Raw genomic sequence first — 144179 nt, forward strand, 5'->3', positions numbered from 1 at the left:
TGGCGATATGTCCCACGAAAAACACTGGCTACAGCACACAAACGAGCGCCTTCTGGTTTCAAGGACATGAAAGACCGTGTTACAGTCCTAGCCTGTTCAAATGCGGCAGGGACTCATAAGTTAAATCTGGCCTTGATCGGCAAAAGCCGAAATCCAAGGTGCCTTAAAGGAATAAGACATAAACTTCCAGTGACCTATATGTCACAGAGAAAAGCTTGGGTGACGCAGGAGAGCTTTATTGACTGGTTCCACCAACATTTTGTCCCTGAGGTGACAGAACATTGCAAGAAGGCTGGACTTAGAGAGAATCCAAAAGCCTTGGACAATTGCCCTGCACACCCACCAGCTGATCTTCTTCTGAGCAATAACATTTCTGCTGTCTACCTCCCACCAAATATCACATCCCTGCTACAGTCGGTGACCAGGGCATTTTGCATGCGTTGAAAATAAAGTACAAACACTTTTTCCTTCATCAAATGCTGGGTGCACTCAACAGCGGAACACAAATCCTGGACTTCTTAAAGGCATTTACCCTCAAAGATGCAATTTACGGACTTGCATGTGCTTGAAACCAGGTAACAGTGGCAACTTAAAACACGCTTGGCACAGGCTTTGGGCTGAGACATGGTTCGACAGTGATAAGGAGGAGGAAGAATTCCAAGGGTTCAGAGCCCATGATGAAGAATGGAACCTAGAAACCAGGGGTTCTTATGCTTCGATAGGGGCAGCAGAGATGGATGAGTTGATGAACATAGAAACCTGCTTACCTGTGGCACAATCCCTCAGTGACAGGTAGATTGCTGCCAAAGTATTAAATGAAGGCAATGCAAATGTACAATGATTTCCTTGTTTTTGTCAAAATAATTGGTTTTTTTTAAACTGTCATTGGAAGTTTGTCCCAAAGACTCTTGAATGCCTGGTGGGGGCGGTGGGGGGGGGGGGCATGCAGGGTTTGCCTTCCTTCTTTGAGTCCAGGCAGGCCAGACTGTCATTGGAAGTTTGTCCCACAGAGTCTTGAATGCCTGGTGGGGGGGGGGGGGGGGGGGGACATGCAGGATTTGCCTTCCTTCTTTGTCAGGGATTTTAAAGACATTGTCCCCCCCCCTTGACATTAGCTTATTCGGCTTTTGAGACCCCCCCCCCCTTCTCCATCCCTAGTTGTCTATTGTTTACAAAACAGGGATGATGGTTTTTAGCGCATTCTGGTGCTACCATTCTGAAAACCGAAATGTCCGAAGCATTTCGGATAAAGGATAGTTTACCAGTAATTAGAATACTAGCACATATACACATAAATGCCTACCTTGTGCTATTCTGTAACATTACAAACACCTTTTCAGGGTGGGCATACATATTGGCAGGGTGGATGATTACATGTGTAACTTATATGTGTATCTCTCACAACTAGGTGCACACTTACACCAGCTCTATGGCTGACATCTTATGTCTTAGTGCATATGCATATACAGTAGATACCCAGTTAAGCTAGTATTCTATAAAGCAGTGGTTTGTGGGTTTATTTATATCCCACTTTATACAAAGTGGGTTCCAAAAACACAGAGAAAAAAAAAGCAGCACACAAAAAGAACACACATTGCAACACACATACATGAGGGCACGGACTTGCCTAAACTGCCTTGTCCTATATAAAATATACATCAAAAACAATCCACCCCACCCTCACATACAATACTTACCCCCATGCCAGTGGTTCTTAACCAATGTCTCACCAAAAATTTGACAATTTGTGCTTTTTGGCAGGTTGGGGGAGGGTTAACCTAGAAGTCAGGTGCTTGAAATCCCTATAACTAGTGCCTACATCTGCCAACAGCCCTGAATGAAATTGTTGGAGGCTTCCAGTCCATCTCTCCCTCTCCTTATCGTCACTACCATTGCTTCTGTATTTCTCTTGTATTATTGTTAGCAGCAATTAAATGATATACAGGAAGGGTAAAAATTTTGTTCAGCTATGAATGGCAGTGTTCAGTGTATCATAGCTAAAGCTAGATTGAGAACCACTGCTACAAAGAAAGTAACTGTCTATACACAAACACACTAATACAGAATTACCCCCCACCTGCTGGCATGGAACACAGAAAATGAGACTGCATTTCAAAGATAGACTGAAAAGATAAGACTAAAAAAACTATTAAATCTACAAATGTTATGTACATCACAAAACATTATAAAGAAGCCTTTAACTTTAGCCTCTCCAGAATAGATAACCGTAAAGCTTGTTCTTGTGGTTGTCATAACATGAAGCATAATCTTCCAAATATGATGAAAATGTTCGGTTTGCAAAGGGAAAGGCTTTGAACTTGGCACTTTTTTTTCCAGTGCATGTAGTACTTTGCAATGTCACTGTAAGATCACACTCACCCAGGCCTGTGAAACCAAATGGAGAATTTGCAGATTGTAACTGGTAGCAACTTGGAATGTCCTGGCAAATCACTAGTGATCACTGCAGCAGAAGAGCGATGCATTGAGTTCCAAAAAGTTCAGGAGTTGGGAGCAAGAAGCCAGTACACTCTGTAGATAAGTTTTTAGGATGAAATTACTTGCATGGAGCAATATCCATCCCTGAAAGTAAAATAGGTATAATATATGTATTTTAAAACAGCCACAATTTTATTACAGTACTCACTGGAACTTGGATTACCTCATTTACACCCCCCCCTCCTTTTACTAAACTGCAATAAATGTAGAGTTCCTACGAGCGTTGGGAGCAGCGCAGAGCATTCAGCGCAGCTCCCTGCACTAATAACCACTATCGTGGTTTAGTAAAACAGGGGGGGGGGGGTTAATTTTTTTTAGTTAGAAAACAAATCTCAACATTATAATAGTAAAAGTTAGTAACTTGTTAACTTCTTTTAAAAATAGGTTTTTGTTATTAAATGTCATATGTATAAAAATAGTGCTAGCTACTGAAGGTAGCTGCCAGTTTGGGGCAGAGTGCTGAAAATGCCAGAGTGCCACTAAAGTCAATAGAGACAGTTGCAAAGATTTGGAAACCTGAAATTTTTTTTTTTTTTTTTAGGCTGCCAAAAAATAAAACTTGATTGAATTTTCTGAGCTCTGGGGGTAATTATACTGTATAAACCCTTTGCTATGTAAAACATGAGGGTGAATCAAAAATTAAAGGCAATTGTTAAATTATGTGATAACTGGAACAAAACTAGTGAAATGCAACAAGTGTATTCATACTAGAGAATGACACGGTGGCGGGTTACCCGCGGCTAGCCACATTTAGCCGCGAGTAACCCGCCGAAACGGGGAAGAAAAAATAGTGGCCTCTGCGGGACGGGGACAAGGCCATTCACCGCCCCGTGGAGCGGTGAATGGACTTGTCCCCACAGTGAGGCAATCAAGGTTCGCGCGGACCCCACCATCTCCCTCCCTCCTTACCGCCGGTTGAATTTCTGCCGGTCCGCGCGAAAAAAAAAAAAGCCTCCTTCCTTTTCCCCTGCTCTTACCACCATGCTCTTGCTGCAGCTACTAAAGCCAACAGGAAGTCTTTCCGACGTCAATTCTGACGTCGGAGAAGACGTTCTGGGCCAGCCAATCGCTGCCTGGCTGGCCCAGAACGTCCTCTCCGACTTCAGAATTGAGTCGGAAAGACTTCCTGTCGGCTTTAGTAGCTGCAGCATGAGCATGGCGGTAAGAGCAGGGGAAAAGGAAGGAGGCTTTTTCTTTTTTTTTTGAGCGGCAGGGAGGCAGCAGGCTGGCTTTGGCTAGGGAGGGAGAAAGGTAGGCAGGATTCGGGGGTGGGGGTGGGACAAAGTATGGAAGGCAGTGAGAGGGACATAGGAAGGAGGCACTAAAGACATGGGAAGGAGGCACTGGGGACACTAAAGACAGAAAGGGGCACTAAGGACATGGTAAGGAGGCACTGGGGGCACTAAAGACATGGGAAGGAGGCACTGGGGGCACTAAAGACAGGAAGGGGCACTAAGGACATGGTAAGGAAGTACTGGGGGCACTAAAGACATGGGAAGGAGGCACTGGGGGCACTAAGGACATGGGAAGGAGGCACTGGGGGCACTAAAGACATGGGGAGGAGGCACTGGGGGCACTAAAGATTGGAAGGAGGCACTAAGGACATGGGAAGGAGGCACCGGGGGCACTAAGGACATAGGAAGGAAAGAGGGAGGGAATAGAAAGGGACAATTCTTGGGCCTGAGTGCAGAAAGAAAGAAAGGATACACAGACAGAAGGAAACGCAACCAGAGACTCATGAAATCAATCACCAGACAGCAAAGGTAGGAAAAATGATTTTATTTTCAATTTAGTGATCAAAATGTGTCAATTTTGAGAAGTTATATCTGCTGTCTATATTTTGCACTATATTTGTCTATTTTCTATAGTTACTGAGGTGACTGAGCTTGCGGAGATGGGGCGGAAACAGGTTTTTTGCCGGTCCACAAAATAATTCTTTTATTTCTGCCGGATCACGGGTGTAAAAAGGTTGAAAAACACTGATGCAGAGTATGCCGGCTTTCTTTTTTGCCCAGCCGCACGTGTTCAAAAAGCCACGCTTGCGCGGCTGCTCGAGTTGATCAATCTTCTCCTCTCTTACAACTTTCTGTTTCCGGTTGCGTCAGAGGAGAGTATTGAACAAATGAGCACCCGCACGTGCGGCTGGGCAAAAAAGAAAGGTGAGATGGAGGGAGAGAGATGGCGGAACACTGCAATCGGTCGGGTGTCTGCTGTTTTTGTATCACTGCCTGCCTGACTGCACTCAGATCCTCCTGCATTTTTAGTGTGCACAATTGATCTGATTCGAGCTATAGGTGAACATGGGGGATACATCATTGCAAGGGAGGACAAGTCAATTGATTTATTTTATGTTCTGTTTTTACTACAGGGCAGAGGCACTGAAACAGATTCTCAGTGCAATAGTAGTAGTGGCAGGACTCTCTTCTGTCTTCATGGTGTTTCGCAGTACTGAGGCTTATATGGATGCTGCGGGGACGGTGACGGGGCGGTGAATGGGATGGCAGTGGCGGTGACGGAGTGGTGAAAGGGATGGTGGTGACGGGGCGGTGACAGGGTGGTGCAGAGGATGGTGGGCCGGGAACGGTGCAGTGACGGGGACAGATTTTTCCCCGTGTCATTCTCTAATTCATACATTGCCTGTTGGATAGTTTATCCACGCACAGTGCAGCGCTCAGCCTTTAGTTGTGTGGCAGCCACAAGGTCAGACACACAGACGCTCCATTGCAAAATTGCACCTTTGAAGAATAACATGCAGTAGTGCACTTTCTTTGGGCAGAGGGAGTGAAACCTGTGGAAATTCATAGTAGGATATAGACTCAATATGGACATAGCACCATGAATCAATGAAAGGTTTATAAGTGGGTAAACAGGTGTAACCGACGAAGATCCTTCTGGTTGCCTATCAACATCATACACACAAGAGCACATTGACAGGGTGGATGCCTTGATAAGAGAAGACTGACGGATAAGGGTGTCTCAATTTACTGCAAATTTGGATATCAGCTATGGATCTGCATTTGCCATAATGCATAACGATTTGGGATACAAGAAAGTCTGCGCCTGATGGATTCCCAAACAGCTTACTGATCTGCACAAGCAACAGTGTGTGGAGGTTGCAACCCAGTTCCTGAGATGGTATGAAGAAGATCTGAGTATTCTGGAGAGAATCATCATCGGCGACAAAACATGGGTGCCTCACTGACCCAGAAAGCAAGAGACAAAACATGATGAAGTAAAGGAAGTGGTGCTCACTTTGCTTTGGGAACAGCCAAAAACTTCTCTGCAGAAATGTAGAAGCTAGTTGACCAATACAAAAAAATGCATCATCGTGATGGATACTATGTGGAAAAGTAATATGTTCAATTGCTCAGAGTTACTTCTATTAAAGCCATTAAATGTATTTTGCCTTTACTTTTTGATTTACCCTCATATTTCACACATACAAAAAGGACTGGTAAAATTGGATGGAAATATACAGTATGGGACTCATAATCAAAAAATAAAAACGTCCAAAAAGTGGCCTAAATCCATACTTGGACGATCAAAAAACTAGATCGTCCAAATACCGATAATCAAAGCTGGTTTTAGATGTATATAAAACCAGCTTAGGCCATTCCCCTGCCTCTAACGCCTAGAGCGAAAAGAGGCATTTTTAGAGGAGGGGAAAGGGCGGGAGGTGGGCCAACCTAGACTTAGTCGTACAGCAAATATAACCAAAAACTTTAGCAGGTTGCCCAGTTGGAACTTATACGTTTTGACTTAAACCAAGTCAAAACAGGTACAAGTTCCGAAAAGGGGCCACTGAGCTGATCGCGGCCGCCCTGATCAGCTCAGCGGCCCCGGCAACCTGCCCACCCCCTACCGCAATAATCGCGGCAGGTGAGATAGGTCATCTCCCCTGCCGTGATTGCCCCACCCCCGAACTGCTGCAACCCACGGCATGAGAGATGGCCAATCTCTCCTGCTGCGATTTGTGGCAGTTTGGGGGGAGGAGTGATCGTGATCGTGTCAGAAGAGATGCCCAATCTCTCCTGCCACGATCCACCCCTGAACTAATACCGGCAGGATGGAGCCCAACCCCTCCTGCCGAGGCGCAAGCCCCGCAACACCCCCCATCAAAATACAGGCAGGAGGGATCCCAGGCCCTCCTGCCCACGACAACCCCCATGACCGCCCCCCCAAACCCTGCAACCCCCCAGCCATCCCCACCCCCGACACTCCCCTTTACATACATTAGTTGGATGGATGGGTCCCAAGTCTGCCGCCCGGCAGGCCCGCCATCCTCTGACTGGCGGGCCTTAGGGCTTGATTGGGCCAGGCACCTAAACCCCACCCACAGGAAAGGCCTTAGGCGCCTGGCCCAATAAAGCCCTAAGGCCTGCCATTCGGAGGATGGCGGGGCTGCCAGGCAGATGGGCTTGGGACCTGTCCATCTAACCAACTAATGTAAGTGAAGGGGGGGATTGGGGGGTCTGGGAGCGGTCATGGGCCTGAGATCCTTCCTGTCCATATTTTAAGGGCAGTATAGGGGTCGCCTGTATTTTAAGAGGGTGAGGGGGTCGTGGAACTTGTGCTTCAGCAGGAGGGGTTGGGCTCCCTTCTGCCGTTATTAGTTTGGGGGTGCGGGGTAGATCATGATCGCAGCAGGAGAGATTGGGCATCTCTCATGCCATGGATTGCGGCAATTCGGGGTGGGGGGCGATCGGGCAGGGTAGAAGAGACAACTCTCTTGCCACAATTGTTGCGTTGGGGGGTGTGGATTCTGTAACCGGTGTTGTTTTTGGCAGATGCCGGTTACAGAATCCAGCTTTTAGGCAAAGGACTGTTCCATCCTTCACCTAAAAGGTCTTGTTTTGGGCATTTGGGACTTAGGCTAGTTTTTGGTTGATAATATGTTGTACGTTTAGAAGTAGTGGTGCTCTGGGCATTTAAACAGAGGTAGGCCATTCTAAAACAAAACAAAAAAAAAAAAAACACATCTCATTTTGGATGGGGAGTTTTTTTTTTTAGAATGGACATTTTCCCTGCTGCTACTTTCAGCGTTTAGGGCCTTAGGCCAAAAGGGGACTTAAATGTTTGTTTGTTTTTTTATTATGCCCCTCCAGGTGTGTAAAAAATAGGTATGTGGAAAGTGTGTGCCTACCTTTATGTAATCACATCAGCATTCCTGAATGCATAGTTTGATTTACAATCTCCAATAAAATGAAAAATGGGCTACTCGTAGTCAGTGTCTACACCAGCCACATCAATCTGATGTTGTAAATATGAGGTGATAAAATAATGTTTCATAAGTTCCATTTTTAACATCAGAGGCTTCTTATTCCTTATATGAACAGTGATTGCATAAACTAGGTCAACATTTTTGCCTGAATCATAAAGATGAAGAATTGATGTGCCTTCTTGTGAGAATGTTACTTTGAATTGTGACCTGTTGGAAGTGACTGTGTTTAACCTAGAAGTGTATTTGCTAGTAGATTTACCTGCAGTATTTGGTGCTGCACTCAGCGTTCCCTGTGCATGTGGCTCCAATGGGCCGAAACGTTATCCAGCGCCAGAGCACTGATCTTTTGACACGCAGAGTTAAATGGTTTCCTTGCTTGTTTGGGACTGCTGCAGTATTACCCTGTAAGCACACACCATATCCATTAATTATGTAAAGATATTTTTTTTAGATTAGTAAATAAGATTATAAGCAGGGAATCATACCAGCACCTTTCCCAAAATCCAAAGGAGATCTGGTTCCAACTGATCTACTGATCCTTGTGTTTTGGAAGAGGCTTGGCACTAGAGAATGACACGGGGACAAATTTTTCCATGCCCCAACAGAAACTCACTTTTCCCGTCCCCGCAAGTTTTACTCTAAACCTTATTACAAAATTCTTTATTAATACATAAATTATTCAAAGAAAAAAGGGCAATGTGACCATGCCTCAGTTGCTGTTTGCATCAGAGTGAAAATTATATTTAACTTGATTTGTTTATTCATATTTTTGTAAATTTGTTCAACAATTTCCCTTTTTCTTCTTTCTATTTGTTATTTGTTACATGCTCTCTTGAATTTACATACAATCATGGGGGAGGGGAAAGCTCTGAGTGTCATGTAGTGGCCCCTTTAAAAAGGACTTGGGATGGCTTTACATCCCAATGTACCTGGGATGAAAAAGTACCACCAGCTTTTTGCTTGCATTGTTTTTCCAGGAATAACATGGCTTGAAGTTTTCACTTCAAGCTGCTTTATTTAATTTACACGTTAATGAGTTGTTTTGCATGCATTTGGATTTTTTGCATCTCATTACAATGTGCTCTGCAGTATCTCATGGTACAATAATCTAACATGTTATTGCCCTTTAACTCACATTAAGGAGCATATAATGCATATTAAGGCCCTAACATACCTTAATAACAAGTTTCAAATTTATTTAAAATTTAATTACTCGCCTATCCTGAATTCTAGGCGAGAAACAATAATAATATAAAAGGGGGGAATAAAAAATTAAAACAGAGATGTATCAACAAGGGTCCAAGAGGAAGAAGAACAAGGAACCGGCGTGGCTCACTGTAGCAGTGAAGGAAGCAATCAGAGACAAGAAGACTGTTTAAGGAATGGAAAAGGGCAAAAATGGACGAAAACTGGAAAAAGCACAAACATCAAAGAAAGTGCCATAAGATGGTAAGAGGGGCCAAAAGCGACTATGAGGATAAAATAGCCAAGGAGGCCATAAACTTTAAGCCGTTCTTTCGATATATTAAGGGGAAACTACCTGCGAAGGAAGCAGGGGGACCGTTAGATGATCATGGAATAAAAGGAGTACTAAAGGAGGACAAAGCCATCACTGACAAACTGAACACATTTTTTGCGTCTATTTACCGAAAAGGATATATCCAATATACCAAAAGCCGACAGGCTATACACAGGAAATGAAGACAGGAAACTTGACAGGGACGACGGTCAGTCTAGAAGAGGTATGCAGACAGATTGATAGGCTTAAAAACGACAAATCCCCAAGACCGGATGGTATCCACCCAAGGGTAATCAAGGAACTGAAAGGGATTTTAGCTGAACTGCTCCAACTAATAGCCAATCTGTTGATCAAATCAGGAAAGATTCCAGAAGACTGGAAAGTGGCGAATGTTATGCCAATCTTCAAGAAAGGTTCAAAAGGAGATCCGGGAAACTACAGACCAGTGAGTCTGACTTTGGTATCGGGAAATATGGTAGAGGCGCTGATAAAGCACTGCACCATCGATCACCTTGACAGACACAAACTGATGAGGACCAGCCAGCACGGCTTCAGCAAAGGAAGATCTTGTTTGACAAACTAACTGCACATCTTCGAAGGAGTAAATGGGCAGATAGACAAGGGTGACCCGGTCGACATCATATATCTAGATTTTCAAAAGGCGTTCGACAAAACATCTACTTCAAAAAATTGCAAGCCATGGAATCGAGAGTGATATACTCATGTGGATAAAAAACTGGTTAGCGGATAGGAAATAGAGAGTGGGGGTGAATGGACAATACTTGGACTGGAAAAGCGTTACGAGTGGAGTGCCACAGGGTTCGGTGCTCAGGCCTGTGCTCTTCAACATATTTATACACAACCTAGAAATTGGCATGACGAGTGAGGTGATTAAATTTGCGGACGATACAAAGTTATTCAGAGTAGTGAGGACATAGAAGGATTGCGAAGACCTACAGAGACATAAATATGCTCAAGGAATGGGCCACGAAATAGCAAATGAGGTTCAACGCGGATAAGTGTAAGGTGATGCATGTCGGTAACAAAAATCATATGCCTGAATACAGGATGTCCGGTGCTATACTCAGAGAGAGCCCCCAGGAAAGAGACTTGGGAGTACTTGTAGACAAGTCAATGAAACAGTCTGCGCAAAAAGGGCAAACAGAATGCTAGGATTGATTAAGAAGGGGATCACAAACAGATCTGAGAAGGTTATCATGCCGCTGTACCGGGCCATGGTATGCCCCCACCTAGAGTACTGCGTCCAACACTGGTCGCCGTACATGAAAAAGGACATAGTACTACTCGAAAGGATCCAGAAAAGAGCAACAAAAATGATTAAGGGGCTGGGGGAGTTGCCGTACAATGAGAGGCTAGAGAAACTGGGCCTCTTCTCCCTTGAAAAGAGAAGACTGAGAGGGGACATGATCAAAACATTCAAGATATTGAAGGGAATTGACTTAGTAGAGAAAGAGAGATTGTTCACCCTCTCCAAGGTGAAGAAAACGAGAGGGCACTCACTAAAATTAGAAGGGAAAAGATTCCATACAAATGTAAGGAAGCTCTTCTTTACCCATTGAGTGGTAGAAATCTGGAGCGCTCTTCCAGAGGCTGTTATAGGGGAAAGCACCCTTCAGGGATTCAAGACAAAGTTGGATAAGTTCCTACTGGAACAGAACATATGCAGGTAAGGCTAGACTCAAATAGGGCACTGGTCTTTGACCTAAGGGCTGCCGCATGAGTGGATTACTGGGCATGATGGACCACTGGTCTGAACCAGCAGCAGCAAATCTTATGTTCTTATGCAAACAAAGTACAAAGACAAAAAAGACAACAAAATGGAATGAGGAGGAACTACAATAAAGTCTAGGAAAGATAACAATGATGGGGAAAAAAACAATAGGAATAAAGGGAAACAAATGCAATACTGCAAGAAAAAAAAGGAGAAAGAAGGAAGAAGAAAAAATAAAAGAGGAAGATTAATGTTCAAAAGCGTCTTTATAAAGGAAACATTTCAATGTCCCTTTAAATTTCAGTTCCCCTTTAATCACTGTTCCCTCTAACATGAGGTATATGAAGTAAGTAGATGAAGAATTGTTAGTAAGTATATTACCTTCTTCGCCAAGTAACAAAACTTTAGGATGCTAGGGCTCTGCCTATATCATGATATGGTAGTGCAGTGGTAAAGCACTACTTTAATAAGGAAGAAATACAGATTGCTGATTATGATACTGAACTGTAAGACAAGAGAGTTGAAAGGATGTAACATCAAATCTACTTTTCCATTCTTTTCATGACCTTGGGCAAAGCAATTGTTTTCTGTTTCATATTTTATCCAAAAGGTAGAGGATAAGGAATTCAAATACTATCAACCTCCTGAAGCTTACAAACAGAATGATTAGAAATGGGATATGTGGTTGTCTCCTCTAAAGGGTTCTGGGGTTCTCTTTGGTAAATCCAAATTCTTCATATGCTTGCTAACAATAACAATGATAATGGTGGCGTTTTATAGTTTTGTGCAAGCAGGCAATTGCCTGGGGCACCAAATATCAGAACTAAACAGCAAGCTCTGTGATCTCTGGATGAGAAACCTCACCCCACCACTCTCCAGTTCTACTACTGAGCATCAAGCCAGTATCTTAAATCCAGCCCTGTATGCAGTGCTCAATTAAACACCACATCTTAAAAGTTTTCCGTTTCCCTTTATTTATTTCCCTTTATGCTGGGGTTGTTTTTGTTTTGTTTTTTTAAACTAAGCCTGTTGACTTAAACATTGGGAAACAAAAGGCATGCAACAAGATAATTGTGGACAGAAAAAAAAATAAAAATAAAAAAAACTCAATGAGCAAGAAATAAATCATGACAAGGAGTAAGGCTGGAAGATATGGAATTGATGATTACACTTTCTGTTTACTATGAGTTGGAGCCAAGTTATCAGCCTGAGCATTGATCCTTGCACAGGGCAAGTTTCTGCATTCAGAAAAAGTCTGTTTGGTAAAGTGATTGATTTATTTGTATACTTCCAATCTGCATGACCTTTGTAGGTGGGGGATGTCCAGATGATGAATTATTTTAAATCCAGTTCTCTAGCCTAGTAAATGCACAGCCACAGACAGAGAATCCACAGAACTGGATTTTTCAGGTTTTATACTTACAAATTTCAAATGTCTGCTTACCTCTCCTCTTTGACTTTGATCTTTTTATTCAAATATGTTTCACTCCTAACCTCAAAATTGCTTTGTAATAAACTGTGTGTGGGGGGGGGGGGGAGCGAGGTCCACATTGTCATTTATCTTATTTTAATTCTGGTCTTTAGCATCATTTTATAAGTAGCAACATAATGCGGTGATGGTCCTGCCACCCATCTTTCCCTCAGTTACAGTATGTCCCCATTTCCTAATGGTTAGCATATCAAGCACATCATTTGTTGAGATACATTAATACAAATAGGTCAATATTCAAACTCTACAGTCAGTGATTATTCACACATCAGCCTCAGTGTTTACATATTTACACGTGAAAGGACTTCCAAGTCATAACAGCCCAAATGAACATCCATTTTGCATGTATTTTCAAACAGTCTGATCAAAAATAGGTGAGTTGGGTGTCCATGTGCTGGAAATGTCCAGATGAACATTCATTTTACAAATTGAAACATACAAATTTTGAATGAAGGACATGGACATTTGTACACCAGTGTCAGAGCTAGCATTAGGGGAGGGCATACAGGGCAGCTGCCCTGGGCCCCACAGCTCCAGGGGGCCCCGCGGTCTGAGCATCTCTTTCCCTTGGGCCAGCTCCCTCCTTCTCACCTTCATGGCGCTTTTCATACTCAAAGTTTTCTCTCAGAGGGGCCATGATGCCGCAGCCATTCTCACAATTTGCACTCGGCTGCCCTGAAGCTTCTCCTCTGATGCAACTTCCTGTTTCCGCCTGGGCAGATCATGGCAGAGATGCTTCAGGGCAGCCACATGCAACTTGTCAGAATGGCTACCGTATAATGGCCCTTCTGCGAGAAAACTTTGATTTTGGAAAAGCACTCACTACGGTGAGGGAAAGGAAGGGGGATGGCCCAACAAGGGGAAGAGGTTGAGTGGTGCTTCAGGTTTATTGTGTGGAGAAAGAGGGAGCAGATGCTGGATGGGGAGTGAGGGGGAGCAGATGCTGGAAGGAAGTGGGGAAGAGAGAGAGAGCAGAACAGATGTTGAATAGAAGTGTAGAGGGGGGATCAGATGTTGGAAGAAAGTGGGGCAGAGAGGGGAACAGGAGTTGGATTGAAGTGGAGAGAGGTGGGGAAGCAGACACTGGATCAAAATGGGGAGGGTAGAGAGGAGAGCAGACACTAAATGAAGGGAGGGAAGAAAGGGGAGCAGACACTGGATGGAAGGAGGGAAAAAAGAAAAAGGCACAAGCTGGATTAGGGAAGAGGACAGAGTTAGTGAAATATTGGAAGGGGTGAGGGAAAGAGGTGGCAAGCTGTAGATAGAATGAAAAGAGGGAAATTGAGGACTGGATAGTAAGAAACTAGACAGAGGCAGAAAATAAATTGAGAAGGAAGACTAGGGAAGAAAAGGAAGGGGAAGGGAGAGGAGTGAGAAATGCCAGAGCATGGTGGAGGAAAGGAGGAGAGAGAGATGCTAAAAACCACCAGGGGGTGGGATAGAGATGAGAGAGAGATGCCAGAACATAGGGGGAGTGGAAAGAGAAGATGGATGCCAGACCAATGGGGTAGTGGAGATGGAAGGGAGAGGCAGACAGTTTCTGGAAGAGGCATAGAAAGAGAGCAGATAGCATATGGAAGAAGAAGCAGAGAGAGGGCAGTGTATAGAAGGAAGAGAATGATATGAGGAAAGCAGAAACCAGATAACAAAGGTAGAAAAAATTCTATTTCTCTTAAATTTTTTTCTTTCTTTTTTATTTTTTGCTGTAGGATAAAGTAGTACTGTAACTGTGTTGATAAAACATTTATAAATAGAAAACGGAAATAAGGTGATCCTTTTATTGGACTAATTTTAATACATTTTTGACTAACTTTCAGAGACCAAATCCCCCTTCCTCAGAACAGGACTGGTCAGGACAGTAAAGTATACTGTAACAGCAGTATACTTTACTGACCCGAAGAAAAAGGTTTTGACCTCTGAAAGCTAATTGAGAAATGTATTAGTCCAATAAAATGGTGGGCACTAAATTTTCTTCCCTCTGCCAAGACCCTCGCTGATGTAACTTCTAGTTTTGCAAAGTCGGAAGTAACATCAGTGAGGAACTGGTGCTTAGTGCCACTGTAGGTGTGGCTAATACCAGAAATGGTGTTAGGCATTGTAAAGCACTTCTGTAGCCGTGATTCACATTAAAGGCAGGTGCCGGAAATGTAGGCCTTGAAAAGCCTGGCCTACGTTGCCGGCACCTATCTTTCAAGAAGCTGCAATTTTGTAAATGACGCCATTAAGTGACTGACTCGCAATCGGTAGTCGTTTCTTAGGTGGCTGACAACGGTGCCATTTATAGAATCCGGGCCTAAGGTGCCAAGTTTAGGATTGCACTGTTGCGCCTGTTCTACTGATATGGCATAAGTGGGTTTGCCTAAATGTTGACTTGCAAATGTCAAGTTATGCTAGTATTCTGTGATAGAATCTGGGGGTCCAGATGCCATTAAAGAATTTGTGGTAGTGCAAACTTTTGACACCCTTTCTAGAACGGCCACCATAGTGGCTGTTGTTACATGGATAAGTACTTCTGACTATTAGACTGAAAGATCATATAAGGACATTATGTGAAATCAAACAACAACAAAAACAGAAATAAATATTTTAATGGCAATTGATGCCAAATTTCATCTCCTTTTCCTCAACCTGACTCTATAAGAAGAAATTGTTTAGTACTGCCAACTTAAAAATTTATTTTTAAAATGTAATACAATCCTTGTAGGTGCAGTATCTTTCATTGGACTAACAACAACAAACTCTCCCCCCCCCCCCCTCCCAAGAAACATGTTGCTGTGGACGGGCTTTCAAGACTGTATATGTTCCTTTTTCTAATGTGACTGCAAAGGTGGCAGAAGGAGGGAAAGAAGCATGCTATGGAAAAGGAATCCTCCCACTGTAAGGTGGGAGGTACGGATCGGATTAAAGTAAGCAACAATTCTTTACACAATTCTGGGATTTAGCCATGCCTGCATTCTCCAGGCAAATCACAGGGCAGAAAGATCCCAGAATTCTTAAGATTCAGCTGAGAAATATGAGTGCAATACTGGGTCATATGTTAAAGGAACAGTAGAGGCTGTTGGTACATCAGTTAAATCTGATTTCATTTAGTGGCTGTGAGCACATTTACAGGGGGAAAAGTGTGCAACAAAAACAGAAACTTCACAGCATCACCATTATGCACATTTTGTGGCTGCCGAAACTCATTTCTTATATATAACATTGAGGTGCTCACTTCCCATTCTACATTACACACCTTCCTACGTAATAAAACTATAACATCTAAATTTCAATTATATACCTTATGGTTTACAACTCGCAATACTTACAGCAGTATAAATGATATGTTGTGGCACTAAACTGCTTACCATGTTGAAGCTAATTAGCAAAAGCACACAGGCAACTGCAAACACTTGGGCAAACTCTGTCCTCATGCTGCCTTTAGCGCTGGTAAATAAGCTGACACGGATTCACCTGCAGTGCTGAAAATACATGCCAAAGGCTGTGCAGGTATTTATCTGTGATGGTTATCACGTCATTGGGATAAAGAAGGTAAATGAACAACACTGACTGACAAAGAGCCAGAAATGGTACTGAACAAAGGACACATGATAGAAGCTGATTACCGAGCTCTTACACTGACAACAAGCCAGAAGTACCTGTAAACATCGACCCAGAGCTATTTGTGGTGACAGTAACAGGGTGACACGGTAAACGAAGGTAGAAAAACAACATCATGCCCGTCCTACCAATAAAGATACCCAGCTGCCAGTCTCAGAGTGTAAATACTTGTAAGGTTTCTCCTTTTACCAGGCCAGTTTTATTATATTTTGGTTTGTCCTTTTTATTCCACCATCCTGGTTAAAAGAGCATACAAGACCCCACTTAATTCCCTCCAGAACTTTCTCATTTAGTTCATAGTTTATTTTATTGAGATAGGGTCAAATTCTATATATGACGCCTATAAAATTAGACCCAAAAAGGACAGTGCATAGCGTGATTTTATAAAGCGTCTCCAAGTTAGGCACGAGTGCCTAATGTTTGGGTACAGTCAATGAAAACCAGGCCTAAATACCTTCGCCTATCTTGTGCCCAAATCAGGCATATGCTATAACAGTGCACCTAACTTTTAGGAACACCCACAACCTGCCTATGCTCCTCGCCTGGCCACACCCCCTTTTGAGATCTGCACACTACAATTTACGTGCACCGCTTTATAGAATATGCTTAGAAAGTTGTGAACGTAAATTCAAATTAGTATCAACCACGTTGACTTCTTAAACAGGTTTGCACAAACAACTTTGGTCACACTATACAAAATCAGGTCCATACCGCTTAAGTTTACAAGAATGATTTTTAAAAAATAGGGAAGATAAACAAAGAGGTGACTTTACAGACAAAGGGTCAGGTGAAGGGACAAAGCAAGCGATTAAAGGAAATGAAGTATGAGAGGCCTTCAATAATTTATCTACCTCAGTAAGAAGGAAAAGAATTTTCAAAAATACATTTCATCTACTTTTCCTGCAATGACTTTAACCCCTTTGAAAAGAATTCTGTTTGACCTTCAAACCAGGATATCACAGCTTCTTGACATTTTCATCACTTGAAAACTGCTGTCCATGGAGAGATTTCTTCAAAACCAGAACAGGAAATAAATTGAGGTAGCCAGGTCAGGAGTGTAGGGTGGACGATTCAGCTGCTGAAACCCACATTCTCGGATGGCAGCCTTTGATTGTCATAACATGTGCACCGGCACATTGTCGTGAAGAAAAGGCACACCTGCTGTGAGTTTTCCTTGTCTTTTCTTCTTGATTGACTCCCACAAAGTGATGACACTGTTAGCATATCTCTTTCCGAAGGCTGTTTTGTGTAGAATGAACTCCAGAAGCAAAAGTCCTTCATAATCCCAGAAGACAGTTGTCATGACTTTGCCTGCAGATTTTTCTGTCTTGAACTTTTTTGAGAGTGGAGGATGACTTGTGCTTCCACTGAATTGACTCCATTTTGAACTCAGGATCTTTGTAATAGACCGAAGTCTCATCTCCAGTCACAAAACAATGAAAGAAATTCACTTGGTCTTCATGGAGAATCTCCAAGTTCTCTTGACAGAACGGGAGCCTCGTGGCCTTGTGACATGGTGTCGACATTCTTGGAACCCATATTGGAAATGCCCAGCTTTTCATGAATTATTTTCCAAACTGTACCTGCTGAGATGCCCATTTCTTCAGCTATTCATGAAACTTTAATTCATCTGTCTGACAAAATTAAATCCTCAATTTTCTTGCACATTTCTGTTGAAGTTGCTTCTACAGGCTGTCCAGTGTGAGCGTCATCTTCATTGGACTCTACCCTACATAAAATGCTTGCTCCAAAATTTTATTTTGTAGGATGATGGGGCACACTCACCATAAACTAGTCATGTGTTCATGGCTCTCTTTTGGCTATTTCCCTTTTGTGAGAAATTTTATCATTGAACGGTGCTCCAAATCTAGCAGTTTCTTACATGATTCACATGAGGACTCTCCTGACATCGTATCTCTTGGAATGTTAGACTTGCACTGAGCTGGAACTGTTGTGCTACCTTGAAACACGTCACAACTTACATAGACTTGTTTCAGCACACTTGCTACTTTCATGCTCAGGTAGATAAATTATTGAACATCCCTCGTATAAGAGACAGATGTGAGGTAATAGAAGATAGGAGAAGCGAGGACAGAAGCCACTAGCAAGAGTTAGCAGAAGACAAACAGGAAAGCAGAAGAGACAAATTCACTGGCACCAACATGGAAAAAAATAAAATGCCCAGACAGCAAAGGTACAGAAAAGCACAGTTACTTACCATAATAGGTGTTATCCAGGGACAGCAGGCAGCTATTGTCACATGTGGGTGACGTCATTCACGGAGCCTACATGCAGACAGCCTCGCAAGCAGACTTGCTTGTAGAAAACTTTGAAGTTTTGAATCTGCCGCACCGCGCAAGCGCGAGTGCCTTCCCGCCCAGCACAGGGCGAGTCTCCTCAGTTCAGATAGCTAGCAGAGAAGCCAACCAGGGGAGGTGGGTGGGCTATGAGAATAGCTGCCTGTGTGCCTGGATAACAATTGTTACAGTAAGTAACTGTGCTTTATCCCAGGACAAGCAGGCAGCCTAGTCTCACATGTGGGTGACCTCCAAGCTAACCAGCATTGGATGATGGGAGTGTTGGCAACTTAGGAAAATAAATTTTGTAATACTCTCTGGCCAAAATGGCCATCCTGTCTGGAGAAAACATCCAGACAATAGTGAGAGGTGAAAGTATGAACCGAGGACCAGGTGGCAGCTTTGCAAATTTCCTCAATAGGAGTACCGTATTTTCACGCATATAACGTGCGCGTTATATACAATTTTACAAACCGAGTATAACCATGCGTGTTATATGTGTGTGCGCGTTTTTTTTCTCATTGCAATCCAGCATCCCCCCTGCGAACCGGCATCCTTCCCCCCCCGCTCGCGTCACACCCCCTCCCCCGCGATCCTACATCCCCCCCGCACCGCAAAGACATCGCTTACCTGATTGGGCACCGGCACCAGCACCAATGCACAGGACGTGCCAGTGCCCGAAGATCCTCCCTCGCCTGGGCTGGGCTGGGCGGTGCGAGGGAGATCCTCCCTCTTCCCTGTGCTGGGCTGGTCTGGGCTTTGAGCATTTGCGCATGCTCAAAGCCTTCTGGTCTCGCTCTCTCCGAGATTCTGAATCTGAGAATCTCGGAGTGAGCGAGACCAGAAGGCTTTGAGCATGCGCAAATGCTCAAAGCCCAGACCAGCCCAGCACAGGGAAGAGGGAGGATCTCCCTCGCACTGCCCAGCCCAGCCCAGCCCAGGCAAGGGAGGATCTTCGGGCACTGGCACGTCCTGTGCATTGGTGCTGGTGCCCAATCAGGTAAGCGATGTCTTTGCGGTGCTGGGGGGGGGATGTAGGATCGCGGGGGAGGGGGGGTGACATGAGCGGGGGGGAGGATGCCGGTTCGCAGGCCAGAAGAGGGAGTAAACGGGGGTGGCGGGAGGAGGTTATAGCAGCATGCGCGGTATATGCATGTGCATGCTATATAGATTTTTTTTTACAGCAATGCTTTGTTCCCGCGCGCTATACGCGTATGCGCGTTATATGCGTGAAAATACGGTAGATCTGAGGAAAGCTACTGAAGCCGCCATGGCTCTGACTTTGTGGGCTGTGATTTGACTCTGTAGATGCAGTCCAGGCTGGGCATAGCAGAAAGATATACAAGCCGCCATCCAGTTGGAGATGGTACGCTTAGAGATTGGATGTCCCAACTTGTTTGGATCGAAGAAGACAGTTCTGTGTGGTTTGGTGCGTTCCAAATAGAAGGCCAAAGCACGTTTACAGTCCAGAGTATGAAGAGCTGATTCTCCAGGCTTTGGAAAAGAACATGGGAAGAACGATGGATTGGTTGAGATGAAATTCTGAAACCACTTTAGGTAGGAATTTAGGATGAGTACGAAGGACCACCTTGTCATGATGGACCACCATGTCATGATGGATCCACAGTAAAAGGTGGATCAGCAACTAAAGCTTGCAGCTCACTGACTCTTTGAGTAGGTGTGAGAGCAATGAGAAACACCACTTTCCAAGTGAGGTATTTCAGATGAGCTGTAGCCATTGGTTCAAAAGGAGGCTTCATAAATTGAGCAAGAAGCACATTGAGATCCCAAAAACCTGGAGGTGGTTTGAGAGGAGGTTTAACATTGAAAAGTCCTTTCATAAATTTGGAAACCACCCGATGAGCAGAGAGGGATTTTCGTTCAATAGGCTGATGAAAAGCAGCAATTGCAGAGATGGACTTGACTGGATGTAGACTTGAGGCCAGAGGTACACAAGTGCAAAAGATAATCCAAGACAGAAGCCAAGGAGGTATCTCGAGGCTCCATGTTATGAGAGATGCACCATGTAGAAAATCTAGTCCATTTTTGGTGGTAGCATTGCCTAGTGGCAGGCTTTCTGGAAGCCTCTAGAATGTCTCAAACAGATTGAGAAAACTGAAGAGGAGTTATGTTGAGAGGTATCAAGCTGTCAAGTGCAGAGACTGCAGATTTGTAAGCAGAGATGGAAAAACTGGTAGAAGGTATGGCTCCCTGCTGCTGAGTTGAAATAGAAAGGAGTACCAAGATTGCCTGGGCCACCGAGGAGATATCAGAATCATGGTGGCATGATCGTTCTTGAGCTTGACAAGAGTCTTGAGAATAAGAGGGAATGGGAGAAATGTATACAGGAAGAGATTCGTCCATTCCAACAGAAAAGCATCTGCCTCGAGGTGATGAGGAGAGTATATCCTGGAGCAGAACTGATGCAGTTTGTGGTTGTGGGGAGATGCAAAGAGATCTATCTGAGGAGTTTCCCACTGAGAAAAAATGTAATGAAGAGGCGAGGAATTGAGTGTCCATTCGTGAGGTTGCAGAAGACGACTCAACTTGTCCGCCAGACAGTTTTTCTCTCCTTGAATGTACACTGCTTTCAAGAAGGTGTTGTGATGGATCGTCCAGTCCCTCTCTCTTTTAGCTTCTTGACAAAGAGGAAGAGATCCTGTTCCTCCTTGCTTGTTGATGTAGTACATGTCGACCTGCTTGTCTGCCCGAATAAGGACTACCTGGTCGTGAAGAAGATGCTGAAAAGCTTTGAGAGATCACTCTGAGTTCCAACAGATTGATGTGACATTGACGATCTGTGCTAGACCAGTGGCCTTGAGTACGAAGACCGTCGAGATGAGCCCCCCAAGCATAGGTCGAAGAATTTGTCGTGAGGACCTTCTGATGAGGGGGTGTCTGAAACAGTAAACCTCTGGAGAGATTGGAAGAGAGCATCCACCAGCAGAGAGACTGTCTCAATGAAGGAGTGACTGTAATGTGTCGAGAGAATGGTTCGCAAGCCTGCGTCTACTGAGATGCCAGGGTCCACTGAGGAATTCTTAGGTGAAGTCTGGCAAAAGGAGTCACGTGAACAGCCAAGGCCATGTGACTGAGGAGTACCATCATGTGTCTCGCTGAGAGTGAAGAAAGGGAAGACACTTTGTGACACAGCTGAAGAAAAGCATCAGATGCTGCTGAGGAAGGAATGCTCTGAGCTGGATAGTATCCAGGATAGCTCCGATGAACTGTAGATTCTGAGAGGGCTGAAGGTGGGATTTGGGAAAGTCGATTTTGAATCCCAAGCTTTGTAGAAACCACGTAGTCCATTGGGTCGCTACAATAACCCCCTGAGACGTAGAATCTTTGATGAGCCAGTCGTCCAGGTAGGGGAATACCTGAAGCCCATAGTTCTTTGAGCTGCTGCTACCACCACTAGGCACTTGGTGAAAACTCTGGGAGATGATGCCAGCCTGAAGGGTAGCACTCTGTATTGAAAATGCAGATTCCCCACCCAAAAATCTGAAGTACTGACGGGAGGCTGGATGAATGGGGATGTGAGTGTAAGCCTCCCTGAGATCTAGACAGCATAACCAATCGTTCTGATCTAGAAGGGGATAAAGAGATTCCAGGGACAACATGCAAAATTTTTCTTTGACCAAAAATTTGTTGAGAGCCCTGAGATCCAGAATGGGTTGCAGATCGCCCGTCTTTTTTGGAACTAGGAAGTAACGGGAGTAGAACCCTCTGCTCTGTTGTTCCAGAGGAACTTCCTCGATGGCACGGAGAAGAAGCAGAGCATGAGCTTCCTGAAGAAGGGTGGTCTGGGATGGATTGGAAAGATACTCTCTTGGAGGAAGCTCTGGTGGAATCTGAGTGAAATGAAGATAGTATCCTTCCCTGATTATTGACAGCACCCAGAGGTTGGATGTAAAGGTCTCCCATCGATGGTAAAAATGATGGAGACAACCTCCTATGGGGAAAGAGGACAGAGGTAGAACGATGGACGTTATGCTCTGTATGAGACAGTAAAAAGGCTGAGAAGCCTTAGGTATAGCAGAAGGCTGAGGTTTCTGCTGCTTCTGCTGTTGTGGTTTCTTGGGGGTTGCTCAAGTATAAGGAGCTGCCCTTGAAGGATAACGCCTCTGGTAGGATGGAAGAGGTCAAGAAGGCTTTGCAGGAGCTGTCTTAGGCTTTGGTCTGACAATGGAAGCAAAAGATTTTTCATGTTCAGACAACTTCTTGGTGGCACCCTCTATGGATTCATCAAAGAGGTCATTGCCAGATGATCCTGAAGATTGGGATCCATATCTATGGTGCTAAGCCAGGCCATGTGTTGCATCGCTACCGAGAATGCAGTGGACCCTGGAGGAAAGTTCAAAGGCATCATAGGATGACTGGAGAAGATGCAACCGGAGTTGTGCCAATGTAGCAGTGACTTGCTGGAAATCCAAATGTTTATGCTGACCAAGGTCTTTAGAAAAACCAGGTAGTATATCAATCAAGTACTTGAAATAAGTAGTGAAAATAAAATTATAAATGAGGACCCTGGAGGCCATCATCGAATTTTGATAAAGACGACAACCAAACTTATCCATGGTCCTACTCTCTCTTCCAGGAGGTATAGTGGCATAGACCCTGGAAGGATGGGTCTTCTTCAATGAAGATTCCACAAGAAGGGATTAGTGAGATATTTGTGAATTTTCAAAATCCTTGCAATGTAGAGTTCTATACCTCGATTCCAACTTGCCTGGAACAGCAGGAATAGCATAAGGAGTCTCGAGGTTTTGTTTGAAGGTTTGAGACAGAAGTCTGTTAAGAGGAAGCTCGAGAGACTCTGCAGGAGGGAGAGGCATACTCATTTCCTCTAAATATTCCTTAGAGTATTTCGATCCAGTGTCCAATTTAATGTCCAGGTCCTCAGCCATCTGACGGAGGAAAAAGACAACTGATCCGCCAGAGCATGGCCTCGAAAGGGACTCGATGACCTCGAGGTGCCTCGAGTGGAGAACGAAGGCGAGGCCTCTCTTGAGTATTGGTATCCCAGGGAATAAACAGACTGGGATGAGGCATTGGAATCAGCTGAATCCTCGGGTTGTGCAATTGGTGTTCTTGATCGAGGAGTTGGAGGCCTCGAAGAGTTGGAAGGTCAGGATGAGGTAGGCTTCTCTCTGGAAGAGGATCTATGCCTCGATGAATGTCTCGATGAGGGCCTCAACCGGTGACGAGAGTGGTGTCTTGAAGCAGGTCACTTGCAAGGTCTAGGAGACTTCGCTTTATGCCTCGAAATGGGCAATGCCTGTGGAGATGGTATAGGGCTGGAAGCTGTAGATCGAAGCCCCATAGATTCAGTGGTTTGGATCGAGGAATCTCTAAGCATTCCCAAAGACTCGGCTCCTTGTATGGAGTGTGAGGATTCCGGTCGAGACACTCGCAAAGACTCATAGAAACATAGAAGATGACGGCAGAAAAGGGCTACAGCCCATCAAGTCTGCCCACTCTGCTTACCCACCCCCTGTCTATGCCCTAATGACCTAATTTCCTTATCTTGACCCTCGTAAGGATCCCACATGGGTATCCCATTTATTCTTAAAGTCTGGCACGCTGTCTGCCTCGATCACCTGCACTAGAAGCTTGTTCCAATGATCAACCACTCTCTCTGTGAAGAAATACTTTCTGGTGTCGCCATGAAATTTTCCACCCCTGAGTTTGAGTGGGTGCCCTCTTGTGGCCGAGGGTCCCTTGAGAAAGAAAATATCATCTTCCACTTCGACACGTCCCGTGAGGTACTTAAATGTTTCGATCATGTCTCCCCTCTCCCTATGTTCCTCGAGAGTGTAGAGCTGCAATTTGTTCAGTCTCTCTTTGTACGAGAGACCCTTGAGCCCCGAGATCATCCTTGCATAGAGTGTGTAGATTCAGCTCAAGGCACCGGCAAGGACTTGACCTCTTGTGAGACTGCTGAGTGCCCAGGCTGGACTGCAGGAAGCAAAGTCGTGGCAGGACTGTATTTGCTCAGTAACTGAACAATTTCCCGCTCTAAAATAGTCTGGATAGTAGCCTGCAATTGTGGATCCGAGTCTGAAACTGGACCACTTGCTGATGCTAAAGACTCCGAGGTGGCAGAGGAAGCATGTTTCGGCTTGGAGTGCTTGGATAGCTTAAGGACCACCACCGGAACCGTCTGCTTAGGTGTCTGACCTGAGGGGAGCTCAGGAGAAGACTTGGCAGATTTACTGAAAACTGGAGAGATCCCGGAGGACTGGAAGATAGCAAATGTTACACCTATCTTTAAAAAGGGGTCAAGAGGAGATCCGGGAAACTATAGGCCGGTAAGTTTGACATTGGTTCCGGGCAAGATGGTAGAAGCACTGATAAAGGACAGCATCTGTGAGCACATCGAAAAAAATGGGCTGATGAAAGCGAGTCAACATGGCTTCTGCAAGGGAAGATCGTGCCAAACAAACTTACTGCACTTCTTTGAGGGGGTAAACAGTCAGTTGGACAAAGGGGAACCCGTAGACATCATTTACCTCGACTTCAAAAAGGTCTTTGACAAGGTACCCCATGAGCGGCTACTTAGGAAGCTGTGGAACCACGGGGTGGAAGGGGACGTGCACAGATGGGTCAAACACTGGTTGGCAGGCAGAAGACAGAGGGTTGTAGTGAAGGGTCACTACTCAGGCTGGAGGAAAGTCACGAGCGGAGTTCCGCAGGGGTCTGTACTCGGACCGCTGCTGTTCAATGTATTTATAAATGACCTGGAAACGGGGACGAAGTGTGAAGTTATCAAATTTGCGGATGACACAAAACTCTGTAGAAGGGTTAGAAATGCGGAAGAGTGTGAGGACCTACAAAGGGACCTAAACAAACTGGAGGAGTGGGCGAATAAATGGCAGATGGACTTCAATGTAGGAAAATGCAAGGTCATGCATATAGGGAGAAAGAACCCGATGTTCAGCTACCAAATGGGGGGGATTAGTATTAGAGGGAAGTAACCTTGAAAGAGATTTGGGTGTACTGGTGGACACAACAATGAAGTCAACAGCACAATGTGCAGCAGCTGCAAAGAAGGCAAACAGAATGTTGGGTATTATTAAGAAGGGTATTATGACCAGAACGAGAGAAGTCATTCTGCCGTTGTATCGGGCAATGGTGCGCCCGCACCTGGAGTACTGTGTTCAGTATTGGTCACCGTACCTTAAGAAGGATATGGCAATACTTGAGAAGGTCCAGAGGAGAGCAACACGAATGATTAAGGGCATGGAAAACCTTTCATACACTGAAAGATTGGAGAGATTGGGGCTCTTCTCCCTGGAAAAGCGGAGACTCAGAGGAGACATGATAGAGACCTACAAGATCATGAAGGGCATAAAGAGAGTAGAGAGGGACAGATTTTTCAAACTTTCAAAACATAAAAGAACAAGAGGGCATTTGGAAAAGTTGGAAGGAGACAGATTCAAAACGAATGCTAGGAAGTTTTTCTTTACCCAGTGTGTGGTGGACACCTGGAATGCGCTTCCAGAGGACGTAATAGGACAGAGTACGGTACTGGAGTTCAAGAAAGGATTGGACAATTTCCTGCTGGAAAAAGGGATAGAGGGGTATAGATAGAGGGCTACTGCACAGGTCCTGGACCTGTTGGGCCGCCGCGTGAGCGGACTGCTGGGCACGATGGACCTCGGGTCTGACCCAGTGGAGGCATTGCTTATGTTCTTATGTACTCGAGGTCAAGGATGATCCAAACGAGGAAGGTCTGATGAGGCTCAAGGTCGGAGTTGTGGAGGCAGGGGGACATGCTGCAGAAGGGTTGACCGAGTCAGAGATCGTAGGTGTAGCAGAAGAGTCCATCCTGAAAATCTTCTCCACTTGAACCCGACGACATTTGAGGGCTCGAGATTGAAGAGTAGCACAGCGAACGCACAACTCCGGGCAATGTTTAGGTCCCAGGCACTGAAGACACCAACGGTGTGGGTCAGTGAGGGAGATCGCACGCTGGCACTGGCTACACTTCTTGAAGCCCGTGACTGGCCAGGACATAGAAGGAAAGATAGCCGCTGAAAAAGTCGAAGCCCGCAGTCTGCGGCATGTGGCAAGCCCCGCCAGTCAGTTGACGAAAAATTAAAACTTTTTTTTTTTTACAGAAACGAAAAGAAAAGCACAGCGATCCGGTAATAAAGAAAATAAAACACGAACCGCGGTGAAGAGAATGCACAAAGTGAACTAAGTTCAGCGCAGAGCATCAAAGTCGGACTTCTCGGCTCCATGGAAAACTGAGGAGACGTGCCCTGTGCTTGGCGGGAAGGCACTCGCGCATGTGCGGTGCGGCAGACTCGAAACTTCAAAGTTTTTTACAAGCAAGTCTGCTTGTGAGGCTGTCCGCATCTGGGGGCCTGTGGATGATGTCACCCACATGTGAGAATAGGCTGCCTGCTTGTCCTGGGATAATGTGCAGTTTCAGAAAGGAAAATAAGATGGCAAGGGATGAGAGGGGTTTGGTAGAGCAGGCTGGGAATAGGGGAGCGGAAGTTCCACTTGCTGATTGAAATAAGGAAACTGAAGAAGAGGAACAAAATGTAGCTGTGTCAGGTGAGGCACATACATGTCTGAGTTGGGGTTTTTTGTTGCTGTTCTAGGCCTCTGGGTTATTGGGGCAAGCAAGAGCTCAACTCTACCAATGGAGAAACAAAGCCAAGTTAACAAAAGGAGTTACAAACATACTAGAACACATTTAAACAACTTTGCAAACTTAGAAGGAACGAAGTTATTTTCCTTAGACAATATGAGGAAATAAAAACCATTCAGTATCTCCGACAGCCTCTCGCAAACTGACCGCTCAGGACTCTCCTCTGACGGGAGAGGGCTGAGGCGGTGGACGGCAGCAGCTCTCCTCCGCCCTCGGACCTTGGAAGGCGGTGCCAGGCTTAGAGAGGAGAGCGAGTCGCGGTGGGGGTGGGGGAGAAGGGGGCGGAGGAGGAGCAGGAAATTACCAAAAGTGCAGTAGCCGGCCGGGACCGATGGATTCGTGGGTACGGGGCGCCCCTCTGTTGCTCGGTAAGGCTATCACCCTCTCTCGGCACAACGGGGCTCGGGTTGAGAGGGAGTCAGTGTGCGCTCGTGCAAATTCCCGCCCTGGCGCGTGCTGTCCCGCCCCTGGCAGGTGCACTTTGCAGGGCCGCGACTGCTCTTCTGCGCGAGACACGGCTCTCGCGCTGCCTACAACAGGTGCAACCCTTTGCTTTAAGCAGAAGTAGCGAAGTAGATCTTCGGCTCCACTTTGGCCCATCGGGGTTGGGGGAAGGAGGTGTTAATAGGTGAATGGTGGTAAAATCGGGTCTTTGGCGTTTTTGTATGGCAAATGCTAGGTAAGGAAAAATAAATCGATTGCTTCATTTGACAGTGAAAAACGGGTCCCACTTTTTTTTGTTGTTGTTCTTTCCAATGGTTGTAGGTGATTGTCTTTTTATTGGACCGACGTTAATGTTTACACGTTTTCCAGAGGTATCTTCTTTTCAGCAGGTCTCTGAAGAAATAGCGGTTACACTAGGTTTTAAACATCACAAACTCAAACACAGTATAACTGTGTTGTTTCTTCAATGACCTGATAACGAGAGAATAAGTTTCAAAAGCTTGTCATAGAAACAGTTTACTTCAATATGTGTAATATATAGAAACTAGTCTTTAAGCCCGTTACATTAACGGGTGCTAGAATAGATGTGTCTGTCTGTGTTACTTTATCTCTCTCTCCTTGGCCTCTGTGTCCTTCTGTATCCCCCCCCCCCCCCAGAGCAAAGCTGTCTGCCCCCAGCACACACCTCCCCCCAAAGCAGCCCCCTTTCCCTCTCCCTAACTGTTTCTCCATGGCCCTCTTCTGTCTTCCCCCCCCCAAGAGCAAAGCTGTTTGCCCCAAGCACAACCCTCTCCCCAAAGCAGCCCCCTTTCCCTCTCCCCCTAGCCCCCTGTATTGAACCCCTTCTTACCCTCCCTCCATCCGTGCGTCTTCTGGCCTGCTCCTTTTCAAAGCAGCCTGCGATCGTGGTGGCCGGCTTTAGCGAACCTCGCAGGCCGCTCTCCAACTCGGTAGCACGTTCCCTCTGACGCGATCCCGTGCGTCAGAGGGAACGTGCTACTGAGGTTGGAGAGTGGCCTGCGAGGTTCTTTAAAGCCGGCCACAATCGCAGGCTGCTGTGAAGAGAAGGATCAGCAGCGGTAGCGGTGAGCGAGGGCGGGAGGTGTGTTCCCTGCCAAGGACGCGGGCAGGGAGAGAGCTTGCCTGCGCTTCATCGCAGCAGCAGTTGATGAGTGAGGGCGGGAGGAGGGAAATAAAATGGGTTCTAAAATGGAACACAGCCACGGATCACACACCACAGCGGCAGGGATCACGCTGTTGTAACAGCGCATGCGCCGGTAAGCTTTTATTATATAGGATAACCAAAAAAGACTCAAATAGTATGAAAAGACAATAATACTATGAAAACACTTTCACTAAGAGAAATGCACAATGTCAAGTGGTATAATAATAACACAGTTCAAGCTTAATGACAATTTATAAACGGAGGAAAAAGCCTCAGACAAGGGCCCTCCCACCTGCACAAAAGGTGGTTTAAAGGTAGTTAGGCATCACCTCATTGGCAAGGAAGGGAGAAGGGCTACTGCTGGACAGGGGGAGCAAGTAAGGGGTGGTGGTGGACAGCCGGAAAGAGAGAGAGACCAAAAGAAAGACAGACACACACGTCTATTCTAGCATCCGTTAATGTACGGGCTTAAAGACTAGTATAGAAATAAAACATACAAGTGGTGCGCAAAAGTCCTGCATCTCTTGACTTGGCTGATGTGTTTTCAGCTATGTAACCATTTGTTATGTATTATTTAATTTTCCATTCCACTAGCATATGTTTAGTTACTGTACGTGTATATTTGATAAAGGTGTGCCTTTAAATAAATTTAAAGAATTTACAGAAATTTTGTTGAACATTGGCAATGATAATGTATTGTGCTCATATGGCTGTATGATATTAAATTGTAGTAACAGATTCTATTATATTACTATTACTTTTATTTCTATAATTAGCCTGAAAGAGGGCTGTTTTGTCCTGTCTACTGGTTTCAATATTTGATTGGCCAGCCTTTTGCTCTTGCGGACAAGCCAACACCTTTTGGACATAGAATGGACCAGCTTCACAAGATGCTCCTGGGTGATAATCTAATTCCAAGCTTCAATCGGCTCTTGCTTGTTGTTGGCTGTTTTTTTGTTGTTGTTTTGTATTTTTTTTTTGGGGGGGGGGGTTAAAATATTTCCAGTGACAGCTTGCACCATAGGTTCTCAATTGGATTCAGATCTGGTGACTGAGCAGGCCAATCAATCGTCTTCACTCCCTTCTTTCCCATCCATTTGAGTACAGTTTTTGCTCAATGACATGGTGCATAATCACCAGGAAACAAGTTCTCTGCTGAAGGTAACATGCGTTTCTGCAGGATTTCAATGTACCTCATTGCATTCACCATGCTCTCTACAATGTGAAGCCGACCAACACAACTTGCTGCCATGCATCCCCCATACCATGATCTTTGTAGGATGCTTAACCGACAGGTTAAGGCATTCGGGCTTGAATTCTTCTCCTGAATATCTGCGTACATAAGTTCTGCATTGACCAAAATGCAGAAAGTGCTCTCATCACTAAACATCTTCTCCCACTTTTCCTTTGTCCACTTGCCGTATTGCACAGCCCATGTCATTCTTTGCTGCACAGTCAGCATTGGATTTTTCCTAGTTTTTTTACACCATCTCAAACCAAATTCCAAGCACCTATGCCTCACTGTGCTTGTACTAACCATGACTAAGCACTTGTCCTACCATTCTCTCAGCAACTGAGGTGATGTCGGCTTCCTATTGCCAAGAGATGTGCATTAGAGAATGACACGGTGAAAAAATTGGTCCCCGTCCCCGTCCCGTCCCCGTCTCACCATCCCCGTCACCGCCCCGTCCCCGTCTCACCATCCCCGTCACCGCCCCGTCCCCGTCTCACCATCCTCTTCACCGCCCCGTCACCGCCACTGCCACCCCATTCACCGCCCCGTCACCGCCACTGCAATCCCATTCACTTTTCTTTATTTACGTATAAAGGAAACATTCTTTAAAACTTTAAAACTTAGTTAAATATTAGTTAATAACTATACAAAAACAAAACACGCAGAGAAAAAATTAATTAATAAAAATTCTCAAAACTGACACATTTTGATCACTAAATTTAAAATAGTTATTTTTCATACAGTTTTTCAATCACTAATCTTCCACCACCCCTGGGGCTAGCAATGCAAAAACAAACACGACATGTACTTTAAATGCTGCCGTGATTAGCATAGTGACCGCGGCTACGGCTGCAAGTCTCCCCTCCCCCCAGCGATCACGGCAGGAGGGCACCCAACCCCTCCTGTAGACCCCCCCAACGGCCCTCCCGACAATCGCAGCAGAAGGGTACCCAACCCCTCCTGCCGGTCCTCCCAATGGCCTCCCCTAAGATCGCCGGCAGGAGGGTACCCAACCCCTCCTGCTGGACCCCCCCCCAACGAACCCTCCCACCCCGGAACCCCCTTAGTCTTACTTTCCAAGTTGGACCGGACGGCTCCTCACACGTATGGCCAGCAGGCTTGCCTCCGTCCAAATGAGGCGGGCCCGCCCCTACCCTGCCCAACCCACAGGATCCTAGGGCCTGATTGGTCTAGGCACCTAAAGCCACTCCCGCTATAGGAGGGGCCTTAGGTGCTTGGGCCAATCAGGCCCTAGGATCCTGTGGGTTAGGCAGGGGAGGGTTGGGGCGGGCCCGCCTCATTTGGACGGAGGCAGGCCTGCTGGCCAGACGAGCGAGGAGCTGTCCGGTCCAACTTGGAAAGTAAGACTAAGGGGGTTCCGGGGTGGGAGGGTTCGTTGGGGGGGGGTCCAGCAGGAGGGGTTGGGTACCCTCCTGCCGGCGATCTTAGGGGAGGCCATTGGGAGGACCGGCAGGAGGGGTTGGGTACCCTTCTGCTGCGATTGGCAGGAAGGGTTGATCTGACAAATGAGGAGCACGGTGAAACACAGGTAAATAGCGGTTCCTAGAAGGGGGTACATTGGCCCGCGGGGACAAACCTGTTCACCGTTTCCGCGGTCGGTGAATGGCCTTGTCCCCGTCACCGCAGCGACTGCTAGTTTTCTTCCCCGTTTTCGGCGGTGACCCGCGGCTTAAATGCGGTGGCCGCGGGTAAACCGTCACCGTGTCATTCTCTAATGTGCATCTCAACACTCGATCTTGTCCGTAACTTGTCTTTCTTGGTCGACCTGAATGCTGTCTATCCTGTGTTCCTCCAGTCTCCTTCTTCTGAAGCACCCTGGCCACTGTTCTTTGATTACATTCCACTCTCTGTGCAATCTGCCTGCTGGAATACCCCTCTTCACCAAGAACCACTATTTGAACCCGGTTTTCCTCCAACAAGAACTGAAATTTGGACTTCATTGCCATTGATGTTGCTGGTCAATTGGTTTGAATGATACCAGTTGCAGGAATTCCAGAAATTCCCATCATGTAGTGAAGCTTAATGCTGATTGGCTGCAAAAATATCACTTCTGATTTGCTACAAATGCTACACTGCTGATTGGTGAATTTCGATTCAGTCTTCACACAAACTCTTATGCCTGTTATTAAAATCATTCTGATCAATCTGATGTAACTGAATAGTCACAGTTATCAAGGAATTACCAGAAATTTCATGAAATTACATAGAATTTTTATACTTTTCAGACAAAATTATGTTCAGTTAGTAGCTTAAATATGTTAACTAAGACTAAATACTCAAATTTCACCATGTGAAGCAGGACTTTTGCACATGCATATTACATTTAAAAGTGGACTACCATGGCTATCATGCCATTTTACATCAATATGTGGAAAAGAGGGCCAACAACCAGGTTGTAGGTGACAATTTTTTTAATAGAAGCTTTGCTGAAGGAAAGGATAGTGAATTTCTTAGAATGTAATGGATTACAAGATCCAAGGCAACGTGGCTTTTCTAAAGGTAAATCATGCCAAACAGATCTGATTGAATTCTTTGATTGGGTGGCCAGAAAATTGGATCAAAAATGTATGCTAGATTTCAGCAAAGCCTTTGACACGGTCCTCATAGGAGGCTCTGGAGTAAACTTGATGGGCTGAAGGTAGGACCCAAAGTGGTGAACTGAATTAGAAACTGGTTGACAGACAGATGCCAGAGGGTGGTGGTTAATGAAATTCACTTGGAGGAGGAAGAGGTAAATAGTGGAGTGCCTCAAGAATCGGTGCTGGGGCCAATTTATTTATTTCAATTTCTATCCCGTTCTCCCAGAAGCTCAGAATGGGTTACAAGTAGACATTCACAATCGTTTGAAAACAGACTAGTCATGACAACAAATAGGTTACAGTTGACAGTTCTGTTCGATATTTTTGTGAGTGACATTGCCGAAGAGTTAGAAGGTACAGTTTGCCTTTTTATGGATGATGCCAAAATTTGTAACAGTAGATACCCCGGAGGAAGCGGAAAACATGAAAAAGGATCTGCAAAAGTTTTTTTTTAATGGTTTAACATCTGGCAACTAAAATTCAATGCTAAGAAGTGCAGAGTGATTAATTTGGGGAGTAGAAATTTGAGGGAGCAATATGTGCTGGAAGGTGAGAGGCTGGTATGCACGGATGGGACCTTGGGGTGATAGTGTGATAAGGCAGTGGCTGTAGCCAGAAGGATGCTAGGCTGTACAGAAAGAGGAGTAACCAGCAGAAGAAGGGAGGTATTGATGCTCCCATACAAGTCATTGACGAGTTCACACTTGGAATATTGTGTTCAGTTTTGGAGACCATATCTGACTTCAGCTGCTAATGCTGACTCATGCACGAGAGTTGACATTAGCAGCTGAAGTATGCCTGCTGAATTAAGTACTGTTTATTCAACACTTTTAAATGTATATATTATACATATTGAAGTGAACTGTTTCTTTGACAAGCTATTGAAACCTCCCTGCCATCAAAGATAATATTTTATTGCGGCAGGGACAGCTACTATCAGTACATTTTCTGGCAATGAATTCCAGAGTTTAAATTACACATTGAGAGAAGAAATATTTTCTCCTGCAGTGGTCTGAGACCCAGGGGAGCTGGCCTCGATTCCTACTACAGCTCCTTGTGACTCTGGACAAGTCACTTAACTCTCCATTGCTCCGGGTACAAAATAATTACCTGTATATAATAGGTACATGGCTTTGATAGTAACTTATATGCACAAAATTTCAGAACACTGCATGTTCTAGTGCATTATGTCTAAAAAATCCTGAACCGTAGAGTTATGCATCTGAACCCACAAGTTGCTTGCAGAATGCTGTCAATCATTTTTTAACTCTGCTTCCTTTCCAGACAGCATCTCCTGTCTCTTCAGGTTTTTTTTGTGCTAGCAAGTTTCTCAGAAGTGTTTCTGCACTGCTCTGCAGTTTTATTACTGAAGGCAGGCTCAGTGGGCCCACCCTAGGCTCATCACTATGGTTCAGGACTACTAGACACATTGCACTAGAAAGAAAGACTAGGTTCTTACCTCAATAATTTTCTTTCTTGTAGATGTATCTAGTAGTCCTGAAGCCCTGCTCTGTAAGTTGATTCACCTGTATTCTGCCTTAAGATCAGTCTGGATTTGGAAAATTCTCTGGCTCTCAGATAATCTGCGAGTTAAAAAAAAAAAGGAAAAGTAAAGTCTGGTCTGATTCTGTGCTTGATAGCTCTATTTACAAGATTAGTGCTGATTGCATACAGTTCTTGTATCTGTTTTGATCAGTTACTTGAATGTTAATGGATTTGTTTGTTACAGAGCAGAACAGAATTGTAGTGTTGGGAATTTTCCCCCGTTTCCATCCTTCCAGTATGTCTGTAATACAGTGCTCTTGTACAAACTGAGGGGGCAGGAGCAGCTGCTTGGGAAGGAGGCGGCGTTCAGAAATAATTGACAGCATTCTGCAAGCAATTTGTGGGTTCAGATATGTAACCCTATGGTTCAGGACGGCTAGGCACATCTACAAGAAAAAAGCTTATTGAGGTAAGAACCTAATCTTTCTTTGTGTGCCTTGCCACATTTATATGCTCACAGTCACCAGATCTATGGCCGATCTAACTGCAGGCATCTAAGTTTGCTGGCTTACTCTGGTATTCTATAACAGAATCTGGGCGCCCAGGTGCTTTGGGGTGTCTTGATGCCCACTTAGAATTGCCCCCCTATGTGCCAACTAGAAATGTGGGGGTAGGGGTTGCATTAAATTTATTTGACTTTCTGTAGGATGCTTGTAGATGTTGCAGGAGGGTCTGTTCTATATGCCACGTTCCATATGCTATTCCTGCTTGCTTCATTGTGAAAAGTGGTACCAGATGCATTAGTGTGCGTGCATGCCTGATTTTAAAATAAGCACTTTGATTGTATGTTCTTCCAGTCATGTTCTTAAATATTTTTTTAACTCTGACCTTGTCTTGCTGTGCATATTTCCCCATATACTCAAGTTACATCTTCTGTAAGTCTTATCAGAGGTCAGAGCACATACTTGTGTATAAGGCATTGCTTGATATTGGTTCATAGACAACGGCGCGAAAGACAAAAGCGCGCGCCGACAATTGAGCACAGCGCATGCCGCCGCACCGCTCTAAATTACAGTTTTTAGGGGCTCCGACGGGGGGTTTTGTTGGGGAACCCCCCCCAGTTTACTTAATAGACATCGCGCCGGCGTTATGGGGGGTTTAGGGGGTTGTAACCCTCCACATTTTACTGTAAGCTGAACTTTTTCCCTAAAAACAGGGAAAAAGTGAAGTTTTCAGTAAAATGTGGGGGGTTGTAACCCCCACAATGCCCCCACAACGTGGCGCGATGTCTATTAAGTAAAGTGGGGGGTTCCCCCCCACGCCCCCCCGTCGGAGCACTAAAAACAGTAATTTAGAGCGGCGCAGCGGTGTGCGCTGCGCTCAATTGTCTGGGCGCGCCTTTATCCCGGCGCGCTTTTGACCTGACACCCTTGATATCAAGCGTTGTCTATTAGTCTCTTGTATGAAATTGCCGTATCTGCGCCACTGTGCACATACAGCTGTTCTGGTGTGCTTTTCTACAAATATACTTAGGAAACGACATGTAAAGGCCAATATGATTTTTATCAGCTGTCGTATGGGAGCAGCATTCTTACGGTCTTCTGCAGGAACTAATCTGTTGAATGGCTCAGAAGTGTTAGAGATAAGCACCTGATAGTCAAGATCTACTCCCTCTTGTCAAACAGGTTAACTATGCCTGAACTTTCCGAAGTAAATTTTCTTCAGAAGATAGGTTTTTTTTTGGGGGGGGGGGTTGTTTTACTTTTTAATTGCTCCTGTCTTATAAAAAGGTTTTGCTGTCTTGTGCACTAGGAAAGGAACCTTTTATAAATCAGACTGTTGGTATAAATTCAAATTTTGGGCCCCTAGTCCAAATTTTACAGAGGAGCCCCTCCTCCATGGAGGCCAGAATCACCCCTTCTGATCTGAGAATGAAGGGGATTCCTTCTGAAGACCAAGGAAAAGGGGAAATATTGGTGTAGGAATAGGTATCCAGCACCAGCAGTTCTCTTTTGTTCTTGTATCATATTTAAGAGGTGGGGGAATGAATGGGCCTGATTCAGCCAGCAATGATCAGCATTTTGCTGACTGCTGCTGTTAAACCCAGAAATTCAATGCTGGGCCGTGTCTGGGCACCATCACTGAATATTTGGTTTCTGGAGCCAACTAATGCTTAGCTGGCTGAGTTCAGTACTTCCTCTAAGGATTGGCCATGTGCGTGCAAATTCTTTCTCCTGAGGAACAGAATCTAAAAAAAATTTGTTTTCATGTGAGCAAAATGTTCTGAAAACCAACAGTTTTCCAGATTTGCAAGTACAGTATTTTTGTGAGCGACCATGTAACATCTGTGATCGATCCTCCTAGAACAGTGATCTCAAACTTGCGGCCCGCCAGGTACTATTTGGAGGCCCTCGGTATATTTATCATAATCAGAAAAATAAAATAAAACAGTTTCTTGATCATATGACTCTTTAGCTATAAATGACAATATTATTATTAAGACATAGCCAAAAGGAAAGATTTATAAACTACTAGTCTTTAAGCCCATTACATTAAAGGGTGCTAGAATAGATGTGTCTGTCTGTGTGACTTTATCTCTCTCTCCTTGGCCGCTGTCTGTGTCCTTCTGTCTTCCCCCTCTGCCCCCCAAGCAAAGCTGTCTGCCCCCAGCACACACCTCCCCCCCAAAGCAGCCCCTTTTTCCTCTCCCTAACTGTCTCTCCATGGCCCTCTTCTGTCTTCCCCCCAGAGCAAAGCTGTTTGCCCCAAGCACACCCCTCCCCCCAAAGCAGCCTCCTTTCCCTCTCCCCCTGGCCCCCTGTATTGATCCCCTTCTTACCCTCCCGTGCATCAGAGGAAACGTGCTACTGAGGTTGGAGAGCGGCCTACGAGGTTCTTTAAAGCCGGCCACAATCGCAGGCTGCTCTGAAGAGGAGGAGCAGTAGTGGTGAGCGAGGGCGGGAGGTGTGTTCCCTGCCGAGGATGCAGGCAGGGAGAGAGCTTGCCTGCGCTTCATCGCAGCAGCAGTTGGTGAGTGAGGGCGGGAGGAGGGGAGTGGCCAGAATGTTCCCTGCCGCTGGGTTCTAAAATGGAACACGGCCAAGGATCACACACCACAGCAGCAGGGATCACGCTGTTTTAACAGCGCATGCGCCAGTAAGCTTTTATTATATAGGATAAAGAGTTTTACCTCATGCAAAATTGTCATTTCTTTAATAAGACATTAACTATTTTTTCTGAGGCCCTCCAAGTACCTACAAATCCAAAATGTGGCCCTGCAAAAGGTTTGAGTTTGAGACCACTGTTCTAGAATGTATGAGCAATTTGTTCATGTGCCCAGCTTAAAGGGAACATAGGTTAAGTGTGATGTTCAGCATTTAAACGGATATGAGTTTTGTACCACATAAAGATAGGACTGAATTTTATGTGTTCCTATTTATGTGGTTATCCTGGCCAGTTAAGTGCTGGCTCCGCCTCTGGTGCACCCTCAAAATAACTGATGATCTTCAGTTCAGTGGCACTAATCAGTTAACCCTGGCCAGGCACTGTTTGTGGCCAGTTAAATTGCTTTGAACATTGACCCCCCCCCCCCCCCCCAGTGTTAATAAGAGCATGCAATATGTCCTAATAGTACACAACAGTGACATAGTAAGAGGGTTTCGGGGGGGGGGAGCAGCCTCCTTAAGGGTGTGGCACCCCTCCTCCCTCTCCTTGCCATGCACAGGCACCCCTTGCTTTCCCCTGTACCTGTTTCTTTTACTTCCCTGGTGCACGGAGCACTTAAAAAGAATAAAATTTAATAATTTATAGTAAAGCAGGTCTCATGACGAGGCCAGTGCCGAGAAAGTATCTTAGCCATTGAAAACACTTGGCTATAGACTGGCACTTCTGAAGACCTTGTTATAATATGCAAAAAAAAAAAATATGAATATAATTTATGCCTGTGAGATACTGTTTGATGGTATGGGTTGTCATAGGGGAGTGGACACCGATGTGGGCATGCTGGGGAAAGGGAAGGGGGCTCATGTGCAGCAGGGAAGGTTTGCCACTCACCCTTACTTCACCACCGGTACACACTTTTCTTAAAGTGTGTGTGTTGTTTGCACATAGTGTGCATTCTTTCCCAGTAGTATACCCAAATCAGTACACACACATGGCATGTCCTCTTAACCCTTTCAGGACCAAGGGACATATTTGTCCCATAACTTTAAAATCCTATAAATTTTGATTGGGATAGTCTACAGTTCTAAATTTGATATGTACGGATTCCATATGATACTGCCTTTATGTAAACAAACTGCTTCCGACATTCATTCATTAGCGTCGTTGCCAGATTGACGAGAAGATTCACTTGCCACACTGTCCATAAGCCAGAAGTGTGATTTTTTTAAAAAAAAAATAATGATATTTCACAAAAAAAAATCAATTTTTTGGCATCTGCAAGCCCTTTTTACCATAAAAATGTCGTCAAAACCACAAAAATTGGCCTACGATCCTTATGGTCCTGAAAGGGTTAACACAAATGACATTCATTTCAAATAACTGCCTATCCCTATATACCAGTGGTCTGAAACTCAAACCCTTTGCAGGGCCACATTTTGGATTTGTAGGTACTCGGAGGGCCTCAGAAAAAATAGTTAATGTCTTATTAAAGAAATGACAATTTTGCATGAGGTAAAACTCTTTATAGTTTATAAATATTTCCTTTTAGCGAAGTCTTAATAATAATATTGTCATTTATAGCCAAAGAGACATATGATCAAGAAACTGTTTTATTTTACTTTTGTGATTATGATAAACATACCAAGGGCCTCAAAATAGTACCTGGCGGGCTGTGAGTTTGAGACCACTGCTATATAGGGATAGCCTTTATCCTGTTTTATACACTCACACACCTGATAACTGATGATAGACTTTCCTTTTATTATGATTATTATTAACTTTGTCAATAATAATTGCAGTGTCAGATTATTAGAGAGAGAGAGAGAAATGATTTTGCTCTTCATTTTCAACATGCTATGAAAAGAATAGACTGGGTAAAGGTTCAACAAACCCAGGAACTGCTGCCAAGATGGTTTCAGGAACAATTTTTATTTTTAACTCGCATTACATTACATTTTCTTCTGACGTGTCTTCAACTCTGTAAAACTGTTCATGCTCCTAGCTAATGCTGCTATTAATATGTAACAAAGCAGTTTATTAATATGTAACAAACTAAAGTTTCGTAGCTGGCCTTGTTTGGCTCTGTTTCTCAGGTAGTTTTTCAGTGTCTTGCCTTTGAGAATAATCTTCCAGCTGTTGAAACAGTAACAGGCAATTTGAGGAATTAAGAGTGATGCAGGTACTACATCATTTAAAGCCAGAAGAGACGTATGAGTACTTTGATTAACCGGGGGTGGGTGGAGCCAAGATAGCATCCGGAGAAGATGTGGGAAGAGGAACTCTGCAGTTTTACATGAGTAAAGGAGAGCAACGAAACTGGTAAAAGGGCTGGAACACTGCCCATACGCCGAGAGGTTGGATAGGCTGGAGCTCTTCTCTCTGGAAAAAAGGAGGCTCAGGGGAGATATGATAGAGACCTTCAAGATCATGAGGGGCATAGAGAGGGTGGATAGGGACAGATTCTTCAGACTGAAGGGGACAACAAGTACGAGGGGGCATTCGGAGAAACTGAAGGGAGATAGGTTCAAAACAAATGCAAGGAAGTTTTTTTTCACCCAAAGGGTCGTGGACACTTGGAATGCGCTACCGGAGGAAGTGATCAGGCAGAGTACGGTACAGGGATTCAAACAGGGATTGGGCGGATTCCTGAGGGATAAAGGGATCGTGGGATACTGAGGGAGGAGCTGAGATGTAACACAAGTATAGAAAGCTAACCAGGTAATAAGTATAGAAACCCAACCAGGTCGTGCATGTGCAAGACCGGAGGGTTAGGACTTCGATGGGAAGATAGGACTTCAATGAGAAACCAAGGTGGCAAGGGAGCCCCTTCTGGTGATTCAGACAGGTCGTGACCTGTTTGGGCCGCCGCGGGAGCGGACTGCCGGGCAGGATGGACCTATGGTCTGACCCGGCGGAGGCACTGCTTATGTTCTTATGTTCTTAACAGTAGCTGCTATGGGGAAAAGGAAGGCAAAACATAACCTATGTCTCTGGGTCTGCTGAGTTTCTCCCAAGCTGGTTCAGACCACTCTGAATTTTGCAGAGGCTTGTCCCTGAAACAATGACCTGGCTACTTTGGGAGGTTCCATGGTGAGTAGTTTGGAAGTGGCATCTCTGAGTCCCGTAGCAGTCGCCATACCTCTGCAACCCAAAAGTGATTCTCCGGTAGGTTGGGGAGTAACCAGAAGCTGAAACACTTCAATGGATAATCTACTGTTAAGGAGGTCCCACTGGTGACTTCTTCCCCATTTGGAGAGGGAAAACTTGGAATATGGAGTGGTATTTCAGAAACTAGTAACAGTTACTTTGGATACCTTTTGGGAGTCTTTACAACTATTGGACAACTCTTCTCATCTTCTACTAAAGTTGATGATATTCAGACAGATTGGACGCTCAGTCCCAGATGTGTTCCTCTCACTATGCTTGTCACTGTGATTAGACCAGCTAGAAATGCAGACAATAGATACATTTAATATCGTGCAAACTAAGGAAAGATGCGATTATGATAAGAATTGACTATCTGGAAAATCATGGCAGATGAAACAACATATGTTTATTAACTTTCCAAAGTCCCTGGTTTTATCCCCACTAAATACTGTTAGATAGTATCTGCAAGATATATTGGAATTTACTATGGATACTTTAACTCCAGTTGGAAGAGCAACTTATCTTTCTTTGCCTGATATAAATGTGACCAGTGCTTTGACTCCCGAAAGACCTCAAGAAGATACTTTAAATCTGACTGAGGGCTAGATTCTCAAACATTCACGTTAAAAATCAATGGACCGCTGTCACAGCCATTATTGTAGAAATTTTTAAAAAGTGAAATCATTCTCCATAAAACGCACCTGCAAATGAGGTTGGCAGAGAATAGTGAAGGTTTGCTAAATTTGCATGTGCCCATTACTGGTGATAGCAATCGGAAAATGCACAGAATAAATGCACTAAAAAAAACCCCCAAAGATTGGCAGGAGGGATGCCCACTTCCGCTGCCAAACAATATCCGCCCAACAGCCCCCAGTAGTGGGAGAGATGCCCATTCTCTCCTACCGCATTGCGCAATCACCCAACACCGCTAACATCAGTGGGAGAGATGCCCACTCCCGCTGCTAAGCAATGCCCCCCATGACACTCCCAGCAGCGGAATAGATGCCCACTCCCGCTGCCATGCAACATGCCCCTGTGCCTCTGACAACCCCTGCCCCCTCCCTCTTACCTTGTTAATGATGGGCCTACTCCCTCCGGCCAGCAGGCCCATTTTTTAAATTTTTTAATCCTGGGATGCACAGGGGAGGGGCCTATGGCTCCGATTGGCCCAGGTTGTTTAAGGTCTCTCCTATGGGGGAGGGGTGCGTGGCAGCGGGAGGGAGTGGGCATCTCTCCCCTCCTATGGAGGGGCCTTAGGCCCATCCCTGGTGCATCCCTTCCTCATTAGCGCCTTGCATTTGACTTGACATTCCTTGTGCTGTTTACAATTATTTTCAGTCGGATCCTTCTTCCACTTTCTGAAGGATTCTCTTTTAGCTCTAATAGCTTCCTTCACTTCACTCATTAACCCCACTGGCTGCTGTTTGGCCTTCTTTCCTCCTTTTTTAATATATGGAATATATCTAATCTGGGCTTCCAGGATGATACATATATTTGAATAATATCCACGCCTGATGTAAATTTTTTGATCTTTGGAGCTACCCCCCTCTTAAGTTTCTTTTTTCCCATTCTCCTCATTAGTCTCCTTTTTTAAAGTTAAATAATATTGTATTGGATTTTATGTACTTATTGCAGGGATTATATCAAATATGATCATGTTATGATCACTGTTATCAAGTGACCCCAGCACCATTACTTCCCACACCAGTTCATGTGCTCCACTAAGAATTAGGTCTAGAATTGCTTCACTTCTTGTCGAGTCCTAAACTAGCTGCTTCATAAAACATCAAGGAATTTAATCTCCCTTCCATGCCTTGATGAGACAACCATACAGAAATATTTAAGCTAGTTCAGGATAAAATTTAATTTTTTTGTTCATAAAACACAGCATGCAATAAACCAATTAAAAGCTTTTGTTAGTGAGGTTTGTTTGTTGTTTTTATTAATTTTATTTTCTTGTAGAGCCCATAGTTTGTCCTTAGTATTCTTATGGCAAACTCCTATGATCCTACGAGCAGTATTATATTTTACTTCATGTGGAGGGGCAAAATTAAAAAAAACCGCCTAAGTCCCTAAACGTTCAACCCAGAAGCAGGGAAAGTGTCCATAACCAAAACATACGTCCATGTTTTGATTATGGCCTTCCTCTGCCTAAACGCCCAATCTCCACTACGTCTAAAAGTATCCCCACAGCACGTCTACACTTTTTAACCATAATGGAAAAAAAAACACAAAACGTCCAACAGAAGGGCTTTTAGGCAAAGGAGGAGCCAGTCCTTTGCCTAAAAGCTGTATTCTGTAATCAGTGTCTGTCAAAAACAACACCGGTTACAGAATCCCCCCCCCCCAACAACAATCCAGGCAGGAGGGTGCCCAAGCCCTCCTGCCATGTCAAACCGCGACCCCCCCCCTCCCAACGATATCGGAGCAAGAGGGAACCCAAGCCCTCTTGCCCCGTTGAAGCCGCGATCCCCCCCTCCAATAACATCGGGGCAAGAGAGAGCCCAAGCCCTCTTGCCCCTGGCACCCGCGGCACCCCCAACTCGTTCGGGCCAGGAGGGAGCCCAAGCCCTCCTGGCCCAGCCGACCCCCCCCTACCCCCACCCCCACTACAGTACACCCCCCTCCCCCCAACATCCGCCCCCCCCAAGATCCCCCGATCGCCCCCCCCCCAGCCGACCCGTGACCCCCCTGGCCGACCCTACGACCCCCCACCCCACCCCCCCTTCCCCGAACCTATTTTAGGTTGGCCGGACAGATGGGTGCCAAACCCGTCCATCCGGCATGCAGCTCAACGAAGAATGGGGCTGGATTGGCCCAGGGGCACCAAAGCCCCGCCTCCTGGTCAGGCTTTTTGATCGTCCAAGTAGCCATTTAGGACACTTTTTAGACTTTTTTTTTTTTTTTATTATTATTATTACCCCCATATTATATTGTATGGTCAGTAGACCATCCAGCAACTTCCAGAAAAAAGAAGGGGATTAATATAGGATGGAGCCCTCCTTGAGTATAAGCAGATGAGAGGCATTGGATATTTGAATATTCTGGTGGACATAACCACTATAAAGAGTGCTCCAGACTTGGAAAGTTTCACTATACCTCCAGTAAATGGTGCAGGTCAGCAAAAAATTTAGACAGGGCTCCTTATGGGTTGCAATAGGTTAAGTTTTTGGTTGCTACTTCTTGAAATAGGTCAACTGGCTCTTTCCCAGTTGAATTTGGAAAGGTTTTTACCCTTCATAATCTCAATGGTTTCCTGCAGGTTTCAGGGCCTCACTGTGGAGTGAGATTTTCTTTGTCTGTCTGAACCTCTCCTTTTTTCTGTTTCCACTTCCCTTTAAAAATAAAAGGTAAGGTGGCGAGAGATCCTTGAGCCAGTGACTTAAGGCTGTCAAGAGTTAAGGAAACTTGAAAGAGGATTTAATTTCATTAAATGAAAACTTGTATGCAGAAAAATACTTATTAGAGTTTACAACCTTATAGTAATTCGTGAGAACAAAGCTTGACACTATAACAGGTAAACAATTGAAATTGTGTTAACAAAGAACTTTTATTCTAGGAGAACCAAGTAGTGTGACTTTATTGGCAGTTATATCTTGGATAAATTTCTCAAGCTTTGCTTTAGAAAGTTTGGCTTTACATTTTTCTAGATGCATTTGGCTAGCTTTACGCTCTCTCTGACCTTGTATTTAGTACAATGTATCCAATTCATTTAACTCAAATGTCTCTAAAGCTACAGCCATGAATAAGATGAGTTTGTGCTGGCAATACTGAGCATCAAACTCAATGTCTATGATGGAGATTTTGTTTGTCAATCAAAATGTGTCACAATCAAAGAATCCACATGTGCGTTGGAAGTTGTGGACCAACACGGTCCGTGTTTTGACAAACCATCTTCCTCAGGGGTCCTAAAGCTGAGGATTCAATGAAAAAGATTGTGGATATGAAACAAAAATGTAGATAAATCCTGTTTGTACAATTTCCAACTTCTTGAAACCACCGTGTAAGAAGGGTCCATAACTTCCAACGCATGTATGGATTCTTTGATTGTGACACATTTTGATTGACCAAATAAAATCCTGCATCGCAGACATTGTTTCCGCAGCTTCTCCATTGTTTTTGGTTGCAACCCTTTTAATGAGGAACTGTTGGGTTCTTCTTTGTTGACGTCATGAAACTTTAAGCCACAGTCTCGCAAACTTTCCGGCCGGCGGCACACCAAACCCAGTGCCCCGGCTGGAAGGCACCCAGAAGTATGCGGTCGTCGACGCGATGATGTCACGCGCATGCTTTACGTCATTGTATCGATGTCAGCGCAAGTGCAGAGGCCCATCTGGCCACGACCCGCTTCGGTGGAGGGTTCTGAGAGGAGGGGAGGTGCGAGGAGGAGGAGGAGAGATGCTGGCGAGGAGAGTCATCCACGCTGGCTGACTGCCTACAGGACATGCCTCTCACTGCGAGAAGCATGTGCTGTAGGCAGTCAGCTGGCATGGATGACTCTCCTTCTCGCCAGCGTGTCGCAGTACACCTGAAATCTCAGGAGGCACATAGTTTGCGATGCTTTGGTTTTTTTTTTTTCTGAAAGTAAGGATTTTGCCACACTCTGTCTCTTGAAAATTAAAGATGTTTAGAGAGGAGCCCTAAATAAAGTTTTGCTAAGTTGAACTAACACCACTAAGATCATAATCTTTTTACTGTGTGACTTGATGGTTCTCAGAATTAGGGACTTTTGGCTAAATGCTTAAATATACAGGACCAACCTGAATGCAAGAAAATGGGGCTGATGGTTTGATGTGCCTTCAGAGTAAGAGATTTTCCCTTATTTTTACATTTTTTAGTGCTGTGGAAGGTAAAGAGGAACAGTAGGTTTTTTTGTTTTTTTTTCCTACGGGTTTTAGTACTTTTTTTATCAAAAAGAAACCCTTCTAGCAGCTGCTTTTTGGCACAGTGTATGCATTTTCTGTTTGTTTGATGGTGGTTTTTTTTTTTTTTTTTTACTGAGAAGTTATAGGAACTTCCCTGCTCTCTAATTATAAATCTATTTGCCCAGCCTCGCATATCCTAAGCATTCATCCTGGAAACTGTGTTTTCTGCACATCCCTACCACACCATTTTTTTTCTTCTTAAAACAGAACAATTAATTTTTATTAAAAAATTTATTTATCATTTTATAATACTTCAGTGTATTTATCAAAAACTTCAAAATCATGGTTTGTTTGGGTCTTTTTCTGCCATAAAATTTTCTCTGTGTAAAGGAATATGGAATTTTGAGTTTTGAAGACTACCAAAGTTAAATGCAATGCAGGATTTAAATAAAAAAAAATTTTTTAAAAAAAAAGCTTGCTGTCCTCTTCAGGAAACAGGCAGCTACCATTTATAAAGCTGTCAAGATATCTTTGTGAAATTAGAATTCTGTAGTGATGAAGGATGCCGGGTGTGTGCATATGTATGTGTGGTGCATATACCTGGAGGACAATTTTAGGGAGTTTTGTGCTTATAAAACTAGGTTTTATGCATAGAGAGCCTGCTAAGCCAAATATGTCACTAAGGGCTCCTTTTATCAAGCCGTGCTAGTGGTTTAACGCGCGTAATAGCTCGCGCTAAACCACTGGCCGTGCTAGCCGCTACCGCCTCCTCTTGAGCAGGCGGTAGTTTTTGGCCAGTGCGGGGGTTAACGCATGATGAAAAGTTGCGCGCGTTAACCCCTGCTAGCGTGGCTTGCTAAAAGGAGCCCTAAATACTGTATAAAAGTGTATTCAGGGATTGATCCTATGTGTGCTTTCGTAAGTCTATAATGTAGGTATTCCTGAGGGGGGAATTGAGTGGAGTTTAAAGTTTGCTAGTTTGTTTGCAGACTATGCAGCATTTGTTCAAAACCTGGTAAGACATTTTTGCGTGTACCTGAGAGAGCAGCTGTAAATATACTTCATGTGTGCCTGCTGCTACTGGTTATATGTATACATGGCACATTTAGAAGGGAAAATCGGTGCTCTTTCAGGGAACTGGCCAGATTCACTTAATGGTCAGTTTTAAAACTGTTTTTAACAGTTTCCTAATTACTGTATTGCACAACTTTAGTTATCCGAAGGTTGCAGTACATTGCATCATCTTTGAATTGTCTCTGCCATGGATTTGGCTTAGGTATCTAACCAATGTTGCTTGAGAGAAGGGTGAGTCACATTCATTATAATGGAAACTGTGCTATTATTAAATCCAAGGCTACATACCACGCTTCTGGCCTTCTAGTTTCCCTTTCACTCCACAGAATATGGGGGGTAATTTTTATAGCAGGGTACAGAAGGAAGACACTAACCCCCTCAATCTATATAATGCACTTGAATATTTTATGTGGATTATCATATATGCTTGAATATAAGTCGATCTGAATATAAGGAGGAAAAATGGTTGACTCGAATAGGTCGGGCAGCTTAATAGTCAAATGCCCTGCCATGTCAGGCTCTGCACCCAGCCCCCTTCCCTCCCTCCCTCCTTCCCCTGTCAGGCACTGCATCCATCACCCTTCCCTTCCTTCCCCTGTCAGGCACTGCACCCTCCCTCCCATGCTTTGCCCTCTGTCCCCCCTCCCTGCCTTATCCGCATACCTCTGTCACTCCCTGGTGGAGGTGCAGCGGACAGGAGCAAGCTTTCAGAACTCCTGCCCCGCTGCCGCAGATTTAATTTCTTTGGCTGCTGAGCGGCACCAGCAGGAGCGTGATTTGGCACTACTGCTGGGTGCTGAGCGGCTTCCTTACTGGCTCCCGTGAATTCTCTCGAGAATTTGTGGGAGCCAGTAAGGAAGCCACTCAGCACCCAGCAGCAGCACCAAATCGTGCTCCTGCTGGTGCCGCTCAGTAGCCAAAGAAACTGGTAGGTGTCGATAGGCGTTGGAGGGTGCCTCAACTTAAGCGTTGCTAGGCACTGCACAGATATCTGCGTGCAGTCTTAATTGTCAATAAAAATTGTGTTTTAATCATTTTTTAATGGCATGATTAATTACCATGCCATTTAACCAATTGAATTGCATGTGAATTTTCATTAGGTGTCACTAGGCATCCACCTAACATGGGCACCGTTTACAGAATCGGGCCCTAAGTGCCTGCAGCTGACCTTTCTAGAATTACCTCCTAAGGGAGCAGTTTTACACCAGGGCGGTACAATGCTGGTGCTTCAGTGCCATATTCTGAGTGCTCACTTTATAACTGCATCTGGGCACCAAAATTCTATTACAGAATACAATATTACTAGCATAAGTTGGCAACAGCGTGAAACTACTTTCATCTGTATTTTTATAATGGCTTCATATGTAATAAATTTAGGTAACATTTTAAGCCTAAATTTTTTTGTTTTCAGGCTTAGCAGTTTTCTGATTTTACAAAGAAGTTCGTTACTTATATTAATAAAAGTGATCCAAATTACATATTTCATCAGCAATATATATGCATACTTAATTATTTTTAAAATTCCATTTATGTATTGTTTCTACGATAACATAAAAAAAATGAAATTAGTTAGTTTAGCAGTATTTAACAAGCATAATAGACAAGTTATGATCAGTAGACATACATCAAAGTCATAAACCACCTTCTGAATCTTTTTAAGCACACGACTCTCTATGAGCCATTGTGCTTTATTTTTGACAATTCCCTTTTGCTGGATGGATATTTTTGTTTGTTTGGCTTCTGGCACACTCAGATCATAATCCAAAACTAACACCTTTAGAATACAAAAGGTTATTTTCTCATGGTTTTCACTGTTCACTGTGATCCTTCATATGGGTCTCACTGTCAGATAATCTGTATCTGTAAGTTTTGGGGCCAAGCCAAGTCAAAATGTGGTGTGCTCACCCTTAGGGATTTCGCTCATTAATTCATCTAAATAATCACCCAAAGGGAGGATTCCATTCACCCACTTTGCTCACAAAAATCACAGAATCTGTGTCATGATAAAGACAACATTCATGTAGCACATCAAGAAGCCTTTACAGCTCTAGATGGGCATGTGCTATTGTAAAAGAGGCTATAAAGATGTTAGTCTAATCTAAGATTTCTGAATCGCTCTAATACCATTTAGTTCAAGATGATTTACATAAAAATGAAGACATAATCATTATATGGGAAAATACGATTCCTTGAATAAAAATATATCCTTACAATTCTTTAATTAAAAGTGCTAACATTAATTAAATGTTCTATCATACAAAAATGTTTACAACATTCTACGAAATTTCCAACTTCAGTCCTTATTTGCATAGGTAAATCATTCCAAGTAATAATAGCAGCATTTGTTAAAGAAGAGTTAAATTGACCTTTAAAATGTTCACCTCTAAAAGGGGGAAACTGCAATAAAAATGTTCTACTCAATCAGATGAATATTGCAAACGTGAAAAGAACAAAGTGAGCTGATCGGAAGCTTCTGCCTGTGTAATATGATGAATTGGACAATTTTAAACTCTACGGGCTCCTTTTGCAAAGGAGCGCTAGTGTTTTTAGCGCACGCACCGGATTAGCGCGCGCGCTACCTGAAAAACTACCCCTGCTCAAGAGAAGGCGGTAGCGGCTAGCGCGTGCTATTTCATGCGTTAAGGCCCTAACGCACCTTTGTAAAAGGAGCCCTATATGTTTCTCTATAGGCAACCAAAAATGTTTTGTATAGAATATAGAATCACTTATTGTATCTCTTCAGACTTATTGTATCACTTATTGTATCACCCTCATTGCAGTATTTTGAATCAGCTGCGATATTTTTTAATCACTTTTGAGTCTAACCCCCTCTTCTACGAAACTATGCTAGCAGTTTCTAGCGCAGAGAGCCGCGCTGAATGGCCTGCACTGCTCCCGACACTCACAGGAACTCTATGAGCATTGGGAGCAATGCGGGCCATCCAGCATGGCTCCCCGCGCTAGAAACTGCTAGCACAGTTTAACATAAGAACATAAGAGTTGCCACTGCTGGGTCATGCCCAGAGGTCCACTCACACGGTGGCCCTCCGGTCAAAGACCAGCGCCCTATCTGAGACTAGCCAGCCCTACCAGCGTACACCCTTATTTAGCAGGAACTTGTATAACTTTGCCTTGAATCCCTGGAGGGTGTTTTCCTCTGACAGACTCCGCAAGAGCGTTCAGTCTTCTACCACTCTCTGGGTGAAGAAGAACTTTCTTTCGTTTGTACAGAATCTATCACCTTTTAACTTTAGAGAGTGTCCTCTCATTCTCTTAACCTTGGAGAGGGTGAACAACATGTCTTTATCTACTAAGTCTATCCCCTTTAGTACCTTGAATGTTTCGATCATGTCCCCTCTCAATCTCCTCTATTCGAGGGAGAAGAGGCCCAGTTTCTCTAATCTTTCGCTGTACGGAAGCTCTTCCAACCCCTTAACCATCTTCATAGCTCTTCTCTGGACCCTTTCGAGTAGTACCATGTCCCTCTTCATGTACGGTGACCAGTGCTATATGTAGTACTCCAGGTGAGGGCGCACCAAGGCCCGGTACAGCGGCATGATAACCTCCAATCTGTTCGTGATCCCCTTCTTTATCATTCCTAGCATTCTGTTTGCCCTTTTTGCCGCCGCCACACATTGCACAAATGACTTCATCAACTTGTCGATCAGAATTCCCAAGTCTCTTTCCTAGGAGGTTTCTCCAAGTACCACCCCGGACATCCTGTATTCGTGCATGAGATTTTTGTTACCGACATGCATCACTTTACACTTGTCCACATTGAACCTCATCTGCCATGTCGATGCCCATTCCTCAAGCCTGATTATGTTGCGTTGCAGATCTTCGCAATCCCCCTGCGTCTTCACTACTCTGAATAACTTTGTATCATCCGCAAATTTAATCACCTCGCTCGTCGTACCTATGTCCAGATTGTTTATAAAGATGTTGAAGAACACGGGTCCAAGCACCGAGCCCTGCGGCACCCCACTGGTGATGCTCTTCCAGTCCGAGTATTATCCATTTACCCCCCACTCTCTGTTTCCATGCTCCAGCCAGTTTTTAATCCACGTATTTCACCGTCAATTCCATGTCTCGCAATTTTCCTCAGAAGTCGTTCATGTGGAACCTTGTCAAATGCCTTCTGAAAATCCAGATATACAATGTCGACTGGGTCACCCTTGTCTACCTGCCTGTTTACTCCCTCAAAGAAGTGCAGCAAGTTCATCAAACAAGATCTTCCTTTGCTGAAACCGTGCTGGCTGGTCCTCATCAGACCGTGTCCATCAAGGTGTTCAATGATAATAATAATAATAATAACAATTTTTTTATATACCGCTGGACCTTGAAGTTCTATGCGGTTTACAATGATTACAGATAGAGTGGAATCAACAAAGTATAGACTTGGTGATTGACAGTTCTAGAGATCATTTGTTGAGGGCTAGGATTGTATTGAATGGTTTTCTAAGTATTTCAGAAACAGATGTGTTTTTAGATGTTTCCTGAATTTCCTATAGGTAGTAGGCACGAGTGATCCTTTATCAGCGCCTCTTCCATCTTTCCCGGTACCAAGGTCAGACTCACCGGTCTGTAGTTTCCCGGGTATCACCTCGAATCTTTTTTGAAGATCGGTGTGACATTCGCCACTTTCAGTCCTCCGGGATCTTTCCCATTTTGATCGACAGATTGGCTATTAGGTGAAACAGTTCAGCTATGGTCCCTTTTAAATCCTTGATGACCCTCGGATGGATGCCATCCAGTCCCGGGGATTTATCTCTCTTAAGCCTATCAATCTGTCTGCATACCTCTTATAGACTGACTGTTAACCCTGTCAGTTTCCCGTTTTTACTTCCAGCATATAGCCTGATGGGTTCCAGTATGCTGTGTATATCCTCTTTGGTAAATACAGGCGCAAAAAATGTGTTTAGTCTGTCAGCGATTGCTTTATCCTCCTTTAGCGTTCCCTTTATTCCTTGGTCATCCAACGGTCCCACCGCTTCCTTCGCGGGTCGTTTCCCCTTGATATATCGAAAGAACGGCTTGAAGTTTTTTGCCTCATTGGCTATTTTTTCCTCGTAGTCTCTTTTGGCCCCTTTACCGCCTGATGACACCTGAGTTGATGTTGTTTGTGCTTATTCCAGTTTTCTTCCGTTTTTGATCTTTTCCATTCTTTAAATGAGGGGGGGGGGTTTGTCTCTGATCGCTTCCTTAACCTCTACAGTGAGCCACGCCAGTTCTTTATTCTTTTTCCTTTTTGATCCCTTGTTGATACGTGGTACATATAGATTTTGCGTCTCGGTGACCATATCCTTGAAAAGAGACCAAGCTTGCTCTAGCGTCTTTACAGTGCGTATCCTCTTCTTAATCTTCTTCCCCACCATGCGTCTTATCCCATTGTAATTCCCTTTTCAGAAGTTTAGCGTCATGGTTGTCGTTGTGGACCAATGTTTTGCCCCTATTTCCAGGATGAAGCCGACCATATTGTGATCGCTGTTTCCCAACGTCCCTTCTACTTCTACATCCTGTGCCGGTCCCCACAGTCCATTTAGAATTAAGTCCAGAATTGCATTTCCTCTCGTGTTTTCCTTAACAAGCTGTTCTAGAAGAGGGGGTAAGTTCAAATAGAAATAATTACAATAATCGAGTTGTGATAATATTAACATTTGAACTATCAATGCAAAATGATTTTCAAAAAAATAAGATTTTACGAAACTCAACTGTCTCATTACATGCATGATTTTCTTCCATAAATTTGCGTTCTGATTCTTGTATGTCAAGGAGGTGACTAAAATAATCCTTAATCTTTGGTTGTTTTTTCAACTGTAAGAGAAGCTCCAGATTTCAATCGAAGTAGGGACCAAAGATAAGTGATTTATTAAACCATAAAACTTTTATCTTGTTTGTATTTAGATTCAGTTTACAGGACAGAGCTCATCTTCCAAGTTTTCCCTGATCGTAATATTGGCATTTGCAATATACCTATCCACTAGAACTAACCAAAAAATATAATCAGCATAAGAGAGCAAAAGATCTTCCTCCGACAGAACCATTGTCTGCACAGAACTCACGAAGGTATTAAAAAGTACAGGAGAAATAGAAGACCCCTGTGAAACACCACAAAAAGAGTTCCAACTTTTAGAGAACTCCACCTTTGATAACACAATATCTCCGATTTGTAAGAAATTCTTTAAACCATTTAATAACTGATCCACACATACCCAAATTACTTACGACTCAAACTCAACCAATATTTTACTCTTGGTGTTAATGTTAACAATTCAGTGCTATGCTTAGATTGAAACCCAAATTGAGCTAGATGCAAACAAGAGAATTGTTCTATGTATTCATATAGCTGCTTATTTACCAGAGACTCTAGTAATTTAGTCAACAGAAGAATATTGGCTATAGGTCTAAAATTAGATGGTCGAGAAAGATTGCTGTTTTCTTGTTTTGGAACAGGCGTAATAATTTCTTGTGCAATCTCCCTTTATGCTGGGACCTGGTGGGAAGTAGTTATCCCTTATTGCCAGGGTCTGTAGGAAACGTCAATCAATAGAATTGAGCCCCTCCCACTGTGCTTATCTCCTTGTGCATGCTCTCTGGATCCCAGTTTTGTTTTCCTACAAGTCAAGCTGTAGGAGCTAGTGCTGCCCGATTCGCGATTCAAATTGGTTCACCAATTCACTTCGGGTGAATTGATTCGAATCGATTTAAATTTTAAAAAAATCGGCTTCCTGATTCAGACCCTTCCCCCTCGCCCCCTAAAGCAGGAGCGGCAGCGGTGCTCTTGCTGGCTAGCTGCTGCCGCATCTGCTTTAGAGGGCAGGAGGGAGGGTCAGTCGGGAAGTGCTGCTGTCAGCTTCCCCCCTGGCCTCCCCGAAGGACTGCACATCGCATCGCATCTCCTTCCCCCCCCCGCCCCCCGAAAGGCCTCCGTGTTCCCTCTGGCCTCCCCGCAGCATGTACCTTATAGCTGCAGCCTGCAGTGAAGACTGCGGTTACAGCATCTTTGTAAACTTGCTTTCAGTTATTTCCTCCGCCCCAATCCTGCCTCTGACGTCAGAGGAGGGGCGGGACCGCAGCAGAGGAAACAGCTGAAAGCAAGTTTATAAAGAAACTGTAACCGCGATCTTCGCTGCAGGCTGCAGCTATAAGGTAAACGCTGTGGGGAGGCCAGATGGAACACTGAGGCCTTCCCGGGGGGGGGGGTGCACAGTCCTTCGGGGGGGCAGGTCTTCAAGAGGTGGGACAGGCCTTGGGGGAGGTGTAGGCCTTTAAGGGTGGAACAGGCCTTTAAGGGGGGTGCAGACCTTTAAGGGGGGGACAGGCCAGGGATGGGGGGACAGGCCTTCAAGGGGGGGACAAGCCTTTAATGGGACAGACAGGCCTTTAAGGGGGGGGGACAGGCCTTCAAGGGGAGAACAAGTCTTCAAAGGGGGGACAGGCCAGGGATGGTGGCATAGGCCTTCAAGGGGGGGGGACAGGCAGGCTTTTAAGGGGGGACAGGTCTCAAAGGGGGACAGGTCTTCAAAGGGGGGGACAGGCAAGGGATGGTGGCATAGGCCTTCAGGGGGGACAGGCAAGCCTTCAAGTGGGGGACAGGCCTTCAGGGGGGACAGATCTTCAGGGGAGGGGGACCCTGGTGTAGAAGTATACGGAGGGAAGGAAGGGGGGGTTCAAAGAGACGTGCATATGCCGGACTTTGGGGGGGAAGAAATAATGGGTCTAAAAATAGAGGAGAGGGAGAGAGATGATGGACAATGGGATTTAGGGAGGGAAGGAACGGAAAGGGAGAGAAGTTGGACACAAGGGATGGTGTGATGGGGGATAGAGATACTGGATAGGAGGGTAGTTGGGAAAAGAAAGGAAGAGATGGTGAACCCTGGGGTGGTGGGGAAGGAGGGAGAGATGCTGGATGAAAGGGTAGTTAAGAAAAGGTGGATCTGTGGATGGAGAATGGAGATGAAAAAAAAAAAGAAAGATGCCAGACCTCCGGGGGAGGGAAGGGAAACGGAAGGGGAGGACAGAGATGGCAGATGGATGGTTAGAACGGAGAAAGAAGAAAGAAGGAGACCCTGGCAAGCAAGTTATCAGAAGACAACCATAGCCTGGGACCAACAAAATTTGAATAATGACCAGACAACAAAAGGTAGAAAAACTAATTTTATTTTCTATTTTGTGATTACAATATGTGAGATTTGAAACGTGTATCCTGCCAGAGCTGGTGTTAGACCGCAAACCTGAGCTAGGATTTAAGAGAGAGAGGAAAAGTCTTTTTTGTTTGTTTACACCACAGCGCCAGTGTGGTTATGAGAAGGCAAAGGGAGTGAAGAGGCTATAAAATAAACCCACCAATTGGGCAGGAAAATCGAATCGAATCGAAAAACCAATTCAGTAGGCTGAATGGAATCGAATCGAAAATTTTTTTTCCTGAATCGGGCAGCACTAGTAGGAGCTCTTCTCTTCTCTTCTCTTCTGCTCGTGTTTCATTTCTTGAAATTTAGTGTATTATTTTAATACTTTTCATGAGTTTGCCCTTGTGCTATGGAAATACCCTGCAGGGACATCCTTTCAGCGGGAGATTGCAGACTTTGGAATAAAGTCTGTCTCTGGGGGAGGGGGGGGGTTACCTGCCACTGGCCCCCGGGCAGCCTGCACGTCAGATCGGGGCTCTGGGATCGAGAGCTAGCTCACCCAGGGTTCGTCCGCTAGTGGGTGGAGTGCAGGCTGCGCGGTTCCGTGGAGGCACGACCAGGATTGGAACCAGACTGCGTACGTTCCCTGTGTAATCTGGAGGTCTTGGAAGTCACTGACCGGGGTGACCAGGCAGGTGAGGCAGTCAGAAGACTTGAAATCCAGTTTTCCAGCTTCCTGAGGCTTGAGATCTCCATGCATGCTGTGTTCAGCTTGCTTGCCATTTCTCCCTTACAGCACAGGGAGTAGCTATTTGCCCGCCTGGTTTGGTGATTTTTTTTGGGGGGGGGGTTCTTGAAAAAGGTTTTCTGGGTGGTTTCCCTGAATGTCCTAACCCACCCCCCCCCCCCAAGACATAAATCTTATTTGTAAGAAATTCACGGTTGATGCTGTACTGTTTATGATATCCAAAGCTTGTTGGATATCAAGCCATATGGCTTTTTTTGAACATCACTGAACAATTTTGTTGTATCTATATTAATGAAACAAAATTTATTGGAATAACTGGTAGCATTAAACTTTGTGGAATTTCTTGTCCACCTATTCACAAATTCAATACATATCGCCAGTTCAGGGACAGTTGTTATATTTTCAGATGCAGTGTCTCTATCAGAATTGTTACTGGTCTTACCTTTACTACCAGTGATGTCCCCGCACTCTGAACAGATGTCCCGGTGCATCCTCTTTCTCCCTCTTTTCTTGGAGAATGGCACAGATGTTTTTGGCAATGTTTGGATTTGTCTCTTAAGTTTGATGTATGGTTGTGCTTGCATCAGTTGTCCTGATGTTGAAGGTTCAATAGACAGCTCTTTGTCTTTATTTTTAGATAAAAAAGTACAAAGTCATAAAACCAAGCATCGTTTTGTAAGAGCAGATGCCACATGTCGCAACTACAGGCGCCATTTCTGTAAGATTATCAAATGCTGAGAAAAAAAGACACTGCATTGAGAGTGTGGCGCAGTGGTTAGAGCTACAGCCTCAGCGCCCTGGGGTTGTGGGTTCAAACCCACGCTGCTCCTTGTAACTCTGGGCAAGTCACTTAATCCTCCCATTGCCCCAGGTACATTAGATAGATTTGTGAGCCCACTGGGACAGTCAAGGAAAAACGCTTGAGTACATGAGTAAATTCATGTAACATAGTAGATGACGGCAGATAAAGACCCGAATGGTTCATCCAGTCTGCCCAACCTGATTCAATTTAAATTTTTAAATTTTTTTTTTCTTAGCTATTTCTGGGCAACAATCCAAAGCTCTGTGCTTGGGTTCCTACTGCCAAAATCTCTGTCAAAACCTACTCAAGCCCATCTATACCCTCCCAGCCATTGAAGCCCTTTCCAGCCCATCCTCGCCCAAACGTCCATATACAGATACTGCAAGTCTGTCCAGTACTGGTCTTAGTTCAATATTTAATAATATTTTCTGATTCTAGATCCTCTGTATTCATCCCATGCTTCTTTGAACTCAGTCACTGTTTTCCTCTCCACCACCTCTCTCGGGAGCATATTCCAGGCATCCACCACCCTCTCCGTAAAGTAGAATTTCCTAACATTGCTCTTGAATCTACCACCCCTCAACCTCAAATTATGTCCTCTGGTTTTTCCATTTTCTTTTCTCTGGAAAAGATTTTGTTCTACGTTAATACCCTTCAAGTATTTGAACGTCTGAATCGTATCTCCCCTGTCCCTCCTTTCATCTAGGGCAAGGGTAGGCAACTCCAGTCCTCGAGAGCTGGAGCCAGGTCAGGTTTTCAGGATAGCCACAATAAATATGTACGAGATAGATTTGCATCTCAAGGAGGCAGTGCATGCAAATCCATCTCATACATATTCATTGTAGATATCCTGAAAACTTGACCTGGCTCTGGCTCTCGAGGACCGGAATTGCCTACTCTTGCTCTAGGGCTGGTGTGTCAAAGTCCCTCCTTGAGGGCCGCAATCCAGTCGGGTTTTCAGGATTTCCCCAATGAATATGTAAGAGATTTATTTGCATGCACTGCTTTCATTGTATGCTAATAGATTTCATGCATATTCATTGGGGAAATCCTGAAAACCCGACTGGATTGCGGCCCTCGAGGAGGGACTTTGACACCCCTGCTCTAGGGTATACATATTCAGGGCTTCCAGTTTCTCCTCCTATGTCTTCTGGTGCAAGCCTCCAATCATTTTCGTCGCCCTCCTGGACCGCTTCAAGTCTTCTTACGTCCTTCGCCAGATTCGGTCTCCAAAACTAAACACAATACTCCAAGTGGGGCCTCACCAATGACCTATACAGGTGCATCAACACCTTCTTCTTTCTGAGCTCTCCTGGGAGAACGGTATGGAAAATTAAATAAATAAAATTACAACCAACATCATGCAATAGCAGTTCTTTAAAAAAACATAAATGTTTACTTTTTTTGCTTAATGAATCACTACACTGTTCGACTTTGAACACTAGGGGTGATCAACGATTGGCACTCGATCCGTATCCTGTCCTCTTTTCTCATGGTGATGGTTGGATTTGTCTCTAGGTTTGATGTATGGTTTTGCCTATGCCTTTTGACCTAATGTGGAAGTTTCACCAGACATCTTTGTCTTTTTAGCTGTGGATACAATAGTACAAAAATCATAACACTAATGAACAAGTACCTTTTTGCTCACAGGTTCCTGTCACCTTTTTGTATTTCAACTGTGTGTGGAACACCGGTCCTTTTCCTTGCTGGTGTTTGCTCCTGTCGCCTGAAGCCATCAACATGGCCGCTGGTGAATCCCAATGTTACATTGTGCACCATGTGGGTTGCAGCAACAGGCATCATTTTGTAAAGAGTAGGTACCATGTGGTCACAACTATAAATGCCATTTTTGTAAGATTATCAAATCCTGAGAAAAAAAGATACTGTATTTTTCGCTCCATAAGATGCACCTGACCACAAGACACACACTAGATTTAGAGGAGGAAAACAAGAAAAAAACCATTCTGAACCAAATTCTCCCTGCCAGGCTCTGTACCTAACCCCATACTCCTTCTCAGGCTCTGCACCCTGTCTCCCCTTCCTGACAGGCTCTGTACCCTGTCCCCCCTCTAGTGGTCTAGTGGTAGACAGGGACAGAGCGGGCAGGGACAGGGCAAGCAGGCCTAGTGACAGGCAGGCTGGCCTAGTGACAGATAGGCAGGCAGGCCCCATACCCCTCACATACCCTAAATCATCCCCCCATACCCACCACATACCCCCAGTACCTTAAATCATCCCCCCATACCCTCTACGTTCCCCCCCCAGTATCTTTTTTAAACATATCCTCCCATACCTTTTAAAATCCCTCCCTTCCTCGCTAGATGACTATCCTGGTATTTTAAACATCTCCCCACCCTCAGTACCTTTTAAAATTCCTCCCTCCCTAGATGGCTATCCTGGTATTTTAAAGATCCCCCCACCCTCGGTACCTTTTAAAATCCCTCCCTCCCTCCCTAGATGGCTATCTTGATATTTTAACCATCACCCCCCTCCCCCCGGTATCTTGATGCAATCCTGGTGGTCCAGCGCTGCATCGGCAGCCTCCCCTGCTGCACAGCCGCCCAAGTCCCCATCTGCAGCTGCAGTGAGAGGCAGGTGCGAGCCCCGAGCATGCCTGCCTAGTCTCTTGCCACTTCCCGAATGGTGTCAGCTCAGTCCAGCGCTGCATTAGCAGGCTCCCCCCATCTGCGCCGGAAGTGAAAGGCAGACGCGAGCCCTGAGCGCACCTGCCTGGTCCTGCAGCGCCGCTCGAATGGTGCTGTCAGCTCCTGTGAGTCTCACGAGAACCAACAGTACCATTTGGGTGGCGGCGCAGGACAAGGCATGCATGCTTGGGGCTCGCACCTACCTTTCACTTACGCAGCAGATGGGAGAGCCTGCCGATGCAGCGCTGGGCCGAGCTGACACCATTCAGGTGGCGGCGCAGGACCAGGCAGGCGCACTCAGGGGCTCGCACCTGCCTGGCAGATGGGGACTCGGGCGGCCATCCAGCAGGGGGGCCTGCCGATGCAGCGCTGGACCGCCAGGATTACATCAAGGTACCAGGGATGGGGGTGGGGGGGGTGTGGTATTCGCTGCATAAGACGCATCTTTATTTCCACCCCCTTTTTGGAGTGGAAAAAGTGCGTCTTATGGAGTGAAAAATACGGTACTTACCACAACTTAGCAAAAAGAACATCTCGGACAGAAACTTTTGTTTGAAAGGCCTTCAGCACTCAAATCGGCACTCAAATCGGATAAACTTCGTCCCGTTGCCACTAGCTTCTTCATTGATCATAAATTACCAACAGTTGTACTTTCCAAGCTGGTAAAATAGATAGTAACACTTATCTTAAAGTAATATCCCAAAGAACTGCTGCCAACATGCATAAAGGCAGTGCTGTGGTGGTACATAATCTATCCAGAATCAGGTCTCTCAAATTGTACAAACTGCTTTCAGTTCTAATGAGATCACTAAAGGAGAAGTTAAGTTTTTGACTCAAATCCCAGCATAATGACCCTCTTTTTATACAGTCCCTAAAGTACACGAGTCGCCTCATAACCTATCAGGATGTCCTATTGTATCCCTTAGGGGCACTATCTTGGAATCTTTTTCTAAATTTGTGTGGATCACTTTTTGAAACCTGAAGTATGCAAGGCTGAATCATAGGTGAAGGATACCAAACATTTCCTTTGATTAATTAGAGAAGTGTCACAGTGGAACCTTCCGATATCCTGGTTACTATGGACTTGGAAGCATTGTGTAGCAACATCCCTCAGAGAGAAGCTCTTGAGGTTATAGATAATGTTCTTGAATGTTCTAATAATCAAATATCAAAGAAATTCTTGATGTCATTATCGTCCCTTGTGCTGCAATTTTATTTTATTTATTTTTATTTGATGGTAAATTCTATTTGCAGAAACATGGCATGACAGTGGGCAAAGCCACGGCATCCAGTGTGGCCAATTTGTATGTAACTCGGTTTGAAGACACCTTTTTGTATGAATCATCATGGTTCATGCATATTCAGATGTGGGTCAGATACACTGATAATGATATATTTTAAATTTGGGCTCATTTTGACACATCGCTTACTGAGTTTAAGACTTAGCTGAACACTTTGGACTGTCATCTCTAATTTACCATGTCATAGGATGTTAATACCATCACTTTTTTGTACACAAGGATCATCAAGAAGGATACTCATTTTATTTAACTACTACTGTGTGCCGTAACATAACCAACCACAATACTTATTTACATTATGATAGTTGCCATCCTGCCAGGCTAAAACAGGCTTTACCTGTCAGCCAGTTTTTATGGATACGCCGTATACAGTATGTTCCTCAGAGGCAGATTTTAAAAGGCAAGCCCAGACAGAGCAACTACCCTGAATGGACAATTCAACAGGTATACTTGCATGCTTTGTATGCCAATATCAACTTGCTATTACAATCTCAAATTAAACAAGCCCCAGAGAAACACATTTGTGTCATCCCCTACTCAGAACTAATATGGTAGCCAATATTATTTTTAAAAAAACATTGGTACATATTGACTTTTCATGAATCATTTGCTGAAGGCCCTTGGTGGTCTTCACATGTCCGAAGAACCTATCTAATTATCTAACTACCTCCTATAGACTTGTTCATGATCATGATCATGGAACGGAAAGCGATCATCGCCCCTGCGAGATTTGCATCATGTGCACTAATTCTTTGCAATGTACAACATGGACACACCTTAGCACTCACAAGGAGTGTGTGGCGCAGTGGTTGGATCTACAGCCTCAGCACCCTGGGGTTGTGGGTTCAAACCCCGCGCTGCTCCTTGTGACCCTGGGCAAGTCACTCAGTCCTCCATAGCCCCAGGTACGTTAGCTAGATTGTGAGCCCACCGGGACAGAGAGGGAAAATGCTTGAGTACCTGATTGTAAAACCGCTTAGATAACCTTGATAGGCGGTATATAAAAATCATAATAATAATAATAATTTAAGATATTCCACTACCTGTATATAATAATCATCTGTCCCTGCAACCTTCTCTATGTAGGACGTACTAGTCATCGGATGAAAATCAGATTGCAGGAACATAAAAGTAAATTGCACACTGCTACAGCCATAGGCCCTTTTGGTACCACATTGTTTGGATAAGGGCCATGTTTTTTGAGGAATTAAAATGGTTTATCATCAAACAGATTCCTATTGGGTACATAGGTGATAAAATGGCTGATATTCCATTTTGAGAGCAATTTTGGATTTTTGAATTAGACTCTGTGAAACCTGTTGGACTGAATAACTTTATTAAGTAGAATTCTATTATTTGAACTGGGACGGTGCGTTTAATTGAGAGCAACTTTGGACCTTTGAATTGGATCCTGTGATATTTGCCCATCTGAGTGACTGTACTGAGTAGTCTCCATGTTTTGAATTGGGCCCCTATATTTTCTCCTTCTTCCTTTTTTTTTCCAAATTCTAGTTGAACCTGAAATCACAAGTGCAGTCAATTTGTTGTGGGTGAAAATATTGATATGCCGCTGATTCACAGACTTCTTGACTTTTCTTCAAATGCACCACTACCTTAAGATAAGTTTGCTTCCATAAAAGATGGTTCTAGTATTTCTTGTGTGCTATGGTATTTTTAAAACGTGGAAATGTGGAAAGATATGACTCTTTGAAAATTCATTTTGATTATTATTTATTTATTCACTGATGCATTATTTCACTACCTTGTTTGAATGCACGCTAGTGACATCCAATGATGATGTAAGGCTAAAGCATTGGGTAAAAATTTTTTTTCTGGTCTCACTCTGGCCATATCTGAGTGAAGGAGCTTTTGGCCTCCATTGGAGGTTTATGCTCTGTAAGACTCATAACCTCACACTGAGGAATCACTTATCAAAATATATATTTGAGTACTTTCCACGTTCCCTCTGTTTCTCCTCAGGGGTCCCTTTTATGTCGTATTAACTTAAATCTGCATCAGGGCATGGTCTTCTAGAAAACAAACAAAAATTGAATATTAAAGTCACAAAAATAATTTTTCTACAAAAAAATCAAAACCGCACTCACTCACTTACATAGTGTCTCTCAAGAAATTTCTTCTATGACTTTTAAGCTCTGCAACATGGCCTCATGGTGTTCAACACAGCTGCTAAATCCCACTACTGGCTGATGTCGTAGCTGACGTGTCAACAGCTGATAGGATTGGTTATGTCAGACATCCAATCTAGTTTTGCATTAAGGGCTCCTTCTACGAAGCCGCGTTAGCGGTTTAACGCACGTAATAGCGCGTGCTGATTTGCCGGCCTCACTAGCCGCTACCGCCTCCTCTTGAGCAGGCGGTAGTTTTTCGGCTAGCGTGAGGGTTAGCACGGCAAAAAATGTACATGCGATAAAGCCGCTAACGCGGCTTCGTAAAAGGAGCCCTAAATCCTTTGGGTTCAAGTGTTTGTAAATAAAAAATCCATCTCTGCTTTTTATAATTCAAAAGTGCTTCAATCAGTGGTGTACCTAGCATGTGTGACACCCGGGGCCCATCATTTTTTGGCACCCCCCCCCCCCCCCGCATCTGTACGAAAAACATGATTTTTAGTAACAAGCCACACTTCACACATGAGTACCTAGGAAAAGGCAACATCTTACATACTACAGTGAGAAGTACAACAGCAATACACCCATTGTAAAACTAAACAAGCCAGACTAGTACAGATCAATCCTGCAGTCAATCCTAACAGAAAACCATGTCTTTCGAACACACAGAACACAGAAAACACCTTCGCCTAGTATGGAATATGTAATCACAAACTAACCTCTCCCTCTTTTACAAAACTGTAGTGTGGATTTTAGCCACGGTGGTAACAGCTCTGACGCTCAGAATTCTGAGCATCAGAGCTGCTACCACCACGGCTGGCGCTAAAAAACGCTCCACAGTTTTGTAAAAGGGGGGATAAAATAGAAATACATAGACAAAGGTTAAATTGAACCAGCAAGAAACTGGACTCTGCATACAATGCAACACCACAGAAACAGTGACACATGTCTCCTAAAGCAATAAATAAATAGAAAATTTTTGTTCTACCTTTGTCTTCTCTGGTTTTTGCTTTCCTCATCTTCTTGTTACTCTCTTCCTTCCATCCACTGTCTGCCATCTCTCTGCCCCTATATGGCATCTTCCCTCCTTCTATGCCCCTTCCAGAAACTGTATGCCTCCCCCTTCCATCTCTCCTTTCACCCCAATTGGTCTGGTATCTGTCTCCTCTCCTTCCCCCTGCTCTGGCATCTCTCTCTCTGCTCCCTTCCTCCTGTTCTTCCCTGGTCTTCCTTCTCAATTTATTTTCTGCCTCTGTCTAAATTCTTTTTTACTATTCAGTCCTCAATTTCCCTCTTTCACTGCGTCTACCTATAGCTTGCCACCTCTTTCCCTCATCCCTTCCAGTAACTAACTCGATCCTCTTCCCTCAATCCTGCATGTGCCCTTTTTTCTTTCTCCTCCCCACTTCCTTCCAGCATCTGCTCCCCCTTTCCCTCACACTTCCATTCAGCAGCTGTCCCTCCTCTCCCCCACACTTCCATTCAGTGTCTTGTTTCCCTCTCTCTACCCCTTCCATTCACTGCCCTCTGTGCTCCTTCCATCCAGTGTCCACCCTCGCTCTCTCTCTCTCTTCCATATGGCATCTTCCCTCTTTTTATGCTCCTTCCATAAACTATCTATCCCTTGCCCCTTCTCTCCTTTGTACATGATTGATTTCAACTCTGTCACCTCTCCGTTTTTCTCTCTCTGTCACCACCCCCTCCCCTATGCTCTGGCATCTCTCTCTTCTCCTTTCTTTCCTTCCCACCTTACGGTCTGGCATCATCCCTTCCCTGATTCCCGGCATCTCTCTCCTTTCCTTTTCTTCCATTTCTCCCTCCCTCTCAATGCTCTGACATCTCCTCCTTCTTTTCCCCCTTCCTTTTCCCTTGATCTGGCATACCTTCCTCCTTCCCTCCATGCCCTGGCGTCTCTTCTTCCCTCCAAGCTCTGGCATCTCCTTTCATTCCCTCCAGTTGGGTACAGCAACTCTCCCCAATTCTCTCCCCCTCTGCTCCCTTTCCTCCTTCTGTCACCCAAGACCTGGTGTCCTGAACTTCATCAGGCAGCAGCAGCATTCAAAATTCACTGCTATTGCCGGCTTCAGGCCTTTCTCTCTGTCGGGTCCTGTCTTCATGAAAGCAGGAAGTAGGCAGGACCCGGCAGAGAGGAAGGCCTAAAGCTGGCAACAGCAGTGAATTGTAAAAGCTGCTGCTGCCCAAAGAAGGAAATGGCGCCAGGCCTTGGAGCATCGAGGCAGACCGCTTCTCCCCCCTCCCAGCTGAACCCCCGTTGACCCTCCTATCTCTCCCCCCCCCAAGTCAACCCTTCTGACGCTACTGGAGGGAGGTTTGCTGCTCTCGTTGGGAGGGTCGGAAGGGTTCACTCACTGGTCACCTTAAGTAAGGAGGGAGGGAGCGCGATAGGGACCGGGCCGGCTGACTGTGCACCCCCCCCCTTAAGGCTGCACCTGGGGCGGACCTCCCCCCCTTGGTACGCCACTGGCTTCAATATCACCGCCCTCCCTCCCTACAATAATTTCCTCTAAAATGTACCATTTAAAATCCAACAAAGAATGTCCAACTTGCTCCCAATGAGAGCCAGAGGAGCTAGTGCTGTCCATGCTGCAGATCTTAAAAGTCATAGAAGAAATTTCTTGAGAAGTCACCATGTAAGCAAGTGCGGTTTTTATTTATTTATTTATTCACAAATTATCAAACGTCTTGTACAATAAAGACTGAATAAGACATGCAAAATAAAAAGAATAATCAAATATACTAATAAATCATTACTTAAGCAATCTCCAGTCCTCTAATTGGGTCCAAGGTTACAAATGAATGAAAAAAAGGAAAATTTGAATACCATCCAAATATTAAGGAAGCTAATTATCTAATTACTGATTCTGAGAGTCCAAATTTCTGTCATTTTAACTCGTTGTTCCCTCTCCTTCAAGGCATCTCAAGTGTGGTTTTGATATTTTTGTAGAAAAATAATTTCTGTGAATTTAATATTAAAAAAAAATTATTTGTTTTCTAGAAGACTATGCCCTGATGCAGATTATAGCAGAGCATGCATGTTGGCGATGGGTCTTTGGGGATATCCCCTTAAGATAAGTGTTACTATTTTACTAACCTGAAAAGCTAGTGGTGAATGCTCAATGGGAAGAAGTTATCAAATTCGAGTGCCATTTTTGAAGGCATTTCAAATAAAAGGTTTCTGTTTGAGAAATGTTCTGTGACTGCGTTGAAAGGATTTATCGAGAAAAGACGTGGCATCTACAGGTAAGTAACCTCAAATTAGAACCAAAGTCATGCAAAAGGTAGTTTTTTCAAAAAGTAAATGCTTACTTTTTTGGTATAGTGAATCACCGTGCTGTGTGAGGCTTTTCTTTTAAGCAATAGGTGTGGTCAGCGATCGCCACACCTTACATATTCTGCACTATCAAAATACACAGCATACCAGCACATTAATTACCTGTACCTAACTAAATTAGTTTATTTGGCACATTAGATTGAGGGCCTGCGAACACTTTTGACTGCGGAATCTTTTCTTCTGTTGTAGGCATGCTTATGCAGTATGTGCGCAGAGGCCTTTCGGCGTGTGTGTTTGTTCTTAGTCTTTGGCCCCCCCGATTGTGTTCTTCCTGCATAGAACACACATGTCTTTGGTAAGTTAAGGATCAATTTTAGTTTGCATGAGGAAACATTGTGATGTTTAAAATCTTATTATATCACTGCTACTGCTCTCTATAGATTCCATTTTTTGAGCTGTTGTGGGGGTTTTGTTTTTGTTTTTTTAGGTTAGAACAAAAAAGATTGCACAGACCTTCTACCATTCCTTCTGACACAAACCTGGCTATAGTATCCTGTTCAGGAAGGTGTGGTATTTCTGGTGAAAAAGTTCTAGAAGGAATATGATTGGATAAATGATGACAGCCTCTTCCTCTGTGATGTTCTCCTACCTCCACCAACTTCATATCTGGTTCACTCATAGCTATAGTATCCTGTTCAGAGAGGGGTGTGTTGATAAATTCAGGGAACCCTAAACTTTTTTTTTTTTTTAAATACAGTTTCATAAAAACATCATCACACTTTATTAATTATGACTTTTTATTATGATATGCAATTCATCAGTTAGCACTGTCTTTTCATACATTTTATTCAGTAGACTATATCAGCTGCTGTCTACACTTTTATGCATTGCCCCGTTCAAATGTTCCAAATCATGAAACGGATACAAACATATTGGGAATTACAGATTTTTTGTAAAAGAAATCAACTTTTCTTCCAAGTACAAATCAATGTATATAATTTATGTAGTCATTCTCCTTCAAATGGTTCACCATGCTATCTAACTTTTCAAAAGGATTAGGTGCTGTTTTTACACTTTTGATAAGGTCACTTTTTATTTGGTTTAAAAGATCCATGATTTCTACATCCTCCACCACTTTATGCAATTTTGCATCATCCAATGGTGTCTCCGATTGTGTCTTCAGTCATCCCTGCCAGCTTGTACTTTATACTTGACAGCTTCTGTCAAATCCCAAAGCATTATCAGTCATGGTTATATTCTGAGTTTTGTAGGCCTTCTGTTAGAGAAACTTCTTGTGAGTCAAAACAGCTTTTCCCACATGGCCGTTCATCCAGCAAGAACTTGGTCATTTCCTGGGGCATCAGTGGGTCATCCTATATCATTTCAGGCATACTCGGACTGTTCTGATTACTAACGATCTTTTGTGATTCTGTCAAATCAATAATCAGCCCTCAGCCTTTGCGTCAAGACATTTAAGAAATAGATTGAGGCACTTTTAATAGTAAGGGCTGTTTATCTCTTCTGGCTTTCTATATGTTGGAGGTTTTGTAGACATCCATGTATAGATGTGTCTTTCAGCCCCTCCTGATAGATAGAAAAGTAGCTGGGTCTTGTATTTATAGTGCTGGCAACACTTTGCCCTTTTTATATATATTCATAATGTGTTATGTTTTGACTTTTATGTCCTTTGTGACCGAAGGGTGGGGTGCTTGTCTAAATATGCTCTAAGGCTCAAACTTTTTTTTCCTGTTATGTGTCGGCTAACTTTGGTTAAAAAAAAAAAAAAAAGCTGCTTTTTTTGCCTTTGGTTAAACAAAAGGAAGAAAGAGATCCATGAGAAGATGGAGTTTCAAGTAAGCTGAAATATCTCAGTTGGAAAAGTATTAGATTGAAGATCTAAAAATCCATGGTTTTAGCAGCCCTTTTTTTCTCAAGGAGATAGGCGGCAGGGGTGGTTGTAGTTAATGCAAAGGTATAGATAGACAAACCTCTGATGAAACAAAAGATTTCTAAACAAATGTGTCCTGAATGAACATTGTAGCTATAACAGACTTCTACCTTTTTTATAACTACCGTAACTTAAGACTGGCCAGATAAAAAACAGAAATTTAAAATCATCAAGCAAACTTTGTGTCTGTGACCAGAGAGAGAAATCTGATCACAGTGCACAGAAAGAAGTTGGGCTTTTGAAATGCAAGAGAGAAAGCAAAATTCACTACATTGAAGAGAGAGAGGAAAAAAAAGGACAGGAGTGTGTTTAAAAAACATTAAAGTTGAATTGGGGATATGGCCTGGTGGAGTTATCACTGGCATCACCAAAAGGGGTAGGGTTATGCAAATGGAGTATGACTTGGGTGGGGGCCACTTCATATCTGGTGACATCAAAGGGGGTGGGGAGAGGCAGAGAGTGGACAGGGCTTGGATGGATCCCCACAACTGACTGACTGACAGGACCAGAAATGGGCATGGCTGGCTTAAAAATATGTAAATTAGATTTGATGAAAGCTATGTAACCTTACTACTTGCTCTTTACATCTTTATTTGTTATCAGTTTTTGTGGAACTCTACTGGTCTCTAGTATTTAATCAGGGCTTGAGTAGAACATATGCTTAATAAGATGAGACATTGTTATATACACTGAACTTATAGCGGTTTCATTTTCTTTCTCTGTTTACATGTGAACTTGCTGGGTGACATTTCAGCCCTATAAATAGATTTGACTCACTGTGTTCTGTAATTAAAGCCAAGTATGTCCTAGTCAGAGGCACCTTTCCATATTGCAAAGCTGCTATGGAAGACGTAACAGTTGGAGTAGCTCTGCAATGCACACCATCCTGCGCAAGTATGAATGTGCCAGAAAGGTTACCAGCTTATTAATGTAGAGATTTGAGAAAATCTTTGCACACTCTGTTACTGTTCATATTAGATCCTGGCCTATGTCGTGTAAATGGCACCTTGATTATAATAAAGCATCTGAGCTTTTTGATAAACCATTTGTTTTGTGTTTTTTTATTTTTTTTTTGAAGGCTTCATCATTGTTAGATGTGCGAGTGCAGGTGAGAATTCAACTCTTGGCCATGAAACCGGTGGTTTGCCCTGTAGCTACGAGGATGTGAACTGCACAGGTACTATAATGGAGGGTGTAACAAATAGCAGATTTCGGTGCAATAGTGGAACCTATTTTACTGTGTCACTATGGAGAAGAAATCCTATAGAAAAGTGAAATTTCATCTCTTTCCTTAGATAAATATAAATCCCTTTCCCTGACCTGTTAATTGTATAGTAAACTTCCCCCTCCCTTTTTGCGGTTTTGACGTTCACAGTATCGATTATTCACGTTTTTCCCCCAGACACCCCCCCCCCCCCCGAGAATTGCTCATTGGCAGCCCACATTTTAAAAAAAACCCTGGAACTTGGATCGGGGCAAGGAGGGAGGCGATCGGAGGTGGAGGGGGGCCATTGGAGGCAGAGGAGGCGAGCAGCTGCCCCAGGAGCACAGACCTTACCTGGTGGTCTAGCGGTGATGTGGAGCAGGAGTGATCTTCCTACGCTCCTGCCCCGCATCACCACTAGACCACCAGTCCGGGGGTGAGTCAGAGCTGGCCCAAAAGTTATTCGCAAATTTTCCCTATTCGCGGGCCGGTTCTGCACCTAACCCCCACGAATAGGGAGGGAGAAGTGTATGTATGTCTATCCTGTAATCCATTCTTCAAGGAAGTCAAAATCTGCCTCATGTACTGTTTTCGTTTTTTTCTTTTTTTAATATAGTAGTACTTCTGAAGTTTGCTATCTTCTTCCCAAGCATGTTTCTCTGTCATGGAGGCAGTTCATAGCAGAGATTCTGATATGTTTATATACAGTAGTTTGAGTATATTGATGTTCCTTCTCATGTTTGCACTTTTTTTTTTTTGCAAATAAGGTTTGCAGACCGTGCGTATTCTGCACTTGAAATGCAGTAATTTGAGCTGAGTTTGAGGTTCTACCATTCTGGGGCACTGCTTTGCTTCATCTCAGAGTCTGATCTGGTCTGGTGAGGATGATAAGCATGAAGAAATTAGGTCTTCCCTGCTAATTTGTCCCTCTAGACCAGTCCAGATTTATTCCCTAGTATCTCAGAAACTACACCTTTCAGACTAATTGGGCCACTAACTCAGGATCCATTACTGCAAGTGAGAAAAATATGTTAAGGAATACTTTAAGAAGGCTTAGGGCTCCTTTAACTAAGCTGCGTTTAGGGTTTTAACGCGCGGAATGGCGCGCACTACAATGCTGCGTGCGCTAGACACTAACGCCAGCATTGAGCTGGCGTTAGTTCTAGCCGCGTAGCGCGGGGTTAGCACGCGCTAATCTGCTGCGTGCACTAGAAACGCTAGTGCACCTTAGTAAAAGGAGCCCTAAGTCCCTTCCCTTTCACTCTCCCCTTTATTTTCCTCTTCTGATGATTTATGTGGGGCTGAAGATGTATGTTATATGTTTCTGGTTCATCAACTTACTTGAAAGAAAAAAATCATTTGTTTTATTGCTTTGTCATTTGAAACACCAATTACATCATGCTGTATGGTACCCTTGTAGGGCAAAACACCCAGGACTTTTTTTTTTAAGTTCTGTCTCTGTCTGATAGTAGATGGTACTCAAGCATTTTTCTCTGTCTGTCCCAGTGGGCTCACACTTTACCTAATATACATGGGGCAATGGGGGATTGAGTGACTAGCCAAGGGTCACTAGGAGTAGCATGGGGTTTGAACCCACAACCTCAGGGTGATGAGGCAGTAGCTCTAACCGCTGTGCCACACACTCCCACATGACCCACAGGTTCTGGACTAGTCTGGTGGGACTAAAAGAAAGAAAATTAGTGGGTAAGACCAAATTTATTCTTTTGAAGTGCACAAGCTGTATAAGTTTTGCTGCTCCAATCATTCCTTTTTAAACTGGTTAAAATTGTTAAAAGGTAGATGTTTAGATGTCCTTCCAAAATGTCCATTGTTCATGTAGCCCTATGATCTTACCACAGTGGCAATAGCAAAGTGGAAATGTCCAATCAGAATGGTGCACAAAAAAGTGTCTTTCAACTCATTTGATAAATCCAATGATCTTTATTCATCCAAACCAATTCAAACATCCAAAGCAACTCAATGACTCGACATGATCATGTTTCGGCCATCCAGCCTGCATCAGGAGTCTACAAATTATATATATAAACAATAATAAGTGAATAGACATAATTATACATAAAAACATAAACCGCAAATATGAAAATATATAAAAATATAAAAAAATAAAATGTTAAAAAACAGCAAAGAATAAAACAAATACCATATCAAAAGTACAGCAATGTTTAAAAGAAAAACCTGCTATGTCAGCACTAAATTGTAAACAACCATAAAAAAGCTTTTTATCAAAACGAAAATTAAAATTATCCCAAAGAACAAATGAGCTCTGCATAAATAATACATAAATGCACATATGACAAGAAGAAATACAGTAAAACTAATCACCATAAACTGTTCAATGATAATCACCCAATACAAAAATATATAATGAAAATATATATCCAAAAGAATAAGAAGTACTGATCATAAAGAAACCATAAAAATGTTAAAAATATGAGCCAAAATATAAAACTCAATGAATACACACTTATATGGAATTGAATTAAAATAGTTTCAATATAATAAAATAAATAACAAACAGTTTATGGCTCAAATGGTCATTATGGATGGAAAAATGATATGTATAAGAAAAATATGTAAATATATGTTGCATCAAACCCATATAAACTTGTTCAATAAGGTAAGGGAGAAACAAACATTTGTAGAAAAGGCAAAAATAATTGTACCTTAGGAGTCTTTGGGTATCAAATGGTCTTTAAAATAACAAGTGGACTAAAGTAAAATGTTCATGCCGTTGCTCCTGTAGTAATAAAATGCAGTCAATTAAAAAGTGAATTCAAGAAAAGGGGAACTCATCATGAACAAACCAAAAAAAACAAAACAACAAAATGCAAATGCCACAGAGAAACCGACGCGGAAAGAAAATCAGAGGAAAGGGGGAGGGGAAAGATTATAATTGAACAAAACTAAGCTTGTGACATTGAAAAAAAGCATGTGCAATGAAACAAACCAAAATCGGAACCCCAGAGAAACAATATGAAGGAACAAAGCCAAAATAAAAATGACAAAAAAATCGTGAAACTTACCGAATCTATAGCACTGCAAAACAACTCGGCCATGCAGTGAGAGAAAACTGAAGTCAGGAAAAGGCGGAGTATAAAAAGGAAGCCAATAATGCTGATGTAATGACAACGAAAGAGAGGGTTAGAACGCACAAATCGGGGTAAACACAGAAAATGAAACCAAATGATAAATAAAGAAAATGAAATGAAAATAAAATGAAATAAATAAGAAAAGAGACGATTTAAAACCGATTTTTAACAGCAGAACCCAAAGCATATTATGGAAAAGGCAGACTTAATCAAAAACGAAAACGAGGCTTGAAACACATAAACACCAGTGGCCATTAAAACACATAAAAAAACGAATGAATATAGAACAGAAAAACCATTGAGCATAAAAATAAGAGGGTAGAAAACAACCATAATAATATGGATATAAAAGTGATTACAATTCTTCCAAACATAAAGAAATATATGTATATGAACAAAAAATATATATGTAAAAAAAATGTATATAAGAAAAAAAAAAATATATATATATATATATATATATATGCAAAAAAGAGGGGGAGAAAACAAGTATAACTGGCTCACATATTGAACATGTTTGTATGAAACATCTATATCAGAATGCAACAACCTATAAAGAATAATAAAAAGCTTAAATAATATAATAAAAGTAATGTAATATAAACAAACAAGTTTGCAAACAAAATCATAAAACAGCTAAAAGTGATAAAATTATATAAAAGGTCTCAAATCTAAGTCAATATTCAAACCATGTGGGCTAATAGTGTTAAAATTATGGATATAACGTTGTTCCTCTCGCATAAGCAGAATATCTGGGTCACCTCCCCTCCATTTAGTTTTCATAACCCTCAATACGAAAAATTTTAAATCATCAATACAATGGTCATTTTCATACCAATGTGCAACAATTGGGGCTGATTGTACATTCCTACTGATGCAGCTTCTGTGCTCAATGACTCTTGTTTTAATCATGCGTTTGGTTTTGCCAATATACCATTTCTTGCAGGGGCATATGATAGCATAAATGACTTGTGAGGTCTGACAATCATTGTATTCCTTTAATTGAACCTTGAGACCAGTGATCGGATGGTCATAATTTATCACAGTCATACTGTGCTTACAAACCGAGCAGTGCCCACATGGTATATGTCCAACTGGATCATTATAAGTGGATGGTACTTCTGGTAAAGTGGAGGGAACTAACATATCTCTAAGGTTTCTATTCCTAGAGAAAGCTATTGTCGGTGTGATTTTTTCAAAACAACTGTGAGATTGTAAAATATGCCAATTCTTCCTGATGATGCTTTGTATGTCACTGGAGAGATGTGAGAACCTAAGAGTGCATACCAATTCTGGTTTAGATCTTCCAACTGCTGGATTCAATAATTCTTCCCTATGTTTTGTTAGTGCTTTTCAGTAGCAGTCCTTAACGCACTTCTCTGGATATCCCCTAGCAATGAAGTTATGTGTCATTGAAGGGGCCTGTTTCTCAAACTCTTCAATGTCTGTACATAATTTTCGTAATCTCAAAAATTGTGAGTAAGGGAGATTCTTTTTTAAGCTTCTATTGTGAAAACTAGTGAAGTGCAGGTAAGTGAACTATCTGTATCTTTCCTGAAAATAGTGGTTTTTAAACCATAATTCGTTTTATAAACTTGAATATCCAGAAAAGAAATACACTGATTATTATATTCCATCTTAAACCTTACATTTTCATCGCAAGTGTTGAGCCACTGATGGAAACTAATACGCTCTTCACTAGAGCCTCTCCATAGTATAAATACATCATCTATGTATCTTTTATACAGAGCCATGTTTCTCTGAAACATGTGTGTTTTTAAAAAGTTCTCCTCAAAGTCTGCTACATATAAATTTGCAATGTCCGGAGCCATGGACGACCCCATGGCAGTGCCTTTGATCTGCTGGAAGAATTTACCTTGGAAACTAAAATAATTGTTCATCAATGCTATGCTTGCTAATGTCAAAATAAAATGGTTAGGAACCCTTCCATGAGTTTCCCTCTTCCTAAGTGTTCTTTCTATGATTTCTAAAGCAGACAATTGTGGAATATTGGTATACAACGATTCAATATCCATAGTAACCAATATGATATCAGAAAGAGTCCCTTCATATTCTTCAATAATGTTAATCATATGGGAGGAATCCCTGATATAGGATTTAATGCGTGGAACAAAAGGTCTAAGGAAAAAATCTATGAATTTAGACAGTGGTTCTAAAATAGAGCCATTACCGGAAATAATTGGGCGGCCAGGAGGATTTGTATTAGATTTATGTATCTTTGGTAAAACATAGATCGTAGGAATGGTAGGATGATCAACGGTCAGAAAAAGGCTCTCCTTTAAAGTAATGTATCCTGCTTCTCTTGGTATAGATATTAAAGAGTCAATCTCTATTTTAAGTTCTGCAGTAGAGTCTGTCTGTAATGGGGCATAATATATTTGGTCGAATACTTGTCTCTCTACCTCAGCAATATAAAGTATCCGGTCCATCACGACAACACCACCCCCTTTGTCAGCGGGTTTAATGACAATATCAATGTTATCTCTTAATTCTTTAATGGCAGATAGTTCATGTTTAGATAAATTATGAAACAATTTTTTCTTATGATCCTTTTCTAAATTAGCAATGTCATGGGATACACACAACTGAAAAGCTTCAATCAATGGGTCAATGGGACCCAGAGGAAACCATTTCGATTCAGGTTTAACAACTGACATGTCAGTATAAGATGGACTATTAGCAAAAAAATGCATAATCTGTAATTTTCTCTGGAATTTAAAAAGATCTATTTTAGTCTGCAGTGAGTCATATGAAGTGGAGGGCACAAAGGGCAATCCTTTACGTAGTAAGCTCTCCTGAGAATGGGATAACCGGATACTAGAGATATTAAAAATTGGAATCTCCTCCCTTTGATTCGTATTTAATAACTCACACTCCCTCTGCTTCTTCCTCTGCCTCTTCCTCTGCTTGGATAAAAGGACCTGCTCTGATATTGATTGGGTGGTAGATATCTGCCCTGTTGGTAATACGGTTGTTCGATTTTTGTGGAATTGGTTCCCCTGTTTTATTGTGCTTACCACAGTGGCCACATTTCCAATATGAGCACCGTTCATATGATCTAATGATGAAAAGCATGAGGCAAAATCTATCACTAGTCCTGTTCACTACATGGTGGCCTTTCTCAACAGAACCACCTGAGCTTCATTTTTAACTTCTGACTTCATTTTTAACCTAAGATTTTTAAAGCAACTTTGCTATAGTTGGCTGGTACAAACTGTCAGTACTCCCCATTCCCTTAGTCTTGAGACTGAAAGCCAAGTCATCTAACTCCCCCTTTTACAACAGCGTAGTGTGGTTTTTAGCGCCGGCATGGAGGTAACAGTTCTGACACTTATAGGAATTCTATGAGCGTTGGAGCTGTTACTGCCATAGCTGGCACTAAAAACCGTGCTACAGGTTTGTAAAAGTAGGGGGGAGGGGTAAATTAGTGCAACTGCAGGAAGGAAGAGGGTATTAAAAAAGCAGTCATTGCCCTAGTAAGTATCCTGATTTATCCAGAAGGGTTGTCTAGTCCTGGGTTTGCCACATGGTATGCAGTGACTTGTAGCTTTGCTTTTCTTAGAGAATGCACAGCAGAAATAAAAACTACAAATCCCAGCATGCAATGTTGGGCAAATTTGGATCCAGTTGGCAACCCTAATCCCCAGGGTGGAAATATTGCTTAAAAAAGTAATTGGGTGCTATGAATGAAAATTTTTTATGGTCTAATATTACATCTCATGTAGGGTGGCACAACTGATTTAATCAATTTTTCGTTCACAGGTTTCACACCAAATTATTCTTACTTATCACAACATTTTTTACAGCATAACAGGCATTATTCATAGCATTTAGAAACTACAAATCAGACCATCTCAAGGGAAGTAAGATACGTATTATGTAGCATCAGAGGGAGAGGGGGGCTTATAAAAAGACTTACCATTTTATCTTGAAAAGAACAAAGTAAAACCTTCATTTTTCTCTACTTTGAGGGTTTTTTTTTTTATAACCTTTTCCTGCAGCATGGAAATTTATATATTTTAAATTTCCTCTTTACCTGTATTGAAAAAATGTTTTACATTCATTCTAGATCACTTTGTAACTGTAAAACACAGAGGACACTTCTCCAGATGTCCTGAGGAATACACGCATTATTGTGTTAAAGGCAGGTGTCGATATGTTGCATCAAAAAATACGCCATCCTGTGTGTAAGTATTGGATATTTTCCCTATTCTAACCGAGAAAGGGCAGTCAAACAACAGAGGCATAACTTAAATTGTTATTTTTTTCTTTATTTATACAGTAATTCTGTTTCAAAAAAAGTAACAGAACAATTTTCATAAAAATAATACTCACATTACAATAAGTAAATCATATATTATTTCAAGACTACATCAAATGAGAGCTCATGATGCAAACATATTAAAGAAAACAAAACAATAAATACATAAAGTATTTCACTCACTATTTCAGTATATCCTTTTGTCAAACCCTTAATTCTAGTTCTTAAAACAAGTTCCAGAAGCTTCTTTCTCCAATATCAATCTTTTCAATTGCAAAGGATAAAAAAAAATAGGCCTTTACAAATTATGGGCTCCTGTTACAAAGCTGCGGTGGCAGCTGCTTCATAGCAAATGCTCGAACACCCATCGATTCCCTATGAGCGTCGGAGTGATTGCCTCAGCTTTGTAAAAGGAGCCCATAATTTGTGTCCTGAAGTATAACTACCTGTAAACACAAAAAGAAAAAAGTGGTTCTCAAAGTCACCAAATGAGCTTTGAGTTAATGAAATTTCTTCCTTCTTTCCTGAGTGGCCTAAGCCAAATCTGGAGAAATTCTAATTTTCTGACCACAATACAATTTTTCCTTGTTTTTAAAATAAGCCCGGAGAACCCCAACTTTATCACTCTCTAATACAAATATAACCAGTAGGGTTGCACGTTGATCGAAATCATCCTGTGAAGTCTCCAGAAGTTTGGTCAAATCCAACTCTGCTTCCTCTCCAAGTGAGTCTGTAGAGTCCCCCCGCTGTCATTGGAGAAATCTTATTTTGTGGTAAATAGTAAATTGAGAAAAAAAAGCATAGAATCAGCTCTGGATATTGGCAACTCTTCCTTCAAAATATTTATGAAGCAAAATTTCAGAGGATAATGATCTTGTCATTAGAAAATTTAAAAATCTCAAGTTTTTAGAATGATGATAATTCTCTTAACTGTTCACATTTATGATGCATAACTAAAGTATTCCTAATTGCTGTTGCATTTGTTGCCTGAAATGCAACCACTTTAGGTTTAACATGGAATTATTGAGCTAATATGTTCTGTTGAGAGAGATGTGGGGGTCCTTTTACTAAGCTGAGGTAAGAACCTATATATGCTTCTCACTGCCTAAAAACAGCACTAGTGGGCCGCATTCAGGGAGTCATGTGCTAACTGCATTCGGTGAATGCCTCTTATGCATTAAAAGTGACATTTTATTCTTTAACATAGCGGATATGTTTGAGGGTGGAGAACAAGTGTGCTCTGTGCTAATTGGTTAGCTCATAGGCATTGGCACAAAATAAGCACACAAAATAGGTGATAGTATGGGCTGATGCGCTAATGGGCATGCACTAATTTTGAAATTAGTATACAGTGCTCCCCCGCGAATTCGTGCTCCAATCGCGAATGACCGGGCAGGAGAGGGCAGCCGGAGCGCCGGTGAGTGAAGGAAATCGCTCGAGGTATGCTCCGACCGCCTCTTCCTGTATTAAAGTCGGGCCTCACCAATCAGGAGCTGCATTGACACACAGCTCCTGATTGGTGAGGCCCAACTTTAGTACAGGAAGAGGCGGTCGGAGCATACCTCGAGCGATTTCCTTCACTCGCCAGCACTCCGGAACCCCCGTGAATATAGGGGGGAGTACTGTATATACACATAAGTATATGTCTACACACACACAAGAAGTGCTTGGGATTTAAAGTATGACTTTAGTTAAATTAATACTAACAGATTAATTGATCAGATTAATTAAGGTCAGATTAAAAAAAAATGTAGAAATTTACAATCTCTTTGTCTCAGTAAGATGTTGTGTTTAATGTTTCCACACAGAGTCAATACCACATATTTACTCTAGCTTGCCTCCTGTTTAGTGAATGGACTTGAACTTTGCCACTGTAGTTGTTGTCAGGCTATTACTATTCCAAAAAGAGTCTGATTTAAAAACAGAATTTTACTACAGCAGCATTTCTGATGTTACACCTTATTTTTTTTAAATTGCACTGGCTTGTCAGGAAAATTTTTAAATTTGGTTGTTTTTGTTATAAAACACTTTATGGTTTATACCTAGCTATCTGATGGAACAGTTTTCTTTTAATGTTTTAACATGTTCTTCCCAAAATCCCACTTTTTTTGTACACACCTCCCTCAATATTCACGGGGGTTAGGGGCAGAGCCAGCCCGCGAATATTGAAAATTCGCGAATAACTTTTGGGCCGACTCTGACCCATCCCCGCCTCCCTCCCACCTTCCCCCTGGCATCCCGGACCTTACCTGGTGGTCTAGCAGTCTTTTGGGGCAGGAGCGATCTTCCTAAGCTCCTGCCCCGTGCAGATCACTCATCCAAAATGGCTGCCGTGAGTAGTATCTCGAGACTATGACAGGAACTCATGGCAGCCATTTTGGATGAGTGATCTGCACGGGGCAGGAGCGTAGGAAGATCGCTCCTGCCCCAAAAGACAGCTAGACCACCAGGTAAGATCCGGGGAGGCGGGAGGGAGGTGGGGGTGATACCAGTTGTAGGAAATTGCGAATAATCGAAATTGCGAGTCCTAAAATTGCGAATCGGGAGAGGAAAGTGTATTTCCTACAATAAGGAGCTGCCTCAAAACAAAATATGTGGAAAAGATGTTACCTTATCAGGCTGCTAAGTGGGAAGGAAAGCTTTGCCCCCTGATACGGGTTTCCCAGTCTTGTCAACATTATAGGAAACTTTTGAAAACCTATTTGTTTAGACAGTTTATGGGGAATGATATTGATTGAATGTTAACCTGTATTATTTAAATATGTACTTGGCTGTAAATGTACAGTTTTTTTCTTATGTGAACTGCATCGAACTGTAAGGTGTTTGCGGGATAGAAATAGTGTTGTGTTACGTTACTTTCATTGATAAAATGTTGGGGAAAGTGTTCTATCTCTTCTAATTGTATTTTAATTAAAAAAAAAAAAAGTAAATGGTGGAGTGCTTTGGAGCTCTATACTAGGGTCTGTGGTATTTAGCGTACTGTAATCATTAACAATCGTAGGCCTGGGACTCTAACCAGTACAGCTTACAAGTTTTAAAGCCTGGGTATCCAGGCTTTAAAGCTTTAGAACCAATGCCTTTAGGAAGTTAGACTTTCTCTGTTATAACAAAATTCTCTATCACCCATACTAGAAATCTGTAACGATAATTTTTCTATCCCGTTCTCGCCAATGAGCTCAGAAACACATTACAGGTTAACATACATAGAGTACAGTCAAGACAGGTTACAGTTGTATGTATTTACAAAACAATATGTTCATCTTAACCTGATCTATACAGAGGATCTATCTCCAATAGAAACCTAGGGAAGTACAGGGAAGTAAGACATCTGTTAATATATTGCAGAATATGCAAAGCCCAAAGATGTTCGCGGTGGGGGTGGGGGGGGGGGGGAGGTTCAGGGCTCAAAAGACCCATATATCTTGGTTACAGGGTTCCGTGGGCCAGAAGTGTTGATTTCAGAGCCCTGATATGAAAAGATGTGGATGATGGAGAGTGATGACTTAATCTCAGCATAATGAAGGTAATTCTATAAGTGGCCAATTATTTTAAAGCACTTCAATGCTGCAAGGTGAGAGCCTATTCTGTATCGGCACCTGGGCGCCCAGATGCCCTTATAGAATACTAGCGTAACCTGGTATTGCAGTGCTTGCAGTTACAAAGCCATCAACCTGGTGTAACTGCAAGGAGTGTTTAACTTTTGAGACTGCCAGCCAGGCTTCGAGACTGCCAGCTAAGTGGCAGAGTGCACCTAGGATCCTTCAAGTTTCCCCTGATGAGCCAATGAGTCTGACGAAACAAAGTCGCTTGTTGGGAGGTCTGTGGAGATGTGGCAGCGTTGGAGCTGGAGTAGTCCCTTTTCAGCTAAGTCCTTGACCGTGCACCCAAGTTCTCAGTTCTAAACCTATGCTTTGTTTGAGGGAGTTTTTTTCTGCCTGTGAGAGGATTGAAAGCAGTTGAAATGTACCTTTGTGTGTACGAGCTGTTACTTTTAATTTGAGGCTTTTTTTCTCCCTCTTAAAATTTGGTCTTGGCTGGGTTTGAAATGGGGTGTTCCTCAGTGACCATGATTTGACAACATTAGTGTTTTTTTTTGCAACATATACTGTTTGTTGTTTTCCTCAGTGAGTGTGTATAACTTTCTGTGAGTGGTGTACCTAAGTGGCAGTACTATTCAACCCCCTCTCATGCTGTGTACGTAACTCCTCTTCTGATAAAAGCCCATTGGCTTCCCATCCATCACCGCGTCATTTATAAAACTCTATTATTGACTTTTAAAACAAGAAACACTGGACAGCCAGAATTCATTAATAAATTTTTGATACCGTACGCTACATCGTGTTTTCTTCATTCCTCGGAGCAAAATTTATTAGCAATCCCAACCTTGAACCATATCAATACTAGAAGAAACACTACCTTTTCAGTAGTTGCCCCAACCCTCTGGAACTCGGCACCAAATGCTCTAAGAGAGATAACTAATCTTGAGAAATTTAAATCTTTTCTTAAGCCATTCCTTTTCAAAGATGCCATTCAAGTGTGTGTCCTTTTAAGGATTTAAAAATTTTTTTTTATCTTTTATGAGTCCGCTTGTATTGGACTTACTTGTTTTTAACCCAACCCTTTTGTTTATACCTTTATACCTTACTTTTCTTTAATCATTGTCGTTCTCCCCTTTTTTCCATTCGTACCCGTTTGTCCAGTCGTGTATGTTATTGTTTCGTCTAATCATGTATGTTAATTTTGTTAAAGTTATGTTAAACTGTATTATCTGTTTTTACCCTGTTTTTGAAATGTATAATCACCTTGAAATAAATCATAAGGTGGTATATCAAATTTTTTTTTAGTTCAATCATTTTTTATTGACATTTTAGAATATTTATAACAATCAGGTAAGAATGACCACAAGCTGAGACAGTAGTGGTGACCAAGTACAATCAGTCATTTACACCAAACATAGTAACATAATATAGCTTATAAAAACAAGAACAGAGAACAAAAACCAGTGGAACTGGTCAGACGTGGATAACACTGTAATAAGTGTACAATTGAAATATCATATCCATACAATCTATAAACTTGAACTTGAATATCTCCCTTTGTATTTATGTACTGTACCACTTAAGAGCACCCTTACAGAATACCACATACTTAAGTTGTTGCCATTTATGTGCACATGTACTCTTGTGAGCATGCAGGTAGGTATTGGGTACATTTACACAAGCAAGTGGCTCTTAAGTGGGGGGGGGGGGGGTCCAGTTATAGAATTACCTCTCTAATGCCTAAGATCGGATGGATCATAGTATTGGGGAAGGGGTGAAAACATAAAAACTACAGAAAGGAAAGAACATTAATTTACTCAGGTGGCAGCGGAACATCCATGAGAGAAAGATGTAGGTGCCTCAGTGTAAAAATGGCATTTGGAAGCAGACTGCATTTGTTTGTCCAGATAAAACATAGTATACTGTTCATGTATGTTTTAGTTGACTGTAATCTGCTTTAGGGTTTATTAATGAAAGATAGACAAATGTGGATAAAATAAAACAAAATATCAAAACATACAAGGGGGTTCTAGAACTGAGGCTTTTGTTCACATTTCTCACATATCTGTTGGGGGGTGGGTGGGGGGTTGGGGTTCAAAGAGGACCAAAGGAAGGGAGATACTGAAGAGATGGTTATTTATTTTAGAATATTTATAGTCTAGTTATAGATAGCACTAAGTGGATCAGAAACAAGATGGAAAATACACACCTACAGTATGACAAAATAGCACATTTCTTCTTCCATCATTTGTAAGCTCATGAATTTTTGGTGGATAGGGGGGGGGGGGGTACAGGGTATAAAAAGACATAATAAAGTAAGTCTCATTAGTGTGACGGGGCTATATGAAGCATGTATCTTTTTGTATGTGTGTGGTGTGAGAGTCCTTCTGCCAATGTGTACAGACAAACATACAGAGTAGGTGCTATTGCTTGTGTAGCCAGGGGTAGATTTCATGATCCAGGGAGTTAAGAGTATTGGTGCATTATCCCCCCCCCCCTCCCCGACCATAATTTGTGGAGTAACCTAAGCTTAGGGCTAGGTGGTTGGTATGTGAGATCTGATTTGCACTGGTAATGAAGGATAAAGAAAGTTCAGAAAACAGTTGGAAACCCAGCTTTTGGGTTCCATCAACTTATGGAAACATGCAGTGAATGAGACCCAGGCAGTGCTTGGATGTATCTGAATGTTGGACTCAAAGAAATAAATGAGTGACATTGTCAGAGGGGCTCTTAAGCTCATGCTCTGGGCGGGAGAATCGTCATGAGAGTACGCATGAGAGAGATTTGCATATAATGCAGGTGACAGGCATGCAAATTTGCCCCATGCATATTCTTTAGGGCTTTCATGAATACATGGCTGGCTGATGGTCCTCCAAGACAGGGTTGGGAACGACTGCTCTAGGCCATATCTGCTTGCTTTTCTCATTAATTACCTCCTCTGTCCAAACAATTCCCAGCCCAGTGTTTGGTGTTATAGGTAATGGAGACAGAAGATCATTTGAGCTTTATGGTCTTCTTACCATGCAATAACAGAGTAGAAAAAAGTGATTCCAGCTGGAAAGCTAAACAGGCTTGGAAATCAAAAAGCAGGACAGGTAATGAAACTATTTCTATATCGTGATTTGTTGCCATGATGCTGAAGCACTATAAATATGCTGGCTAGTACAACACCCTTTGTAAGATGCATCTTGAAAGCGTGCCTCTCTCAGTGAAGGGGGGGGGGGGTTATTTCTAAACCCTTTTCAATTATCAATTTAAAAATTCAGCATGTTTTAGCTGCCAGCCTTGCCTGACACCGTATGTCTTTCAGCCTTCATTTTTCCCCTCATTTCATTTGGCAGGTGTGATGAGGGTTACACAGGGTCACGGTGTGAAAGGCTGGACCTTTTCTACCTGCGAAGTGACCGGGAGCAGATTGTCGTGATTAGCCTCATAGCAGCCATGATAGCACTTATCGTGCTCACAGTCATCACTTGTGTATGTTATCAGTAAGTAGAAAGCCTTGAACGCATCAGTTACCTTTTCTTTAAATTATTTTAAAAACCAAAAGTTTGCATGGTTTGTAGTTGTAGCAAGATCTGTCTGGAGTGTTGGAAACATCAGGGTTAATAAAAATGTTTTAAAATTGTTCATTCACCAGTTAGATCAACAAGGCTAATAGTATTTTTTATTTAATTTCATTCCTAAGGAGAAATAAGTTGAAGTATTTGGCAGGTTGAAAATTATGCAAAAGGACCTGATTGCCTGTTTGTATTCTTAGCATTGGTACCTTTGGAAATCCACAACTGCTTTCCCTAAATTGTTTCCCTGGTGAAACCTACATATGGTTTCATAGTTTATTTAAATTTTGATTAAACGCTTATCCAAAGGTACAAAGCGTTGTACATAGTAATTTTAAATAGATGGGAGACGAACATTTTAGATAATTAAAACATACACCAACTAAACAAACATACTTATGACATGAAAACATGAAAAAGTTCCGGAACTTGGAGGCGAGGAGGATGGCAGTTTGAGTGCAGAGCTCCTCTCCCTGGACAATCTGCCTGCTTTTAAATATCAGCAGCAGTGGGAGATCAATTGCTTTTACACCTAAGCAGCAACGGGACCAACCCACCAAAAACCCACAGTCCCGGTCCTGCAAAAATATGAGCTCCACCCTCCCTGCAGTCCGCTAGGAAAATCAACTGCTTTTACACCTAAGCAGCAGCAGGACCAGCCACCACTACCAAGAGCCCTTTGCCCCGATCCAGCCAGGCATGTGAGCGCCTCCCTCTGCAGTCCATTGGAGAGATCAATCTACCTGCTTTTAAATATCAGCAACAGTGGGAAATCAACTGCTTTTACATCTCAGCAGCAGCGGAACTATCCGCAACTACCAAGAGCACACAGACCCGATCCAGCCAAGAGTGTGAGCTCCACCTCCCCCTGCAGTCCACTAGGAAGATCAACTGTTTTTTACACCTAAGCAGCAACAGGATCAGCCACCACTACCGAGAGCCCTTTGCCCTGATCCAGCCAAACAAGTAAGCTCTTCCCCCAGCATTCCGTTGGAAAAATCAATATGCTTGCTTTTAAATATTATCAGAAGTAGGAGATCAACTGCTTTTACACCTAAGCAGCCTATAATAGGAGCCCTTGCCCCGATCCAACCAGGCATGTGAGCTCCTCCCCCTATATCCCGTTTAAGAGATCAATCTACCTGCTTTAAATATCAGCAGCAGTAGAAAAACAACTGCTTTTACATACAAGCAGCAGCGAGACCTACCGCAACCACCAAGAGCCCACAGACCCGATCCTGCCAGGAGTGTGAACTCCTCCCCCTGCAGTCCATTGGAGAGATCAATCTGCCTGCTTTTAAATATCAGCAGCAGTGGAGATCAACTGCTTTTACACCTAAGCAGCAACGAGACCAGCCACAACCACCGAGAGCACACAGACCCGATCCTACCAAGAGAGTGAACTCTTCCCCCCATGCAATCCGCTAAGAAGATCGACTGTCGGCTCCGGGCGGCTTTCCCGCAGAGGAGAGAATCCTGCATTCACCGTAGGCCTCATCTGGGGCAGCCTCCTTGGAGCGGCTGGGGCACGGGCAGTGTGTCTGGGAGGGAATGCATGGATGGGAGAACATCGCAGGGGAGGAGACATAGGCATCCTGGGACTGTCTGCCAAGTCTCTTCCCTGAAGAAGCCCTTTCTAAACTTACTTGCTCCACTTCATCACTGACGCTGAAACCGTGGATTGAAGACAAAGTTTTATTTTATTTTTCTTTCCAGCTTATGATTTATCTTTAATCTTATCTATTGTTTTGCCTTTTGTCTTTGTTTTGTTCTATTTCTATCATTTAAATTTCTCCAGAATTCTACTGTTCAACGGCTCCCCCTTCTGCTTCTATTCCTTTCTCTCCTCTCTTCTACCTTCCAAAGTATTTAGATTAATGCTGTCTTGTTAAAATGTTTATTTTATTTTTATTTTTCCTCTAACTCTACTTTTTACTTCTCTATTACCCTCCAGGTACTTTAGTTAGATTGTGAGCCTTCGGGACAGTAAGGGAATTTTTCAAGTACCTTTCTTATTTCTAATCTTAATGTATATTTTCTGTAAACCGCTTAGAACCTAACGGATGTAGCGGTATATAAGAAATAAATTACATTACATTACATTACATGAAAACATTGGGAAAAAAAGGTAAGAACTACAATTTCTTAGAAAGAATACATAAAAGGAAAATACAATAGGAAAGGGGAACAAATTAAATAGTGTGGAAGTAAGTACGTATGTAAAAAATCAGTTATAGGCATCTTTAAAAAGCAAGCATTTTAGGCTGCTTTTGAATTTCTGCAAATTTTGTTCGGCTCTTGAGGTATAGAGGGAGAGAGTTCCAAATTAAAGGGAAGGTGACTGAGAAAATGAGAGTAAGACGAGTACCAATTATCTTTAGGGACGGGATGTTAACGGAATGTTGTGAGGCTGATCTTAAAATTCTGGGAGGGTCGTAAGGGATCAGTAATCTATCTATGAATGCAGGAGTATTAGTCTGTATAGTTTTAAAAGTCAAGAGGGTGATTTTATAGGTTATCCGACGTAAAACAGGTAACCAGTGAGCTTTTTGTAACAAAGGGATGACGTGATCAAATTTTTTTAGAACCCGAAATAATTTTAATAGCTGTATTCTGTATAAGTTGAAGACGTTTTATATCTTTTAGACACAACCCTTTATATAATGAGTTACAATAATCAATTTTAGATATTACAAGAGAATGAATTAAAATATTAAGAGAATTACGTGAAGGAGGGGGACCAAAGATCTGATCATCCTAAGTTTGTAGAAACAGTTTTTGACCAGCGCATGATTTGAGGACGGAATGAAAGTTTATTATCAATAAGAACACCTAATATTTTGGTTGTTGGAGATGATTTAAGAGGGACATTGTCGATGGAAACTGGAGCAATTAACTCTAAACCTTCTTTCCATGGAAAAAGAACGGTACTTGTTTTAGAAATGCCTAGAGAAAGCATATTCACATTTAGCCAATCATGAATTTTAGCTAATTTGAGATCGATTGTAGAGATATCATTTTGGTTAGTGGGGTTAATGTTATAGAGAAGTTGAAGATCATCGGCATAAGCATAGATAGTGAATCCGATCAATTGACAGAGGGTTAAGAGAGGAGCCAGGTACATATTGAAAAGTAAAGGGGACAGTATGGAACCTTGTGGAATGCCAAAGTTGGAATTAAAAAACTTAGAAATTGAGTTATTGAAATGAACAGTGGAAACCCTATCAGAAAAGTAGGATTTGAACCATTCAAGAACTTGATCAGATATACCAATGGATGCAAGTCGTCAAAGAAGGAGATGGTGATCTATGGTGTCTATGGTCCATGTAAAAGCCTGTGAGCATTTTAGAGTGTATACCTTTACACATGTGCATGGCTACACAGTTTTATGAAAGGCCTTTTCCATATGGAAACGAAAAGACTATTGTAAAATGATACCCCAAAAGGGTGATTTTATAACAGGGTGCTTAGGTTTGGAGGTAGAGAAGGCACTTATTTTTAGCCTCTTTATAAAGACACGTAGGGGTATGCAGTGGTGTAGTAAGGGGGGTGATTTGCCCCCCTCCGCTCCTTCCCACTCCTCCCCCACCCAAGCGCCTTCATTCCCCCCCCCATTGTACTTCTAGCTCTTCCCTGGCACGAGTAGAAACTCCAATCTGCTGCTCATGCCAGCATCAGCTCTCCCTCTGATGTCACTTCCAGGTCTCACACCTGGGAAGTGATGTCAGAGGAGAGCCGACGCTGCAATGGGGAGCAAGTTGGTGATGCTGCTTGTGTCGGGAAAGTTAGAGGTTCGGGAGAAGGGAAGGGGTGCACATGCACGGCAGGGGGGATGGGGAAGGAACGAAAGAAGGGCACCTCTCATCCTTGCTACGCCACTAGGGGAATGTCTACTAAAGGGCATTAAGCCCTAATATGCTCTTAGCACATATGAAATGCTTACCACAATATGCATTAAAGGGCTAGATTCACTAAGCAAACCGATCGTGTACCGCTCGGTTTGCACTCACTTTCCGACTCCGGCTCGATTCACTAACCTTCCTTCAGATCCCATCTGCACCCCATCCGATCTGCGCATGCAAATGAGTAAAAAGGCATGTAAATTTCTTAACGTGTCGATTCATGAAACCATTTCATCCAAACCGACTGGCCTTTCCTGTCCAAAAAGTTACGACTGCTTAGGACCAGTCATTTACATCCTCGCCGGCTATTTCTGACTAGCAACTGAGGCGTGCATGTTAAGAACACCATTAAAAATATATATCTTCCCCTACAAAAATCCAAAATATATCTAAACTTTTAAATATATGTAAACTTTCATGTACATAAGTGTTAGAAATATTTTTTTTATTTTTTTGGAATGCGCATAGCGAGCGCGAGAGTGAATCTCGGCTTTTTAATGCGCATGGCGAGAAAATCGCGGATTAACCCCATGCTCTCCTTGCGCATTGTACATTTCAAATATCAATGCCAAATATCAAAAAAAATTTCCTATATCAAATATAACTTTTAAGGGCCAGCTATCCCTCCCCCAGCTGGATTAAACTGCGATTAAACCACGCCCCATTTCTATGCAGTGAAGTCCGAAAGAGCTAGCGCATGCGTTATCGCATTCAAAACCAACAAGGATACAGTGCGTTCAAGCATTGATCGATGTTTCAACGCTAATAGTGGCGTGTTTATGATTGGATTATTTGCATGGACAAGCTTTACTGAATCGATCGGCTACAATGACTCGGAAACGGATAGGACATGAATAGGATAGATTTCGGGACTTTCGTGAATCCTGCCCAAAGTGTTTCATGGTAAGTAACTTGTTTGTGCTTGCTAAGCATGTGGTATGTATTTTTTCTATTTATTTTCCAGAGGGGACGTGTTAGGGGCAGACAATGGGCATGGACACACTCTGATTACTATACGCTAACTAATTAGTGCATCCATAATGCAGAAGCTCTTAGCACCTCCTAAACAGGAGGTGGTAAGTACTTCCCCCATTAATTTTTTTTACATTAAGCAAGCTAATGTAAATATTAGCACATGACCTGAAAGAGAAATACTGGAAATTGTCCTATTACCTGGGCACACATTAGTATGTGCTAAGCCCATTTACTAGTGAACTTTAGTGGATATTACCCCATTGATACCTAGGACTGAAAAGACTGGCTAAAAAGCATAAAATACTCAAATGCTTAAAAGGTTAAAAACAGTTGAAAGATTGATCAACCCAATAGTGAGTGTTGGAAACAGCTTCAACATTTCATTAGGGTGAATGTTAGGGCAGATGGTTGAATTGCCCTAATGGTTGCTTGTATAGGGGGGTTTAAGTGCTATGAAGGGGTAATTTAGAAAGATGTCCATTTGGGACGTACTTAGATATCCTATCTCACATGTGTTGTAGAACAGGATACAGGTTTTTCTAACGTACATGTGAGATAAGACATCTATGTGCTGGAAACGACAAGCACGATCATCCATTGTACAAACTGAAAAGTCCAAATTATGAATGGGGCAAAACAACGGATTTGGACAATTTTATGACAGAAGAGGAACACTTATATTATAAAATGACTACATAGATGTCCATGAGAAATAGCCTAATATTTCAAGCAGCCAGCTAAGAGAGCCATAGAAGATATCCAGAGGTTGCCAGTTCAAGTTCCACTGCAGCAGGACTGGCTCAAGGGACTGTGGTGCCCTGAGCCAACTTTTGCATCATTGGTGCATCTCCCCCCCTTCCCCCCCCCAGTTGCAATCTAGTATTTCTCCCTATACCACCCTCCACTGAATATGATTCGGTATCTATCCTTTTCTCAAGTCTCCCTCTCCTTTCCCGAATATCACCGGCAGGAGGGTGCCCAATCCTTCCTGCTGGACTCCCCTAACAACCTCCCTCCTGAACACCCAAACCGCCTCTTCCCGGAACCCCCCCAGGCTCACCTCCATCCAAATGAGGTAGGCCCGCCCCTCTCCTTTCCAACCCCTCAGGAGCCTAAGGCCTGATTGGCCCAAGCACCTAAGGCCCTTTCCTATGAGCAGGGACATCTCGGACCATGTACTTAAGGCCCTGCCCATAGGAGGGGCCTTAGGCGCCTGGGATAATAAGGCCCAACCCTGTGGGTTGGGCAGGGGAGGAGCAGGCCCACCTCATTTGGACAGAGATGGGCCTGCCAACTTGCTAAGTGAGCCCAGTGGGGTTCCAGGGAGGGGGGTTGGGGGTTTCATTGGGGGGGTCCGGGGAGAGGGGATTGGGGCATTTCATTGGGGGGTTCGGGGACAGGGGGTTCATTGGAAGGAGTCCGGCAGGATGGATTGGGTACCCTCCTGCTGGCGATCATCGGGAAAGGGTGGGGGCCTACTGGCGGGGGGGGGGTTGGGCACCCTCCTACCGCGATTGTCAGGAGGGGAGGTCTACCGGTAGGAGGGATTGGGCAACCTCTTGCTGGCGATCATCGAAGGTGGGTAGGGGGGTCTTTCAGCAGGAGGGATTGGACATCCCTTCTGTCTCGTTCATTTAGGGGGAGGGGGAGACTGGTGGTCACAGCTGCTATACTAATCGCGGCAGGGAGATCCCTTGCCACGATTAAGTATAGCAGCCGTGTTTATTTACAATGTAGACCAGCATTTTGCTGGCCTATATTGTAAGCATCTCCCGCTCTACTAGGGAGATGCGTAGCGCCACCTAGGTTCGCCTAAGGCTACCGCCTAGCCTTAGGCGGGCTTGCAGGCCTCCCTAAGCTCCCAGAGGCACTTTCAACATAGGCGGCCTGCCTAAGGAAAATTTTGGTTTTTTTTTTAAACGTGCTTCCCGATTGGCTGATTAGACAACTGTAGGATGCCTACAGCTGCCTACAATCAGGACACAGAATCCAGGCCTTAGGGTTTCGATGCCCATGGATGTATCAATTTCAGTTTTCAGTCATCGAAGCTTGTTTTATGTGTGTGTGTAGTTTTATTTTTTATTTTTGGTGGGGTTTTTTCACCAAATAGTAAGGGCCATGTATAAAGAACATTTTTCCAAATTTTCATTGTCATGTACAGTAAAAAAAGGAAGACTGGTTCATGTTAATCATTGTTTTTGTTTCAAGTCATTGCCGGCAAAGGCAGAAACCAAGAAAGGAAGAGGAAATGGAGACTTTGGAGAGAGCGCCCACTGCTAAAACTGAAGAAACTTTAGAAACACACATAGCATAAAGGTAAGTCCAAGAATTTATTTATTATTTGGTTTTATATCCCATCCTCCCAGGAGAACTCAGAATGGGTTACAAGTTTACATACATAACAAAGCATGGTAAAACCAACATGACAAACATGGCATGGTGTGACATAGCATGATGAACATTGTATAACAAAGCATAGGATGGCAGCTTAGCAAGACAAACATAGTATTACAAGAATGGCTAGCATAGCATGGTAACCATAGTATTAGCGTATTTTTTGCTCCATAAGATTTAGAGGAGGAAAACAAGAAAAAAAATCATTTTGAACCCAAGCTCTGTACCCAGCCCCACTCACTCTCTGCCAGGCTCTGCACCCTATCCCCACTCCCTGCCAGGCTCTGCACCCAACCCCACACTTCTTGCCAGGCTCAGCATCCTGTCCCCCACAGTACCTTTTTAAATTTCTCCCCCCCCCGTACCTTTTACAAACACCCCCGCACATTTAAAAAAATCAAACAAAAAACCCACCCCTTTTTACCTTTTAACCCCCGCCCCATCCTACCTTTTAAAAACACCCTTATAGCCTGGTGGTCCAGCGTGTATCGGCACAGGCAGGAGCCAGCTTTCCACGTTGCTGCCTGGGCCCGCGACACTTTCTGAATTGCTGCCATCAGTTCTCGCGAGAACAAAGTGGAATAGATAGATTGGATGTAATCAGGTTTATTACAAACAAGCAAAAATGTATATATATTAAAAACATATATACAGTGTAACCATTGAGCACGAATAATAATCACAAATAGGCTCTGGTTAGTGCTAATCCAGCTGATCTGTGGTACGGAATCATCTATGATGATCTGATCAGTCTTAAGATGCAGTAAATCAAGTGGTGGTAGAGAACCGTAAGATGGGTAAGACCCTACATGGTCCGTGTTTCAGCATATAAAAATGCCTTCTTCAGCTCTGGCTAGGTTGTCCAGGATGTTTCCAGATACCTCGAATCAATGTTGGCAAGGATGTGCTGTATGGGGAACCTTTATGCACATCTGGTGGTCCTGTCTGGAGATTGATGCCGTTTGGACCACGATTTTGCAACTAATGACTGCTATGTATCATGTTATATATCCAAAGAGGGCAGAATATTGCCTTTTACATGCTAGACCTCCGGAGATTCCTCGGAAGGTTCATAGATTTTGCTATTTCTTTTTTTTTAATCTTTTTTTTTTTATAAATGTTTACTGAAAAATGTTTTTTGTGAAAATATACAAACCAGAATATAAATATCAGGGACAACAACAAATGGGAAAGCAAGCATATAAAAGGCACACCAATTCACAAAACGCTCCCCCAGCGGTACAAACAGTAGAAGTTGCTCCCAACAAAACCAATCCGCCCCCAGTATTTATCTATAACCAGAACTCCGCAGTTCCCCCCCCACCCCCCCAACTCCATGACCCTCAGAGAGGGACTCCCTGTGGTTTCTTCAGGGAAGTCCCCCTGTACACAATCCCTCCCCCCTCAGAAAGAAGCTCAATGTAAAGATTCGATTTTTCCTAATATTCTTGTCCAAGTCCTGGTGTAAGTATAATAGTACCCATGTCGTTTTGCAATAGATAATTCCATATGAAAAATAAACTGAAGCTTCAAAGTCCAGTCCAAATGAGTAGGTGCCAGTCCCTGTTTCCAATGAGCAGCAATCAAGCATTTTGCTGCCGCCAAACCCCAACGTCGGAGCTTAGTCTGCCAAGAATATAGACTAACATTATAAAGGCCTAAGAGACATCCCTGTGGAGAAAAAGGCAATGAAATCTGTAACAAGTGTGATAAACATCCCACAACTGTCCTCCAAAAGGGTTCAAAACTGGGCAATCCCACCATATATGTAAAAAGGTCCCCCTAGCCACCCCACATCTCCAACACAAGGCAGATACATTAGAAAACATACGATGGAGATGGTCAGGTGTGTAATACCAGCGCAAGGCTACTTTATAGGCATTTTCCTTAATAAGTGCACAAGAAGAAGCTTTTCCCACTTCTATATGAATTCTAGACCACTCCTCAACAGAAAAAGTACAGTGCAAGTCCACCTTCCAAGCCCGCTGATAGAGAGCCGGAAAGGAAAAGGAGCCCCGAATATATTGGTAAAGAACAGAAATAGGTTTAGGTAAGTTCCGAAGAGTGACCCACAGGTGAGCAAAGGGGTCGAGAGATTGAGTGGGCCCCCTATCCCACTTCTGAGAGTGAAGGAAATGACGTATCTGAGAATAAGCCAGAAAATCTCCCCTGGGTAAGTCTGCACTAATCTGGAAGGTTTCAAAAGACACCAGGACCTCCTTCTGAAGCACATCTCGAAAGGTAGATAACCCCAACCGTTCCCACCGCACAAAAACAGAGCTCTCCCCACCCGCCGGGAACATAGGCTCATCACGCACCGCACCAAGAATCGAGGGGCCTACCCCAGCCCCCCAACGCCGTTTAGCAACACCCCACACTCTCAGAAGATGTTCCAAAAACGGATTCCCTGGGACCGCCAGTCGCCCAAGATCAATGGAGGAGGACCAAAGCCAGCGTTTCAAACATGGGCGTCCCACAAAATGTTGTTCCATACGCACTGCCAACTTAAAATCAGCGATCTCCCAATCCAATAAGAGCCGCAGCTGTGCAGCTCGGTAGTACCACAATAAATTAGGTACCGCGCGTCCCCCTCTATCCCTGGCTGCCCACAAAGCAGCTCTGGAAATACGAGGAGATTTCCCCTGCCAAATAAAGCGAAAAAACAAAGCATGTAGTTGCTTCAACACCAAATGTGGGACTGCAACCGGCAACGTTTGAAAGAGAAAGAGCAAACGGGGTAGGACATTCATTTTCAAAACTGCTATGCGACCCCACCAAGACAACCAAAACCCATTCCAGCGTTGAATATCAGTCCGAATTTGTTGAATAATCCTGGCATAGTTAGCAGTATACAATTGAGATAGATCGGTTGATAAACGAATTCCCAGATAGCGAATAACCCCAGGAGCCCAGCGAAAAGGAACCCGGACAGCCAAACGACGTTGATCCTCCACCCCCAGGTTGACACTCAACAATTCAGATTTATCCATGTTTACCGTGAACCCCGAAAGCTGCCCATACTCCAAAAAGAGATCAACTAAAATTGGTAACGAGTCCTCCGGGTCCCGGACATACAATAACACATCATCGGCAAAGAGTGCTATACGATGTTCAATATCTCCCACTCGCACCCCCAATAAGTCACCATGTGCCCGAATACGAATGGCCAGAGGTTCCATAGAAAGGGCAAACAACAGAGGAGACAAAGGGCACCCCTGTCGAGTACCTCTCGCAATGGAAAAAAATTCACTATAAACCCCATTAATACACACAGTAGCCCGTGGAGCCGCATAAAAGGCCTGCACCCAGGTCAAAAAGAAAACTCCCAACCCCATCTTCGACATCACCTGCCATAAAAAGTTCCAATCAACCTGATCGAAAGTCTTCTCGGCATCGATCGCCAGAAAAGCTATTTTAGCAGATGTCCTCTGTGCAGCCCACATAAGGTGTAATGTGCGTCTAATATTATCACACACCTGTCTTTTTTGAACAAAACCAGATTGATCCAAATGTACCAAAGACGGCAGTACCCTCCCCAACCGAAGAGCCAACACCTTAGCTAGAATTTTTGCATCAGTATTCAGTAACGAAATCGGCCGATATGACCCACACCCCATCGGATCTCTGTTTGGTTTAAGCAGGACCGAAATCCCCGTCTCCCCCATAGTGGAGGGCAATGGAGAACCATCCCTCACCCCATTTGCAACCCGAACCAACAACGGAGCAAGAACCTCTCGAAAAAGTTTATAAAACTGATTAGTATAGCCATCCAGGCCCGGCGATTTCCCTAACTTCAAATCAGCAATGACTCCCAAGACTTCCCCTAACTCAAAGGCTCATTAAGCAATTCCCTATCCGCATCTGAAAGTCGAGGAAGCTGCAACTGCGAAAGGTATCTCTCAAGAGCAGCTGGATCGTGCCCCTGTGAGGTCCTATACAAATCAGAATAAAATTTAAGGAAAACCGATCTAATAGCCAAGTCAGTCCGATGCGCTGTCCCTCCTGCATCCCGTATCAGTGTAATAGCCGCTCTCGCCTGCTTCAGCCTAATCAACCGAGCCAAGCGAGATCCAGGTGTATTATTATATTCATAGATCGATTGACGCAAACGTGTCCTCAAAAACTCATAGTCCTCCATCTGCAGTAGGGAGAGCTCCGCCCGTGCCTGAACAAGTTGTTCATATATTAAGGGGTCCTGGTGTCTCTGATGCATCCTCCCCAACCGTTCCAATTGTTCCCGAAGCGTCAGGGAGCGCTGAGCCCGGAGGCGCTTACGACGAGCACCCCATTTGATAAAGATACCCCGTACTACCACCTTCAGAGCATCCCACAATGTCGCATCAGTGATCGTAGCATTATCATTAATCTGAAGGTACTGGTCCACGGTCTCATACACCTCCCGGACCACAGCTGGATCTTTCAATAGAGATTCATTAAGTCTCCAGAAACGGCGTCCCTCCCCTGTCCAATACCCCGCACTAGTTACCCACATAGGCGCGTGATCAGAGATTTGAATAGCTCCAAGTTCCACTTGGCGAATCCCTCACCACGAATTACGATGGACCCACAGCCCGTCTATGCGTGCGTACGATTTATGTGCATGTGAGTAGTGGGTATAAGTACGTTGTGTAGGATGCAACAGCCTCCAACTGTCCACCAAGACCAGAGAAGAAAATAAGGATAGTAAAGCCCTTCTAGCAGCCCTTGACGGAGAAATAGTCCCACCCCCAGAGTGATCCAAAGTAACATCAGGTGTAAAATTAAAATCCCCACCAAGATACACAGACCCTTTCGCAAAACCAACCAGATCTTCTTTGATAGACCCAAAATAACTGGCTTGACCCGTATTGGGGCCATACAAATTGATAAGGGTGATTGTGCGGCCCTGCAAAGTAGCCACGAGAGCCAAACATCTCCCTGCACCATCACGATAGACAAGATCAACCACCAGCCCCAAGCCCTTTCGTACCAATATGGCCAACCCCCCCCACCTTCTTCCCTGGTGTCGACCCCTGGTGGGTCCAAATCTGATCATAATAGTGTGAATTTAAAACTGCCACATCACGAGGCCTCAAATGTGTTTCCTGAAGTAGACAAACATCCCATTGCATGCAAATAATTTCCTTATTCACAATACTACGCTTCCCAGGACTATTAATTCCATTAACATTCCACGAACCTACAGTAAAAAGCTTCTCATCTACCCTCCCCATCCCCCCTCCCACCTGAACCCCCCCCCCGACCCCACCCCTATGCTGCATCGAACCCTGTATATTAGGATTCGCCAGCTAACAGAAAGTGCAATCCCTCCCAAAGGCATGTATCCCACTCACAGAATCATTGAAACAACCAAAGTGTAAAACCACACCCATATATTCCAAATGCCACCCTTCCCCCCCCAACTGCATTCAAGTTTCAAGCATTCCCCACACTCACCAAACCCCTTTCAACCCAGCCAAATACCCCCCCTGTCCCCCAACATCAAACAAGTATAAACCAATACAACCCAACAACACTTCCTGGAATAAAATACAGTGTGTTAGAGAAAGTCAGAAAGAGTTGGGAGCGCTGGAAGCACCCAAAATCTCCAACACAACCGATCATATGCATGCAGGCTCCACGAAAGCCAAGGGATCAACTCCCTCCCTGCAAAAGCAAGGCAGTGTCCAAACTCTGTCAGGATTGAGGTTACGCTGGTTTCTTCCCAGAGCGCAATGCCGTGCTCCAAGAGGCACCCTGTGCTGATGTAGATGACACAGCAGGGGGCCGATCTTCCATTTGCGAGGTCCCACAGCCCAGGGCTCGCATCTCCGCCCAGGCTTCCGACACTGTGCTCACCCTCCGAGATGCCCCATTAACAGTCAGCCACAGCCCAAAGGGGAAAAGCCAGCGGTATTTATGGCCTCTAGTGCGCAGGGCAGAGGTGACATCTTTGAATGCCCTGCGCTTCTGCAATGTAGACCATGCTAGATCCTGGAATACTCCCACCGCCAAATCTTTCCACCAGAGTGTAGCCTCTCGCCGGCCAGCCAGCAAGATCCGTTCCTTCAATGTGAACTCTCCAAAGCAAGCAATGATATCACGAGTGTTCTGAGCTCGTGCGGCTCCCAGACTGCGGTGGGCTCGCACCAGAATTATATTATCAGCCAGGTCAGCTCCATCAGCTCTCAGCAAATACGCACAGAAGTCCCGTACCACTGCCTTGCAATCCCTGTACTTCTCCGTCTCAGGGATGCCCTTAAAGCGCAGGTTGCAGCGCCTAGACCGATTTTCCAGATCTTCAACTTGAGTTTGGAGGTCCCGTAGTTCAGAGGACAAGCGGGCCGAATCTTCAGAATTTGATGTCACCGCCGTATTTAGGGTAGCCACGTGGTCTTCCATCGCTGAGACTCGGGCTCCCAGCTCGCCGACCTCTGATCGCAGCTCCGCTATCGCCGCTTGCACGTCAAAAACGACACAAAAATCCATACGAAAAAGGAGAGTATCGCTGAAAAATAGCTGGAAAGCGATGACCACAAATGCTCGCAGTCTAAGCAACAAAGTTCATGATCTGCAAGCCCTGTTATTAGAGGCAGATCTAGATATTGTTGCTATCACAGAGACATGGTTCAGTGAATCACATGGATGGGATGCAAACATACCGGGATATAATCTTTTTAGGAAGGACAGAAATGGTCATAAAGGTGGAGGAGTAGCTCTCTATGTAAAGATCAATATCCAAGCGACCGAAATGCAAGGGACCTGGGGAGAGGAAGAAGCGATATGGATTGCTCTGAAAAGAGAAGATGGAACTTCTATCTATGTGGGTGTAGTCTACAGACCTCCGACTCAATCACAGCAAATTGATAAGGATCTGATTGTAGATATCCAAAAGTTTGGAAGGAAAGAGGAAGTTCTGCTGTTGGGAGATTTCAACCTGCCGGATGCGGACTGGAATGTTCCGTCTGCGGAATCGGAAAGAAGTAGGGAGATTGTGGATGCCTTTCAAGAGGCTCTGCTCAGACAAATGGTGACAGAACCCACAAGGGAAAAAGCGATATTGGATCTGGTCCTCACAAATGGAGAGAGTATCTCTAATGTTCGAGTGGGTGCTCACCTGGGCAGTAGCGATCATCAAACAGTTTGATTTGATATAACGGCTAAAGTGGAGAGCGGCCGCACGATACTTAAAGTCCTAGATTTCAAACGTACGGACTTTAATGCAATGGGGAAGTACCTGAAGAAAGAGCTGTTAGGATGGGAGGACATAAGAGAAGTGGAAAGACAGTGGTCTAAGCTGAAAGGAACGATAAAAATGGCTATGGACCTTTATGTGAAGAAAATCAATAAAAACAAGAGAAAAAGGAAACCGATATGGTTCTCCAACCTAGTGGCTGAGAAAATAAAGGCGAAAGAGTTGGCGTTCATGAAATATAAAAAAAACCAAGAAGAGGAGAGCAGAAAGGACTACAGGGTGAAACTGAAAGAAGCCAAGAGAGAGATACGTTTGGCGAAGGCACAGGCGGAAGAACAAATGGCTAAAAATGTAAAAAAGGGAGATAAAAATTTTTTCAGATATATTAGTGAAAGGAGGAAGATAAAAAATGGAATTGCTAGGCTAAAAGATGCTGGGAACCAATATGTGGAGAGTGATGAGGAGAAAGCAAAAGTGCTAAACAAATACTTCTGTTCTGTGTTCACAGAAGAAAATCCTGGAGAAGGACCGAGATTGTCTGGCAAAGTTACACAAGAAAATGGAGTAGATTCTGCGCCATTCACGGAGGAGGATGTTTATGAGCAACTTGAAAAACTGAAGGTGGACAAAGCGATGGGACCAGACGGGATCCATCCCAGGATACTAAGGGAGCTCAGAGAGGTTCTGGCGAGTCCTATTAAAGACTTGTTCAACAAATCTCTGGAGACGGGAGTGATTCCTGGGGATTGGAGGAGAGCGGATGTGGTCCCTATTCATAAAAGTGGTCACAGGGATGAAGCAGGAAACTACAGGCCGGTGAGCCTCACTTCAGTTGTTGGAAAAATAATGGAAGTGTTGCTGAAAGAAAGGATAGTATACTTCCTTGAATCTAATGGGTTACAGGATCCGAGGCAACATGGCTTTACAAAAGGTAAATCGTTCCAAACGAACCTGATTGAATTTTTTGATTGGGTGACCAGAGAGCTGGATCGAGGACATATGCTAGATGTAATTTACTTGGATTTCAGCAAAGCCTTTGATACAGTTCCTCATAGGAGGCTGTTGAACAAACTTGAAGGGCTGAAGTTAGGACCCAAAGTGGTGAACTGGGTCAGAAACTGGCTGTCGGACAGACGCCAGAGGGTGGTGGTTAATGGAAGTCGCTCGAAGGAAGGAAAGTTGACTAGTGGAGTCCCTCAGGGTTCGGTGCTGGGGCCAATCCTGTTCAATATGTATGTGAGTGACATTGCTGAAGAGTTAGAAGGAAAAGTGTGCCTTTTTGCAGATGATACCAAGATTTGTAACAGAGTAGACACCGAAGAGGGAGTGGAAAATATGAAAAAGGATCTGCAAAAGTTAGAGGAATGGTCTAATGCCTGGCAACTAAAATTCAATGCAAAGAAATGCAGAGTAATGCATTTGGGGATTAATAATAGGAAGGAACCGTATATGCTGGGAGGAGAGAAGCTGATATGCACTGACGGGGAGAGGGACCTTGGGGTGATAGTGTCCGAAGATCTAAAGGCGAAAAAACAGTGTGACAAGGCAGTGGCTGCTGCCAGAAGGATGCTGGGCTGTATAAAGAGAGGCGTAGTCAGTAGAAGGAAGAAGTTGTTGATGCCCCTGTACAGGTCATTGGTGAGGCCCCACTTGGAGTATTGTGTTCAGTTTTGGAGACCGTATCTGGCGAAAGACGTAAGAAGACTTGAGGCGGTCCAGAGGAGGGCGACGAAAATGATAGGAGGCTTGCGCCAGAAGACGTATGAGGAGAGACTGGAAGCCCTGAATATGTATACCCTAGAGCAGGGGTGCCCACACTTTTTGGGCTTGCGAGCTACTTTTAAAATGACCAAGTCAAAATGATCTACCAACAATAAAATTTTAAAAAAACACAACGCACACTGTACGCATAGAAAATGTTAATTATCATTCCTATTCCAGGGTTTTTCAAAGAGGTCAAAGCAGATGACTCTATGCACTATCACCTCAGTAACAACCATACAAAAATAGACAAATATACCCCCCTCCCTTTTTACTAAACCACGATAGCAGTTTTTAGAGCGCAGGGAGCTGCGCTGAATGCCCAGTGCTGCTCTCGACGCTCATAGGCTCCCTGCGCTAAAAAACTCTATTGCGGTTTAGTAAAAGGGGACCTTAGTGTAAAATATAGACAGCAGATATAAATTCAGACATATTTTGATCACTAAATTTAAAATAAAATCATTTTCCCTACGTTGTCTGGTGATTTCATGAGTCTCTGGTTGCACTTTCTTCTTCTGACTGTGCATCCAGTCTTTCTTCCCTTCTTTCAGCCTGTATGCTTCCTCTCCTCCACACCTCATTCCCTCCCCCAACTTTTCCTTCCTCTCTCCCTGCCCTTTCTTTCTCTCTGCCTCCCTTTCCTTTTTTTCTGTTTCTCTTCTTTCCTTCTGTCTCCCTGCCTGCCCTTTTTCTTTCTTTCTTTCTCCCTGCCCTCCCCCAAGACACTGCCACTGCCATCGGGGACCCAAACTGCCATCGGGGACCAGGACCCAAACCGCCACCAATAACAGGCCCGAAAGCCGACGCCAATAACACGCCCAAAAGCCGACGCCGCCCCAACCTCTCCCTGCTTCGGCCGACCAGCATCGCGAGGAACTGTTGGGGGAAATGCTGCCGGGTCCTGCCTTCGCGGAAACAGAAAGTAGGCAGGACCCGGCAGCAAGAAGAGGAAATGCTTCACTAACCTGTCTCCCGCCTTAGCCCGTAGCGAACGCTTGCTTCAGGGCTCTCAACATGTGCGTGCAGGCTTCCCTTCTCCCCCCCTCCCCCTCCCCGGGCATAACTTCCGGTTTCGGAGGGAAGAGAAGAGAAGCCTGCACGCACACGTTAGAGCCCGGAGCATAAGTTCGCTAGGGGCTGAAATCTCCAAGCCGGTTTTTTTGGGTTTTTTTTTTAATGTTCATGACAGCTGGGCGGATCGCCCAGCTAAAAGGCCCTAGGGAGAACACTGAAGGCTGATCGGCCCGTAGATCAGGACGGCAACACGAGTGCGATCGACTCGAGTTGCCTTCCTGAGCTACTGATCGATCGCGATCGACGCGTTGGGCACCCCTGCCCTAGAGGAAAGGAGAGACAGGGGAGATATGATTCAGATGTTCAAATACTTGAAGGGTATTAACGTAGAACAAAATCTTTTCCAGAGAAAGGAAAATGGTAAAACCAGAGGACATAATTTGAGGTTGAGGGGTGGTAGATTCAGGGGCAATGTTAGGAAATTCTACTTTACAGAGAGGGTAGTGGATGCCTGGAATGCGCTCCCGAGAGAGGTGGTGGAGAGTAAAACTGTGACTGAGTTCAAAGAAGCGTGGGATGAACACAGAAGATTTAGAATCAGAAAATAATATTAAAGATTGAACTAGGCCAGTTACTGGGTAGACTTGTACGGTCTGTGTCTGTGCATGGCCGTTTGGAGGAGGATGGGCAGGGGAGGGCTTCAATGGCTGGGAGGGTGTAGATGGGCTGGAGTAAGTCTTAACAGAGATTTCGGCAGTTGGAACCCAAGCACAGTACCGGGTAAAGCTTTGGATTCTCACCCAGAAATAGCTAAGAAGAAAAAAAAAAAAAATTTAAATTGAATCAGGTTGGGCAGACTGGATGGACCATTCAGGTCTTTATCTGCCGTCATCTACTATGTTACTATGTTACTCCGCACCCCATTAATATCTGCTTTGAGCTCCCAGTCCGTCATGGATTTCTGGGGCGCATCACCGACCTCCCCCCTCTGATCGGGGATACCCTCATCTTCCGACTCCGATTGAGTCGCTGGTCCGGTCGCCATTTTTTTTTCTCTCTCTCTCCCCCATGCTGCCCGCCGCCTCCGGGGCCGATTTCTCTGGCGGATCGCCGAAGAATTTAAATTTTTCAAGGCGATTACGGGTTGCCATGTAAAGGGGAGCCTGAGCAGTCGAAAACCGTGGCAAAAAAACGCACTTTGGAAGCGCCAAGCGCTATAAAGCACAGAAGCCCGACGGAGCTCCTGTTTCACTCAGCCATTAGCAAGATGACGTCACTTCCCCTTCAGATTTTGCTATTTCTTTCTTTGTGGCTGCTAAGATGGTGGTTGCTCGCCACTGGAAGAAAAAGTCTGCTCCATCTATTGAAGAAATCTTGGGGAAATTGGACTATATTTGCTTAATGTCTAAGCTGACAGTGTTTAAATATGGACGTTTTTAATGTATTTCATAAGATATGGGACTCTTATATAACTTGGCGAGGGATTGCTGATTAATGTAAAGCGTTTTACCTTTCTGAGTTTATTTTCACTGAATTGATGGTGGGTTTGTGTGGGGTTCTTTTCTTTATTTTGGTTTTTTACTGTTTCTCTGGAGCCATGAACAAGTGGGGGATGTGTTTTATTAGCTTGCTTTATTCTGTTTTGGTTTTTTCTTTGTGGAATACTTTTGTATTTTTTATCTGTCAGAGTTATTGATTAGCATGGTACTGTCCATATGTGTTATGGATTGGTTGCCAATTGTTATGCTGTATTCCATATTGTTGACTCCGTTTCAATACATAAAAGAAAAATGCCTTCTTCATAATGAATATTCATATTCATAATGAGGTCATCAGTTTGAGAGAGGAGAATATTCATAATGAGGTCTTATCAATTTGAGAGAGGATAAAAAGAGAAAATAGGCCACCACCACATTAGTGAAATATTTGATAAGGAAGGGGTTGTGTTACTAAAAACATACAATGAAGAGACATGTCTAAGCTAAGTGAATGACAAGTTGTCATGTCCTTTAGAAGAAAACCTATTGATAAATATTGAGATGTCAGTGTGCCTTACGAAAAAGATGTGTGCTCCAAGATACAAACATACCTTGACTGTGAAGGTTACTGAACCATACATATACAAGTATACTCAAAGTATTTCCTCATACTGAAAAAAACTGGAGGTCTTCATCCAATTGTCCTCCGTGCTCTCAAGAAATACTTAGTGAAGAAGACGTTTCGCATGGTCTCTCTGGGAACCCTATTACCACTGTTAGAGGCCTACACACACATGTTCATCCTCCCAGCCCACAGGAAATAATATCTTCACTTTCGAGTGGAAACATGCCACTTCCAGTACAAAGTAGTCCCATTTGGACTGGCTTCTGCACCCAGAATATTCACAAAATGTTTAGTGGTAGTGGCTGCAACCCTCCGCTTGTCTGGTTTTCATGTGTTCCCTTATCTAGACAACTGGTTGATCAAGGCCCCAACACCGCAACAAGCTCACCAGGCCATGAATGCAACAGTTCATCTATTACACTGGCCAACACTCCTTTTGGTGACTCAAATGTTAGACCGGTTTCTGGGTATACTGTATTTGATCTACGGATTCCAAAAATGGCACCAGTTCCTATCAGCTCTAGTTTTTGAGATGCAGAATATGTGCCATATACCACTCTTCACCTTGCTCGCCCATTAAAAAATCAGGATATTTTAATGTAGTGTTTAAATGAATATCTTTTAAGTGTGAAGAAAACACATTAAAAATTAAAAGAAAAATGTACAACATGAAAATCTAAGGCACAAGTTTGATACAAACTTTCCAGTCATTCGATACACAGGAATCTCATTCAGCCTTCAGCTGTTCTCCACCACCCCTACACACCAGAGTGGCCACTCATAGTAACATAGTAACATAGTAGATGACGGCAGATAAAGACCCGAATGGTCCATCCAGTCTGCCCAACCTGATTCAATTTAAAAATTTTTTTTTTTTTTTTTCTTCTTAGCTATTTCTGGGCGAGAATCCAAAGCTTTACCCGGTACTGTGCTTGGGTTCCAACTGCCGAAATCTCTGTTAAGACTTACTCCAGCCCATCTACACCCTCCCAGCCATTGAAGCCCTCCCCTGCCCATCCTCCTCCAAACGGCCATACACAGACACAGACCGTACAAGTCTGCCCAGTAACTGGCCTAGTTCAATCTTTAATGTTATTTTCTGATTCTAAATCTTCTGTGTTCATCCCACGCTTCTTTGAACTCAGTCACAGTTTTACTCTCCACCACCTCTCTCAGGAGCGCATTCCAGGCATCCACCACCCTCTCCGTAAAGTAGAATTTCCTAACATTGCCCCTGAATCTACCACCCCTCAACCTCAAATTATGTCCTCTGGTTTTACCATTTTCCTTTCTCTGGAAAAGATTTTGTTCTACGTTAATACCCTTTAAGTATTTGAACGTCTGAATCATATCTCCCCTGTCTCTCCTTTCCTCTAGGGTATACATATTCAGGGCTTCCAGTCTCTCCTCATATGTCTTCTGGTGCAAGCCTCCTATCATTTTCGTCGCCCTCCTCTGGACCGCCTCAAGTCTTCTTACGTCTTTCGCCAGATACGGTCTCCAAAACTGAACACAATACTCCAAGTGGGGCCTCACCAATGACCAGTACAGGGGCATCAAACCTTCTTCCTTCTACTGACTACGCCTCTCTTTATACAGCCCAGAATCCTTCTGGCAGCAGCCACTGCTTTGTCACACTGTTTTTTCGCCTTTAGATCTTCGGACACTATCACCCCAAGGTCCCTCTCCCCGTCCGTGCATATCAGCTTCTCTCCTCCCAGCATATACGGTTCCTTCCTATTATTAATCCCCAAATGCATTATTCTGCATTTCTTTGCATTGAATTTTAGTTGCCAGGCATTAGACCATTCCTCAAACTTTTGCAGATCCTTTTTCATATTTTCCACTCCCTCTTCGGTGTCTACTCTGTTACAAATCTTGGTATCATCTGCAAAAAGGCACACTTTTCCTTCTAACCCTTCAGCAATGTCACTTACATACATATTGAACAGGATTGGCCCCAGCACCGAACCCTGAGGGACTCCACTAGTCACCTTTCCTTCCTTCGAGCGACTTCCATTAACCACCACCCTCTGGTGTCTGTCCGACAGCCAGTTTCTGACCCAGTTCACCACTTTGGGTCCTAACTTCAGCCCTTCAAGTTTGTTCAACAGCCTCCTATGAGGAACTGTATCAAAGGCTTTGCTGAAATCCAAATAAATTACATCTAGCATATGTCCTCGATCCAGCTCTCTGGTCACCCAATCAAAAAATTCAATCAGGTTCGTTTGGCACGATTTACCTTTTGTAAAGCCATGTTGCCTCGGATCCTGTAACCCCTTGATTGTATCTTCTTCTTCAACTGCTCAATCACCAATTTCTCCACCTCGGTTCTTCCCCTCTCTGTCCATTGTCTGATAACCTTCACAATTAATCACTCTCCTCCCCCTCCCCCCCTAGACGCAGCCCATCTTCACCAGTACATTTAGGAATCTTCAGGTTATTGACCCTTGCACTTTCTCCACCACTGTTTCATCATCCCTTCTCTCAAACACTATTACGCAAATCTGTCTACAAGGCTGTTTCTTCCGGGATCCGGAAGGTTCGCCCCCCACATTTCGCCCCCAGCAATTCGCCCCTCACATTTCGCCCCCCACATTTCGCCCCCAGACACATTTCGCCCCCACACATTTCGCCCCCACACATTTCGCCCCCCGGATGTTTTGCCCCCACACATTTCGCCCCCGCACATTTCGCCCCCGCACATTTCGCCCCTGATTATGTGTACTGCACATTTCGCCCCTGAGCGTTCCTCCGTTCTCTCTCTCTCACTCTAACTTTGTCTCCCTTCCCACCTCCCCTTTCTGCGTCTAAGATAGGGTCGGCAACATACAGCTTGTGAGCCACATGTCCCATGCCCCCCCCTCCTCCCCCTGAGACCTATCAAAGTACCTAGCAGTCCAGCATTGATCTTTGTGGCAGGAGCAGGTACTGGGCCTCCGGCGACGCACAACCCCTCCCTCCCGTGGCGTGTGCGGCGGCCCTCCCGCAGGAACCAAGGGAGCGTCTCGGCGGGCTCTGGCAGGCCGCGGCTCAACAAGGGAGAGTCGGGGTGGGTGCGACTCTCTCTCTCTGGCTCCCCGGCTCTCTGCCGTGACATGCTCTCTGCCTCCACGGCTCTCCCTCCCACACAGCCGGGCCGCCCAGGGAGGGGAAGGACGCATTTGCAGGGCTCTACCTCGGCCACTGTGGTGCAGGGTTCACACAGTTCCCTTATACTATTTTTAAAAAATTCCCTTTCTGCCAAATAAATATTGCCATTTGGCAATGATTTTCAGACAGTATGTGTGGGTGATTTTACAGACCATATGTTACACACATTTTCAGTGAGAAACTACCCAGGCTTCTGGAATTTAGCAAGTTCAAAGGATACATGTTATAAATTGCCTGCATCCTTTGCTTCTGTCATTTGTGTTAATGGCGGAACAGGGATAGTTCAGCTTCTGTATATTTGAAAACTGAAGGTCTATGCAATGATTTTCTCCCTTGACCTCTACAAGCCCATAGGAATTCCTCTTTATCCAGCAGCTGAAAGTATGCGTGCTGTGGTATCAATCTATATTCTTAGCTGCATTTAAAGGAGGAAAGCAGTGGTGGTTGTGGGGTTACATTTCTCTCAGGTCATTTTTGCCCATTTATAAATGAAATTGAATTTCCTCAAGTAAATGGTTTGGCAAATCACTCTCTCAGGGGCTGATGCAGAAAGCTACCACACAGTGGTGCCTCACCATGCCCTCCTCTCCATCTCCCCTCTCGTTCCATGCCAACCTCCACTCCTTCTGCACCCCCTATGCCACACTTACACGCACCCTGTACCTCTTTTAAATCTTCACCAGTGTGAGCAGCTTCTCTGGCCTGCTGCTTGCACCAGCATTGGCTTTCCCTCTGCCATCACTTCCTGGTCCCGTGACCCGGAAGTGATTTCAGAAGGAGCCAGGCTGGCGTGAGCAGCAGACCAGAGAAGCTGCTCACACTGGTGAAGATTTAAAAGAGGTACAGGGTGCGTGTAAGTGTGGCATAGGGGGTGCAGAAGGAGCACTTACACCCTCCCTTTCCTAACCCTGTACTTCTTTAATAATAATTTTATTTTTGTATACCACCACACCACATAGTTCTAGGTGGTTCACAGCGCGAGCAACTACTCACATGGGACAGAGAAGTGCGAATGCCCCAAACCCGGAGCGGTCCGCTCCCTCCCCTTACTATGCCACTGCTTCCACAAGTCTGTGCAGTTGTACATCCCAAGCAATTCAGAAGAGAATTGTTGACTCACGCCGAATACATGTCCACAATTGCATTAAAATGAATGCATATGAGGCCATTATGTATTTTGCAGTGATATGTGCAAACCCCTCCCTCCCGTGGCGTGTGCGGCGGCCCTCCCGCAGGAACCAAGGGAGCGTCTCGGCGGGCTCTGGCAGGCCGCGGCTCAACAAGGGAGAGTCGGGGTGGGTGCGACTCTCTCTCTCTGGCTCCCCGGCTCTCTGCCGTGACCTGCTCTCTGCCTCCCCGGCTCTCCTAATCTCCGCCGTGACCTACTTTATGCCTCCCCCAACTCTCTCTCTGGCACCCCGGCTCTCCGCCACAACCTGCTCTCTGCCTCCCCGACTCTCTCTCTCTGGCTCCCCTATCAGCGTTGGAGCTAATACCGCAGTGGCCAGCGCTAAACTAGCCCAATGCGAAATGTGCAGTACACATAATCAGGGGCGAAATGTGCGGGGGCGAAATGTGCGGGGGCGAAATGTGTGGGGGCGAAACATCCGGGGGGCGAAATGTGCGGGGGCGAAATGTGTGGGGGCGAAACATCCGGGGGGCGAAATGTGCGGGGGCGAAATGTGAGGGGCGAATTGCTGGGGGCGAAATGTGGGGGGCGAAACTTCCGTGAACCGTTTCTTCCTATAATACTATTTTTTCTTCTGCTCTAGATACTGTCACTTCTCCCATCTCACATTATGTGAGGCATATTAAACCCCAGCCCTGGTTAAACTCTAAAATTCACTACTTATGCTCCTGTGCCCGATCTGCTGAACGTCTTTGGCTAAAATCAAATATTCAGGCTGACTTCATACATTTAGATTTCCTGCTGATCTCCTTCCAGTCAGCTCTTTCATTTGCAAAACAAGATTATTACACCTGTTTGACTGATTCTTTTGAATGCAACCCTCACTGTCTCTTTGCTACACTGAATTCTCTACTCAGTGTCCTCACCTCAATCCCCCCCTTAACTCTCTCCCCAGAATATGGCCTAATACTTCCACGACATAGTTTGCAAGGTTAGTCTTGAGTTCTCAACTGTCTTATCTCCACCTCTCCTCAAATGGTCCATTATGTCAACCTCCCTACAACCCCTGTCACCTTTTTCTTTTTCTGAAATCACTGAATAGAAAACTGCACATTTTCTTTCCACCTTCAAACTCAGTACTTATTTCTCTGACCATATCCTCACCCGTCTACTTAGCGCTATTATTTCCTACTGTCATCCCACCTATCTGTCATATCCTCAATCTTTCGCTTTCCATTGCAACTGCTCCTGATGCCTTCAAACATGCCACAGTGATGCCATTCCTTAAAAAACCTTCACTGGACCCTATCTGCCCTTCCAACTATCACCCCATCTCCCTCCTCCCTTTCTTATCCAAAGTACTTGAACATTCTGTTTTCTGCTGTTGTCTTGACTTTCTTTCATCTTGAGCTATTCATGATCTGCTTCAATCTGTCTTTTTCACCTCTTCATTCTATGGAAACTGCCTTCGCTAAAGTCTCAAATGTCCTGCTCCTGGCCAGATCCAAACACCTCTATTCTATCTTCATCCTTCTTGATTTCTTTGCTGCTGTTGACACTGTTGATCACCACCTACTCATCGATATGCTGTCCTCACTTGGATTTCAAGGCTTTGTTATTTCTTGGTTTTCTTTTTATCTTTCCTATCACATTATTAGTGTATGCTCTGGTGGACCCTCCTCCGCCACTATCCTGCTATCAGTCGGTGTACCTCAGGGTTCTGTCTTGGGACCTCTTCTTTTTTCCCTCTACACTTATTCCCTTGGTGCTCTGATATCATCCCATGGTTTTCAGTATCGCTTCTATGCTGATGACTCCCAGATTTACTACATCTCTACACCTGACATTTCTACAGGAATCCAGGCCCAAGTCTCAGTCTGCCTGGATGTCTCACCACTATTTAAAACTAAACACGGCCAAGAGTGAGCATCTTATCTTTCCTCCTAAACCCACCACTCCTCTTCCCCCATTCTCTATTCCTGTGGATAACACTCTTATCCTCCCTGTCTTGTCAGCTCGCAACCTTGGAGTCATCTTTGACTCATCTCTCTCCTCCTCTACATGAATCCAACAGACTGCAAAAGCCTGTTAGTTCTTTCTCTATAATATCACCAAAATCTGACCTTTCCAGTCTGATCACACTTATCAAAACCCTTATCCATACACTCATCACCTGTTGCCTAGATTACTGCAACCTACTTCTCACAGGTCTTCTGCTAAACCATCTCTCTCCCCTTCAATCTGTTCAAAATTCTTCTGCACGCCTTCTATTCTGCCACTGTCGTTATGCTCACATCACCCCTCTCCTCAAGTCACTTCTTTGGATCCCTATCTGCTTCTATATACAGTTCAAACTCCTCTTATTAACCTACAAGTGAGTTCACTCTGTAGCTCCTCAGTATCTCTCCCTATACTCCTACCTGGGAACTCTGTTCATTGGGCAAGTCTCTCTTAACTGTACCCTTCTCCTCTACTGCTAACTCCAGACTCCATCGCTTCTATCTTGCTGCACCGTATGCCTGGAACAGACTACCTGAGTTGGTCCGTCAAGCTCCCATCTCTGCCAGTGTTCAAATGCAGGCTAAATTCTCACTTTTTTGAGGCTGCTTTTAACTCCTATCTCTGACCCACCTATAAAGTACCCATGTCTATTTTGTCACTCCCTCTAATTCGCTAATTCGATTGTAAGCTTTGTTGAGTAGGGATTGTCTCTTACATGGTTAATTCTGGCAGCGCTATAGAAATAAGTAGTAGTAGTAGCAGCAGTTGAGTTTTCAGGATTGCTACAATGAATATGCATATTTGCAAATCTGTCTCATGCATATTTATTATGCTGATACTGAAAAACTGACTAGCAAGGTGTGCTTCCAGGAGAGGTTTGAAAAGCACTGATCTAAGGAATGGATATTTAAAAGCAAGTCATACACTATCATTTCATGGAGTCAGATAAGAGCTTTGGAAAGATTACAATCTAGAATGTATGACAGCTTAGATAGGGAAATAACTTGTGTACCTGTTTGTTGTTTGCCTTGAACTTGGATTTGGAAAAGGCAAATAAGGAGGGAATTAATCAACGTGCACTAACAGCATTAGCACACACTAAATGCTAAAGATGCCCATATTAATTCCCCCCCTCCTAATATCAAATCCGAATTGAGAGAAAGCAATTTATGTGGAAGAAATTTATTTTGTAACTGCACTGGAGAAAGTGTCCAAAAAACAGGCTCTGATTTAGATGAGGAGCTTGAATGTAAGAATTCATTGTATGCCATATAGTGGCTGTATTTACAAAAATACAAAATAAATATTATAGTTTTGTTTTGTTTTCAGGTGTATTGACACAGGGCTCCTTTTACTAAGCTGCGCTAGCGATTTTAGTGCGCGCTTAGCACATGCTAAATTGCCATTCGTGCTAGATGCTAACGCCAGCATCGAGCTGCCGTTAGTTCTAGCCACATAGTGCGGGCTTAGCGCGTGCCTAAAACACTATCGCAGCTTAGTAAAAGGAGCCCACAGTATTGAATATTATTTATTTCACAGTGACACTTTTTTTATTTAACAGCATGTCATTTGAAAACAGATAGTTTGATTGCTGTTGGGAAAGTGCATGCATGCCTTTACCAACTGCCTTTCTCTCACTCTGTCTTCCACAGGTTCTAGCTGAGGGCACCTGCAGGCAGGTTCCATTCTGCAAATCGATCTGGCTGTTACACAGAGGAGTGTGGAAAATGCCACAGGAAAGAAAATGGGATGATGGATGGTTTACGTTCTTCCTTGTTTTATTTTTAATATTTTTGATGGCTGCAAATTGTTTGCGTAAGTCTTAAAGAAAATTAAAAGCATTCCTAGTGAATTCTTAAAAGCAGCAAAATGTTTAACTAAAATATTAAAGTCACTAAATTAGAAAAGCAGGCGCCAGATGGGTTCTAGGTAGTGCAGTACATTTTGAATGCACATGGCATTAAGAGGGCCTCCTCAGCCTTCTGACATTAAGGTATGCAGATCCACTATAATGCTGTGCACATTTTGACAGCTATAGTAATTTTTTAATGAATAATTTGGAAGATGCTTCCAGGAGCCATGCTTATAGGTATTCTAGCCTGTTGCTGGTTTTACTGAAGAGGAAGTCGTGTGCTGGATGGGTGGGGAGATACATACAGTATATCTAGAGTCTAGTAGAGAGCATGCCATGGGGAAAGCATTTGCACATCGCCCTAAACTGAGAAAGGATAATAGAACCCTAAGGAAGCAGAGAGGTATGTGAAAGCACTGGGGTTGATGTTTTTTTATGCTTGGGTCTTTCTGCTGACTTGTCTAAATTTATCTAATAAATGCATAGCCACTGATAGTGGGTTTATTTTTTATACTTTTCTGTGTCTGTATTTATTCACGATTCTTTGTTGCATACAGTACTGCATTTCACTTCTATGTAGCCCTTATAAGGCAATGTGACCTTATAACTGTAGTTATGAATATGCAGTACTTTACAACTGGTAAATTGAAAGCAGAGACTGTCAAAGAGTCGGTAGACTACACATTATTCTAATTGTACTTTTCTGCTGAGCATTGAATTAGATACATCCTTTTTAGTCAAGCAACACAAGTCAGAGGCAGGAATCTGGCACAGAATACACACAAGAAACCAAAAAGTAGATCATTTCCAAATGAAGTAATCCAATTTATTAGTTTTCAACACCCGACATGGCCACATTTTGCCCAAAGGCTGCATCAAGGGTAGTAACTGTAGGAGAAAGAAAAACAAAAACCCTTCTAGTCAGCACTTCCAAACCACACAGCAAATCAGCAGATTGTTCTCCTTTACACTGGAAGCATTTCCTGCTCATTTATTTACTCTTTCAAATTCTCATGTGTATATTTATCCCAGGACAAGCAGGCAGCCTATTCTCACATATGGGTGATGTCATCGACGAAGCCCGGATGCGGAAGACTCACAAGCAGACTTGCTTGTAAAAACTAGAAGTTTTGAGTCAGCCGCACCGCACATGCGCGAGTGCCTTCCCGCCCAGTGCAGGGCGCGTCTCCTCAGTTCTCAGTTTTCTGCAGAGCCGAGAAGTCTGTCTTTGACTTTCTGCATTTAACTTTGTTACTTCGTGCCTTCTCTTTCCGCGGTTTGTGTTTATTTTCTTCACAAATCGCTGTTTTCTTTTATTTCTAGTTTTAAAAAAAATTATTTCTTCTGTTCTTCTGAGCTTCGACTTTGCGGCGGCTATTTTTCCTCCTATGTCCCGGCCAGCAACAGGCTTCAAGAAGTGTAGCCAGTGCCAGCGTGCGATTTCCCTCACGGACCCACACCGTTGGTGCCTCAAGTGCCTTGGGCCGGACCATCAACCGAAGTCGTGCGAGCGCTGTGCTACTCTTCAACCTCGAGCCCTTAAACGTCGTTGGATTTTAGTGGAGAAGCTTTTCGGGATGGATTCTTCGACCACTTTCCCGACTTCGACAGCGTCTCTGTCCCACCTTCAACCGAGGGTCCTTCTGCCTCCACTACTCCGACCTCGAGCCTCATCAGACCTTCTTCGTTTGCAGCGGCTCTTACCTCGACTACACCTGCTGTATCTTCCCCTGCATCCTCAGGTCAGATAGCTCAGCAGAAGGTTCCAGCAGTGGTAATCAAGGTGGCCAAGACTTCCAATTTGAAGCACATTTCCACTGCCTCTGTGGAACCTCCAGCCAAAGCAGGTGGTCCAGTTTCAGACGCGGATCCATCCTTGCCGGCTTCTTTCCAGACCATGTTAGAGAAGCAATTCATTCAGTTCCTCACTAATATGGGACCGAAGCTTGCTACTCTAATCCAGCCTGGGCATTCTTCAGATTCCCCACGAAGTCGAGCATCTTCCTATGCCTCCATCTGAGACTATACACTGTATTCAGGGAGCAGAGTCTCTGCGAGTGTCTTGCCTGGCATCTATGCACGCGAAGCAAAGAGCAGATTCTTTGCAAGTGCCTCGACAGGCATCCTCACACTCCATACAAGGAGCAGAGTCTTTGGGAGTGCCTCGAGGTTCCTGCATCAAGCCTTCTGAGCTTCGATTCACAGCTTCTAGCCCTATCCATTCATTGGTAGCAAGATCTGCTTCCAAGCACCACTCTCACCGATGATCGAGGCCTTCCTCGAGGCATAATTCCAGGCATACCTCTTCTTCCAAAGAGCATCCTTCTTCCACTAAGCTTCGATCTACGCCTTCCAGCTCTACTAGACCACCGACTCCTTGATCGAGGTCCCCACTTCCAGACCTCGAGGACTCAGTGGTTTCTATTGCTTCATCCAAGTCTCCTTTCTCTTTTGATGCCTATTTTCCTGCCGAAGCTTCATCTTCGACCCAGGCTGCCTTGACATCCTCGAGTCCTTCTCGAGGTAAGGCATTAGCAGATCAGCTATCTTTCTCTTCTTTTCTTCATCAGATGGCTGCTGACCTGGACCTTCAATTGGATGCTGGTTCTAAATACTCTAAGGAGTATCTTGAAGTCATGCATCTTCCTCAACCTCCTGCAGAGTCACTTAAGCTTCCTCTTCACAAGCTTTTGTCTCAGACTTTTACACGATGCCTAGAGACTCCTTATGCAATTCCTGCTGTTCCAGGCAAGTTGGACTCCAGATATAAAACTACATTGCAAAGGATTTGAGAATTCGCAGTTGTCTCACCAATCCTTACTTGTGGAGTCCTTCTTGAAAAAGTCCCATCCTCCTGGAAGGGAAAACTATGGACAAGTTTGGACCTCGCCTCTACCAAAATGCCATGATGTCCTCTAAAGTCCTCAATTACAATTTCCATTTTGTCACTTATTTCAAGTTCCTCATTGATCTTCTTCCTAAATTTCTCAATTATCTAGCTACTCAAAAGCACTTCGAATTTCAAGAGGTCATAGCTACTCTATCACAACTCAGATTACATCTACTTCAGTCTTCTTATGATGCCTTTGAGTTGTCCACCAGGGCGACTGCTTGTTCTGTAGCAGTGCGCCGCCTAGCCTGGCTTCGTACCATTGACATGGACCCTAATCTTCAGGACCGCTTGGCTAATGTTCCTTGTGCAGGCAATGACCTCTTTGATGAATCTATCAAGGCAGCCACCAAGAAATTGTCTGAACATGAAAAATCCTTTGCTTCTATTGTCAGACCAAAGCCCAAGCTAACTCCTGCCAAGCCTGCACGCCCTCCTCCAATTTTCCAGAGGTATTTTGCTCCAAGCGGCTCCTTACACTCGCCCTCCTCTCAAGAAACAGCAGAATCAGAAGCAACAGAAATCTCAGCTTTCTGCTGCACCTAAGGCTACGCAGCCTTTTTGACTGTTTAAAACAGAGCATAACCTCCACTGTTCTGTCTCTGACCTATCTTCCCCCTATTGGAGGACGTCTCCATCATTTTTACCACCAATGGGAGATCATCACTTCCAAACTCTGGGTGCTGTCAATCATCAGGGAAGGATACTCTCTTCATTTCACTCAGGTTCCACCAGACCTTCCTCCAAGAGAGTATCCTTCCAGTCCATCCCAGACCGCCCTTCTTCTTCAGGAAGCTCAAGCTCTGCTTTGTCTCCTTGCCATCGAACCAGTTCCTTTAGAACAGCAGAACAGGGGGTTTTACTCCTGTTACTTCCTTGTTCCGAAGAAGACGGGCAATCTGCGACCCATTCTGGATCTCAACAAATTTTTAGTCAAGGAAAAATTTCGAATGTTGTCCCGGGCATCCCTTTATCCCCTTCTCGATCAGAACGACTGGTTATGCTCTCTGGATCTCAAGAAGGCCTATACTCATATTCCCATTCATCCGGCCTCCCGGCAATATCTCAGATTTCGTGTGGGGAATCTGCATTATCAATACAGAGTGCTGCCCTTTGGCCTGGCTTCCTCTCCCAGAGTATTAACCAAGTGCCTGGTAGTGGTAGCAGCAGCTCTAAGGAACCATGGTCTTCAGGTAATCCCTACCTAGAAGACTGGCTCATCAAAGATTCTCAGGGGGTTATTGTAGCGACCCAACGGACTACGTGGTTCCTACAAAGTTTGGGATTCGTAATCACAACTTCAAACCCTCTCAGAATCTCCAATTCATAGGAGCTGTTCTGGACACTGTCCAACTCGGAGCATTCCTTCCACAACAACGTCTGGAGGCTCTTCTTCAACTCTGTCATACAGTGTCTTTCCGCTCTTCCATCTCAGCGAGACACATGATGGTGCTACTGGGTTACATGGCCTCCACAGTACACGTGATTCCTTTTGCCAGACTTCACCTCAGAATTCCTCAGTGGACCTGGCATCTCAGTGGACGCAGGTTTGCGACCCACTTTCTCGACACATTGCAGTCATTGCTTCATTGAGACAGTCTCTCCGTTGGTGGATGCTCTCTTCCAATCTCCAGAGGCTTGCTGTTTCAAATGCCCCCCCCCCCCATCAGAAGGTCCTCACAACAGGTTCCTCGACCTACACTTGGGGCGCTCATCTCAGACTCCGTACTCAAGGCCACTGGACCAGTACGGATCGTCAGTGTCACATCAATCTGTTGGAACTCAGAGCGTTATTCAATGTTCTCAAAGCTTTTCAACATCTTCACGACCAGGTACTCCTCATTCGGATGGACAACCAAGTCGCCATGTACTATGTCAACAAACGGAGGGATGGGATCTTCCTCCCTTTGTCAAGAAGCTCTGAAGGTTTGGGACTGGGCAATTCACCACCTTCCTCAAAGCTGTCTACATTCAAGGGGCGAAAAATTGCTTGGTGGACAACTTGAGTCGTCTTCTGCAACCTCATGAATGGACACTCCATTCCTCGCCTCTTCATCACATTTTTTCACAGTGAGGAACGCCTCAGATAGTTCTCTGCAACTCCCCACAACCACAAACTGCCTCAGTTCTGCTCCAGGATATATTCTCCTCTTTGCCTCGAAGCAGATGCTTTTCTCCTGGAATGGACAAATCTCTTCATCTACGCATTTCCTCCATTCCCTCTCATTCTCAAGACTTGTCAAGTTGAAGAACGATCATGCCACCATGATTCTGATTGCTCCTCGGTGGCCAAGACAACCTTGGTACTCCTTCTACTTCAACTCAGCAGCAGGGAGCCATTTCTTCTACCAGTTTTTCCATCTCTGCTTACAGAGTCATGGGTCTCTGCTTCATCCCAACCTGCAGTCTCTACACCTGACAGCTTGGTACCTCTCAACATAACTCCTCTTCAGTTTTCTCAACCTGTAAGAGACATTTTAGAGGCTTCTAGGAAGCCTACCACTAGACAATGCTATCACCAAAAATGGACAAGATTTTCTACGTGGTGTTTTTCTCATGATAAGGAGCTTCAACATTCCTCCTTATCTTCTGTTTTAGATTACCATTTGCACTTATCCGCCTCTGGCCTCAAGTCTACATCGATCTGAGTCTATCTCAATGCAATTGTTGTTTTCCATCAGCCTATTGAAGGGAAACCCCTGTCTGCTCATCCAGTGGTTTCCAGATTCATGTCAAACCTCCTCTCAAACCGCCTCCAGTGGTTTGGGACCTCAATTTTGTTCTTGCTCAATTGATGAAGCCTCCATTTGAACCAATGTCTACAGGTCATCTGAAGTATCTTACTTGGAAAGTGGTGTTTCTCATTGCCCTCACTTCTGCTCGAAGAGTCAGCTGCAAGCTTTAGTTGCTGATCCACCTTTCACTGTGTTCCATCATGACAAGGTGGTCCTCCGTACTCATCCTAAATTCCTACCTAAAGTGGTTTCAGAATTTCATCTCAACCAATCCATTGTTCTTCCAGTATTCTTTCCAAAGCCTCATTCTCATCCTGGAGAATCAGCTCTTCATACTCTGGACTGTAAACGTGCTTTGGCCTTCTATTTGGAACGCACCAAGCCACACAGAACTGCTCCTCAACTTTTTGTCTCCTTTGATCCAAAGAAGTTGGGACATCCAATCTCTAAGCGTACCATCTCCAACTGGATGGCTGCTTGTATCTCATTCTGCTATGCCCAGGCTGGATTACACCTACAGAGTAGAGTCACAGCCCATAAAGTCAGAGCAATGGCAGCTTCAGTAGCTTTCCTCAGATCTACACCTATTGAGGAAATTTGCAAAGCTGCTACTTGGTCCTCGGTTCATACTTTCACTTCTCACTATTGTCTGGATGTTTTCTCCAGACGGGATGGCCATTTTGGCCAGAGACTTTTACAAAATTTATTCTCCTAATTTGCCAACGCTCCCACCATCCCATTCTGGTTAGCTTGGAGGTCACCCATATGTGAGAATAGGCTGCCTGCTTGTCCTGGGATAAAGCACAGTTACTTACCGTAACAGGTGTTATCCAGGGACAGCAGGCAGTTATTCTCACAACCCACCCACCTCCCCTGGTTGGCTTCTCTGCTAGCTATCTGAACTGAGGAGACGCGCCCTGCGCTGGGCAGGAAGGCACTCACGCATGCGCAGTGCGGCTGACTCGATACTTCTAGTTTCTACAAGCAAGTCTGCTTGCGAGGCTTCCGCATCCGGGCTCCGTCGATGACGTCACCCATATGTGAGACTAGCTGCCTGCTGTCCCTGGATAACACCTGTTACTGTAAGTACCGTATTTTCACACATATAACGCGCGTGTTATACGTGTTTTTACAAACCGTGCATAACCTTGCGCGGTATACGCTGAGCGCGCTATATAAAATTTTTTTTACATAGTTCCCCCCCGACGTCTGATTCACCCCCCCTCCGCAGGACCGCTCGCACCCCCACCCCGAAGGACCGCTCGCACTCACCTGCACCCCCACCCTGAAGGACCACTCGCACCCCCACAGCCTCCCGACCCCCCCCCCCCCCATCATGTAGAAGCTCCTACCGGTGTCCTGCTGCTTCCTCTTGGTGGTCCCGGCCCTTCTGTGAGCCCTGCGCCTGCTGCTTCCTCTTCCGGCGGTTCGCCCTTTCTCTAACGTCAAGCCCTCTTGCCCCGCCGACTCCCCAACACGATCGGGGCAAGAGGGAGCTCAAGCTGTCTTGCCCCAGCCAACCGCGGCACCCCCGACACGATCGGGGCAAGAGGGAGCTCAAGCCCTCTTGCCCCAGCCAACCACGGCACGCCTGACACGATCGGGGCACAAGGGAGCCCAAGCCCTCTTGCCCCGCCGACTCCCCAACTCCCCGACAATATCGGGCCAGGAGGGAGCCCAAACCCTCCTGGCCACGGCGACCCCCACCCCGCACTACATTACGGGCAGGAGGGATCCCAGGCCCTCCTGCCCTCGACGCAAACCCCCCTCCCCCCAACGACCGCCCCCCCAAGAACCTCCGACCGCCCCCCCCAGCCGACCCGCGACCCCCCTGGCCAACCCCCACGACACCCCCACCCCCCTTCCCCGTACCTTTGTGTAGTTGGACGGACAGACGGGAGCCAAACCCGCCTGTCTGGCAGGCAGCCAACGACGGAATGAGGCTGGATTGGCCCATCCGTCCCAAAGCTCCACCTACTGGTGGGGCCTAAGGCGCCTGGGCTAATCAGAATAGGCCCGGGAGCCTTAGGTCCCTCCTGGGGGCGGGGCCTTGGACACATGGTCAGATTGGGCTCGTGTGCCTCAGGCCCTGCCCCCAGGAGGGACCTAAGGCTACCGGGCCTATTCTGATTGGCCCAGGCGCCTTAGGCCCCACCAGTAGGCGGAGCTTTGGGACGGATGGGCCAATCCGGCCTCATTTCGTCGTTGGCTGCCTGCCGGACAGGCGGGTTTGGCTCCCGTCTGTCCGGCCAACTACACAAAGGTACGGGGAAGGGGGGTGGGGGTGTCGTGGGGGTCGGCCAGGGGGGGGTCGCGGGTCGGCTGGGGGGGCGGTCGGAGGTTCTTGGGGGGGCGGTCGTTGGGGGGAGGGGGGTTTGCATCGAGGGCAGGAGGGCCTGGGATCCCTCCTGCCGTAATGTAGTGCGGGGTGGGGGTAGGGGGTCGCCGTGGCCAGGAGGGTTTGGGCTCCCACCTGGCCCGATATTGTCGGGGAGTTGGGGAGTCGGCAGGGCAAGAGGGCTTGAGCTCCCTCTTGCCCCGATCGTGTCGGGGAGTCGGCGGGGCAAGAGGGATTGACGTTTGAGAAAGGGCGAACCGCTGGAAGAGGAAGCAGCGCAGGCGCAGGGCTCACGGAAGGGCCGGGACCGCCAAGAGAAAGCAGCAGGACACCAGTAGGAGCTTCTACATGATGGGGGGGTCGGGAGGCTGTGGGGGTGCGAGCGGTCCTTCAGGGTGGGGGTGCGGGTGGGAGTGCATGCGAGCGGTCCTTCGGGGTGGGGGTGCGAGCGGTCCTGCGGGGGGTGGGTGAATTGGACATCGGGGGGGCATCAGGCTTTCAGGGTGGGGACAGGACTTCAAGGGGGAGAGGAGAGTCGGGGTGGCCAGAGGAGAATCGGGGCGGCGACGGGAGAGTCGGGCAGCATGCGCGGTATACGGGTGTGCGCGGTATATAAAAATTTCTGTACATAAATTTGTGTTTTCCGCGCGCTATACCCATGTGCGCGTTTTACACGGATGCGCGTTATCTACGTGAAAATACGGTAACCGTGCTTTCTTGTCTGATTCTTTTGCCATTTGTCAAGTAAGGCCAGTAATGTACTGTACCTCTTCCCTTATCAGTTTGTCACCATATGGCATCTAAATGGCTGAGCAAGAGGGAAATCTGATGTATATCCCTACCTAAAAGCTCTTAAACAAGAATGCCCAATTGATTGGAACTCCATTTACTTGATGCTGGACTTTGTTTCTAAAACGAGTCTTGTCATCTTGCCTTCTAGATTAATGTCCATCTTTGATTTTTTTTTAGAACTACTCCTTTAGCTGCAATACAGTGGAGTTCAAAATTTGTAAATCACTATGTAAATTTGGGATTTTTTTTCCTGCCCACTATGGGCAAAATAATTCTTACTGTGCTCATAAAATCTCCATCTATAGACCTTAATTCGCCATCTAACTACAAGCCAATTATCTACAAAACTTCTAGAATCTATAGTTTCAAAACAATTGATAGTCTATATTGATAAACTTTCTGTTTTACAGCCTTACTAATGTGGGTTCTGTCTTTTTCATGGTACTAACTTTAACAACTAAGATAAGGCATGTTCGTAGTATAGGCAAAAAGGCTGTGCTTTTGCAATTTGGTCTATTGGCAGCTTTTGAGATGATGGACCATGATATTTTATTGATACTGCTGACCAGATTAAAAATAGAAGGGGCTGCTCTAAAATGGTTTCAAAATGTCCTTCAGTGTCACTCATATGTGGTGAAAGTGCAGTGTGTTCTCTCACAGTTTTGGTCCCCCCAAGGGTCACTGTTGTTTCCAAAAGTTTTTAACATCTTTATAAGCACAAGGGTGAATCTCTTATTCATATGCAGGTGACATTTTTGTCCTTCAGGAAGTTAAGAACATAAGAAGTTGCCTCCGCTGAGGCAGACCAGAGGTCCATCCTGCCCAGCGGTCCACTCTCGCAGCGGCCCATCAGGCCTAATTGCCTGAACAGTGTCCCTGACTAATTTTGTAACTGCCTCTAATCCTATCCCTATTACCTACCTTTACTCCTATCTGTACCCCTCAATCCCTTTGTCCTCCAGGTACCTGTCCAGACCCTCTTTGAAGTTGATCCTAATCTAGATTTTAGTTCTAAAAATTCAGTTTTCATTAGAAACTTAACTCTTCCAAGACCAACCCTGAAGTCACAGGGTATGGCGAATGGCTGCTCCAAGGACCATGGACTTGGCAGATGCCTGCAACAGATCATAAATGGCATCTAGGAAATAAGAGGCGCCAAGCTCAATCTTAGCCACCTCCTGATCCACCAAGGATCAGTCATCAGACTCCCAGTCTAGGACCCTCTCAGACCACCGTAAACAAGCTTGGGCAACCAGACCACCACAAATTACCACCTGGACAACCAAGACAGCAACGTCAAAACTCTGTTTAAGAAGATACTCCATCTTACGATCCTGGGAGTCTCTCAAGGCCAAGCTGCCCTTAACTGGCACCATATGTCTATGCGCGATAGCTGAGGCCACTGTATCCACCACAGGAGACGTAAAGGTATCCCTAGCTCCCTCAAGAATAGGATAGAGCCTGGTCATGGACTGCGCCAAGCGAAAAGGCGCATCTAGTCTTCCAAGTTTCCAAGTTTAATTCAGTTTTGATTGATCGCTTTATCTTAATTCAAAGCGATGTACATTATAAAAATTACAATATAACATAGTAATACATTGAAGATTATTAACTAAACTTAAGACAAAGTGACAATACTAGAAACATATGGGAAAGAAAGGGCAAGAAGTTACAATGTAAAAATAAAGATGGGGATAACATTTAGGGAAGGTACAAGAGGAAGGGGTAAAGCTTGATCTTGAAAATTGATTTATAATGAAGTTATTGCTAATTTAAAAAGGCATCATTAAATAGAAAGGTTTTCAGGTTACTTTTGAATTTCTCTAGATTGACTTCTTGTCTCAAGTGGTAAGGTAAAGAATTCCAGGTTTGGGGTGCAGTAACGGAAAAAATATATTGGCGTCTCGTGTTTATGATTTTAAGGGACGGAATTGTCAGTAGATGTTGGTCGGTAGATCTTAATGTTCTATTCGTGGTGTAAGGGATTAATGATTTATATATGAAAGCCGGAGTTTTGAGAGAAAGAGATTTGAAAGTAAGCAAGCTGAGTTTATATATGATTCTGTGAGTAACGGGAAGCCAATGGGCTTCCTTAAGAAGTGGAGTGACATGGTCGAATTTTTTGGCTTTAAAGATAAGCTTGACCGAAGTATTCTGTATGATCTGCAGTCGTTTGATTTCTTTTTGAGCTATGCCTTTAAAGAGAGCATTACAGTAATCTATTTTGGATAGAACAAGAGAGTGGATGAGAATATTAAGTGAATTATTATTAAGAAATTGTGAAACAGAACGGATTTGACGAAGCCTAAAGAAAGATGACTTAATAACATTGCTGATATGGTTATGAAAAGAAAGTTTACGGTCAAAGATAACGCCTAATATTTTAATATTATCTACCTCTTGTATTGGATGATCCTTAATGGCAATTGGAAATTTAAGCTTTGGGTTATCTTTCCAGGGGAACAATAGTACATTAGTCTTATTAATGTTTAATGCGAGTCTATTGTTGTTTAGCCAAAGATGTATTTTTTCTAATTTTGCATTAATCTCAGATGTATCTGAAGGGTTATCAATATCAATAGGATGTAAAAGTTGTATGTCGTCAGCATAAGCGAAGACTTACAGTCTTCCACTGTGCGTGCACCACATCCTGAATATCTAGTTGCATAGGAAAAGAATGGGAAGCCGACCAGATCCCCCAGTTGGAGAGGGTCCACCATACAAGGGGGAGTTCTTCGCTTCCTCCTCAAAGCGCAAAACTGAAGAATAAGCTCCTGCAGCTCTTCCTGGTGACAAATGTGCATGACCGACGCATTCTCGCCAACCATCGTCTCAGAAAAACAGCAGTCTGCATCATCTCTCCCCCCCCCCCCCACCCCGAGGATCTTGGGGATTAACCAAAGTGTCCAAGCCTTCATCAGGCAAAAATGTGTCTGCATAAAAAATCCTCATCCCACGAAACCCGCAGCCGCTTGGACAAAGATGGGAGACTAGGCAGGAACAGATGCCGAGGGGGGGGCTGAACGGGGACATACATGGAAGGCAAAAGCCCCCCTGAAAAACCAGAGACCCCTGAGGAAGAAGCAGGACCCCCTGCCACCTGTAAGTAAGCCTTGTACATGGCTAAACCCCCCTGGTAGTAAAGAAGCACTCACTGCAGAAGCAGGAGAAACATTTAAAATATGTTCCTATCTCTCTAAGAGAGAAGGGTGGTCACTTGAGGCCACAGGCAGAATGGTGGAGCTTTCCGCCAATACCGAGGAAAAGCCCGCTGAAAAAAATCTTCCCAGAGGCAAAGAGGCCTGAACAGACCCAGCCACTCAAGCTGAACTGCAGGCAGCAGCTGCTGAGGGGGTTAGGGAGTCCCCAGCACTATCTGGCGGTAAGGGAAACCTTATTTTCCTGACTGTTGGCAGTAGGGGAAGCCTGCAGCCGATGAGCGGTGCACACAAGAAGGGGAACCCTGCTTGCTGCCACCCAAAGCTGATGAGGATTCCCCTTCGTGGCAGCCGGAGCACTTCATGCACACACCGGCCGTGTCCACCGCGCGTTGTGCACATAATGAGCACTTTTTCTCCTTCTTAAAAGTTCTCATTGTGAAGCGCTAAAAAGTGAAAGGAAAACCACCGGTTAGCAATTAAAAGCAATTGAAACTAATGTAAAGCTTTTTTTCAGACCAGCAGTGCCTCAGGATGTTTTTGTTGTTTTTTTAAAAATACAACTTTAGTGAACAAGTCAGCAGACTCCACTGGCTCTCAAAACTATATGCCTTGCCTGAACAGTGGCAAGGCTTACAGCTGAGGCATCTCTAAGCCAAAAAATATTGGGGAGGTGGAGGAAATGGGGGGAGAGTCTTGACCAGTTGATTGTGGCACCCCGAGGTCAGACAGACCCCCCAAAAGGGTCCTCCAAGCTCAATCCAGCATCCACAAACAGGAATGAGAAGGTCACTAATCAAATCCAACAGGCAGTCAATGTCTCAGTCTCTACCTGCTGGCAGAGGAGCGTAAACCCATCCGTTCTGTGCCGGTTTGAAGGGACGCTAAAGAAAAAGCCATTCCCACACAGCTCTGCTCCAGAGCTCTACCTGCCTTTTGGGTCCTGCACATGGAACAGGGAGCATTTCTGAGAATGCTATTCTGGAGGTTCTGAATTTCAGCTTTCTACCTAAGATCCTAAATTTGGTTTATAGAACTTCCTCACCACACTTTCCAACATTGTTGAAACCTACATATACCAAGACAGGTTCTCCCAAGCATTGTCTAAAATCTTATCTGGGTGATGTGTGAGGTCTGCCACCTTTACCTGGTCATATCTGCTTTACTAACCAAACAGTGGCATGGTGGTCAAATCTGATATGCAATGGTACTGCCTGGTGAAGTGCTAGTGCATATCTGCGGCCAACCTATTCAGTATGTTTAAGAAGGCAGAAGCTTTCTCTGTCCTTTTAAATCACTTTGAATATTGCCTCTGGTGTTGCTTTCCCATGCAAGTCTGCATATCATATGTTGCTGCCATGTTTCCCTCAGGGCTGATAAATATGGCCCCTCCTCCCCACACACACATAATGTGGCTGCAACTGTAAACCTCTGTCTAATATAGGGGTGGCCAACTTGTAGGCTGAACATGTTCTGCCATTGACTTTTATACAGCCCAAGAGATCATAGGAAACTGTACTATACACAGAAAATGTAATTAACCAGTGTTTGGGCAATTCTCATTACTGAAGTTTGCCAATATTTTCAGAATTCCCACTCTAGTTAATAGTTGCCTCTTTATTTATCACAGAATACGAAGCTCTATACCAGGGGTGTCAAAGTCCCTCCTCGAGGGCCGCAATCCAGTCAGGTTTTTAGGATTTCCCCAATGAATATGCATGAGATCTATTTGCATGCACTGCTTTCATTGTATGCTAATAGATCTCATGCATATTCATTGGGGAAATCCTGAAAACCCAACTGGATTGAGGCCCGCGAGGAGGGACTTTGACACCCCTGCTCTATACATTCATTGGTCTAACATTGTACAATGGTGCAGCCTGCTAGGAGCAGTTCTGACATTCATGCGGCCCTCTGTGTATATAAGTTATCTAGCAGCTCATGATTGGAGTAAATTGCAGCTAGATATTGAACCTGCTAATTCTGTTGAGCAATTGGAAAAATATGAAACAGGTCATTTTGTTGGTCTTGATGAGCCGAGAAACATACTTTTCATTAACTACTGATGGTTATGGTCATGGTCTGACTGACCTTATTTTATGTGAAACAGAAGACAAATCCAACGCAAGTCAAAAAACAAACAAAACACGGTGGAGGAGACAAAAGCATGAAGGAGCCTTGTGGTATGCAAATGGTGAGATTTATTAGATTCAAAATTGCAACTCATATGCATATCTCTTTAAGTGCTCAGAGAATTAGTTGTCAGACTGCAGACCAAGTCCACATGATGGACTTGGTCTGCAATCGCCTATAATCATTGCACAGTGTACAAATTCATATTCAAAGAAATCAATGTGTAAATTCAAAACGTAGGGCTCAGAAACACGTTCTGGGTTCTAATGCGTTTCGCCTGGGCTTTTTCAAAGAACCCGTACTGCAGCGCTCTGGTGTGAAATCTAAACAAAAAATAAATAGTTACAATCTGCTAAGCATGAATCAAAAACACAAATAAAACAACAAAGCTCATACAAAATAGACATGGAACTAACTACAGGAGGTTACCTGCCGCACTCAGCTTCAAAGTGGTTGAAATGGAAGGAGGAAAAACACACTGAATCTAACATACATCCCCCCACCGGAAGTGACATCAGAAATTCATGCAAGGAAATAATTGGTTGAAAAAACTGTCAAGAATGATGCAGGAACACCCACCATTCAACTTCCTTATTGAGACCCAACGGAGTCACAGTTTGCCACTGAAAGATCCAATATTGCTTTCTCCTCCAAAGCATCTCAGCAAGATTCCCCCCACAGACTAGAAGTAGAACCTCCGGCACAGTGTATTGCAAATCGTTTAGCTTGTGCTGTTTCTCAAGCCAGTGATTAGTTTAAGGGGGGGGGGGCACTGCATTTTCACAGTGAATCTTGCTGAGATGTTCCACCATGCGTGTTTTGATGCTTCTGGTGGTATGACCAATATATAGTAGCTCGCATGGGCACTTGACCAGGTAAACAATGCCAACTGTGTTGCAGCTAGAGGCTGACTTAGGTGAGTATGAACATTGTAACCATTAATGGACAATCGGATCATCGGGAAGTACGTGTGAACACACTCACATTGTCCACATGGATGATGTCCCGGGCTGTCGGATAAGTTTTCACGTTTTGAATTTACACATTGATTTCTTTGAATATGAATTTGTACACCATGTCTTACGGGCAATGATTAGAGGTGATTACTTCATCATGCAGATTTGTTCCACAGTCTGACAACTAATTCTCTGAGCACTTAAAAAGATATGCGTATGAGTTGCAGTTTTGAATCACCTTTGCTTTCAAACAAATAGTGTCATTCCATTTTTTTGTTTTTTGGTATTCGCTCCTTTTGGAAGTGAGTTGTGAATTCTTTTGAGATTTATTAGATAACAATGATTCAAAGCGATGACATGTGTTTCAGCCACTAGGCCATATATTAGAGAATCATTAAAATATAAATCTAAGTATAACAAATAAAAACCCAATTATAATGTACATATATAAAACAACATCCATTTGTAAAAAAATATTCAATTCTAATGAATATTTATTAAATAACTTCAGGTTAATTACCATAAAAAGTACAAAAAACTTCAAAGATCAACTGAATATGTGCAAGCACAAATATGTATAAATATTCTTAACATGCAAGGACTTGAAAGTAAAAAATGAAAATTATTTATAGAAACAAAAATATCCATTTATAAAAACATACTAGATAACTGGAAAAAAAAAACAATTTTCAAAGACTTATTTAAAATAAACTTAAAAGGTCAGATATGTGTTTGTCCAGACATATAAAACCTTAACAAATATGTGTAAAAACAAGAGTTGAAAACATAGGGTTCCTTTTACTAAGCTGCAGTAGCATTTTTAGCATGCGCTGCAGATTAGCGCACACTAACACCCGCGCTACAAGGAATAACTAATGCTAGCTCTATGGAGGCATTAGCGTCTAGCATGCGTGGCATTGTAGCACATGCTAAAACCACTAGCGCAGCTTAGTAAAAGGAGCCCATAGTTTTGGCAAAATATAATAAAATACCTGTCATATTGTTAAACCATATACGCATAATCCATAAGACAACGCCAATGATAACTATAGATAAATGGAAAAAGTATGAGTTTCAATAAATAATAGATGAATGCTAGGCATGATAAAGAAGGGGATCACGAACAGATCGGAGAAGGTTATCATGCCGCTGTACCAGGCCATGGTGCGCCCTCACCTGGAGTACTGCATACAGCACTGGTCGCCGTACATGGAGAAGGACACGGTACTACTCGAAAGGGTCCAGAGAAGAGCGACTAAGATGGTTAAGGGGTTGGAGGAGCTGCCGTACAGCGAAAGATTAGACAAACTGGGCCTCTTCTCCCTCGAACAGAGGAGATTGAGAGGGGACATGATCGAAACATTCAAGGTACTGAAGGGGATAGACTTAGTAGATAAGGACAGGTTGTTCACCCTCTCCAAGGTAGGGAGAACGAGAGGGCACTCTCTAAAATTGAAAGGGGAGATTCTATAAGAACGTAACTAAGTTCTTCTTCACTCAGAGAGTGGTAGAAAACTGGAACACTCTTCCGGAGTCTGTCGTAAGGGAAAACACCCTCCAGGGATTCAAGACAAAGTTAGACAAGTTCCTTCTGAACCAGAACGTACGCAGGTAGGCCTAGTCTCAGTTAGGGTGCTGGTCTTTGACCAAGGTCCGCTGCGTGAGCAGATTGCTGGGCATGATGGACCACAGGTCTGACCCAACAGCGGCAATTCTTATTCTTATATTTCAAAAATTTATAACAGAGGCATATAAAAACTAAACTAAATTGTACCATGAACTACTGAAAACTTATTTTTAAAGAATAGTGGAAAAAATCAGGACTGGATTCTGCCATAATGCATCATGCCCCTTAAAACATGTTGAATCCTATATTAAGATGCCTTTAATTAAACTATGTTAAGTAGCTAGTGCTGGTTTCACGGCATGTTAGACTTTAGCATGCTTCTGTAAACAACCTGAAATGCATATTAAAACACTGCACATGGTGAAAATGCGCTGAATGCACCTGCAGGAGTGTAGCAGTGGCACTGCCGTCAGTGACAACTAGTGCACAGATTGGGGCTGCACTCCAGATGTCAGAACTGCTGCTAGCATGACCACACTTAGCATAAATTTGAGGGGAGGCACCAAGTGAAGCTGCGCAACTAGCAGTCTGGTATCGCAGCTGCCAACAGTTGAAGAGCCGCGACGGTGCACTCCATGTTAGTGGCTAAAGTACATGATTCCATCTGCACTACACCCATACTTCACCTCTGAACAAGCCTAAATGTGGGCCACATAGAAGTATTTTTATATTCAATTTTCTATACCGTTCTCCCAGGGGAGCTCAGAACGGTTTACATGCATTTATTCAGGTACTCAAGCAGTTTTCCATTTCTTCTTACCTCCTGCATTTGTACACATCTAGCCCTGACATAATGCCTTTTAGTTTATACCATAACCCAGTGATTCCCAATCCTGTCCTGGAAGACCACCAGGCCAATCGGGTTTTCAGGATAGCTCTAATGAATATGCATGGAGCAGATTTGCATGCCTGTCACTTCCATTATATGCTAATCTCTCTCATGCATATTCATTAGGGTTAGCCTGAAAACCCGATTGGCCTGGTGGTCCTCCAGGACAGGGTTGGGAACCACTGCCATAACCTCCTATATGTTGGATAAATGGCTGCATGCAGAAAAATGGTAAATGGCACGGGTTGGGAAAAGTATGTGCAACAGTGTCACTGGAATGAAGTCTTGGAACTGGTGTTTGTTTTTATCCTCCTTTTAATTCAGGGATCTCAAAGTCCCTCCTTGAGGGCCGCAATCCAGTCGGGTGTTCAGGATTTCCCCAATGAATATGCATTGAAAGCAGTGCATGCACATAGATCTTATGCATATTCATTGGGGAAATCCTGAAAACCCGACTGGATTACGGCCCTCAAGGAGGGACTTTGAGACCCCTGTTTAATTGGTTCTGTGTGTTGAGGATTGGGTGGTTGTTTTGAAAATATAGAGCAGGGATAGGGAACTCTGGTCCTCGAGAGCCGTATTCCAGTCAGGTTTTCAGGATTTCCCCAATGAATATGTATTGAAAGCAGTGCATTCAAATAGATCTCATGCATATTCATTGGGGAAATCCTGAAAACCTGACTGGAATATGGCTCTCGAGGACCAGAGTTCCCTACCCCTGGTATAGAGGATTGCTGTTATCTTCGAGAGTCTATGTTATCTGGTTTTTCTTGATGGTGCCTCATCCAGGCCAAAAAAGTGAGAAAGTATTATACTTAAAGATACTACGGGGACCAGTGCAATGATTGAGAATTGAGCCTATCAGTAGTGGGCTAAAATTTTGCTTCACCCAGCGGTCTCATAAGCTAAAAACGGTTCTCTGAGCACTGAGAAGTGTTAGAAGGTGTGTGTTATAATCACCTGTGTGCACATTAGTTCATATCTGTTTGCAGTGTAGTGCACTTGGGGCAATTAATTATTCCTGAATATATATTTTGGTCATCCGGGTTCTAGCCAGGCTTCATCCTGCCTAGATTTAGAAATCTAAGAAGCTGAGGTTCTTCCAGTCCAATATTACTGCTAGCAAAGTTCAAATTTGTGATAATTTAAGCTATCCTTTTGCAATTTTCTTCTGTTACACCAGGTGGTACCATTGGTTCAGCCACCGATCTGAGACATCTTGTGAGCACTTTATGAAGTTACACAGACAATTCACCAAGCTTTAAGAAAGAAGCTTATTTTCTGTTCATCCCCTAACACACTACTGGGTAATGCAAAATCAAATTTGTGTTCCAAAAGTTGATCCACTCAGCACACAACAAAAAAGGAACACACAGTCTACCTCTTATAACTAACAACAGAGCTCAGAACCATAGAAGGTATAGAAATCACAAACAGGGACAAGCCCTCATACAAAAAAAGCATTTATAGCACCTCTAAATGGACTTTTGAATTTGTCAAGTGCACTTTTTAGACACCATAAGAATAAACTTCTAACTAACTTTAGATGGAGCAATGATAGACGAATGAAACACAATTGAGGGCTTGTCCCTGTTTGTGATTTCTATAACTTCTATGGTTCTGAGCTCCGTTGTTAGTTATAAGAGGTAGACTGTGTGTTCCTTTTTTGTTGTGTGCTGAGTGGGCACTTTCTATTCATGACATTTTATTTTCTTACAATTTGAATAATTTTTTTATACATCTCCCTGCATTAGAAAGAAGAATAAGAACACCCCTGCCCTTTAAGCTGGTACATTTACTATCTGGTTTAGCTTTTGTTTTATCTAAGTATATCTTGATGTGAATTTATTGTGCATTAATACACTTTATTTTTGCTATACTCCATCTCAGGTTTATTGGGGAAGCAGACTATTAAGTCTGACTAAATGTAATACTACTGGTTAGAATAGGTTCATTGACTTTTAATTGCTTTTCTCAACACCTCAGAGACAGATTTCCTTTTCCACTCCATCTCCACACAGTCATGGTTCTAAATTTGGTGTGGTTGTTGCTTTTATTTTTTCTCTTAAGGGTATGGTCGTAGGAGCCAGCTCTGTGGGTGCTGAAAACCCCCAGTATTGAGCAATAACTCCCACTATTGTGTCCAGAGAAGTAATTTCGTGACCTTAGAATTACAGGGTTCGAAGTGAAAATTTTCAGTATTTTTAACTCCTATAACTTCCGGGTTCTATCTGACATGTAGATGTTACAACACTCACAAGGATTTATTGCAACTTAACCGTTCCTTCATTTCATAAGAAATGACATGGTTCTATGTACAGAAATTAGTCTATTCATGGGATTACAAGATTCTAACTGCAAGCCAACAGCATTGCAATGTTTTGTTTCAGTTAGAACCATGTAATTCTAAGGTCACGATTTGTATTGTATTTGGCCCCTAATCACTATGAATTGTTGGTGCCTATAGGCATATTGATATCACTTATCACTATTTCATGGTAGGACCCACTGGAATCCCTAATAAAGTGGTATATTTCTGTAGTGAGGTCATACCAAGTGCAGTAGATTAGAGGTGTACCATGCTATCTGTGTTAGAGTACCACATTGAGAGTCTGCTGCAGTAGTTTTTTACTAGATTCATATTAGCATGAGATCCCAACCAACTGTGTGCCACTAAATTTTAGTTACAGCTCCAGAATAAGGTGAAGTATAAGTATGGTTTTCCCTTTTGTTAGACTTTTTTTTTAGTTCTGGAAGGAGGTTTCCATCCACTCTTCCTGTCCAAATAAAAGAAAGGAGAGAACTACCCCAGTGCCTCCCATGTACTACTACTACTACTTATTTCTATTATGCTATTAGACATACGCAACACTGAACAGAGTCACAAAGAAGAAGACATCCCTGCTTGAAAGAGCTTACAATCTAAACAGCCAAGACAGGCAAACAGGATATCATGGATACAGTTAAGGGGAACGGTTAATCAGCTGGATGGGATGGTGGGCAGAGGAGTAGGGTTAAGGACTGAGACTATATCAAAAAGGTGGGTTTTCAGTCTGCTTTTAAACAAGGTAAGGGAAGGGGCTTGGCGGACAAACTCGGGTAATTTACTTCAGGCATAGGGGGCAGCTAGATGAAAGGAACAAAGTCTGGAATTGGCAGAGGAGGAGAAGGGTACAGCTAAGAGAAGCTTATCTGAGGAATGGCGTTCTCTGGGAGGTGTATAAGAAGAGAGGAGAGATATTGAGGGACAATAGAATGAACACACTTGTAGGTCAGCAATAGGAGCTTGAACAGCTACCAATCAAGTTAAAGAAAAGAGGGCTCAAAGGGCTGTGGCACCCTGAGCCAGCTTTTGCATTGGTGCCCTCTATCCCTGTAATCTGGTCTCTCTCTCCCTACCTGGGATCTGGTATCACCCTGCTCTCAGATCTCCTCTCCCTCCTGTTGGACCAGGGCTCTGATGAACATGAGTGCCAAAATCCTAATCCAGCATCTATCCCTCTAGAAGTCTAAAGGTAGACCAGACTGGAATTTTGGTACCCTTTATTACCAGCACCCTGGGTCAGGGCCTCACCTAGGTTGAGCCCTGATGGGAGGAAAACTGAGTTGAAGAAACACTCCTAAGGGAATTCAGCCAGAGCAGAAAAGTGAAAGAGGTGAAAGTTAAATAACGTGCAAGAGCAAGCAGTGGATCTCAGGAATGAAAGGGAATTTGCTGAAGGGCAAGAGTTCTCAGAAGCCCAGAGAGAGACCCAAGATCCCCTGGGTCAAGAAAAATCACACAATCACAGACACATATTTACTTACAGCTCAATTGGAGCAGCTCAAGGCAATCTGCTACCTGAAATGAGGGATATGTAGGTATTCCTCTTGACTCAAAATGTGGAGGTTCTCCTCTGAGCTCCAGTCATGGAGCAGGGAGGTGCCCTCACACTGGTCATGTGGTTCCCCAAGAAAAAAAGAAAGCAATATATTCCTAGGCTATATAATGAAGAAAAGAACTGTGGAAATGCTGTTTATATGCAGTAAAATAGCAGTTTATGTAACCTGGAATTCTTTTTTATTTTTTTTCAAATATCTTTTTTATTTTTTAAATATAATACATCAAAATAACACAAAATAATACTAATATTCATTATAAGTAGACATAATACAAACATTTAACAATTAACATAAAATAACATAAAACAGGATGTTCATAAGTTGCAAACTTCCACCTTAGAGAATAAAAAGGAGTCATGAAGGACTTCCAACTAAATTCCTACAGTATTCATCCAACGGAATTAACCTGGAATTCTAATATAACGCACACAAACTACTGACAATGCACACTGAACCACCACGATATTAAATGTAAATATGTGGAGAGCCATTTTTTATAGGACATCTAAGTCCAATTTTGGACATCTCCTGCAAGATGTCCAAAATTTGGAGCAGCAAAATGACCTTTTATAAAACCTCAGGACGTCCAACTTTTTTTTTTCTAAAATGATCTGTCTAGACGTCCTGGCTCTTTTTCGGCCATTTTTGAAAATCAAAATATCCAAATGCAAAATGTCCAAAACAAGCCCATTTGGATGTGGGAGGGGTAAGCATTTTAATGGACTGGCCACACAGACATGCCAACAGAACAGCGGGGCACCTTAGGGGGCAGTGCTGTGAACACATAAAGGGTATCAGGTACACATCACTATAACCCCCATATATAGCAGTACAGTAGGGTTTGGGTGGATTTTGGTAGGCTCACACTTTCCACCATAAATGTGGATAGAGTGGGATATGAGCCAGAATCTCCCTCTCTATGGTTCACTACACTGCCCACTAGGCTACTCCACACACCTGCTTGCTGCTCTACTAGGATGTCCCATAATATTTGCAGCTGTCATAGAGGCTGGTTGTACTGTTTCTCTCACATCTTTGGGGGTGGGAGGGGGTCAGTGACCATTGGGGGAGTGTGAGGGGGGCCATTCTTTCATCTCTCCAGTGGTCATCTGGTAAGTTTGGGTACCTTTTTGGCCCTTAGATGCTTTTAAAACAGATCTACATCTGGACATCTAAATGGCGCCCTGGACATCTTGGGAAGCTGTCAGAGGTTGGTGGCAGCTGGTGGGTGGCGGCCTAGTCTCGCAGTAGCCCCCTGGGGCCCTTCCAAGAGTCTACTGGTGGAGCCCTTCTCCCCTGTTGGGCTGCTAGTGCCAATCTGCACCCGGCAGCCTGGTTCCTCTGCTGGGCTGCTAGTGCTGATTCGCACTAGAGAATGACACGGTTACATAATTCATCACCGTTCCCGTCCCCGTGGATAACCGCGGGAAATAATCCCATGTCATTTTCTAGTGTCTATTTCAACCTCAGTCCTTCTACACCAGCATTCTTCAAAGCAAAGCTTGCGGGTCAGTGGTTGTGGCCATTCATACTCTGATTCTTCCCTCTCTCCTTAAAGAATGATGTGAAGATGGTTTCCCGCGGTTATCCGCGGGGACGGGAACGGTGATGAATTTTGTCACCGTGGCATTCTCTAATTCGCACCTCAGCAGCCTGTGCTATTGGCCCATCTGCTCAGGAGCGTCCCTAGTGGTCCACCTCTGCCCGTGCACAGCATACCAGCTCTGAAAAAAAGATCTGTGTCAGCCAGTGGCATGGTTTCCCATCTAGGGGACCACCTTCCAATTGAGCAAAATGCACAGCTATGACTCTGGGTAGTGCAAGCTCATAGACCCTAGCTCCTTTGTATGAGCAATCCAGCTTGGTGGATCTGTCTTTCCCAACTAGTTCTCCTCTCCTTTAGACTTGGGGGAGGAGGGAGTGGTTTATATCCTCTCATTTTTCTGAACCCAAAAGCTTTATTTCCACACACTTATAAACAAGTCACAATATTCCTCCGAAATTAATTAATTAATTTTATTTTATATCCTGACCTCCCAGGAGAGCTCAGAACGGGTTACAAGTTTACATACATATTAAAGTGTATTTATATAAGGTGATGGCAAACATGATATGGCAGGACATTGTCTGACAGAGATGGCAAAACATAGCATGGCAAATATTGCATGACAAACATAATATTAGAAGTGTGGCTAACAGCAAGGCAACCATAGTATTATATATACAAACATAGTATGGCAAATATAGCATGGTAGATATATGTGTGGCTAATCTAGTATGACATGATAGTAGCACGGTACACAGTGTGGTAAATTTAGTATGAAAGATACTATACTATACATTGTAGAGTGAATGAGAAAAAGTGACAATAAGCTTTGTATGACAGAAATATAGTAGATAATGTGGTGGGATCTTGCACAGTGAAGGTTATATATTTTGCCACATGTGGTGACTTGGTAGGGTAGAGCATTATATGATGAAAGAAGAAAAACACTCAATTCACTCTGCTTATAACCCATATGTGGGGGGGGAGATTAAATCGAGCATAATGCAAATGGGTTATAAGCGGAGTGAATTGAGTGTTTTTCTTCTCTTTCAGGATGAGCTAGCTGGGGTCTTATGAATGTATTGTGAGTTATTATGTTGTGTTATTTGTTGGCTGATTTTATTTATGCATGTTTTAGGTATGTGGTGTGGACATAGCTGTATGCAGATTTTTTAGTTCCTGATCTCCTGAAGAAGCTTAGGGCGAAACGGGCCCCGTTGGGATCAGAGATCAGATATGCATTGAATTGATTTCCAGTTTACAAGCTAAGTCCTCATTTCATTACTTTTTTGCATATTTATGCCTTTTTGTATGTCTAGTTGTTTGAGGGGGTGATGGACCGATTTGAAAGACAAACCCATGGACTAGAACAGCATTTGCTGTCCTATTGTGAATAGGTAAAAGGTGTCTGAGGTCCTTCAACCTTTGTTCAAAATTTTTTTTATAATTGATCTAAGTGACCAGTGAGAATCATTTATGCCAACTTAGGTTTTTATACCTTAAGATTTTCTTCAGATATATTTGAAAGGAAATTAACATATTTTGTGAAGATTAAAATACCTACTCCACTTTTGATATTTATTTTGTTATTTCATAGCCATAGCTGGAACAGAAACCACACTGAAATGCAAATAAATAAGTAACTGTCTTCCTATGAACCGCAATTGAACCTGTGGCTGACTGATTAGCATATATCCTCAGGCTCCTACAGAGAGACAGGAAGTGACTGCAGCATGCTTTTTAGGAGTGCCAGGAATCACAACACAGAAGCAAATTAAGCGTTGGTGCAATACATGAACATTAAAGAATTCAGAAAACTGATTCATCTTTGGTGTTGGCACAAGTTGTGTTGGGGCAGGGGTACAATAGCTGCTGATTCAGAATGATAGCTGTAGTTTATAATGCTAGTGTCAGCTTTCATTGTAATAGTAGCAGTTCACTCTGGAATCTGCTTTTATGGCATGGAATGGTTAGTTTATCAGATATGGAACAATGAGTAAACAGGGGAGGGGAATATATGATGGAGAATTGTGAGACTGATACTTTTATAATACTTTTGTATGCTATTGCCAAAAGGGAGGTGAGAATTAAATGCATTCTCATTGGGAGAAACAAGCAAAAATGCATCGAAAGGGGATTAAAAGTGTGTGGGCGGGGGGGGGGGAATCAAAAGGAAATTTTAGGGGGGAAAAGGCAAATAATCATTCAAGATCAAGAAATTGTATGGTAACTTAGTAAATGACAGCAGATAAAGACCTAAATGGTCCATCCAGTCTGCCTGTTAGTTATTCTCATTAAAAATACATGATTAAATTAACTTTGTCTCTGATATTTCTGAGCCATAGACTAAAGTCCACTTAGTATTGTCCTAGGTTCAAACTGCTGAAGTTGCCATCTAAGATCACGCCAGCCTAACCATCCCGTTGTTTGCAAGATATCTACTGTAAAGTCTGACCAGTAATGTCCTCATGTTCCAAGTTGATGCCCTTCCCAGACCATCCTACACCAAATCACCATATATGGGACACAAACCATACAAGTTTGTCCAATACTGACCTTAGTTCTTTAATTTATACTATTTGTTTTCTAATTAAGAGATCCTCTGTGTTTATTCCACACTTTTTTGAATTCCATCACCTTTTCCTCTCCACCACCTCCACCACCATCCTCTCTGTAAAAAAGAATTTCCTAACATTACTCCTAAGTCTTCCTAAAGTTATGCACTCTAGTTTTACCAATTTCCCTTCTCTGGAAAAGACTTGGTTCTATATTAATACCTTTCAAGTATTTAATTGTCTGTATCATATCTCCCCTGTCCTTCCTCTCTAGAGCAGAGGTTCCCAACCCTGTCCTGGAGGATCATCAGGCCAATCGGGTTTTCGGGATAGCCCTAATGAATATGCATTGAGCAGATTTGCATGCCTCTCACTTCCATTAAATGCAAATCTCTCTCATGCATATTCATTAGGGCTAGCCTGAAAACCCGATTGGTCTGGTGGTCCTCCAGGACTGGGTTGGGAACCACTGCTCTAGAGTATATATGTTTAGGTCTTTTGGTTCAAACCCCTTACCATTTTTGTCACCTTCCTCTGGACTGCTTCAAGTCTTTTTATATCCTTCGCCAGATACGGCCTCCAAAACTGAACACAATACTCTTAAGTGTGGACTCACCAATGACCTATATAGGGGCATCAATACCTCCCTTCTTCTGCTAGTTATTCCTCTTTCTATACAGCCTAGCATCCTTCTGGCTACAGCCACTGCTTTATCAAACTGTTTAGATGCCTTTAGATCCTCAGATACAATCACCCCAAGGTTCCTCTATCTGTCTGTGCTTACCAACCTCTCACCTCCCAGCACATACAGTTCCTTCAGATTTCTACCCCCTAAATGTATCACTCTGTTCTTCTTCGCATTGAACTTTAGTTGCTAGACTTTAGACTATTCTTCTAACTTTTGCAGATCCTTCTTCATGTTTTCCATTCCTTCCGGGGCGTCCACTCTGTTACAAATCTTGGTATCACCCGCAAAAAGGCTAATTTTACCTTCTAACCCTTCAGCAATGTAACTCACAAACATATTGAACATAATCGGTCCCAGCACCGATCCTTGAGGCACTCCATTACTCACCTTTCCCTCCTCCAAGTGAATTCCATTCACTACCACCCTCTGGCGTCTGTCCATCAGTTTCTAATCCAGTTCACCACTTTGGGCCCTAACTTCAGCCCATAGAGTTTATTCAAGAGCCTCCTATGAGGAACCATGTCAAAGGCTTTGCTGAAATTTAAGTAATTTACATCTAGTGCACGTCCTTTATCCAATTCTAGTATGTGATGCAGATTTTGATACTGTTGCTATTCATTGATTTGGCTGATACTATGGGCTCCTTTTACTAAGCTGCATTAGCGTTTTTAGGGCACGCAGCATTTTAGCGCGCGCTAAACCCATGCTACGCGGCTAGAACTAACGCCAGCTCAATGCTGGCATTAAGGTCTAGCGTGGAAGGCAATTTAGCGCATGTTATTCTGCGCGTTACAGCCCTAACGTGGCTTAGTAAAAGGAGCCCTATGTATTGGTTTGCAAGGTTGCCTGTTGGATTTTGTAGGGAATTATTTTTTCTACATGAAAGATACATTGAAAAAAACATGCATACTTTAAGAATACTCACATATGAAAGAAATAATGGTGAATCAGAAAGAACTACAAAAGTAGAATGATAAACAATAGTGGCAAATCACCAGATCTAGACAGTGTTCACCCCTTAGGTTTAAAGCAGGGATAGGAAACTCCGGTCCTCAAGAGCCGTATTCCAGTCGGGTTTTCAGGATTTCCCCAATGAATATGCATGAAATCTATTTGTATGCACTGCTTTCAATGCATATTCATTGGGGAAATCCTGAAAACCCGACTGGAATACGGCTCTCAAGGACTGGAGTTCCCTACCCCTGGTTTAAAGGAAGTCAAATATGAAATTGTGGACCTGCCACTGCTAATCTGTAACCTAGTATTACATTTTGCTGCTGTGGTTAATGACTAGATGGTAGCCAATATAATATGATTTAAAAAAATAAAATAAAAATCCAGGAGTGATCCAGCAACTACTGTATTGACAAATGAGGTTTATGTCAATTCCAGGTGAAACAGTGGAAGCTATTGTTAAAAACAGAATCGGCGGTTATATGTGCAGTTAGTTGATTGGAGGCTGGCGTCTCCTGACGCGTTACTTGCGAAACAAGGATATGCATCACTCTCTTGATGAGACGGAAGACTTTGTGAAGTATTGAAGAGACCCGAGTTGCTGAATGTGAAACACTATTATCGGCTAGACTGTTCCTGTGAGACAGCACAGTACTGCAACGTCAAGCTAAGTGAAGCTAGGCTGTTCTGGAACTACGCCGTAAACTTTATGAGTGTGTCAGTTTGTGGGTTCTTCCTTTCACTAATTTTGCCCTTCCTTTTGTCTTTTACTATCCGGTGGTTAATGTAGGTTTTCTGTCCACTTTACTTTATGCCCAGTTTTCTAGCTAGAATGGATTTTCTCTGGTAATCCGGGAGTTTTTGCCTTCTGTGTTTTTTTCTGGAGCAGATCTATGATAGATTTTTGTACTCTTTAGTGAAGTGTCTACTTCCTTATCCTTTGGGATCTGAGGTCTATTTATTAATTGAACGAGAGGTGCCTTCCTTATAACCTCTGGACGCTAAAACCTTTACACTTTCTTGTGTTATTGCGTATTAAAAGAGAAAGAGCCAGAATAGATTTGGAAAGGAAATCCATGTCTTAGGTAATCAAGCAGATGGCGTGGAGGAATAGCCGGTTAGCTAGAGCAGCAGGCTGAAAAACAGGGTTCAAATCGCGCAGATGTACCTGGAGCAAGAAAACAAACCTTCCATTTCTTCGGATATGAGCTTAGGGTCAACACGCAGGATCCTGCCCACTTAAACCATGATGAGCAAACCAAACCCCCTCCCCCAATTTCATCAGCACTTAACTACATAGTGGCACTGAAAATCCAGCATGACCGTTTCAGCATGTGCCAAGGTGATCCAGGGGCAGAGCTGGAAGGAACTGGCACAGGAGTTAGGCACAAGTGAAATTTAGGACAAGGCATAACTAGGCATGAAGGACCACACAAACAGCAGTAAGAACTTTCCACAGTTAACTATGCAGGTAGACACTCATTATCAGCCTTACCACATTACTTCTGGTTGGCAAATATTTAGTGCTGGTGCCTAGATATGGCCCAGCACTAAACATCCAGGCCTAGTCAAGCTTTCTCTGGTACTTAATAATGGTGGTTAGAGTCATGTGAAAAAATTAGGACACCCCATGAAATATTCTTTCTTAAGAAATGTTCACATATTGATGTCAAATCTTTTTTTTTTTTTTAATGTTTCTCTGGAAAAGAAAGTGATGTAATTGCAGGTAAACAACAACAATTTTCCTTGATTTACTCATGAAACAAAAGATATTCACAAAAATGTGTATTCTAGTGTTATCCCCTTTAGCTGAAATAACTGCAGTGAGACGCTTCTTGTAGCCATCTACCAAGTCTCTGACATTGGTCTGAGGAAAGTTTGGCCCACTCCTCAATGCAGAATTCTTTTAGCTGTGAGATATTGGAGGAGTTTCTTGCATGTCCAACCTCTTTCAAATCACCCCACAGCATCTCTGTTTTTTTGTGGGGTTTTTTTTTAAATTCTTTATTGATTTCTAAACTTCAAAAGTGCAATACACAAATATATATCATATAATAAGTTAATAAAAGCACATTCAACTTACAAATATGCATAACCAACCATTTTCTCCCCCCCACCCAATGATTATTCAATAAAACACAGAAACATAGATTATCCCGATAACCTTACCCTATTCGGATTAAAAATATCCTTCCACCCTCCTCCCACCCTTGGTGGACATACTCAAAAGTCAAATTAGGACAGAAATAGCCCCCCTCCCTTTCCTGGATGTGTACGAAAATAAACAAAAACTGACTCATAATCAAAGACCTACTATAGTGAGGTAATATATTATACCAAGGCCCCCAAACCAGCTTAAATAAATTACTGTGCCCCAAACTATCGGCATTCATTTTTTCATATCTATAGCTGGAGCACAAATTTGCCCACCAGAAAGGAAAATTTAGGCAGTTGTAGTTCTTCCAATTTCAGGTTACCATCTGCATGGCTATCCAGGTCATGACAAGAAAAAGACTGCATTTATAACGATCCATAGGGGGTTTAACATGTAATAACATTCCACATATGACTGCCTCATACGTCAGTGGAATTGATGATTCCAATATGTTGTTAATCGTACCCCATATTGGCCTCCAAAAGTTCTCTGACATCACTTCCTGGACCCGTGCCTAGCATGTTGAGTTGCTGCTTGCGCCAGGAATGTTAAAGAGGTACAAGGGAAGAGGCACGTGTGTGCGGTAGGAGGAGGCAGGGAAGGAGCAGATGGGGGGCTGGGGAGGGGCACCTGTCACCCTCACTATACCACTACATCTGTGTTCCCTCTAAGCCAGGGGTGTCCAATGTCGGTCCTCGAGGGCCGCAATCCAGTCGGGTTTTCAGGATTTCCCCAATGAATATGCATGAGATCTCTATATATGCTAATAGATCTCATGCATATTCATTGGGGAAATCCTAAAAACCCGACTGGATTGCGGCCCTCGAGGACCAACATTGGACAACCCTGCTCTAAGCAGAGCAATCACTCATATATTCTAGGAGTGTTGCTCATAGATTTTACACGGTTGCTCACAAAAATACTCTGAAATCTGAAAAATTGTTGGTTTTTAGAACTTGTTGCTTACATGAAAAAAAATTTTTTTAGAGCTTATTGCTCAAATGAAAAACAAATGTGCACGCACCTGGCCAATCTTTAGAGGGAGCACTGGTGTACATCATTAATCACTAAGTAGCGAAAAGATTAGTTAAAGAATATTCCAGCAAGATTTTTTGACACTGCAAATGAAGTCCACAGACTATGCATGGGGTTAATCACAAGAGATTTGTTCTTTATGCTCCCTGAAGTACATTCATTTTTCCCAAAGGGTATCTGCAAATACATCTTGATCAGGCAGGTTGCCTTCTAAAGAGCTTTGCAATGAAAGGTAAAATGGAAATACTATTTAAGATTTGGTCAGATGCAGCAAGCTATCAGTTGGTTCTTTAAGAGATATGGAAACCAGCAAAAGCTATAATTCAAGGTGAAATTTTATTGGGCTGCCTGATGCTTTTTTTTTTATTTCACTATATTTGTTTTTTGGAAGGCAGGGGGGAGTTTGGATTCCCTAATGATTCATTTCTGTAAGTTGGTGAATAGCTGCAGAATGTATGAGTGGTGAGTCAAGATCTGGAAGGTGAGCAAGCTGGGGCAACAGACATTCTTTGGCTTGGGAAGGAGAGAGGAAATCAAACATAAAGGACCTTTTACCCATAATGCCAGGAAATGAATGTGCCTCTTCTTCAAACGTCCTACACTGATCCAGCCTGAAGATGATATTTTTACTCCATTAAAGTTACGAGTCAGACATGATCCATATGTTCACTCCAGTTACATTATTTGGCAAAGCTAATTCCATAGTTAACCATGGTATGTTAAAATGCTCGCATTTGTGGTTTTAGTGCTGTGTATCCTAAGGACAATATGGAAGCAATATTCAGTCCATGGTGGTCTGCATTTTTTTTTTTTAATGCTGGCTTCATGTTTTTTTAAATATTAAGTGCTAGGCTGTAAATGGGAAGGAACTTGATATGCTACCTTTGGAGGAGAGTGTGGCATAATGGTTAGAGCTACAGCCTTAGCACCCTGAGGTTGTGAGTTCAAATCCTGCGCTGCTCCCTGTGACCCTGGGCAAGTCACTTAATCCTCTACTGCCCACTGGGACAGATGCTTGAGTGCTGTATGTAAACCATTTTGATTGTGGTTGTATGACTACAAAAAGGCGGTATACTAATCCCAATCCTTTCCCTTTATGGTTACAATCAAAGTGGCTTACATATCATATACAAGTACTTATTTTGCACCTGGGACAGTAGAGGGTTAAATGATTTACCCAGAGTCATATGAAGCTACAGTGAGAATCAAATCCAGTTCCCCAGGTTCTCAGGGTGATATATTAACCATTAGGCTATCTCCACTCCATTCCAGTTCCTGCACCGAATATCCAGCATATTGCAGCCATTGGTATTTATCCAGGTCTTGGCAATATACAGCCCAGCACCTGGACAAATACCCACATAAAGGTAGAATAGCCTTTTTGCTATCCTACCTTGATCTGCATAGTTACCTAGTTAGCAGACTGAATACTGCCACTAACCAGATAACTCCTGGCCCTGCCCAGACTCTGCCCTTTTCTAGATTTGCAAGAGATGTATAAACTGCATTCAAGAGACCTTTTTACATATTTACAGGTTAAATACTTGACTAATGTTTCAAAATTGGTTGCGGGAAGATCCTGAAGATGTAGAACCTCATGAAAATTTGTGGGTGGCTTTGGGCAAATTAAAAAGTCCTATTTCAATATTATACAAATTTCTAATTGGGAAGGAATTTCAGAAGTACAGTTTATGTTGCATTGGGAATGGGATTTGGATGAAGAGTTAAATATGAGTGCTTGAGAGAAGGTATTTCAAGAAGTTAAAAAAGCTTCTGCATGTGTGCTGATTAAAGAAAATCCATACAAAATATTTATAAAATGGTACTATTATACCCCCAGATACACTGAAAGTGATGTTACAAGTGCTGCTACAGAGGTCTGCTGGAGATGTCAGACTGATTGGGGTACCTTCTTCCATATTTGATGGACTTGTGTTAAATTACAAGTATTTTGGATCAGTGTAACAAACTTGATATTGATTATCTCTGGGCATTCATTTCCCTTGTAACTTCAATTTTGTCTGCTGGAATTAGGCAATACAAGAGGTCATACACGGCAAACTCAAGTTAAAAGGATTTATTTAGCAGCATCAAAATATGAAATAGGAGCAAAATGGAAGCAACTCAGTGCTCATCCTAGAATGGTTTGGGATTTGGAGCAACTGACTCACTGACACCAATCAGGAGGAATGGATTCAGTTATCGAATTTGCTCTCTGGTATTTAAGATTATGGTTTTGTGATCATTTGGGGGAGAAGAGTGTCCTTTTTCAACATGTCAGCACTCACTGAAGAACCACTGTTGGGTGCTAAAAGTAGCTCATTCTTGGATATTTTCAGATGTGGGGATTGGAGGAACTTCCATGTGCTTGTTTGTTTTAACTGGTTCTATTTCTTGTATCTTTTAATTCAAAACTTTAATGATAAAAAACTGAAAGTGAAAAAAAATGTTGCCCATTTATAAAGCGAGAAGACTTTAGGAAGCACCTCCGTTTAGGTATCAAAACAAAACTTAAATAACCTCATGGCTGTTGATGTGCTATTGTAGGTAGAAGTGGTGCTTTGATGGCAGTTATATCTGTGGAGAACTAATGCCACTGCTGGGTAGGTTTCTAAGGTCTGTGTCCTGAAAATGGCAAAGAAAGAGGCAAGCTGGGTAATTTCTAACGCCTACATTTCCAGCGCTACAGTGACGTGAATTGCACCTCTGGAGACACCTAGCAGTGCCTAACGCCACTTCCGGCATTAGCCACACCTATAGTGGCATTATAGGTGTGGCTAATGCAGCCACGTCAGGCATTTTATTCCTGCTAGGCTCCTCTGGAAGCACGATTCCTGCACCGTTTTGTTTAGGCACCTGTAGGCGCTTCGAGTTTTTACTTAAATACCATTTAAAACGGCATTTCTCTCTTAACTTAGGCACCAGTAGAACACCTACTGGCACTTAAATTTTATAGATTTTCCCTCAAAAGGTCTTGAAGTACAAAAAAAATGCAACCAGATACCAAAAGACAAGGCAGAAAGGCCCAGAAATGGTTCTGATTATATTGCATCAAATAAGTGGAGATCCTAGTGAAATGTTCAACTACCACAATCCTTAGATTAACATAAAGTGTAGAACACTCACGGTTATATAAAGTGCATAATCTATGTTAAAACAGAGGAAAAAGACCTCAATATACCCCAGAGATTCAATCAATAGACTGAAACCATTTTGGGGTTAAGGTATCATCATTGGTCAAAACCTCTGTTGTGAATCTTTTTATATATTTTAATGATTTTGTGTATTTAATAAATAATTATATGATTTAATATTTATTTCTCTCAGATTTCAAATGAGTGAAAGAGAGCTGGCAACCATAAAACTCTAACGATAATATTCTACGATCTGGCTTTATAAATAAAGCATTAACAAGCACTTATCTTTTTAAGCCGACGGAGGCCACTTCTTTTTCGCCAGCCGCCATCAGCTCAGCGGCCCCTTTTTCAGAACTTATACCTGTTTTGACTTGGTCTAAGTCAAAATGTATAAGTGCCAACTAGGCAACCTGTCAAAAGTTTTGGTTAT

General features: G+C 43.7%; 1 protein-coding gene across 1 annotated transcript; it reads left to right on the top strand.

Annotated features, from left to right (window-relative positions):
• The first annotated feature begins 13095 nt into the window (after nucleotides 1–13095).
• On the top strand, nucleotides 13096–110855 carry BTC (betacellulin). The gene is made up of 7 exons (XM_033960532.1): nucleotides 13096–13284; nucleotides 26886–26922; nucleotides 68265–68363; nucleotides 75591–75708; nucleotides 82663–82809; nucleotides 89967–90074; nucleotides 110140–110855. The coding sequence occupies exons 1-6, from the start codon at nucleotides 13096–13098 to the stop codon at nucleotides 90070–90072; spliced, it is 696 nt and encodes a 231-aa protein (XP_033816423.1). The 3' UTR covers nucleotides 90073–90074; nucleotides 110140–110855.
• The last annotated feature ends 33324 nt before the right edge of the window (nucleotides 110856–144179 follow it).

Source organism: Geotrypetes seraphini, chromosome 1, assembly GCF_902459505.1.
Source record: "Geotrypetes seraphini chromosome 1, aGeoSer1.1, whole genome shotgun sequence".
NCBI lineage: Eukaryota > Metazoa > Chordata > Amphibia > Gymnophiona > Dermophiidae > Geotrypetes > Geotrypetes seraphini.

Excerpts from the sequence above, each read along its gene's own strand:
- BTC (XM_033960532.1), top strand. The coding sequence starts at position 13,096 with ATGCCGCAGCCATTCTCACAATTTGCACTCGGCTGCCCTGAAGCTTCT. Across the intron at positions 26,923-68,264 it reads ACAAAATGTAGCTGTGTCAG|GCTTCATCATTGTTAGATGT; the intron begins GTGAGGCACATA and ends TTTTTTTTGAAG. Across the intron at positions 68,364-75,590 it reads CGAGGATGTGAACTGCACAG|ATCACTTTGTAACTGTAAAA; the intron begins GTACTATAATGG and ends CATTCATTCTAG.